The sequence below is a fragment of the Xenopus tropicalis genome, chromosome 2, assembly GCF_000004195.4.
Source record: "Xenopus tropicalis strain Nigerian chromosome 2, UCB_Xtro_10.0, whole genome shotgun sequence".
Lineage (NCBI taxonomy): Eukaryota > Metazoa > Chordata > Amphibia > Anura > Pipidae > Xenopus > Xenopus tropicalis.
Window position 1 is genome coordinate 70,753,270 of NC_030678.2, and position 115,354 is coordinate 70,868,623.

The following is a 115,354-nucleotide window of genomic DNA, read 5'->3' on the forward strand; positions in this document are numbered from 1 at the left end:
TATGGTTTCTCACCTTTAAACCAGGCACCTGGTTTAAAAAGAGCCTTTTTAAGAGCCATGTATAGATGAAAATTGAGGCGTTTGTATTCCGCTATATCATCTCGTACACGGGGGAGCAGGACCAGATTATAATAGCGCTGAGCCATACGTTCTGACAGATTAGAGGAGAAAATCCTTAAGAAAAAAAAAGAAAACAAAGGAAAAATGCATGAATACATATGCACTGCAGTTAAAAATCAAAAACTGTTTTTTTAGGGACTTGTAAGAGGGACTTAAAGGAAAAGTAACGCTAAAAATTTTTAACTAAAAAATCTATTCTACCCTCCCCCAATAATTGCCCTATCCTGAAAACTATTTGTTATTTATAAAGTATCAGGGGAAAGTATCAGGGGATATGGCCATGCAAGAGAAAGTATCGGGTGAAGTTTAACTATGCGGCGATCAACTGATCGAGTCTAGCCTGACTCCTTCCTATACAGAAGGAACTCGATCAGTCGATCGCCGCATAGTTAAACTTCACCCGATACTTTCTCCTGCATGGCCATATCCCCTGATACTTTCCCCGGCATCGCCATATCGCCTTTGTTGAAATGACCGGAAGCCAAGTTTTTTACAGGTATTTTCTTCTAAAGCATTATAAATAACAAATAGTTTTCAGGATAGGGCAAATATTGGGGGAGGGTAGAATAGATTTTTTAGTTAATATTTTTTAGCGTTACTTTTCCTTTAATAATATAGTGTCATGGGCACAGTGTGACCTTGTTGATGTACTTTTAAAAATATTTTTAAAAATAGCAACACACCACAAGTAGCTCTCTTCATTCCCAACTTCTGCCAGGTGATGCGGGGTAAGTTGCAAATAAAAATGAAGTCCCAAATAAATGCATAATGAAATACTAGAATTCTTAACCAGAAGGGCAATACAGTCCAAACCAGGGATGGCATAGTTGGACAGCTTAAAAATACTGCAGTATATGGATAGGTAGGCATTTTGTTAGTAGCTTTTGCAAATTATGTCTTAATTTTCTTTAATATATTGATTCTGGTGAGTAAAAAGGATGTTTTTTTCCTGTCTGAGGCACTGCCTCAGGTTATTTTCTGGTTATTTTGGTTCCCTCCACAACAAAAAAAAATATATACAAGCAAGTTAAATGGCTCCTGATATTATTGCCCATAATGTGTGTGAAAGTACATTAGGAACCTTAGATTGTAAACTATAAGGGCGGGACTGAAGTGAATGTTCTCTGTAAGGGCTTTTACCCTGCATTCAGTGGGTGGATACAGCGTGCAGTGGATTTCTCCTGAGTTCCACCTCAGGGTGGAACTCTCAATGTGTAAAAGCCCTAAAGAACTGTGTAAATGCCAGCACAATAATTATTAGGGATGCACCGAATCCCGGCGTTTTTTTAAGGATTCGTTTTCGGACAGATCTGCGAATCCTAATTAGCATATGCTAATTAGAATTTGGAAAGGGTTAAATGTTTAACCCTTCCGATCCTAATCAGCATATGCCAATAAGAGTTCGGAGGTTCGGCCGAACCCAAAAAAGTGGGTTCAGTGCATCCCTAATAATTATAATGAAAATAATAGTTATATCACCAAAATGATCATTTGTGCTTCTTTACATAATGCTGCTCCAAATTATTTCAAAGACAAACCATGGATCTTTTTAGTCTCTGTAACTGATATAAGTCCCACCTGGTAGCCTGGTACATAGCTGCAGCTGTCCAAGTTTCAGGCTCTGTAATGTACAGAATCTGCTCCCAATTTGAGAGAGCAGGAACTATTTTAAAAGCTTTTGGCAGCTTTCCACTACGATAAGAAGACAGGACCTAAAAGGTGAAGTCACAGAGAGTATTAGCAAAAACATGTTCCTCAGACAACATAAATAGGTAATTAATAACATTAGCATTTAAAAAAAATTAGCATTTATGTACAGCTTAGTCAACACAAGAAAAAACTTTAGCACATGTGGTGTATTAACAGTTCCTGGGCTGTTCTGAGTATATGATTCGATTGTTCAACAAATGGGTTCATCCAATGACCCTTGATAGGTGGTCACTAGTTAGCTGAATATTATATTTTAAGCATTATAACATTTGTGAATAATTCTAAACACAAACAATGGCCAGAGAATGTAATAATTTTCAACTTGCTGAACATGCTTTAGTTAAAGCCTCCAGGGCCAAACAAACACTCCATTTACCTGTGCAAGATTTTTTTTATTACTTAGCCAAGGAAATATATATATTAGCACTTCATAAATTTAGTTGAGTCACCAAATACACACCCAAATGTATGATATTTGGTACAACACATAGTTGGTTAGATGCAAGTCACATTTTGCCCCCTTTATGGTAATCTATTAATAATCCCAACCACAAGGGCATTTTACATGATAAAATAGAGAGGTAGAAAGAGATCCAGGCAAAAGAATTTCCACATCAGTTGTCTTACTAGCATATAGTAGTGCCTATTACTGTTCTCCGCTCAGTCTCCTAAAATAATGTTTCCCATGAGAATTAACTTAGTCTTAAAAGAACGAAAGAGAACATTAAGTATGTATGAATGTTTTCAGCTTGTGTACTAGGTCTAGTAACCAAAAACAACCAATCACATTGTTGCTTTCAAACAAGATATCAGTAGTTGCTACCTACTGGCTGGTCAGCCTGATGCAAACCCTGCAGCTTTTATTATATCAACCCTGTAAAAAAAAACCCTGTAAAAAATTCCAGATACTGCTGCGAAATGTATACATTATAGTGTATACATTATATTTATATATTATAAATGTATACTATAGAAAGAAAAGTAGTTCTGCTGGGCTATCTGAAATGAACTGAAAAAGTGTAGTGGAGGTGAACTACCCCTTTAACAGCTGATCACTGATCATATTCTTTGCTGAGCTGCATTCATTTGGAGGGACCAAAAATATTAAATATTATTCTCACCTCTTTTACCCCTTTATAAACCTCAAGTACCCGGGGGTCCAACTGTGGCATTGGCCGTCCAGAGACCTCTGACATCATAGTTTCTACCTCTGTTTGCTTCTCTGTGATCTTTTCCATAATTATATCAGCTAGAGTGCGTCTGAAATACAGGGAATATTTCTATAACATGGTTGAAGGACACAGATATTCCATCCACACATTGATATCAAATACAATTTATGCCACAGACTTTGCTGCATGAGTACATTTGTGGTCTATATGGCATAGGGTCTCGATACACTGGCAAGAATGACAACCTATCACAAAAGAAGGAGTAACCATAGGTGTTCTATTAGATCCGCACTGAGCAGGTTGAACAACTTAAGTGATTCTGTAAGCAAAGTAGATTTTTTTGTGGGTGTCCTAGGGGCCTAAATGAACAACTGCTGTTATCAGTATTGGAGTGACCTTTAAGTTTTTTATTTCCATTAGTTTTTTTTTTTTTTGATTGGAGGCGCTATGTTGCAAATCATGTAATTTGGATCTCCACTTTATGGGAAATGCATATCATATATGATTTCCTCATGCTGTTTGCCATATATGGTTCCAAATTTCGAGATAACGAATTCCTTGCCCCACATACCCGATATACATGGATGATGATAAGCAAAAATAAAGAATTTATACTCACGTAAATTCCTTTTTCTCAGTCCCGAAGGCAGCACTTACTTAGAGAGATGTCATACCTAGGGTAGGAAAAACACTACCTTCTCCAAATAAATTATTCCGCCCCCTTTACCCAAAAAACCTCTTCCCTCCACCAACCTTCAGTGATTTCTCAAGCAATAAAACACAACACAATGCTGCTAAATTATTTACTAAGGGAGGAATATTGTGCTGCCTTCGGGACTGAGGGAAAAGGAATTTACGTGAGTATAAATTCTTTGTTTCCTTCACGTCCCTTGGCAGCACTTACTTAGAGAGTTGAGTAGCAGTAATCAAGGGGGGAAACTTTACAACCAGAAAGGAGAACTGTATTTGCAAAAGCCACTTCCCCAGGAGTACTCATATTTACACGGTAATGGTCTGCAAAAGTCGCCTCCAAGTTCTGCCTGCGAAGCAGACACTGCCCTTGTAGAATGTGCTCTGAGATCCACTGGAACTGGTCTTCCTGAAGAAGAATATGCAATAGAAATCGCAAGCTTTATCCACTTGGCAATGGCAAATTTAGAAGTGACCTTGCCCTTGTTAATAGGGTCCTTGTGGCTGGTCGCAATTAAGGCTCCTATGTCATCTACTGGTAAAAATTCCTCCGAATCCGAAATTTCTCCTTCCTCTGAGTCAGAATCAAATTTACACTTTGGTCTTCTGATATTTCCCTTGGGGGAAGGAATTTCAATCTTCATAAAAAGACCCCTCAGCTTGCAGCGATTCTTTAGGCTTCTGCTGACTGAATGATTCAAAGGCGTGAAGCATAGCCCCCTGTTTTTTAAATCCTTTTTAGAGCAGTGTCAGCCATTGCTAAAACAATAATAAAAAGAGTGCCTCCGTGTCAGGGATACAAAAAAACAATATCTAAAAGCATCATAAAGATGCGTACTTACAGGCAGAGATGGAGCGTTTTACTCATGTGGACAGGCAGTAGGAGTAAACCCAGGAGCAGCTACGCGCCGCCACAACCACCGGCTTAAGAACCAGCCTTCCAGATGTGACACCCTGCGTTACACCACTCTATGCGTTCCATCTGCCTCACGTCTGCGTTCCACCTACGCAGCGTGGCATGAGTTAATGACGTCACCGCCGGCGCCTCCAAGAAACATGCGGCAACTCCAGGACACTTACAAGCGTGCCCAACACTCGCTTAAGGAAGGCACAATCGTTCGATTGGCGACCCATATTAAGCCCTCCTGGGCTTCAGCGTAAGGGTACTCCAATTACCACATCAAAGGGGGCACACTCGTCTGAATGACGCCCTGGACTTATGCAGCATCTGGGGGCACGGTCGTCTGACAGGTGCCCAGGCAAAGTTTTACGGTGTAATCCTTCCGGTAGAAAAAAAAACACTGAAGGTTGGTGGAGGGAAGAGGGTTTTATGGGTAAAGGGGGCGGAATAATTTATTGGAGAAGGCGGTGTTTTTCCTACCCTAGGGGGCTGATTTACTAAGACACGATTTCGAATCTGAATTGGAAACGAACATTTTGCTACTTTTTCGTATTTTTTGCGATTTTTTTCGGCGTCTTTACGATTTTTGCGTAAAAACGCGAGTTTTTCGGCGTCTTTGCGAAAGTTGCGCAAAGTCGCGATTTTTTTGTAGCGTTAACACTTGCGCGCAAAGTCGCGCCTTTTTCGTAGCGTTAAAACTTAAAAGGCGCAAGTTTTAACGCTACGAAAAAATCGCGACTTTGCGCAACTTTCGTAATGACGCCGAAAAACTCGCGTTTTTACGCAAAAATCGTAAAGACGCCGAAAAAATCGCAAAATTACCGATCATTACGAAAAAAACGCAATCGGACGCATTCAGCCCGTTCGTGGGTTAGTAAATGTGCCCCTAGGTATGACGTTTCTCTAAGTAAGTTCTGCCAAGGGACGTGAAATAGGGCATTAAAAATGGATAGACACATTTTTTTCGAATAGTAACAACCAGAACAATGGAATTAATAACAAAAATAAAAATGGAGAGAAAAATAATTCACCAAAGTGGGCCAATAATTAGATTTTTTGTTCCTAGATCAATCACTATTATAAAGACAAACACTGGAATATTTTAAAAGCTGATCCTTATTTGGACTTGATTTTTGGGTAAAAGCCTAAAATAGCTTTTCGCAAGGCCATATCTACTAAAAATGATCTAGCTCCTAGTCAACTAAAAACAAATGAATTGAATAGTGTATCCCTTGAGGGTAATTTTATATGTAACAGCAAAAGGTTACTCACATGTGGAGTTCTAGGTAATAATTTTGATACCTTTAAATCTAAAGTGAATAACAAGGAATTTAAGATCAAACACTTGATTAATTGCAACAAAAAAGGTGTGTGGCCTACAATACATTGGCCAAACCAAAAGACCCCTGAAGGACAGATTTAGGGAAATATCCTTTACAGTGATAAAAGTTATCTAAACACATTCTTGAAATCCATAATGGAGATCTAACTGGTTTAAAGGTATGAGGAATTGACAGAACATAAAGTTTTACTTCTGAGGAAGATTAAGGAATAAGGAAAATTATTGGATTTACAAACTACAAACCTTGTTTCCAAAAGGTCTCAATGAATTAGCTGATTTTGTGGTTATTCAGAGAGGATTTGATATATGTAAAATTTGCTAAAAAATAATGTAATTATATCTATGTATATATATTTACAGTCCTTTTAAAAATGTCTTTATTAAATGTAATTATTTATTTTTTGCAATTCTTAAGTTTATAGGTGGTGTTCCACCTTCCCTGTGATATATGCAAGTTGCAACTGCACCATATAAGGGTGATTTTATGCCTCCTTTTTATAAATACAGGTGCCTATAATCATGCCTATTTTTGATAAACTAGGCACACAATATAGCAATCTTAGCGATGTGGTACGCACCTACAAATGCGCATGCATGAGTGATGGATTCTCATGTGCTTTACAAGCTGGAACGCATAAACTATTGTGCATGCGCCATTTAGAAATACTGGCGCAAAAATCTGTTTCCGAACATAGATAGACTAGAACAGCGGTTCTCAACCCTTTCACAGGGGTCACCTAAGACCATTGAAAAACACATATTTCCGATGGTCTTAGGAATAATTTTATGTTTGGGGGTCACCACAACATGAGGAACTGTATTAAAGGGTCGCAGCATTAGGAAGGTTGAGAACCACAGGACTAGAACATGCTGAAAAATTTTTTTTTTACATTTCTTTGCAATTTTGCACATATTATACTTATAGCAGTATTTACCCCGATTAAAGGACCAAAATGTTAGGCACCCCCAAGTGACTTTAATCGCCTACCTTCTTCCTGCTTCGTGAGCGCGCATGCACAGTAGAGTGAAAAGCCGAACTTTAACAGAGAAGTCGGCTTTTCACTCTACTGCGCATGCGCCCACCGCATAGTCACAGCTTAACGAAGCAGGAAGGAGGAAGTGCATCGCTCCAGGTACCCCGGGGGCTGGTGCTGTTTTCTCCTAACAGGGGCACCAGCCCGGGGTACAAGGTAAGCGATTAAAGTCACTTGGGGGTGCCTACCATTTTGGCACCCCCAAGTGACTTTGCCTTTCCTTGTCCTATAAGTTGGTTATAGTGATTTTCCAACAAAACACGTTGGTATATTGTGGTATATTGTTGCCAGAGATCAGCCCAAATATTCCAGTAAGGCTGCATTGTTAAACTATATCTAAGTAGTACTGCTGAATTGTGGGAGAAGCAGCATCTGGGCCTAGGAACTACTGGTGAAGTACAGCCAGAGAATCCCCCTTTTTCAAACACTGCATGGTTGAATACCAATGCTACCAACACTACTAATACTGTGGGACTAGCAGCATCTGGACCTGAGAAGTTTTGTGACACGTCTTCTAGTCTCTGATGCCTTGTAAGTGCAATTTTAACTTGTTTTGAGCTCTGGACTGGTGGTTATAGATGGGAAGACCAGTTTCTCTAGTAGTGGTGGGAAGGAGAGCAGAGCTAGGCCTAAACAGATTGTGGTTATAAAGGATTCAATTATTAGGAAAGTGGACAGGGTTATCTATCGACTGGATCGCTACAACCAGACAGTATGCTGGTTTCCTGGTGCTAGGAAATCAGCATACTGTCTGGTTGTAGCGATCCAGACAGTATGCTATTTTCCTGGTGCTAGGATTTGGCATGTGGTTGATCAAGTTGACAAATTATTGGGTGGGGCATGACCCAAATGTCTTGGTACATATTGGTACTAATGACAAAATAAATGGTAGGTGGAGGACCTTAAAGAGTGAGTTCAGGAACCTAGGCTCTAAAAAAAAAAAAAGTCCTCCAATGTAATTTTTTCTGAAGCTTCGCCTGTGCCACGTGCAACGTTTAGGGAAACAGCGGGAGCTTTGGGAGCTAAATGTTTGGCTGTAGGGTTTGGGTTCCTAGAACACTGGGCTGACTTTTCTTTGGGGTACAATCTATACAGCCATGACCGATTGCTCCTTAATGGAATGGGGGTCCATTGTGCTGGGGAAAAAAAATGGCTAAGAGGCTGGAGGAGTGTTTAAAAAAGGCAGGGGGGGGGGGGTTATGGGAAAGCTAGTGTAGATCTGGCAGTGGGATAAGCAAGGATACATACATTTTACCAGCTAAGGAGATTCCTCTGTTACATGGAAAACCCCTAATAGTAACCTCAGATCTAACTCTTAGTTCTGTAATGTAAATATTAGAGGGAAAAATAGTAACCTCCACGGCATGCTGGCAAATGCACAGAGCTTGTCAGGGAAATTAGAAGAGCTGGAGTCTATTGAATGTACTGACAATTAGGATATAATTTGTATCACTGAGACCTAGTGAGATGAAACAAGTGACTGGGCTGTGAATATACATGGTTACACCCCTTTTAGGAGGGATAGAGGGATTAGAAACAATGGAGGGGTTTGTCATTATGTAAAGCCATATACTAAAGAAATTAGCAGAGACAGCAATTCAGTTTCATTTTGCTCTACTGGTTGCAACTATAGGTAAACTAAGCATTCATTCACACTAGGGATAAATGGGATGACTCAAAACCCACGAGAACCAAGCCCTAGAAGCGGGTTTAAGAGGGTGGCAGGTAAAACTGCAACCAGGTGATGTATTAATTCTAACCCATCTCCTGTGGTGACTGGTCCCACCCATATAAGAGTCATCGGAGAAGAACCACATAAAAGTTATAGTAGAAGCTGGGTTGGAAAACAGCAGGTTAGGGTTGAAAATGTTATGAATCACTCATCACTAATTTGTTTTTATTCAAAATCATCTTTTGACTAAAATGTACATATCCAGACCTGTTAAATTTCACAAATGATAGTGTATGGATAAAGTTCCGTAATCTTTGCTATAAAGTATTTCTATTAATGATTATTTTATTCAGGGGCTGGCCAAGCCGACCGGGCACCCTAGGCAACCCAATTGGCCACCCTGCACCCCACCTCTCATGTGTGTACATGAGAAAGTGCACTGACATCCCGGGTAGGATGCGAGAAAAGCAGCTGGGGCAATAGTGTGTGTACTAGGGGGTAGGCAGAAGAGGTAACTGTCACACCCCCACATCGTTGCTCCCTTCTGACTACCCCAAGTTCTGGCCCGGCTTTATTTGACCCATGTAACCCTTGGCGTCTCCAGATAGTTGCTACTTTACCTTAGTGGAGGGTTCTTATTCATAAACATTTCCATTGCCTTTTCATCTTCAGGGTTAATTTGTACCTCCTCGTTGAGGGTACCTTTCTCCAGACTGGCTGCCTTCTCCAATGAAGGCCACTCATCATCTTCAGAGTCTGAACCCTCTGCTCTGTTCTTGGAATCTGAAGGGCAAGGATTTACAAAAGATAATGATTGATTTGCCAATATACAAGCAAAGATAAATATGAAGAAATAATGACCTCTAATTTGTAAATAAGTTAATTCAGACTGTACTTAGTGAATGCTACAAGGTCTGTTTCTGTGGAGCACCGGTTCCAAACAATTCCCAGGGTAGGCCCAAGAGAACATGAAATATTTGTAATGCGAGTTAAGGGTCACAGTCTGAATACATTTAGTGCATGTTAGGCTATATTACACACTTTTTGTTCTAATTACAGCTAGTATAACTGAGCATACTGTACCTTGTCATGGCTAAATAGAACTAGAAAGCAGCACTGCCTGTATGGTACCTTTAATTTAAAAAGGGTCCTAAAAACATTTTTGATAAAATCAAATCTTAAAAATTAAGATGAAGGTGCAGTGTACAATCCATTTTTGCACACATGATTCCGGTCTTTTATAACATATACACTAAAGTATATATGCTATGTGGAGTATAATCATTAAAGGAGAATGCAAGTCAAAATTTAAAAAGCATACTGCCCAATAGTCCTCCTATTGTTTAGTAAAAATGCCACACTTTTGGCTCACCTAATCAAATATTTACTCAGTCACACTTACTTCACATATTCTAGAACAGGCAGCCATCTCTAAAAAGGTATTCTCCCTTCCTTTCCCTCCTTGCTTCATACTGCACATGTGTTTGCATGGAGATGCATCAGCATATAAAACAGCACATTAGATATCCTTCATTTTATCACAGAATGAAGTTAGCAAATTATTTATGTACAACTTTTCAAATATTCTTATATGTGTATGACTGTATCATATTATATACCTGGAATGTTCAATTTGAACCAGCTAATGAGCATTTGAGCATTTCTTTGGCCCCCAGTAGACTTTTTTTGCATGGCAAAATTTCAATATAATCTGGCCCTAAATGGATTACATTAATGGATTATTAAGACTGTCCCATACTCGTTTCTATGTATTTACAACTACAGCACTAGTTGTTGGTTATGACTCAGTCTAAAGACTCCCCACTGATTTTATATACCGGTTTAAAAACTTTTGTTTTGTATTCTGCCTTGGAAATGTTTCTTTACCCTTTTTTACCTAAAACAGTTGTCCTCTCTTTAGGGGTCACATTCCCCAGACTATATTCGGCCTCCAATTCCTCCTGCTGAATACGGGCCTGCTCCAGAATCCTTCGGGACAATTTCTCGTCCACGTATCCATCATCTTCGGCGTCGTCTGTAGGTTTCCCCTTGCGCTTATTACGGAACGAGGGTCTAATTTCTCCCTCCTGTTCGATCTGATCAGCTAAGGGGAGTAAGCGAGAAGCAGCTCCCCGAGAATTTTTGTGCTTTGGCATTTTCCTGACATACACGTGCATAGATCCACACACTGCGCATGCTCCTATTCCCCTGGCATCGTACGCCTCGATGTGGGACTTGCGTGAACCGCAAATAATGACAACAATTTTGAGCGCCGTGACGTCATAACACGTCGCTGTGTTTTGTACAATTAAGTACCAGCATGGGAGTGACTTGGTAAGTGTTTGTCATTTTTAATGTAGTAGTAGAAAAAGAAGAAACGTCATTTTGATGTTTGCAGATACGTGTTAACTTCTGGATTGTTTTTATCTTTTGTAAACTAAGTTTACGCTTACTTATTTGCATGACTGCTGCTTTGTTAATTATAGAAAAACGGAATCCTACGAATTCAACACTGCAGTGCAGTATCACACTAAGAATGCTATGGGTAATAGGGAGACAGTTAAAAGATATCCTTTTTTAAAAATCAACACTGTAAATATAACCTGTTGAAAATGTATTCTGCCTCTTATTTTCAGGATTTTTTTTTGCCTTTGTTAAGGAATAATAGAATTTTTTAATGATAATTTTGAACCCCCAATAGCGTTGCTGGTAAAAAAAAAAATGTGCTGGATGCCAATGTTATTAATAGGGTATAAAGTTATGAATATAGGAAGACTGATATACTATACCAAAATATATCTGTCTTATGTTTATCTTCCTTTCTTATAAATAACATTAACAATAGCCATGATTTCTTTTTTTGCCTAGGCAGCAACCATACTTCCTATTGCTGTATGATTGCCTTCAGCCTGCATCCTCCAAATGCCACCATTGTACATAACCCACAATGCATTGGAATGCTCCAGGAAAAGAAAATCACAGTAAATTGGATATAGATTTTCTCTTTTCCTGTTCACATTCTCATGGCAGTCCGCACAATTGGGAGGGAACATACACATACCAAATGCTGCAAAATACTTTACTTTTTTATTCAAAATCTGCAGAAGCAGAAACATTTTTTAATGCTTCACAAAAATATTAGGACACCTCCAAATTGCTGCTTTGAAAATCTTTTCTGGTGACGCTAAACCTTTGAGTGCCCATGATGCTGCCATACTGGATACATCTTACAATATACATGCCAGTGTTTGCTTAGCTGCACTGGTAATATGAAGAGAGATTTTGTTTTTCTTAACTTCTTTGCCCTCTTTAGAGTCATCTTAAAGGAACAGTAACACCAAAAATGTATATATTTTAAAGAAATTAAACTATAATGTACTGCTGCCCTGCACTGGTAAAAGTTGTGTGTTTGCTTCAGAAACATTACTAGAGTTTATATAAACCCTGCTGTGTAGACATGGGGGCAGCCATTCAAAAGAAGAAAAGGCACAGGTTATATAGCAGCTAACAGATAAACCCTGTAGAATACAATGGTGTCTTATCTGTTATCTGCTATGTAACCTGTGCCTTTTCTCCTTTTTTCCTGCTTGAATGGCTGCCCCCATGGCTACACAGCAGCGTATTTTTATAAACTATAGTAGTGTTCCTGAAGCAAACACCCCAGTTTTACCATTGCAGGGCAACAGTACATTATATTTCAATTACTTTAGAACACTTTCATTTCTTGGTGTTACTGTTCCTTTAAGACATCAAGGTTGTGCCAACAGATTTCTTTATCATTCTGCGGACAAGCAAATTTATCTTCCTAAAATATTAACAAATCTTCTGAAATATATAGTTCCTGGAGTTTGGACACTCTTCTGGCCAAGGTTATGGCCAACAAAAACACAATTTGTTAATTTTAAGGAATGTCCTGAATAGGTTGAAATGATTCTTTCATGAGACTTATGAGAACCAAAGGTAAATCCAATCGTCGAACACTTTTTCTGGATTGATATGATGTGAACCTTGAAGAAACTGAACTATCAGAGGATTTGTAGCCCATTTAGTTTCATTAGGTACTGATAATGGCGTTACTTGTCTCTCATCCACTCCACTTTGCAAAAATTCCAGAATGTGGTTAACCTCAGGACATAGGCAGATTATAGTCCTTACTTTCACACTACTTGAAAAACACTTCCCATACCTGATGGTAGCTTTTTCTTGTGGAAATTTTCCTGGAATATAGTTCTGATAACTTAGTATTTGGGCATTGTAGGAGGTTGCCATCAAATCCATTGCTCTTGGCCCGCATCTCTGATCGATCTCCTGAAAGATGCTGTGGTTCAAGAAATCTAAAAAACTTGTTTTTCCCTGGAGTAAAGACTGCTGTTATAGACCGGAAATTTACCTCTGCCCACAGGAACAATTTTCAAGATAAGAGAATTGCTCTTCGTGCCACCCTGTCCACATACTGGACTGCTGTGCTGTTGTTGCAGAGGATTATTTCTGCCTTGCCTTTCAGCTCTTTGAAAAATTATCTCCAATGGGAAAAATGCCTTGAGAGCTAACCAAAATGCTTCCATTTTCCTTTGACTGGACAACCAAGTCCTCTGGAATCAACTACATATTCCCTGTCTTCACAGAGTCGTGTGTGGACTGCCATAGGAATGCAAACGGGAAAGAAAAGAACTGTTTTGCATGTGGATTTTAGCATATACAAATGGTATTCATATGTTTTTAAGGAACAGATTACAGTGATAGGTATAGTAGGGGTTTTTGTGTTATGTGGGGCTCTTTAAAGGAAAACTATACCCCCAAACAATGTAGGTCTCTATTAAAATATATTGCTTAAACAAGCTAATATGTAAAAGCCTGCTTCATCTAAATAAACCATTTTCATAAAAATATACTTTTAAAGTAGTATTTGCTATTGGGTATTCCTAAATAGAAATTTGCCATTTTAAGAATTAAGGGCCGCCTCCTGGGATCATAGGATTCAAAGTGCACACAAACAAGCCACAGCACACATACGTGTTAGTTGACATTAGCCAATTAAAGGACAAACTTCTGTCTTTTGCTTTCACACTTCTTCCTGTTACAGCTAAAGCTGCATTATTTCTGGCCATGTGATCTCTGAGGGCGCACACAGCCAATCACAAAATGGTGGGTCAAAGGAAAAGATGTAAAAGGACAATATTTACTCAAATATATATATATCAGTTTGGTGAGAAGTGTTCATCCTCGTGGTATACATTTTCTTTTTTTCAAATTTGGTTCCCTTTCAACATAAAGTTATAAAGTACCAACATATTCCACATCACTCATGACAAGGACCGTTGTGACTACAGTTGTCCCAGCCCAGAGGTCCCACAGTTGGAAATACCTGGAACAGAGGGTTTGGATCTTTTTCAGCTGTTTCATTTAATACATTTAGCCAAATTGTGGCTAAAACCACAGAGCCCCATCATTGCAACGATTGTTGAGGCAATTGTGCTCAAAAGTCCTTGTGGCAGCCCATACTAAAATGTGAGAAAGTGAGTTTCAATAGGGAGTCCAAATCCTATGACTCTGTGCTGGAATATACTGAGTGTTGCCCTGCAGCCAAGGATCTGACAGATACTTAAGGTGGCCAGCAGGAATTTGGGGACTGCTTAAAGGTGAAGAAAAGTCATTTTGGCATTTTACTGTCAATAGAATTGCCACATTAGTACCACCTAGAACACTATATTTATTCTGCAGAAAGCATTACCATACCTGAGTAAACAGCCCTAGAAGTTCCCCCCGTTTGTTTAAGACAGCAGCTGCCATTTTAAGTAGTTTCCTGCTTGCAGCTCTAGCCGTTGGTAGCTCAGATCACACATTCCTAAGGGAGGGGGGGAGGGATTTCTTAGCATTCTTGTTGGAGGTGGGAGCAGGAGAGAGCTGTGCAGACTCTGGCCCCTGGAATAAGGGATTTTACTGAGAGAAGAAGTCAGATACCCAAGAACATGTTTACAAAAAAGGAGACAAAAAAGAAATCCTGTGTTTCTTTTAATAGAGGACTCCATGCAGCTTTTCTGTGAGTGCTTATGGCTGTATTTACAGCTGATAAAGCTTTCTTAGTTTTTAACTTTCCTTCTCCTTTAAAACTTCGAACCAGGGTTTCAGAGTATGAGTGCAGAGCAGGGAATAGTTCTAATGGAAATACATTTATGGTAAAGGGGTCATCAGTAAATTAAATTCCAGTTGTATGTTTTGAATGGTGAGATCTGTGGTTCCTTAAAGCAAATTGCTCACAAACCCAAGAACCTATGGAATGTGGTTTCAATGCAGCGGACAATGATTATTGTGGACTTGTTTGTTTAGTAGGAGATCAAGAGGGAGCTTGTGTGTTCCCTACTACAAAAATGGGGAAATGGTAGCTCTTGTATAATCATCAATCAGATAATGATGTTGCTCTAAATATGTCTCAAACGGGCTTTTTTTTAATTAAACAGTTTTTTTATTATTTTTCAAATTACAGAATAAAGATACTAATAGAATAAAGATACATATAATTTGGGATGTCGTTGTGTCTTACTTTTAAAGGCGTGCAAAAGTATATTGGTGCAGTAAACAAACTTAGGAAGGGAGGCCCTTTGTCAGTAACCGGAGTCGTTCTGAAAGACTAAGGGCTTACAGGTCAGTTGCACACCAGACAACAGAAATTACACCAGGCAGACTTATCTGGCATAACTGCGCCTGATTTGCATCAAAGTATATGTGCACTTGTGTTTATTTTGCTGAATCAGACGTATTGCTATGATTTTGAAATTTTGGGATGAAAGTGCAGCATCGTGGGAAAAAAAACATGGGATTGTGCTCCAAATTGCATTTTGCTCACTGCACTTGTAGGTGTTTATGTTCCTTTTTTTGGTGCGTACACATTGCTTGGTGGCCATCTTGAGGCAGAGAAAACTGGGGAAATGGTGCTGAGGCAATTCTTTTGTCCCACTGTTTATTAATCAGGAAGCCTTAAGTCCTAAGTGCCATTTTTACCCTCGATACCTCACCATAGTGCATCATTTGTTCCCATCAATATAACTGACACTATTTGAGTGCATTGCAATGAATTTGGTTGGCCTTAACTAGAAGATATAGACTGTAAATATATATTGATTGTGCTTCCTACCATAAAGCTACTTAAGGAAAAAGCACTTACTCAAAAACCGATGCTTAAGAATTTCTGCAAGTGTTTTTTTGAGCTGTAATTTCCAAACAGATTCTAACAGCACCCACCAATTATTTTGTTTTTTGACCCTAAGCCCCTCCTGAAAGTTGATCTTTTACCACAGTTTTTGAATAGTGCTCTAATATTATTCACACATTATTGTAGTTATTTTTATTTCTAACATTATATTTTATTTTCTTAGTTTTTATTCCTAATATTCATATTGTCTTCATAAATAAGGAAATAGGAGGTATATAAGCTTATTAAAACCTACATTTCAGTAACTGAGGGATATCCAGGATTGTAATATGTCCTAAAAGAAAAGCATCAATGCAGTCACAAGTTAAGGGAATGTATTAAATGTTGCTGTGGTTTGCGTTTGATATGGCGGTGAGCACATGTTTCAAAAGTTAAAAATCCATAGAGGTGAGCCATATTAAAATAGAAGATTATGGAGACATTAAGTAGTCACTGTACAATTCATATTTTATTTTTTCTACCAGTGTGTCTCAGGTCCCTCTAGCAGAAGGAAAAAGTGTACAGCAGACTGTAGAGATCCTGACCTGCAAACTTGAGCAACTAGGAGCAGAAAAGCAGGGGACATTCTATGTGGATTGTGAGACATACCACACAGCAGGAGCCAGCATGGGGACACCAGGTATGAAGAAATCCATGTGGCTTTTGGTCAGCTTGATAAGTTAGATTTGCAATTATTGTGACTGCCTAGAATGGGAAAGGGACCACAGAGACCTTATCCGCACACCCTAACCCTCCAAAAAATTCTTTTGTCCGGTGCACACTGCTAGAGGGATCGGCACCCTCCAAATACACTATAGCAAGAAAAAAGCAAATGGCACTCAGTTCTGCAAACAAGGGTAAAACCCTTTTAAAAGTTTATTGCGGAGGTGCAACGTTTCGGGGCAATGTGACCCCTTTATCAGATAAAGGGGTCACATTGCCCCGAAACGTTGCACCTCCGCAATAAACTTTTAAAAGGGTTTTACCCTTGTTTGCAGTCCTGAGTGCCATTTGTTTTTTCTTGCTATAGAATGGGAAAGGGACAACCCGAACTATTGTTATAAATCTTATTAGATGCTAATTTTAAAATTTGTAATGAATTTATGTGTGTCAGAATGGTTTCAGTGTTTTAAAATACCACAAAAAAGATCTTAGCCATAATATTAAGGTTTAAACTATATGGGATCCATTACCCGGAAAGCTTCTTAATACAAAGCAATTTATTATTTGAAAAAAATATTTAGATTTTCTCTGAAATAAAACATTGACATGAGGGTAGTTTAACTGCATGAAATCAAATTAGTGAAACAATTCTTTGGTATTTATTTAACGTTAATATGATTTTAAACAGACTGAAGGTATGGTAAGCAAAATTACAAACAAATACATTATTTAGAAAACTCCAGGTCCCAAGCATTCCGGGTAAAATATTCTTTACCTGTACAGGTATGGGATCCCTTATCCAGAAACCCGTTATCCAGAAAGTTCCGAATTACAGAAAGGCCATCTCCCATAGACTCCATTATAAGCAAATAATTCTAATTTTTAAAAATGATCTCCTTTTTCTCTGTAATAATAAAACAGTACCTTGTACTTAATCCCAACTAAGATATACTGTAATTAATCCTTATTGGAGGCAAAAAAGTCTATTGGGATTATTCAATATTTAAATAATTTTTAGCAGACTTAAGTTTTGGAGATCCAAATTACGGAAAGATCCCTTATCCGGAAAACCCCAGGTCCTGAGCATTCTGGATAACATGTCCCATACCTGTATAAGGTTTGGCAAGATTGAACTATGTGGAATATGTTTTAAACATTTTGCAGGGAAAATATGTTAGCTATCCCTATGTTCTGGATGGAGCCATCTAGCCCCACCATTCCAAAACGCTTACTTCAAATGATCGTGTCATGTCACCTGTGAAAATACTACACGTTACTGTAGTCTGGGCTATCAAACAAGTCCATCATGTGTGAAATAATGTTCCCACATCTCAAATTTCTGCAGTGAATAGGAATAAATGCAATAAGTATGGTAAACATGTAAAAGGCTCTGTTTGGCCTAGATCAGAATCATTTTATGAAAGTTGGATTGTTTGATTAAAGGGATATTGTAAAAGGAACTTGTATGTATGGTCTGTTTGAAAATGATAAAGTTATCCTGGTTAAAATAGCATTGTTTTAGAGAAAGTAATTTTTGATAGAGCACACAAATTCCATATAGATATATGCTTGGTTCTGGAATACTTACATTTTGTAATATAGTAGAGATACAATTTAATGTTCTTTTATATGCTCTCTGTCTCTGTTCATTTCTTCATTTGTAGGCAACCTTTCACAGTTCTCATCCAAAATTGCCATGTTGTATATTCCTAAATTAAAGAGTATTTGCATTTATATGCTCTAAATTTCAGGTCAGGCTGGGAAGCTCCTCTATGTTATGCACAATTCAGAGTACCCTCTCAGTACATTTGCATTATTTGAGAATGGTCCATGTCTAGTTGCTGACCTAAACCTGGATGTGCTTATGGTAAAGCTTAAGGGATTCTTCCAGAATGCGAAAGCCAACAAGATGGAAACACGTGGCACGCGTTACCAGTACTGTGACTTCTTAGTCAAGATTGGCACGGTAACAGTGGGACAGAGTGGTCGTGGAATCACTGTAGAGGTAAATATGTGACAAGACACCTAGATATTTTCAATATTAATGAACAGCACTTCATATTATGATATTTTTATGCATAATAAATATAGAATAGTATAAGAAAATGATCCTTAAATCCTTGATTCTGTCACGATTTTGATGGTGTACTTTTTATTTCCAAATGACTGGTTTACATAGCAAATAATTCACTCTACTATTTAAAATTGTATTCTTCAAAGAACAAATGTATTTTAGTTGTCATATTGATGTGTAGGCAGCCATGTCAGTGCATGTTCCTGCGATGAGCTTTAAGAAGGAGCCAGCGCTACACATTAGACCTGCTTTCAGGTAACCTAATGTTTCTCCTACTTCCATGTAATTGGAGGAGCTTGAACTACAGAAGTCATGAGCCAGACTTTTTTCACTATTGAGTGCTATTCTATCTGCCACTTTTAGCAATACAGGTGTCAGGGAGCTGTTTACTTGCTAACTTCCCATTGTTCTGCTGATCACCTGCAGCTCTGATATAAACTGATCATATTTTAAGAGTAGAAGCCATCACTTGGATACTGGGGTTAGGTTTGTGCTTTCAAATTGCGCAGAAGATGATTGCAGGTTTGCATTTGCAAAACTATCCAGCATTCCCTTCTTTTGTCATGACATAACGATCACATGCAAGCACAGGAGATGGTCATGTTTTGTGGGTTAGCGGACAGTGCATATGCAGATCCAAGATGGCAGCTGTGTTCTTGAAGGGAAAAAAACATGGAAAAAATGGGTTTTGCAAGAGGCATGGGTGAACATTAAGTTGGGAAAGTATGGGTTTGGGTACCTTCCTTATCCTTGTACCAATGCGCAAAGTAAAGAATGTTTTCAATATAGTTAGCCAGAACACTACTTTCTCCTTTACAGCTCTCTAAGCTGTTAGCAGTCAGTAACCAATCAGCAACTTTAGGGAGGGCCATATGGGACATAATGGTTCTGTTAATTTTTTTTTTTTTTTTTAACATTGTTGTTTAAACATTTGTTTATTTACATTTTTTCAGACATTTCTATTTACAACATTTGTAATGGTATTTCACTTTGCTTACATATGTCTTTTAAGCAATAAAGTGTTTGGGACATTTTTAGGTTAGAGAGCTGAAAGCAGGAAGTAGTGTTCTGTCTATTATGTTAGACATCTGCTCACTTTAGCCTAACTATATTAGAAATATTTTTTATTTAATGGTCTATTTTACCCAGTTTCATTTTCACACTGAACTGTGCTTTGAGGGGATTATGTAATAAAAGTCAGTAAGTTTTCCTAGGAGCAATAACCCTTAGCAACCAATCAGCAGGTAGCATTTACTGGTTACCTAGTCTAAGGGTGAAGACACACGGAGCTACTAGTAGCAGGTACTTGTCGTGGCTACTAAAATGCTGATCATTTACTACATGTATTTTAATTTCACAGTATTGCCTATGGCAGGGTATTTTCTGGTGTTTAGAAGCCATGGAAAGTAGCTGCTGCTAAGTAGCTCCATGTGTCTTCACCCTTAAGGAAACATCTTATTGGCTGCTGTTAGTTAGTGTTTGCTTCTTTACAAACTTAGTGCCTTTTATTATAAATGCTGGTTAGAGCCAAAAGATTTTTTATTAGTGCATATGAATTTTCTCGGGTGCTGACTCTGCTTCGACTAACTGCTTGTGTATTATGTGAAGTAAGACCCCCTAAATGTACAGAGACCCACAGAAAACCATATATTCCTGGAAAGTACATATTCTGATGGATCTAACATGGTTAAAGAGGCCTTTCTACACCAAAGTACTAATCTGTAAAGCTTTTCTAAAGTTAGCATTTTTCTGACAAAAGAAAATCACCCCAAATATGAATATCAGAGGTCTACTGAACAGTTTGAGGCCAATATGCATAGATTTACCAAATTATGAGGTGTACAGAGGAACCCAAATGAAAATATGCACATGAATTTTCTCAGCTACCAACTCAGTTTCTGAAAATAAGATCCCCTGTTGCGTATTATGTGTTGTAGACCCCCTAAATGTACAGCGACCCCTGAAAATATCCAGCATGGGTAAAGAGTCCTTCCTACACCAAAAAATGTTGCAATTTGTCACATTTATCTCACACAGTTTCTTGCATACAAAGGCAAATCACCCCAAATATGACTAAATATAACACACACCAGAGGTCTACTGAACAGTTTGATGCCCAATATGCATAGATATACCAAAGTCTGTGGTATGTACGGACCCCAAAATGAATAGTGCGTATGGATTTATCACCTGCCAGCAACAGAGCACCCTGACAGTGTATTATGTGCCATAAGACCCGCTAACTGTACAGAGACCCCCAGAAAACCATATGTTTTTGGAAAAGACACATTCTGATGAATTCAGAATAGGTAAAGACCTGTTTCTACACCAAAGTACCACATGGCAATGCAATGCTAAAAAACAGATCAGGAACACTAATACAGGGATAAAAATGCAATAAAACCACAAAAATTGTACAAATCAATGAAATAACAAAATAACACAAAAGCGTAATTAGTGGTCAAAATACCTGATCCAATAGTCACGCAGTCAAAATAAACAGTTTTTAGGCAAAAAAATGTGCAAATAAAGACCATTTACCTGTTCTGGAATAGGATAGACGCAGGGATTAATTGGGGGGGGTCCTGGAGGGTCTTCTGTGCAGAGTCCTGAGTGGGTGGTGCGATTACGTCTGCTACTTGGAGGTCTGTTGTGCATTGATCGCATCACAGGACCGACATGAAAGCCCTCTTGGCTCGTTGCCCAGGGGGCTGTCATTGCTCCTGACTCTGTGCATGAGCCACCTCTGCAGAGAAAACCTATCTGCCCAAGAATGTACAACTTACATGTTTGGCAGATAAAGCCTTTTTCTGTAAGCACAAATGTTAAACTCAAAAATTAATATGCAATTGCACAGTTTTTTTCCAGGTTTACATTTGCAAGTCTAGGCAGCATCTGCCTCTAACTGTTTTATGTTGAGATAAGAAAATGTAAAGGTATAAATGAAAAATGATAAAAAGATTTTAACATTGGACTATATTAAAGCAAACATATAAATAGTTAAATTATCACAATTTTCCTTTTCAGCCCAGCTCCTCAAAAATAGTGCACAATTACAATTTCACAAGTGAGTGGTAAGGATTTTTTGGCAACAGACTGTGGTGTAACCCAACACATTGTTGTTGTTTGAACTTCTTTGGAGTATGAAATGAACTATAATAAATCTCTCCCCTTGCCTCATCATTTAATATAAGCCATGTATATTTTATCATTAGCCCCCATAAAGATGGTGAACTCACTATAGATTCCCACAGATTCTCTCTCCATGAACGGAGTTAAAAGTGATTAAAATTTTTACAATTGATTATGTTATGGAAACCATCCTTACTGATTTTCATATACTGTTAAGCCTTTGCCACATTAATAGTTTTTCATTGTTTGGTGTGCTGTTCTTTACTCCATCATATTATTTATTTTTGTCTAATAATGCTTTCTCCTACAGGTTGATTACTGTCCATGTGCTGTGCCAGGCGATTGTTGGAACTTGATGGTGGAATTCATGCAAAGCTTTATGGGCAGCCATGCACCTTCCGTTCCCCCAGTCTTCAGTGCCAAACATGATCCCCTATACACTCCAGCAGACACCATGGTACAATACATGGAACTCCTTAATAAGATCCGCAAGCAACAGGTCACAGTGGCTGGGATGAGGTGATATGCAATGTATCTCATCTCATTAGTTAAATATCTTCATTGTTCATTGAACTCTGTACCTCCTAAACTCTTTTATATCTACATCATTGTCTACAAAAATAATTTTTCACTGTTTTTTTTATGAAAGATGTTAAAAATGTTCTTTAATTTGTCTAAAGATGCTTTGCTTCAGAAAACCCTGTAATATGGGTACAGTGAAATAAACTGCATTATTTAAATCCACTAAGGTGTTTGCTAAATGCTTGATCCCTATAAGTTTACTTTACTCCCAGTAGTGTTTTGACATGAAAGTAAGTATATGATGTGGTGTCTTGTACACTTCAAAACAAAAAAAAATAAACATTATTACCACTGCTGCAATAAGTAATAAATCCTGCTTTCTAATGATTACTCTATACTGTACATTTTTTTTAAACTCTTTATTTATATTTTTTAACAAATTAAACAGATTGTCGCAATTCTGTAGATCGCTGAAGTAAGAAATAAGGGAAGAGAGTGGCTCAGAGGGAAGGGGAGATAAAAAAAAGAGAGGAAAAGGGAGAACAATAAAAATAAAAGCTGCATTGACAAAATATGAGATATCATATATCAAATATTTGGGTTTATATTTAGGTCCAGGGGTTCTGTTTCTGCTTTGTCTTAAGTAGGTTTGTTGGAGAGGGTGTTGGTTCCAGTTAAGTTAGGCTCACCTATTTGAGTCTGGGTTATTATTTCTCTATTTAGGATGAAGAACCTGAAGTGGTTGTTTGCCCAGCTAGTGGATATAACAAGTCTTATGGTAGCCAGATTTTATTAAAGATCATGGTTTGGGATTGGTGGAGAGCTGCTATATATTCTATCCGGCATATGTCCCAGATTGCGGCCTCTAGTTCTGTTTTTGTCGGAGGGGTTGTTTTCTTCCAATTCCGGGCAAGTAGCCTTTTGGCTGCGGTTAGTATTAGTTAAGCTAATTTCTAAACATGGTTTTTGAGTTTTGGGAATGGAAGACCCAGTAGCAATGTTAGAGGGTCTAGCTGCAAATTTCTCCCCAGTAGTGGTTCCAGGAGAGCTGATACCATTTTCCAGTAATCTCTTATGGCCGGGCATTTCCAGAATACATGATCTATTGTGCCGTCTTCTCCACATTGTCTCCAGCATGAGGAGGGTGTGTTTGGTTATATGGCATATGCAGCCTTACGGGGGTCATGTACCAGTGCATTAGGATTTTATTGTTTTAGGCTTTCCTAAGGTTATCCCATATCTTACTCCATGTGGTAAGTGGTAATTCCTTTTCTATGACTTGTTCCCATCTGAGCATATAATTGTGCTTAACAAAGTCCTTCTCAGAGGAGGTAGTAAGTAAGCTGTATATACTGGAGATGACAATAGAATCAAATGGGGAGTGTTCCAGTGGCAGTTGGGTACCTCCTAATTGCTGTATGATCTGATGGATCTGAAGTCCCTAAAGGCCCCCATACACGGGCCAATAGAAGCTTGGACCGACTCGGCAGCTTATCGGCCCGTGTAGGGGCAGAAACGAGGGGCCTGGCCGACCGATATCTGGCCTGAAATTGGCCAGATATCGATTGGCCAGGTTAGAAAATCCAGTCGGATCGGGGACCGCATCGGCTCGTTGATGCGGTCCCCGAACCGACTGCCCCAGGCCCAAACGATCGGATTATTTATTTTTTTAAGCTACTTGCTACCCGATATCGCCCACCCGTAGGTGGGGATATTGGGTGAAGATCCGCTCGCTTGGCGACATCAAGGTTTTTCCATGGTGTAGCGTAAGATTTGACAATACCCGGAGGAAAGCATTGATTTCCGAACAATGGGGTTAGTCTGTGTGGTTTCTGTATAAAGTTATAATGAATTGTTGCCTGTTTCCATGTTAAGAGGGTCAGCTTTATGGAATTTAGGAGCTATCCTTTAATGTCCGGGGGTATATTTGTATTCCACAGCAGGGAAGAAATATATATGGCTGTACATTTCCCACATTGTACCCTGTCTGACCATGCCGCAGCTTGGCGTAGGTGAGCCGCTAGATAATACTTATGTAAGTCAGGGGCGCCCAGGCCCCCACATGAGATGGGGGAGCTTAGGATTTTGTGAGTGATTCTGTGTTTCTTGGAGCCCCAAATAAATTTTGTTATTCTCTTCTGTATCATTTTGAGCATGGGGAGGGGGACTTGTACCGGTAATGTTTTAAAGTAGTTGAGGAGCCTGGGGAGAATGACCATCTTTACTGAAGCAATTCTACCTAGCCATAATAGCTTATAGGGATCCCATTTGTCAAGGTCTTGGTTATAAGGGGGGGGGGGCTAGTTTCTTTGTATAGGGAAGCATGATTGGATGTGAAATGTATGCCTAAGTATACATCCAGTTATAGTTAAAGTTAAGTTTGAGTAGTTTTATCTGTGTCGGAGGTAAATTGATTGGCAGTGCCTCTGATTTGTCTTAGTTGACTTTGTGGTTAGATAATATTTGTCAATACTGCATGTAGGTTTGGGAGGGATGTAAAGGGCCGTGTTAGAGTTGTAGTATGTTGTCTGTGAAAAGAGATATTTTACATTCCTTTTCATTGTATGCAATTCCCATTATATCTGGTGATTTTCTAATTGCTATCACTAATGGTTCTATTGTAAGAGCATAGATTAGAGGCGACAGGGGGCAGCCCTGTCTTGGGACAGCCTTCCCTCTATTTTAACAGCCTCAGTTGGGTAGGAATATAAGTCTGATATAGCTGTGCGGAAAGGGCCCTTGAGTCCCATTAGATCTAGTATTGTATTCATATACAGTGGATATAAAAAGTCTACACACCCCTGATAAAATGTCAGGTTCCTGTGCTGTACAAAAATGAGACAAAGATAAATCATTTCAGAACTTTTTTCACCTTTAATGTGACCTATAAACTGTACCACTCAATTGAAAAACAAACTGAAATCTTTTAGGTGGAGGGAAGAAAACCATTTGGAACTGCTCATAATTCCCTCTATCTTAACTAAGGCCCAAGTTCCAGCTGAAGAAAAACAGCCCCAAAGCATGATGCTGCCACCACCATGCTTCACTGTGGGTATGGTGTTCTTTTGGTGATGTGCAGTATTGTTTTTGCGCCAAACATATTTTTTGGAATTATGGCCAAAAAGTTCAACCTTGGTTTCATCAGACCATAACACCTTTTCCCACATGCTTTTGGGAGACTTCAGATGTGTTTTTGCAAAATGTAGCCTGGTTTGGATGTTTTTCTTCGTAAGAAAAGGCTTTCGTCTTGCCACTCTACCCCATAGCCCAGACATATGAAGAATACGGGAGATTGTTGTCACATGTACCACACAGCCAGTACTTGCCAGATATTCCTGCAGCTCCTTTAATGTTGCTGTAGGCCTCTTGGTAGCCCAGTTTTCTTCTCGTCTTTTCATCAATTTTGGAGGGACGTCCAGTTCTTGGTAATGTCACTGTTGTGCCATATTTTCTCCACTTGACAATGTCTTCACTGTATTCCATGGTATATCTAATGCCTTGGAAATTCTTTTGTACCCGTCTCCTGACTGATATCTTTTAACAATGAGATCCCTCTGATGCTTTGGAAGCTCTCTGTGGACCAAGGCTTTTGCTGTGGGATGCGACTAAAAAAATGTCAGGAAAGACCAACTAGAGCAGCTGAACTTTATTTGGGGTTAATCAGAGGCACTTTAAATGATGGCAGGTGTATGCTGACTCCTATTTAACATGATTTTGAATGTGATTGCTTAATTCTGAACACAGCTGAATCCCCAGTTAGAAGAGGGTGTGCACACTTATGCAACCACGTTATTTTAGTTTTTTTTTGTTTTCTTCCCTCCACCTAAAAGATTTCAGTTTGTTTTTCAATTGAGTGATTCAGTGTATAGGTCACATTAAAGATGGAAAAAGTTCATAAATGATTTATCTTTGTCTCATTTTTGTACAGCACAGGAATCTGACATTTTTCCAGGGGTGTGTAGACTTTTTATGTCCACTGTATGTCCAATTCAGGCGGTCAAAAGCCTTTTCCGCATGCAGGCTTAGGGCTTGAAGTGGGATTTTCGCAGTATTAGCTACATCAATGAGATCTATCACTTTTCTTGTTTTGTCACCCGCCTGCCATCCTGTTACGAATCCCACCTGGTCTTGATCGATCAGGGAGGGCATAAGAGTAGTTAATCGATTAGCTAATATTTTGCTGAGTATCTTAATATCAGTGTTTAGTAATGCTATTGGGCGATAGCTAGAGCAGGACTTGAGGGTCTTTCCCCTCCTTTAATATTAAGGTAATGTGTGAAAATAGCATTGAGCTTGTTAATGCTGCCCCTTGTAGCTTCTGATTAAGTATCTCTAATAAATAGGGGCTTAATGTGTCGTAAAATGTTTTATAATATAGGTAAGTGAGGCCATCTGGACCAGGAGGTTTTTTGTTTGGGGAAAATTTAAGTATTTGTTTCAGTTCCTCTTCTGTAATGGGTTTGTTAAGGTGGAATAATGCTTCTCTGGGAAATCTGGGGAGAGTGGCAGGGTTAAGTAGATCTTGGATTGACTGTTTTATGGTTTGGGATGTTTTTGGTGTGAGTGATGGTAAGTTATACAGAGTATTATAATAGTCTCGAAAGACTTCAGTTATCTGATCCCTAGTGTGTACCGCGGCTCCTTGCTTATTGCGGATAGTTAGAATAGCTCTAGAATAGTGTCTGTTGATCTCGTAGTTTACGAGCTAGGAGGGTATTGGCTTTGTTGCCATATTCGTAGTATCTTTGACGTGTGTATGTAATTGATTTTTCTGCTTGCATGATGGATAAGTCCTTTAGTTGTGCTCTTAGTGAGGTAATAGTTGCTAATCTAGTTATAGTAGGTTTCTGGTTGTATTTATGTTCAGCTTTTTCAGTTCTTGGATTAGGGAAATTCGGTGTTGGGTTCCTGTTTTGTTTTAGATTTGTGGCAATTGCTATCATTTCACCTCTCACCCAGGCTTTATGGGCTTTCCATACTGTAAATGGTAAGGGAACTTGTTTCTAGTGAAAAAGTCTGCAAGACCTGCCTCTAGTTGGGATCTTGTCTGGTGGTTAGTTAAAAGGGACTCATTAAGTCTCCATTGATAGGGCATGTGTGGAGCTGGTAATATGTTTAGGGTGACCTCTACTGGGGCATGGTTGTACTGTACATTTTTAAGATGCATAAAACACATCACTATGTTGTTACAGAATTAGCAGTGCCAGCCATGAAAATTGGTATGCACTGTGTAGCATGTTTCTACATAGTTACATACATTGATGCATAATATGAATATCATTACCAAACTGTTTAGAAGACCACTGGCATCAATATGAATGATTAATGTAATAAATATATGATAATTACATGATTTATCCTGATATAACCCCTGACATTAATTACTCATCAATCATCACTTTACAAAATGTATTGGCTAATTGATGTTATATAAAAATGCAAGCATTTGATATCATGAAAGGCAACAAAAAATGTGTTACCCTTAGCTGCCACATGAATATGTATTGGAGAAAATAAATCTCTGGGATATATTTGTAAATATATATTATTTTAGTAGTATGTGCCATTAGTAATCCTAAATTGAAAACTGACATTTTAAGCACTAATAGCCACCAACTGGGATCATACGATTGACAGTGCACACAAACAAACCAAGGGTATGCACAGGGGCAGAATAATGTATAGGCTTATCTAGGTATAGCCTAGGGATGCAGTGTGATCAGAGGCTCATCAGCTTTTTTTAAATGTTTGCAGTGGGTCAAGTTAAACCAAAATTTGTGCAGATCCAGGCATGTGTGCACCCAAACTCTCCATGCAGGGTCCGGGTGTTCACTGTGCAGTGTGTTTAGCAAAAACTCAGACCTTCTACCATGGGCTGATGTGCCTTTTATAGAATTTTTCCATATGTCTGCTAGAGAACAGTACTAAAGAATGTTTTGTGCAGAAGATATTTGAAACTGACACAGGATTAAAGTCTGTCATATATATGTCACAGGGGATGAATCTTGGTGCCAGCTGAAAATGCTGTGCCGGCATGACTGACACGCACAGGCACTAGCACCCACCCTTCATCCTCCTCCATGGTGTTGGAATTCCTTCTAGGGAGCAAATCCGATATCTGAACAGCTTTCTAACCAATATATCTCTAAAGAATGTTCCTATATGTTCTCAAAAACCAATTTAAATATAGTGATGTTTTGTCACTGCCTCTTTCTGCTATGTGAGAGAGGGACCAGACACTAGCAGCCATTATTTCTATCTGTAGTTACACTGCAATATTTCTGTGTAGTTAGGCACATATAAAATTAAGGATAATTTTAAGAATGAAGAATCAGTAATCATCTTAAATCAGGACTGTTACCAGGAAATTAGTTACATTTTAGAAGTATGGCACAGACATTGCAAGTGACAATGTATACTCTGCACAAATATGTACATGATGCCTAAAAATTATATTTTGTTTCAGTTAGGGATGCACCGAATCCCAATGGATTCGGCCGGATACCGAACCGAGTTAGAATCCTAATTAGCATATGCTAATTGGGATCCAGAAGAGATAAAAATAGACGCGCGCGGCAAACCCCCCCCCTCAACATTTAACCCTTCCAGATCCTAATTAGTATATGGTAATTTGGATTCGGTTTGCCCAGGATTCAGCCAAATCCGAACCTTGCTGAAAAAGGCTGAATACTGAACCCAATCCTGGATTTGGTGCATCCCTAGTTTCAGTAGGTTTAGTAGGGAAAACGTATTTTTTTTTTATACATGTTGTTGGATCAGCTCTATTTTGGGGTGTTTAACTATTGAACTGAGACTGATTTATCAAATAAGTGATATATTTATTTACAAAAGAAATAAAAAGTATAAAATAAAAGGTGAAAATAACTAAAATGGAGGAGGAAGAAAGGGAGAGGAAAGGTGCAATGGAGGGGAGAGAACTGCCTAACTAACAAAGTATGTACAAATGCTGTTTATAAACATAAGGACCACCTAACCAATCAGGTCACTGTGAGTTGTTTTTAGTATAATTCATCTTAGTCAGCTAAAAGAGGTAGATTAAGACAGGTTGCACTGCAAATCAAATCCCATTAAGTCCAATGCTGCAGGTATTCCTCTGTTGATTCAGTAGGGTCTCCTTTCCTTGGGAGCTCAGGTCGTGCACAGACACCAGTGTGTACTGTCATTTGCATCTCTTTGATATGAACTGTACTGTAGCTGTAAGGATTGTTGTGTAGTTTTATGGCAGGATGTCTATTGTCCAGACTTACACCTCAGCAGATGTCATGTGATGGAAAGGTAAGATGTGTGTTAACCCTTTCTGTACATGTGGGCTCACTACTGAATATCCAAAATGCAGTACTACACATGTTGACCTTATCCAATATGTTGCTGTCATGCTTTCCCAACTACCTTTAGCTCAGTGTGTTCGGTAAAAATTATGTGCAAGTGAACATAGGCACACTTACTGATTTGTTCCCCCTGTGCCCTTTTGGATCTCAACCATACTTACCGCTTTCAAAATTCACAGTTTACGTAAAAAAAAATGTTGTGTGCGGAATTGATGTTTTTATTTGATTTAATGTTGCTGCGATGCCAGCCAATTAAAATGCTGATAAGACATGGAACCGGTAAGCAGAAGCCAACTGGACTTACTGTGTTGTGGACAGATGACAGGTCATTCATGCTGCAGATGGAGGAATAAAGAGTGTTCATGAGTTATAAGACACCAAGGAGGAGAAGGGGAGGGTACCATTGAAAAAGTACTGTGCAGCAGCGTGTTAAAGGAACAGTAAAATCAAAAAACATCAAGTGTTTTAAAGTAATTAAAATATAATGTGCTGTTGCTCTGCAAAAGACTGGTGTTTTTGCTACAGAAAAGCTACTATATAAATAAGCTGCTGTGTAGCCATGGGGGCAGCCATTCAAGCTGGAAAAAAGGAGAAAAGGCACAGGTTACATAGCAGATAACTAGTAGATAAGCCCCATATAATGGGGGTTTATCTGTTATCTGCTAAGTAACCTTTGCCTTTTCTCCTTTGAATGGCTGCCCCCAGGGCTACACAGCAGCTAACTTATATAAACTATAGTAGTCTTTCTGAGGCAAACACACCAGTTGTAGCAATGCAGGGCAACAGTACATTACATTGTTATTACTTTTATACACTTTCATGTTTTGGTGTTACTGTTCCTTTAATACAGTAAGTATAGGAGGGAACATAAGGGGAAGGAGAATGGAGTCCATGGAAGCACAGTTGTATAGATACCTAAGCAAACCTGCATAATAATAGTTGGATGCACTCATTATTGAATATTAGAGACTTGCTTGCTGAGATCTCTGTTTATTGTTTTTGTCTCTTTAGCAGGGAGCGACTATACATTCTAAATAAATGATACTGAAGCTAGATATATACACACACCAAAAGGATTATTAGGAACACCATACTAATACGGTGTTTGACCCCCTTTCGCCTTCAGAAGTACCTTAATTCTACGTGGCATTGATTCAACAAGGTGCTAAAAGCATTCTTTAGAAATGTTGGCCCATATTGATAGGATAGCATCTTGCAGTTGATGGAGATTTGTGGGATGCACATCCAGGGCACGAAGCTCCCGTTCCACCACAAAGATGCTCTATTGGGTTGAGATCTGGTGACTGTGGGGGCCGTTTTAGTACAGTGAACTCATTGTCATGTTCAAGAAACCAATTTGAAATGATTCGAGCTTTGTGACATGGTGCATTATCCTGCTGGAAGTAGCCATCAGAGGATGGGTACATGGTGGTCATAAAGGGATGGACATGGTCAGAAACAATGCTCAGGTAGGCCGTGGCATTTAAACGATGCCCAGTTGGCACTAAGGGGTCAAAAGTGTGCCAAGAAAACATCCCCCACACCATTACACCACCACCAGCCTGCATAGTGGTAACAAGGCATGATGGATCCATGTTCTCATTCTGTTTACGCCAAATTCTGACTCTACCATTTGAATGTCTCAACAGAAATTGAGACTCATCAGACCGGGCAACATTTTTCCAGTCTTCAACTGTCCAATTTTGGTGAGCTCGTGCAAATTGTAGCCTCTTTTTCCTATTTGTAGTGGAGATGATTGGTACCCGTTGGGGTCTTCTGCTGTTGTAGCCCATCCGCCTCAAGGTTGTGCGTGTTGTGGCTTCATAAATGCTTTGCTGCATACCTCGGTTGTAACGAGTGGTTATTTCAGTCAAAGTTGCTCTTCTATCAGCTTGAATCAGTCGGCCCATTCTCCTCTGACCTCTAGCATCAACAAGGCATTTTTGCCCACAGGACTGCCGCATATTGGATGTTTTTCCCTTTTAACACCATTCTTTGTAAACCCTAGAAATGGTTGTGCGTGAAAATCCCAGTAACTGAGCAGATTGTGAAATCTAGCCCGTCTGGAGTTCAGGAGATTGTCTTGACCAGGACCACACCCCTAAATGCACTGAAGCAACTGCCATGTGATTGGTTGATTAGATAATTGCATTAATGAGAAATTGAACAGGTGTTCCTAATAATCCTTTTGGTGAGTGTATATCAATGTATATATATATGACTGTGGATGATTTGACCTTCAACCCCACCTACATCAGTTTAACCAGACAAAATAAAGGAAAACTATACCCTACGGAATGAATACTTAACCAACAGATAATTTATATCCTTATAATTAGCCTATTAAATAATCTTGCCAAACTGTAATTTATATATACTGTACATATCAGTAAATATTGCCCTTTTACATCTTTTACCCTTGAGCCACCATTGAGTGATGGACTGCGTGCTCCCTCAGAGATCACTTGACAAGAAATAATGCAGTTCTAATTGTAAAAGGCATAAGTGCAAGATTAACTGGGAAAATATTTTGGGGAAAAAATGCTGCATTATGTGGAAGAAAACACGGCGATTGCACTCTGCACACTGTATTGTAGACAAACACATCCCCTATAGTAATTAAAAACAGAGACCCCCAACCAGTGGCTTGTGATCAACATGTTGCTCCTAGTGGCCTCAAAGCAGGTGTTTATTTTTAATTCGTGGCTTGGTGGCAAGTTTAGGTTGCATAAAGACAAGATGTACTACCAAACAAAGCCTCCTGTAAACTGACATTATGCATAGAGGCTACTAAATAGCCAATCACAGCCCTTATGCGGTACCATCATTATGTTGGGTTGAAAACCCCAACATACTGTTCTTCGACTTTGGCTTATTCTTCCGCTTCTTCTTCTTATTCTTAGCGCCCCCCATTTTCTAAACGCTACTCCTCCTACAGTTTTAGGGGTACAATACCCAAACTCCCCACACATCTTCGCCCTATAGCGGAGCAGGTTGCTTGTGCTTTTCTAAGCAATCCGGCCCCCCATCTTTTTGTGGCGCCGCTCCGAACCCCCCAATTTTCCCATTGACTTTGACAGGGAAGATTTTCAAACTGCTGCCACACTTACAGCTTTGAAGCTACACCCCCCAAACTTGAATAACATAATCATGGGGTCACCCCGAATGAAGCAGCAACATTTGTTGGATGACCCCAAAGTGGGAGGGGCCAACAACAGCCAATCAAATTTTAATCATTGACTTTAATGGGGAAATTGAAACTGCTGCCAATCTTACAGCTTTGAGGTTACGCTCCCCAAACTTGAATCACACAGTCATGGGCTCAGCCTGAATGGAAATATGATGATTATTGGGTGCCCAAAAGTGGGCGGAGCTGTGAACAGCCAATCAGATTTTACCTATTGATTTGGCGGAAATTCAACCTGCTGCCATTCTCACAGTAATAACCTCGGGGTCCCCAAACTTTTTACACTTGGTCACTAGGGGACTGCAGTTTTAGTTTTGAAAAGTGGGCGGAGCCACCAACAGCCAATCAAATTTCACCTATTGATTTTTATTGGTTTGATGCCAGATTTTCCAAACTTTGCACAGTCAGTCACTGGGTGACTATGCATTCAGGTTTTTTGTTAAAAACCCGCAAAGTGGGTGGGGCCAACAGCAGCCAATCATATTGTACCCATTGACTTTTATGGGGAAATTGAAACTGCTGCCAAACTTACAGCTTTGAGGCCACACTCCCCAAACTTGAATCACACCGTCATGGGCTCAGCCTGAATGAATATATGATGATTGTTGGATGCCCAAAAGTGGGCGGAGATGTGAATAGCCAATCAGATTTTACCTATTGACTTGGCAGAAATCCAACCTGCTGTCATTCTCACAGTAATAATGCCGGGGTCCCCAAACTTTGCAGAGTTAGGTACCAGGTAACTGTGGTTCAAGGTAAGAAAAAATCACCTATTGATTTTTATTGGTTTGTTGCCAGGCTTCCCAAACTTTGCATACTCAGACACTGGGTGACTACGCATTTAAGGTTTTTTGTATTTTTGTAAGTGGGCGGAGCCACCAACAGCCAATCAGATTTTACCTATTGACTCTGAATGGGGAAATCCAACCTGCTGCCATTCTCACAGTATTAACACCAGGGTCCCCAAACTTTTCACAGTTGGTCACTAGGGGACTGCAATTTTAGTTTTGAAAAGTGGGTGGAGCCACCAACAACCAATCAGATTTCACCTATTGATTTTTATTGGTTTGTTGCCAGGCTTCCCAAACTTTGATAGTCAGACACTGGGTGACTTTGCATTTAAGGTTTTTTGTATTTTTGTAAGTGGGTGAAGCCACCAACAGCCAATCAGATTTTACCTATTGACTCTAAATGGGGAAATTAAACCTGCTGCCATTCTGACAGTAATAACACCAGGGTCCCCAAACTTTTCACGTTTGGTCACTAGAGGACTACAGTTTTAGTTTTGAAAAAGTGGGCGGGGCCACCAACAGCCAATCAGATTTCACCTATTGAATTTTATTGGTTTGATGCCAGAGTTCGCAAACTTTGCACAGTACTCAAGGTTAGAAAAAGTGGGCGGGGCCGCCAAAAGCCAATCCCATTTCTTTCATTGATTTCAGTGGGAAAATTTTAACTGCTGCCATTCTCACATGTTTAATGTCAGGGTCCCCAAACTTTGCACAGTTTGTCAATAGGTGACTATGTTCCAAGTTTAGAAAAGTGGGTGGGGCCAACAACAACCAATTAGATTTCACATATAGACTTCATATGTTTAAATTTAAACTGCGGCCATTCTTTAAATATTAATACTAAGGTCTCCAAACTTTGCAGAGCTAGTTACCTGGTAACTGCAGTTCAGAGCTAACAACAGCTAATCAGATTTTACCTATTGATTTTCAATGGGAAATTTAACCTGCTGCCATTCTCACAGTATTAACACCAGGGTCACTAGGGAACTGCATTTTTAGGTTTTAAAAAGTGGGTGGAGCCACCAACAGCCAATCAGACTTCACCTATTGAATTTTTTAGGTTTATATTTAAAATGTTGCTTTCCTCACACTATTTATGTCAGGGTTCCCAAACAAGTGGGAGGAGCCACCAACAGCCAATCCATTTCCACCCATTAGATTTCATTGGTTGATATTTAAGCTGATTCCATTATTTAAATATTAATTCCAGGGTTGTTAAAGTTTCCAGAGTTAGTCACTGGGTATTTGCCATTCAAAGTTAGAAAAAAGTAGGCAGAGCCACCAACAGCCAATAACATTTCACCTATTTACTTTCAATGGGGAAATGTAAAATACTGTCAGCCTCACAATGAATGCCTGAGTCCCCAAAATTTGCAAAGTTGGTCACTGGGGGACTTCACTTAAAAAATAGGAAAAGTAGGTTGGGCCACTAACAGCCAATCAGATTTCATCCATTGAATTTTATTTGTTTAAATTTAAAATGCTGTAATTCTCAAACTATTTATGCCAGGGTGCCCACTGTTTGTCACTGGGTGACTTCGACTCAAGGTTAGAAAAAGTGGGCGGAACCACCAATCACAATTCACCTATTGACTTTTATTGGTTTAAATTTTAATTGCTGCCGTTCTGTAACTATTAATCCTAGGGCCCCTAAACTTCACAGAGTTAGTCACTGGGTAACTGCAGTTCCAGGTTAGAAAAAGGGGGTGGAGCCACCAACCGCCAATCAGATGTTGCTGCCATTCAGACACTATTAAAACCAGGGTCCCCAAACTTTGCACAGTGTTTTTTACTCTATAACTGTGGTCCATGGTCAGAGAAAGTGGGCAGAGCCCATTCAGTGACTTCATGTTTTTCAACCCAACATGAAGTTTGTTCTCACACTTCCCTTTCTAGTTTTATATGATGTTTGTGTTGCTCCCCAAGTTTTTACATTTTACTGTGGCTCACAAAAGTAAGGAAGGTTGGGGATTCCTGAGTTAGAATATAATGTCTGAATAAAACAAAGGGCGAGGGCATACGGTGCATATATCTGCTTCTCGCAGCCCTGAAGCTGATCTGCTTGCTTACGCTCCTCCTTCATGTGCCTGCATTTGGCAACCAACCGAGTGCAGCACACAGAGCAGAGCAGATCGGAAGTTGGCCTAAAAAACGTGAAAGCATATGCCAGGAGGTTTCAGCTCTATTGTTTGCGTCTGTGTTATCCCAGGTTTTATTAATTTCAGGTATTATTCCCAGAGTCATATATCTTGTGTAATTACAAGACCATCGTGGTTGTGGTAGGTTCCCCTCAATACAAATAACCCAGAGAGTACACATGTTCTCAGTGAAACAGTGTGATTTATTGAGATATCACTGCAGTGATATCTCAATAAATCACACTGTTTCACTGAGAACATGTGTACTCTCTGGGTTATTTGTATTGAATTTGGAATGTGTACAGCCAGCACGAGGCCTGTTACCTGTTGACGAGTACTTACTGAGAACACTGGAACCTACGGCAGGTATTTGAATCTTTAGTTGTGGGTAGGTTCCCCTCATTATATGCTTATATATTAGCCCTATGGACATATGGAAGACACCACCAGAACTAAATTGTAGGCTGAAGCATGCATGATTAGCTTCTCTTGATTCTGGCACGTTATCAATAAAAACTGTTCCTTTAAATTTTGCAGCTGTTATAGGATAGTAAACAGGAAAGTCATGCCTTGGATGTTCCACGTTTTAGGTCACACAGGTCTGGTGAAGAATAGGATTAATTATAAATTAGTTTCATCTGAACTTTGTGATCCACTTTATCGTCTCAGTTTCACATGATAAATTGTATGTGCTTTTGACGTAGTACTTTGATAATGCACTTAATTAATTTGAAAATGGCATAGATAACCAATATGATTACTAGAATCATTAACAATGATACTCCGATTTGTTTAAAAAAAAAACAAAAAAAACTGCCTATAGATTACCAATTTTAACTCCATTAAAAGAATTCCATTCATCATTTCCTATTTCTCTAGCTTTCAATTTTAACTCTAGCTTCCACCTCTTTTATATCACCTTCCCAAATTATAAACAGATCATCTATGAAGCGACCATAAGCTTGCATATGTGGATGAAAACCCCGCACCCATGGCCGCCCCTTTAACTTGCAGAAAAAATATTTTGAAAAAACATTACAAAGTTGATGTAAAAAATGTATTTGGGGGCATTGATTCATTCCAAATGAGCAAAAAAGGTAAAATGTTTTGCCATACAGAGTGCAAGGGCAACAAAAAGTTGGAAAGATTGACTGGCCAAAAGTATAAGATGAACTGACTGCACCTAACCCAGCAAGACACACTTGTCCAATAACACACCTATCTTATTACCAATACACTGCACTTCTGTAATTGAAACACCTGCATTATACATGGATGCAATTCACTCTCATGCCATTGCACAAGCCTGACACAAACCAAACTTAGTAAACAATATTACCTGGAATGCTAGAAGGTGAGGATTGTCTGCCTTTGCTTCTGACAGGTGGTAAGGATGAATCTGTTTTACAAAACATTGTATTCCATTAATATTGAGCTTCTCTGCAAAAGAAAATACACTTGTATTAATGTCATTAGACCTACCTTTGCTGACATTTCTGTCCGGATCAAATACGCCAGCGACACCAGTCACGCAGTCTCCATGCGGTGTAGAAAACCTTTTTGGAAGGACCTACTCCAGTTCCAGACCTAAATAAAATATATGAATGCTTTTATTATGTTGCCTACAATAAGCAATCCCATAACAACGCAGTCACTTTTTGTTACTCATTGTTGCCCCAATCAATCCCTTTGTTTCAAGTGTAACAACACTAAGGCATGCACTAACCCTACTAAAATGCTGCAAGTTGCTACTAAGTGGCCTTGCTAACTCCCTTATATTTTGTAAAAACAATGCTTCCAAAATGATCCTCCTTCATAAAGGAGAGTACAGGGCATTACCAATTTTTGCAAATATTATGTTAATGACCCCCCCTATTTAATGTCTTAATTTGTTGTTGTACTCAACATACACTCATACGTAGCGCAGATAATGATAGGCGTGCATAAGTACGTACGTACGTACGTACGTACGTACATAACATAAGAGTAAAGAAAGCAGGAAAGAAGCAAAAAAAGGAAGGAAAGGCAATAAGCCAAAAAGAAAAGCAGATTGCTGAGAAAAGCAGATGAGCAAGTGTTAAATAGAAATATCAATGTAAGATGTGTACCTATATTTGGATTCATCAGCAAGTTTTTTATTCAGGACCTTTTTTATGTCTTGATATCTTTTTTTGCAATGCTGCATGCTTCTTAGACAGACACCAATACTGTTGACATGGTCAGCTATGTCGTTCCAGTACTTATTTTTCACAGAAGTAGCAGTTTTAGTGGAATATTTTCCAATGATTCGGTCATACAGTGGCACTAATTTCTCATTTTCAAATTCAGAAAATTTCCGATTTCTCAGTCTGCTCTCATGCTGTTTTTTCTTGCTTTGTTTGGGTGAGGATGGGGTGTCAGGTTCCTTACTTTCCACTTTACTTGCTTCTTCTGGATGATAATCTTTATCTGTAACTTCAATATCATAGAATTGTGGGCTGCTAATGTAGCCAGGCCTGTCTTCCTCACTGTCAGTGTTGGCCAAATGGGAAGGTGCTTTAGTTGGAATATTTGCACGGTTTTTTTTGCTTTTGAGTTTCTGTTGTGTCAAATTTACTAACACCAGAACTCTGATTGCTGTCATTAAGGGGAATAGGTATCTGAAGTGTCCCTTCACATGCATCTTTGGTGGTTTGGCCTAAATCTCTGATATAGAAGCTGCTTTCTTCCTTTCTGCTTGCAATTGTGAGTTTTGTGGATTGTGGCCTCTGCTGCTGTTTTGTACTGTGTTGTTTGGTTTTTGGCACCTGTGAGCCCTCATGCCTCCATCTCCTCTCAGCTCTATCATGCCCCAGCCTACCTTGTTGATCCTTCATTTTTTTCAGCTTTTTATTACCACCACTGCTTACTTCAATATCGCTGTTATCCCTCCTCTCCATCGCTTGCCTCACAAAGGTTTTTTTTTTTAAAGCTCCCCAGGCGGTGATAGCGCAGCTGCACTTTCCGCGGCCTCCATCTCGCGACTCACAGTGGAACTGCACAAAATGGCGGAAGTCATGTGCTACGTGATGTGTAACGGTTATGTGCGTAATATTGTGCGCTAATATCGTGTGATACGCAATAACCCATAAATATTGTTTCAAAATCTGTCATCGCCAGATAAATAATATTGCTTCTTAATTCAGACAAGTGTCCTTTTAGTGAATCAATTGTTAATTCTCAAAATATAAGAAGTGATATTTTTAATGCATGCTATAAATATCACTCTTTTTTTCAGCCTTTAGTGAATCAGCCCCTAAATTTGTTAATCTTGGGTGTATATCTTATTTCTGTCATAATTTGACATGAAGTGTGAACTGCAGTCGCTCTTGAGGTAGATGGGTTAGGAGTACCTCCATGCTACTTCAGCCAACAATTTCTTAGCTGTTGCATTTACAGTAGCTTTTGCAACTTCAGGCCATCCTGAAAACATTTCAACACACACTAAGACATACTCATAACTACCTGCTTTAGGCAATTCAGTATAGTCTATTTGCAACCTTTGAATGGATACTCTGGCTTAGGGGAGTGCCTTCTGGGAGTCTTGATTACCTGACGAGGATTATAAAGTAAGCAGACAACGCAAGAAGAGATGTACTGTGCAGAAAATGCTGGGAATCCTGGCTCTATCCAGCTCCTCTGAACCATGGCAGCCATTGCAGATGTCAGATAGGATATAATGCAACAGGCAAACAATATATCAGGCCATATTGCCAGAGACCGTTCTCATCTCTGCTTGCTGCCAGTTTTGACCACTTTTCTCTTTCAAGCTTAGGGGCCTGACCCTGCATTGTAGCCAGGATTTGTAAATCTATAGGCACCTTTTGGTCTCATTACTTAGCAACATGATGGGCAGGAGGGCTTTCAGGGTTTAACCGTATATGAGCTAGTAGGGTTTCCATAGTCAGAATAAATAATAAAGGAGCGAGCGGGCATCCCTGTCTTGTCCCATTGTATATTTTCACTGGTGGGGATAATACTCTGTTCACTCTCACTCTAGCATGAGGCTCTTGGTATAATGCTAATGACATTATAATAATAATAATATAACATTTGGAAAGAACCAACTTTCTGGATATATATGGATGTAAACATCCAGTAGCCCCCACAATATACCACAGAGGGGGGTTCTCTGGGTGTAGACTACATACTGAGACTATATTTGTCTCCTCGCTGCAAGAAATAAACCACTTTGCCTTATTCCCGAGAGCTCTGTGAAGTCATTGGCAGAATTTTCTTAACAATCCTGTTAATTGTTTTTTCTCCTAGAACAAAGCTGTACAAAGTCTTTTAAAGAAAAGTCCAGAAGACCCTGATGAGTAGTATAGAAGAGATTTGTTTCTTCTTGGCGTAATGTATTAGTGAGATAACCTTAGAAATATTTTTTTTTCTCGTATGAATCCTGCCTGATCCGTGTGAACTAGCATGGGTAAGTATTGCTTTATTCTATTTGCTATTATTTTGGCATAAATCTTTATGTCTAATATTTATCAGTGAGATGAGTCTGTAGCTGATACATACATGACTGTCCTTGCCTTGTTTTGGGATAACTGTTATGTGTGCTTCTTTGGCCTGATTGTGGAACCTGTTATTTTTTTCTATAGAGTTATAGTATAAGTGCATTAGAGGGGATAATTCCTTCTTGTAATAGAGGGCGCAGTGGCCCAGGGCTTTTCTAAAGATGAAGTCTTGTTTCTCTGGGCACCGTGCCTTACCACAAGTGACACTTAATTACCTAATCCAATAACGTAATGGTTTTATTCTGTATATTAATGTGTTAACCAATGAAATAACAAAGGTAATAATATGTAATTACTAATGATGTTTATTCAAGGGTATAAAAGAATATGTCACAGAGAGGGGGGGAACAAATTTGATGAATGCTGTACTGCTATTCTATGCTTGGTGCACTGAATCAATAAACTTCCTTTTCTGAATGAGCATTGCAAGAGATCTCAAGGTGTTGTTTGTTGAAGGTTAACTGGACCTAGTACAGATATGGGACTCATTATCCAGAATGCTCGGGACCTGGGGTGTTCCAGATAAGGGGTCTTTCCGTAATTCAGATCTCCTATCTTAAGTCTACTAAAAAAAATATTTAAACAGTAGTTAAACCCAATAGGATTGTTTTGGCTCCAATAAGGTTGGATCAAGTACAAGCAACTGTTTTACTATTACAGAGCAAAAGAAAATCATTTTTAAAAATGTGAATTATTTGATTATGGGAGAAGGGCTTTCTGTAATTCGGGAACTTTCAGGATAATGGGTTTCCAGATAAGTGGTCCAATACCTGTAGTACTTTTGAAAAACTTTGCCTATGTTAATTGTGTTGTGATATAATTTCTGATCATTTAATTTAATTGATGTAATGTGTTAGGGATTGTACTTTTCTCAGGGTGTTTGCGAAGTGCTTAGTGCACTTGTCACCTAATTAAGCAAGAAGGGGTGGGAACCTTATTATCATGGGGGGTAAGTTAGTTGATGAGAACGGGGAAAAAACAGAAATTTTGAACTCTTACTTTTCATCTGTCTATACATCTGAACAGCCAGCTAATGAAGGCTTCCCTTTTAATAAGCCCAGTTCTAGTAATTTAGCTACTGACGCATGGGTCACTGAGGAGGAAATTCAAAAGAGACTTGAACATGTAAAGGTAAACAAATGTTCAAGACCGAATGGGATTCATCCCAGGGTATTAAATGAGCTGAGCGCTGTGATTGCCAAGCCTCTTCACTTAATTTTTAAGGATTCGTTAAGGTCTGGCATGGTGCCGAGAGACTGGCGAATTGCTAATGTGGTGCTGTTATTTAAAAAGGGATCCCGTTCCCAGCCTGAAAACTATAGGCTTGTTAGTCTGACATCAGTAGTAAGAAAGCTTTTGGAAGGGGTAATAAGGGATAGGGTACTTGAATACATTGCAGTTCACAATACTATAAGTTTGTGCCAGCATGGTTTTATGCGTAACAGATCTTGCCAGATTAATTTAGTCGCCTTTTATGAGGAGGTGAGCAGGAACCTCCATGCTGGAATGGCAGTTGATGTCTATCTACTTGGACTTTGCTAAAGCATTTGATACAGTACCTTACAGAAGGTTAATGATCAAATTGAGGAATATTGGCCTACAACATAATTTAATTGGATAGAGAACTGGCTGAAGGATAGATTACAAAGAGTGGTGGTAATTTTTTAATTGGACATGGGGTCCATTAATGACCTGGAGGTGGGCATAGAGAGTACCGCTTCTACACTAAATTCGACACTAAATTGTGCAAAACTATAAGTTCCATGCAGGATGCTGCCGCTTTGCAGATCGATTTGTCAAAACTGGGCAGCAAACTGGAAAATGAGGTTCAATGTGGACAAGTGCAAAGTTATGCACTTTGGTAGAAATAATATAAACAATCTACTGAATGGTAGTTTGCTGGGGGTATGCTTATTGGAGAAGGATCTAGGGGTTTTTGTAGATAACAAGTTGTCTAATTCCAGGCAGTGTCATTCTGTGGCTACTTAAGCAAATAAAGTGCTGTCTTGTATAAAAAAGGGAATTGACTCAAGGGATGAAAACCTAATTTTGCCTCTTTATAGGTCCCTGGTAAGACCTCACCTTGAGTATGCAGTGCAGTTTTAAAAAGGATATTAATGAGCTGGAGAAAGTGCAGAGACTAAACTGGTAAAGGGGATGGAAGCTTTAAGCTATGAGGTTAAACTGTCGAGGTTGGGGTTGTTTTCTCTAGAAAAGAGGCGCTTGCGAGGGGACATGATTACTCTGTACAAGTACATTAGTGGGGATTATAGGCAGATAGGGGGTGTTTAGATTAGAGGAATGGAGCTTCCATTTGAAGCTGCGTAGGTGGTTTTTCACGGTGAGGGCAGTGAGGTTGGGGAATGCCCTTCCTAGTGATGAGGTAATGGCAGATTCTGTTAATGCCTTTAAGAGGGGCCTGGACAATTCTTGAACAAGCATAGTATCCAAGGCTATTATTATACTAATATCTACAGTTAGTATTAGTGGTTGTATATATAGTTTATGTATGTGATAGTATAGATTGGTAAGTATAGCTTGTGTGTGCTGGGTTTACTTATTCCGCAGCACTGTGCAATAAGTAAGTAATATGATTTCTGTTTGCAATTAATATAAGCTTTATAAGTGTGTTGGTCTAATATAGCTCTAACCTTTAACTGCCAACAACGTGCGTGGCACGTCATTGCAGAAAAAGGCTTTAACTGCCAACGACGTGTCTTGCACCTTCTTTGGCAGTAAAATATTCTCTCTGCAGAAGCGGCATGTGCTTGTTCCTGCTTCCTCCTTCTCTCCAAACGCCGGCCCACTGACTCCAGGACTGCAGCAGGAGGACCAGGCATGCAATCCATGCTTCAGGACAGGTAAGGGTGTTTTTTTATATGAGTGTATTTTTTTTTTTTTTTTTTTTTTGCATTTACACACCTACATACATTTACACACACATATAGCGCACAATTTAGCAGTTTTTGTTTTTTTTTCATTTTGCACACTTATATACACTTACCGTATATACTCGAGTATAAGCCGAGTTTTTGAGCACCAAAAATGTGCTCAAAAAGTCACCCTCGGCTTATACTCGCGTATTTGGATAAAATGTATACCCCCGTGGGTGTCCGCTCGCACCCCCACCACCAACCCCCCCTCGTGCAGGTAACTCGCTTGCGCGCTGTACCGCTAACATCTAGGCATTAAAATAACTTATTTACAATTAAACTCAACTCAACGCGCCACCTTCCCTAACATGCGCGCACACAAAATAAAGTGTACCTGTGCGCTAAACGCAGGGATTTTTGTGCAGGGATTTTCATCGCCGAAGAGAAGGCGATTGAAGTAAAACCGGCTTGGTTTGAAAGGAAAGCTCCCCAGCAGAGGAGAGCAGGGCAGCCGAGACGGTACCAATACGACGGGCACGGTAAGCTTAGGCAGCGCTGGGAGACGTTTCTGTCAGGTTACCGAATCTTTTCCAGGTCACGAACCCTCTTCGCCATGCGCTCGTATGCCACAATCTGGACACAGTGACAGTGGAGCGTGTGCCTCGGTCCCCAGCAGCTTCAACCAGCCCCGCTCCCCGCCTACAGTAAACACCCGCCGCTACTCCGGGGCTAAGCTGCAGCACAAGCAGTCCATTGCGTTGTCCATGGTGGTGGTTGGTTGCTCAGCAAAAAAACCACCTTCTAGTACTTCATTGGTTATAGAGGGGGAATTGCCGGCTGCTGGAATCCTCAGACAGATGAATATTAGGGATTTGAACTTGTTGCATAGAACTCAGGACCCGGACTGTGCCTTAACTTGAAAGTGGCTGCTCCCAGCCAAAGAGCAACTCGGCCTTAAATGTATTGCACCCCAATGCTTTGGCACACCAGGCAAACCTCCATGGCTGCATAAGGCCCCTGTGAACCTGCACAAACTGTAAGTCTACCCTGATGCACTCTCTTAGTAAGTAAGCTGGGCCCCTTGGGTGCAAGATTTGGTAGGTAGATCCAATATCAGGGCTGTGCACCAGGAGGCTCAAGTGCCAGATGCTTCACTCCAAAGAGATTTTTGGGCCTGTCTAGTCATGGGCATCATGCACTTCTCAGCATCATGTAATTGTAGTATTATGTAAGCCCACCCTAGGCTTATACTCGAGTCCATACAGTTTTCCAGTTTTCTTAGGTAAAATTAGGTACCTCGGCTTATATTCGGATCGTCTTATACTCGAGTATATACGGTATATACACAGTTACACACTGCCACACAACTTTTACATAGGTACACATATGTACACACATGTATACACAAAAAAGTTATTTTTTTTTTCATTTTACCACTTTGTTTTTAGTTTCTTTTCTCTAAAAACTGTTTATTTTGACCGCGTGACTATTGGATCACATATTCTGACCACTAATTATTTTGTTGTTTCACCGATTTGTACAATTTTTGTGGTTTTATTGCATTTTTTATCCCTGTATTAGTGTTCCTGATCTGTTTTTAGCATAGCTAAAAAATACAAAAATACCTTTACCTATTTTGAATTCATCAGAATCTGTACTTTACAAAAATATATGGTTTTCTGGGGATCTCTGTATAGTTGGGGGGTTACAGCACATAATACGCTGTCAGGGGTCTCTGTGTGCAAAAGCTGAGTTGGCAGGCGAGAAATCCATATGCGCTATTTTCATTTTGGGGTCAGTACATACCACAGACTTTGGTATATCTATGCATATTGGCATCAAACTGTTCAATAGACTCTTTGCAGTGATGTTTTTTTTTTTATGATATGCGGATTAACACATGCAAAATGATTTTGATGAAACGGTACTTAATTATCACATGCTTTTAACAAAAAAAACTATGCAATAAGGGTTATCGACCTTTAGTGAATTGGTCCCTTTGTATGTAAGGTTGCTGACTTTAGCTTCGGTGATTATTTCTTCTTTCAATACAAAGCTGTTCAAACACGGTGGCATTTAGTGGTGCTGCTTTAGGCTTCTGCACTCTATGTGCTGTTTCTATTTCAATAGGTGTTGTTGTGTCCCCTCTGACTCCCTCTATTCTCCTAACCTAAAATCACAAAATCTGACTGTGGGTAGCAATGGCAGAATGTATAGGTTTTTTTAATTTGAAATGAGCTTACTTTGGTTTGATTCAAGCTCCTCTGTTCTGCTTGCAATCGTTATTACATCTCTTTTTATTTCTTCCTTCAGGGTGGAAGTCACTTCATGCAGCATGAATTGAATGTCCATTTTGGAAAGAAGATTTGCCAGGTAAGTAGTCAGGTTGCTTCCTCCAGTGCTTGCCCCGGTGGTGGGTGTGTCTTTAGTTGCACCCATACATGTGAGGTATTGTTTTGTTTAGGAGAAGTTGCAGATTGATATTTATATATTTTTTTAGTTGGCATTGCAATTTTGAGGGAGAAAACTAAGTATGGAGAACTGCATCTACAATTCTGCATGCAGGAAAGCAAGGTAGGTGCCGCTGAATAGCTGCAGGTGTACAATTTCAGAAAATATATAGTTTGTGGCAGGTATTTCACAGGTAAGGGGTGTTTAGACTGAAAACCTGTAAGGTGTGCACTTAGAGCGCAGCCCCAGACGTTCCAGCTGAAACGGCCCTTATGTATTCGCCACAGCTGAGGTCCATGGTCTGGAGCTTGTGATGTTCAAGACCACACGTGTGATTAGTGACATTAGCAAGGGTAAGACCCTTGGTAAGCAATCAAAGGGCCTATCGGACGGCTATTTGTATTCCCATTTTACATAACATGATGGTGTAATCAGAGCCTGTACTTTAGTATCCAAAGAGAGTTGCATCGTTAAAGATTAACTGTTCCTTAAATACCGTATCTAGGCATGAGTGCATCTTATCACCTTAGCATAAAAATGAAACACATTCATTTGCTTAACCAAAATTACATGTTCATGTGACCCTTTCAGAGGTCAGGTCATACCGATTTTCCAGCTGTGCTCATTACCCTTACTGCTCAAATTACTGTCTCTAGCATAACTGGAATTTTTTGTGCCCGAGCTACCGAGAGAAGGATGCTGCCTGTTGGGTTTTGCAGTGGAGATCCCTGTTATATTTGGCACCAAATGTAGCAGGTAGTGCTATCAAGTGAAGGTCATTATCTGGAAATATTTACCTGTACTTTATAATAATGAAAAATTAGCAGGGTCTTATTAACATGTTATAAATGAGCTACTTCGCTACAACCTATTTTGTTCCCCATCTTGTATGTCAAGTCACAGAAATAGGGAGAACTGGTTACAAGATTTAGGTATGTATCCTTGTGGCTCGAGTAGGATTGTGACTTATTCTGTGGTATCAGTGTTCAGGATCTTTACTTATACTGTACTGGTGTAGAGTACAGGATGTTGCAATGTGTGAATTGCATTTCCAAATTGGTGGTGTGTTTCCTAACCTGTGCGAGTTGCCGCATACAGTTTGTGGGCTGCAATCGGGAGCATTTCAGTAGTAGCAAATCAGGCGGTAAACAAACCCGTGTCCAAATACTTTACATACTGTAACAATGGTGATAATACCAAAATTACAGATACAAGTTATCGAACAAGTTAATTTGGAACCAAAAAGGGTGACATGAGAGTGAAATTATTGCAATCCGAGGTTAAGTGGATCTATATTGCACACAAGACAATCATAGGCGAGTTTTCAATAAGGCTAGGGGAGCCTTGGCACATTAGCAAAAACAAAAACCAAAAAAAAAACTCACTCTTTACATGACTTTCTCGGTGCTGCTACTTTAACATCAAAGTAGGTCCCCTGCATTCCTGCAAGCTCCGGTTCTGTTGTAATCAGCTGCACTCTGATTGGATCTTTCTTCTTGTGGCTTCACCAATCAGAGTGCAGCTCTCTTGACAGACAGTGAAATAAACCAATCAAGCCACAGATGCAGGCAGGGCTGGGGAAAGAAAGGCTGCAGAAATGAAGACTGATATGAAGCTTCTGCAGGCTGTAAACTTTTCCTAAGAACCTCACTGGCTCTGTACATTTGCTGCAGATTTCATCCCACTCCCACAGGTACTATATTATATATGCTCTAAAAGCTGGTTCACTAGCTGAAATTAAATCATTTTTGTAAGCTGGCATCTGTAATACACTTTTGACCCTTTATCTAGTCCAACATTAACTCTATCCCCCTCAAAAAGGTAATTGTTCTTTTATATTTCTTTTTTGTTTGTTTTTGCACTTTTTTTTTTTTACTTTCATCACTGTTCATTTTTAGTTAGTTACAGTGGCACCCTTATGAGTGCATAGCTAGAAAACAAACCAATGTTGTGTATCAGCGCTAGTGTTATAGTGCCAGGGCCTGAATATCTGCAATCAATTCCCATTGCATCTCACTGCATATATGTAATGGTTTTGTAAATACGGACTGCATCTCACTGTGTGCCTGGCATGTCAGTACCCACTGCCTTTCTCGCTATAAAACTAACTAAAATACATTTAAGATAACTGATCACAAATAGATAGAGAACCCCTCACAGGGATGCATGTATGAATACTTTTACAACTTAAGCATTTTAGGGTAAAAAAAAAGCACTCCCACTTGCACTTTTGCACAGTATCCCTGGAAGTCAGTGGGAACGGCAAGAGATAGTTGAGGGGTTAATTTTTTACACCAGCAGCGAATCCACTCAGTCTCACATTAGCTTTAGGTCAGCCTATGAATGGCCCATCTTTAGCCTCCTCCCCCCAAAAAAATTCACCCTCCACCTATGACCAAGAAAATAACATGCTTTTTCTCTTTCTTACGTAGCACAAGTAGAAGCTGTCTGAAAAAAAAGACTTTCAATGAAATATTGGAAGCAGAGGCTCCAGTCGCAGTTCACTGTTTTGTCCAAAACCAAAGCTGGCCATATACATAACAATTTTTCTTTACTTAATGACCAATTAAATCAGTGTGGTTGTAAGGTTAGTTAAGGTTAGTAATGAAATTTGTCCAATTTTTTGCAGGACCAGGCAGACAGCTTTTCCTAGCTTCAACTAGACAATATTGCTTGAAATGGTCATTTTCATGTGATGGATAAATCATAAGCACTCACAGAACAGCTGCACTGAGTCCTCTATCAAAAAAACACAGGATTTCTTGTCTTCTTTTGTGCAAACATGTTCCTCGGTATCAGACTTCCTCTCTCAGAAAAATCCTTCATTCCAGGGGCCAGAGTCTGTGCAGTTCTTTCCTCTATCCTGCTCCCCCTCCCATAAGAATTCATAAAACTCCCCCCACCCTAAGGAATGTGTAATCTGAGCTATAATGGCTAGAGCTTCAAGCAGGAAGCTATGAAGACCAAGCTAAAATGGCACCTGCAATCTTAAACAAACAGAAAGCTTCTAGGGCTTGTTAGTCATGTAGGATAAAGCTTTTTGCAGAATAAATATAGCATTCTATGTGGCACTAATGTGGTGAATCTATTTGCAGTAAAATGCCAAAATGACTTTCCTTCTCCTTTAACATGTATTGGCAGCTTAAATTGAAAAAAAAACATAATTTTTATAAGATATGTCTCCTTTAAATTCTCCCAAATTACACCATTTTTGGCCCTAAATTTTGAAAATGCCTAAATTAACATACATCACTGGACCACAACACAAAGTAGGGGTTACAGCTGGAATGATCTCTCACTCTCATGTGAAACTAGTTTTCTGCTTTGGAACTGACAGAGAATTTGCACACCTTGGCTATAAGGCTTTAAGGCTATAAGCCTTTGCACACCTTGGCTTTAACTCACTGTCCTCCACTGAATTAGCTTTTTATTAGTATTGGGACCCTGTTTAGTCATATAAATAAGAGCCTGGCAACCCAAAATTACTTTAGGTAAATTTCACCAATTCCTAAATTAGAAGAAATACCAGCTTCTTATTTACAAAAATACTGAGACTCCCAGACAACAAAAACACCCAAGAAGCGTTTTATTTCTCCTTGCCACCGTTTGCACAAAATCTCTGTTCATTTTCAAAAGGCTCTGATAGCAGGTCTAAGCAGGGAATTATAATGACTTCTGATGAAATAATTGGTGCATTGCTAACATCCAACACAATAAAAAGTTCTTCTTTTTCTCCACAAAGTCGCAGCTGGTAGGCGAAAAAAATGCCCAAGAGCGGACGTCCGCAGCCAGCTGTGCCCAGCTTGGACTACGATGTTCTTACTAGCTGAAGCTTGTTTGTCTTTGTTTTTTTTATTAAAACATGTTTCTCTTGCTAACATTTTATGAATGCATAACACTGAATTACTTCGTGACTCCCAAAAATGCTGCTAAAAATTCGATTCACTGAGCCTACATACTAGTAGTCGGGATGACATCTCGCGAGATGAGACTTGTGACGTTGGTTTTGGTTGTCCTGAGGGAGCAAAGAAGGTTGGATGTTATCGGTGTTGCGGGACGTTTAAGCAGCGATTCGGGACTGTGGACTGTGTTAAGAAAATCTGCACTTTTCCGCGAAAAGAGGGACTGTTGGGCGGTATGGAGGGTGAAGACTGCCGGGACACTAATGTTACTGCCTGTCACAGGGATATTTGTAATTTCTGCAGTTGGTGTTAGTTTCCCCGTGTTCCATGTAGCGGGTACTCTTGCTGTGGGTGGGCGGGGGATCCCTGTCCATGGGTGAGGAGGGTGCTGGAACTTTTATCTTATCCTTTCTCTTTATTTCTGTTTATTCTCCCTTTAGAGAGATTATATTATGTTGCGTATGGCAATTTCTTTTACTGTTTCTTAAGCAGAAATTGGGTGGAGATTAGCACCTGAGCACAAAGGGCTGTGATAGTAATAGTCATGTAATGCAGAGGATTAAAGGGCAGTATATCTAAAAAAGGAATAGTAAGGGTGCTCACATGTTATTAGCTTGCTGAATACTGCATAACCTTGGAATATCACATTTCTAAAATAACACAATACTCTAAGGGGCACATTTACTAACCCATGAATGGGCCGAATGCGTCCGATTGCGTTTTTTTCGTAATGATCGGTATTTTGCGATTTTTCGGAAAATTGTCGCAACTTTTTCGTAGCCATTCCGAATGTTTCACAAAATGTTGCGACTTTTTCGTAGCGTTACGACTTGCACGAAAAGTCGCAACTTTTTCGCAGCTTTCGTGCCGAGTACGAAAGATTCGGATTCATTCAAGTTTCAGTATGGTGACTTTTCTTGGGCCAGGTTGGAGCTGCAGGGTGCCATTGAGTCCTATGGGAGGCTTCCAAAATCATGCTAAGTCTGAAAGTTTCGCCCGCCGCTTACGAGCGCTCAATACGAAAAAGTCGCGACAAGATACGAACGAATCGTAATGGCTACGAAAAAGTCGTGTTTTTTCGCGCAAGTCGTAATGGTTACGAAAAAGTCGCGACAATTTCCGAAAAGTCGTAAAGGCGACGAAAAAATCGCAAAAAATACGAAAAAGTCGCAAAATGTTCGTTTTCCAATCGGAATTTTTCCAATTCGGATTCGTGGGTTAGTAAATGTGCCCCTAAGTCTTGGGGAAGGAAGCATTATGCATTATGTTTGTTTGGTTGTTTGTTATTCTGTAGATTTGGCACCTTTTGTTCCAAGGCTAGTACAGCTGCAGATCAGCATGCTTCATTCAGTGTGTCTCCCTCTGCTTCTATACGTTGTCTTTAAATAATATATGCTAAATATACAGTTCTTTAGAGCAGTGGTTCCCAAACTTTAAAGGCCAGTTGATTTTTGGTGAAGCATGCCTGTTTGCACTTTTTGTTACTCAAGAATTTCAATTTGAAGGTTAGAGTGACAATTGCTTTGACCACTACTTTGCCACCCCCTCCCTCCAGATGTCTCTGGACCTACAGCCAGATGGCAAATAAATGAATGTATTTTTTTTATTACTTTAGTACCTTGCTATAAACTAAAGGGTTCTGAGCAAATATTGAAAGACAGAAGAGGGCCTGATTTAACAAAAACAAATTTATTATGTATAGAGTTTTGTTAGATTATTATGTGCTTCAATAAATGTAACTGTAATTCTAATTTTAGCAAAATGTGGTAATGCCTAGTATGCATCTACTGTTATTGTAATCATTGGAAGCCGCCTATTACCTCTTGTAAACCTATGTTTTTTATGCTAAAAAAGCACAAACACTGTCTGATGCAATCTATATCAGATATTTTTATTTATATGAAATGGCAAGAGATACAGGAAGTGTGGGGGACATTGATACTGTTTACACCAACATCCAAATTTCAGGTCCCTTGGGAGGGTCCACCACCCAAGCACTTTTTTTTGCACAGTGAAATATGTAATTCTAATCACTTTTCCAATATAAATATAAAAACTATGTTGCACAGCATTTGCCAGTAATTTTGTGGAGTGGTTCATTATTTTGGCAGGGCAATTTACAAGCAGTATATGCCAGTCACTAGACTGGATGAGGTGCATTAACTTTTTTAACCATTAACCATTTTTACAATGGTAGCAGATATCTAGCATTTTATGTCGCTCCCACTGAGCAACAAAATGCTAGAACTCAATGGGACATGAGGTGATTACATGATAGCTGAGATTAACCGCAGGTAAGAGACATGAGCCTTAATTGTAGAAGTATAAAAACAAGAACTTAATCTAATCACATTTTGCAAAACTGAATTATAGGTTCCTATCTCTAATATAATTGCATTAACAACTTTGCAGTGTTTTTGTAATTAATTTCATCTTCTGTATTGGTCTTCCCTGGGATTTCCACACTCTCTCCCTGCCGTTTGCAAAGATTTCTTAACAGCTTTCTCATAGCCCTTAAAAGGATTCTGTTGGGTGCAAATATTGAAGAATTGAATCTATAGACCTATAATTTTGTAAAACTAATTTCCTTAGTTTCTTGGTACCTGCACTTTATCATACCACATGGAAAAGATTTATCAAGTTCAACCAGGTCAGATTACATTATTACTGGGTTTGGAAGCAACATTAACCAGCATTTTGGTGAGAACACCAGTCAATGAGATAAATTCAAATTCAGAACTGAAATGCCAAAAAAATCAGCCTGTTTTAGAAAACTCTGCACATTTACATTTCCTCACAAAAAAAACTGGTGTATGTATGTTTCTATATTTACACACACATATACATACCATGTGTCTGGTCTGGAATGTTCAAAGAAATCAAGAATAGATACTCATTACCCCCACGGTTAATTTGAGAAACAGAGCCACAGAGAGGAAAGTGGCAAACAGTAGTGGTGGAAGCAAACACTGTATAGGGTTGTTCTGTTGAAGAAAGTGTGTCCAATACACAGCGTTTGATGTCTTCCTTTCTGACATATATATGATTTGCGCAAAGGAGAGACGCTAGACAATAAGATAAGCTGTACTGTATACCCAAGGGCAGCTGCATTTAAAGCCCTGACTTGATGCTGCATCCACTGTATACAGTACAGGTATGGGACCCATTATCTAGAATGCTCGGGACCTGGGGTTTTCCAGATAAGAGATCTTTCTGTAATTTGTATCTCCTACCTTAACTCTACTAAAAAAATATTTAAACAGTAATTTAACCCAGTAGGATTGTTTTGGCTCCAATAAGGATTAATTATATCTTAGTTGGGATCAAGTAGAAGGTACTGTTTTATTATTACAGAGAAAAAGGAAAGCATTTTTAAAAATGTGAATTATTTGATTAAAATGGAGTGTATGGTAGATGTCCATTCCATAATTCGGAAAAATTCTGGATAATGGGTCCGATACCTCTATAAATGTGCAATTAGCAGTAATGCCAGACAGCTTGCGTAAATTACTATTTTATTTGATACAAATTCTTTTCATATCATCAATCATAGCTCATCAGAATGATTGCAATTAGTAGGTTGCCAAATTGGCCTTTTCATAGAAAATATTCAACCATTTTCTAATCAAACTCTTTATCATTGTTAGTGTATAATAAATAACCATTGAAGTAATTAAATTACCTTTATCCCACCTTTCAAACTCCTCAGTTTACTCAAGAAATTTTCCCATATGTAGACTGCAAATCTAAATGCACATACTGAATTAGTGGATGTAATACTGAATCAGTGATTGAATATATGGAGCACTTAACTAGATTTTGGGAAGACATTGGAAGTCAAATTTGCTCCTGGGCAGTAAATAACAACTTTCCCATGTAAACTTATTACAACTTTTCAGGAAAAAAGTGATCATTCTCTGACCTAAATGAACTTCAGGCAATGTTTGTTACTTTGGTTTTCTAGATAGCTCCTGTGAATTTCTGAGCTGCTAGCTTTCCTGCTCAGGGTGTGAAACAAGAACCACACATTGCAATCAAGTTTTTGCTGACATCTATGGAAATGCAAACACTGTACAAACTCTGATGTTACTATTTTATTTCCTAAGCAGAGAAGTTCCAGCGCTTAGAGCCTTGCAGGAGCTTTTTAGAAAACAAAAATAAGGATCACACACGGCCTGAATTCAATTAGATCAGAAAATTATCACTTTTTTTATATAAATAGTACAAGATTTGTAATAATATATATGTAATTTAGTTATATGGAAAGGCTTTTTGTGTTAAAAAGTAGGAGCTAATATAGAGTTTTAAAAATTTAACTACATGTCATTTATATTTTGGAAAAAAGTTGCTAAATATTAATTTTTTCCATGCAGGTTAAACCAGTACATTTCCAGTTAAATGTATCAGCGAGGAGGAGACAGAGGATGGCATCAAGGTCACGACAATGCTTATCACCATCAACGGGATGTGAGTTTGTCCCCTGAATTCTTTCTTTCAATGGTGTTTGTTGACCATGTAATATTCTTTGAATTATTAAAGGAGAAGGAAAGGCTAATAAAGGGTTAATCTCAAGTTGAAGGCAAAACTTCAGTTTCCTCAATAGTGCCCTTAAGTCTCCCCATATTTCTCCTGTTCAGATGATCAGAAGATGATCAGAAACCTCATAGGGAAAAAAAGGCTGAGCTCTGTAAAGAAAATTGACTCCTGCGCCAAGACCAAGACTGGTGTACATGCACAGTTAGTAAGACTATGAGGAAGCTTCCTGCTGATTGGCTCAGATCACACATTCCTAAGGGGGGGAGAGAGTATTTAGCATTCTTGAGGGAGGGGGAAGAAGGAGAGAGCTGTGCAGACTCTGGCACAGAAAAACAAAGAGACAAGAAATCCTGTTTCTTTTGAAAGAGAGCTCAGTGCAGTGTTTCTGTAAGTGCTTATGGCTGTATTTACATAGACCTTTCTGATAAAGCTTACTTAGTTTTTACCTTTCCTTCTCCTTTAAACATCAGGCTGTTCAGCTTTGTCAGATTTAAGGGAAAACTATACCCCCCAACCATTGCAGGTCTCTCTAAAAATATATCACATAAAACAGCCCATATCTGACTATATCTATATCTTGGTAAGAGTCCTCTGAGCCTAATGAATTTTTTCTCATTTAGAATCTCAGCTAGTGATGGCAAGATTATTTTTTCAAAAACTAAAGCACTTGCCAAATTACCTGTCTTTGCAGTTTTGTAGATGTAAATAAGGCATATATTGATGACATAATGCTTAAAGCGAAGCCAATGGATAAATGATAAAATTAGTTCTAATAAGTTCTAACAGTGTGCTTTCTGTGATAGTATTTTTCAAGAGATAATACACTGATTTTTTTTTCTCCTACAGGTTTACCCAGTAAGGAGTCACTGTTCAAGGCCATACAGAGGAGGCCATCCCAGACATAGGTGGGTCATATATGTATGACTTAATGAGGTTCTGCACTTAGAAATCAAAATTCTGGAAATATCGGATTGATTTTTGTTAATTGCAGGGAACATGGGAATTATGGCTCTGAAGGGTACCATGAATATCCTGATAATTCATGTCATGAAAGAAACTATGGCGATGGCCAGTATATGGATTATGAAGAACCTCCATACCACAGTGAAGACAGGCCTTATCAGGAGTACAGGGACTCTGGATACAGTAGGGGTGGGCATCATGACAGTGGGTACCATAAGGGGTCATACTACAGAGGTGGATACAGGGGTGGAGACCAAGGCCGCTATCACAGTAAACACTCGGAAACATACCGGAAAAAGCACAGCTCTAAATATTCCAAAGTTTACAGTAAAGACTATGAAACGGCTGGAAAATCAAAGTTTGCCACCACAAAACCTGCACCAAAAGGTGAGTACTGTGGCTGCTCATAAGTAGCAAGTGTGGTGTTACATAAATTTTATGAATTTGTGTAATGTCTATGTGTGTGGACTGCTCATGGGCAGCCGCACAGTTCATATATCTTATATAAAATCTGTATAAATATAGTAGAAATGTTTGTCAGGGGACTTTTTATTAAAAAAGTACTATTTTTAGGTGAAGCTTGACTGACAGGAGAGTGCACTGGCACACAGGGAGATTAGTTGGGCAGCAACAAATCTCCCCCCAATGCCATCCCACTGGCTAGAATGTCCCGCAGTCACCCAAAGCTGTCTTTAGAGGAAACTTCGGCGCCGCAATTTCCCGGAAAACCCGGAAGTTGCCTTAAGAAGAAACTTCCGCAATTTTGGGGAAATTGTGGCGCCGCTTATGCCATCCCACTGGCGGTGGGATGGCATTTTGGGGAGATTAGTCGCTCATGACAAGGGAGATTTGTCGCGGGTGACTAGCCCCCCCCCCCCGTGTCCCAGAGCCCTCGCCGCGTCTGCCATCCCGCCGGCGACTTACATGTTCGCCGGTGGGATGGCAGGGGTAGGCAACTCGGGGAGATTAGTCGCCCGCGAACAGGGAGTTAATCGCGGGCGACTAATCTCCCCCGTGTGCCAGAGCCCTAAAGCTACAAAAATGAGAAAAGGCACAGTTTGCAGATTACAGATAAGCACTGTAGAATATAATGGGGTTGTATCTGTTATCTGCTAATTAACCTGTGTCTTTTCATCTTTGAATGGCTGCCCCCGAGGCTACACTGCAGCTTTGTTTATATAAACTATAGTAGTCTTTCAGGTGCAAACACACCAGTTGTACCAGTGCAGGCCATTATATTATATTGTAATTACTTCCACTACAGAGGATGAAATATGACATCCCCTTCCTCTCTAGGAAACTGGATAACCCAAGGAATCACATGCGTAAAGTCTGGTGGAGCTCCCAACTGCAGATCACTACAAATACCTGCTTGTCTAACACTACCTGACCCTTCCGGGCACAATTTTCCTTGCCTCCCCACAAATAATTTGTGTAAATTGTATTGTTTAAAATGCTAATCTTGGGACACTCCTCAGAGAAAGAGTAGCCAATCCTCAAATCCAAATACAATTAAAATCAGACAACTGGGAGAGAGCATTTAAGAAGGTGAAACAGGCCACCAACTACACCAAACTTCTCCTTAGATATTACTTGGATCCACACTGCTTTGCCCACATGTTTCCCTCAGTCTCGCCTTTATGTTAGCGACAATGCGGTTACATTGGGACCATAGGTCACATCTTCTGGGACTGTCCACTGATTCAAAAGAACCTGGCAGAAACTCTCCCAATTCATGGAATCCAAATTGGACATTTCCCTCACACTATACCCAGCGCTGGTTCTCCTGCACATGCTACCACCGGACTTAGACAAAGGGAAAGCGTCCAATTATTACTTGATATCACAACCCTTATTGCCTGTTTTTGGAAATCTCCTTTTTTCCCAACAATGTATCCTCAAAGAAGGGCAAAAGAATATATTAATGGAGGAGGCCCTAGATACTAATCCAATGCGCAGATCTCTCAATAATTCACTGTGGATGGCTTGGCTCAAAGCCCAATACATAGAGATTTGTAGACCACTAAAACTACCATCTGGAGACTCCCCTATGAGAATATTTGCCAATCAATAGATTTGCCCCCCTACTCCCCAACATGTACCTTTACTAACACTACTCCTCAACCCCACCCCCAGGGAACAGTGAAGCTAACCACCTATTACAAATGCATATTGCCTTTTTTTGACCCTGTAACACATTATTCCCAACCCCCTGACCCTCATATATGTGTTGAAAATGTTATAAAGATCTGTTTCCACAAAAAATGAGTGTATTAAAGTAATTAATATATTATGTACTATTGCCCTACACTGGGAAAAAGTTGAGTTTGGTTCAGAAAACCCAATATAGTTTATACAAACAATGCTGCTGTGTATCCATGGGGGCTGCCATTTTAATTGAAAAAAAGAGAAACAACACAGGTTACATATCAGATAACAAATAGGCTGTGAAGATTCCCACTGTAATCCACAGAGGTTATCCGTTATACAACCTGGGCCCTTTATCCTTTTTTTTCCAGCTTGAATGGCTGCCCTTGTAGCTACATAGCAGCTGTGTTAAAGGAACAGTAACACTAAAAAATGAAAGAGCTTTAAAGTAATAAATATATAATGCACTGTTGCCCTGCACTGGTAAAACTGGTGTGTTTGCTACAGTAACACTACTATAATTTATATAATAAGCTGCTGTGTAGCTGCGGGGGCAGCCATTCAAGCTGGAAAAAAGGAGAAAAGGCACAGGTTACATATGCAGATAACAGATAAGTTCTGTAGAATACAATAGTGTTTTATCTGTTATCTGCTATGTGCCTGTGCTTTTTCTCCTTTGAATGGCTGCCTCCATGGATACATAGCAGCTTATTTATATAAATTATAGTAGACATTCTGAAGTAAACACACAACTTTTACCAGTGCAGGGCAGCAGCACATTATATTTTAGTTACTTTAATACACTTTCATTCTTTGGTGTTACTGTTCCTTTAATGTAAATTATAGTAGCGTTTCCAGTGTTACCAGTGCAGGGCAACAGTACATTATATGTTAATTACTTTAAAACATTTACATTTTTTTGGTTTTACTGTTCCTTTAAGGCCGTGACAGACGGGAAGATTAATCGCCCGCGATAAATCTCCCTTGTTGTGGGCGACTAATCTCCCTGAAATGCCATCCCACCGGCTAGAATGTAAATCGCCAGTGTGATGGCATACGCCAGAGTTGCCTTGAGAGGTGCCACGCTGCGTATGCCATCCCACTGGCGATTTACATTCTAGCCGGGGGGATGGCATTTCGGGGAGATTAGTCACCCGTGACAAGGGAGACTAATCTCCCCATCTGCCACGGCCCTTAAGGTTTGGGGAGGATGTGTTTACTTGATTTTCTTACAATATTGGCACATGGAGTGTTTTTCCACCTGTGTGAATTCTAGCATGTGGGTATGCAAAAATTGATGTATAATAGCTGTGCACCTTGGTGTTAACTGTGTAGCAAGTTTACAATTATTTTCAAAGGTATTTTTCAGCAATTTGGCACCCACCTGTGTATGGAATGAACAGAAAAACTTATACCAATAAGGGCAATGAAAAAAGAGATGTTGTGTACGACACATTGCCCTTAGAAGTCTGGACTGTAATAAATAATTTTAGGGGTAAACATTTACAGCCCTATATATTCTTAGAACTGTGTCTGCATAGCTAAAACAGCAACATTCTCATATGTCTCTTAACCTTGCTATGAAGGAACAGGCCAAATGTTATGCATCAAGAAGGTTCTTGAACTAAGTCAATACTACGTATGTATTTCCCTGCACTATGCAGAATCCTTCTTTAAAATTAAACAAAAAAGTATAATGACCCTTTAACCTTTCTTTTTACTGCCAACGACGTATGGGATACGTCGTGGCAGTAAAAGGGCTTAAATGCCAACGACGTGTCCCATACGTCGTTGGCATTTAATTGCTGAGAGTTTCTAGCGATGACAGCCCCCCTGGGCAACGAGCCAGTCATGAGGGTCCTGCGACTCGATCGGCACAGGACCCTCCTGGAAGCAGCAGACGCGATTGCATCGCGTCTGCTGCTTCCTGTTTCCCCCCCAGCGCCGGCCCACTGCAGCATGGAGGATCTGGAGGCGATCGGGTGCTTCAGGACAGGTAAGGTTTTTTTTTGTTTTTTTTTTTGCACTTACACACTTATACACACACACTTACATACATTTAGACACACTTACAGCACACAATTTAGCAGTTTTTTTTTTCTTCATTTTTCACACTTATATACACTTATTTACACTCATATACACACTTACACACTGTCACACAACTTTTACACATGTACACACGTATACACAAACACTTTGGGTTTTTTTTTGTTTGTTTGTTTTTTGTTTTTTTTTTTTCATTTTACCACTTTGTTTTTAGTTTCTTTTACCTAAAAACTGTTTATTTTGACAGCTACACTGTCATGTGACTTATTTTGTTGTTTCACTGATTTGCACAATTTTTGTGGTTTTATCGCATTTTATCCCTGTATAAGATAAGATACTGGAAGCTTTGAAGTGATTTTTAAAAATAATCACACATTTTGATGAAAACCAATAACTTTAGGAATCTGTTCTTTCCAAAAATGTACAATTTTCTGGGATAAACCTTCTGTTAGTGGAAGTTTTGGCCTTGAAATCTAAAGTATGCAGCTTTCTGGAGCAGTGCTTTGGAAATTTGGTAGTGTACTGCTGGGAGTTTTTGACCTATACAAGTGAGAAATCTCCAGAAAACTTTATATATTTGGTATTGGCACATTCAGGAGACATGGGACTTTCCAAATCAGTTGTATATTCGTGCATAAAATAATTTGTTTCTAGTATGTTTGTTTATATTATGGAAAATTTGTTGGTTTTTTTTTGCATTTTTAGACCTTTAGAAGCCTATATCTTGTTACAGAATTGGAATTATGATTAAGTGCGCTTGCGCACGAAACGCGTTAGGCCTTTGCTTTTAATGGATCAATAAAGACAGAGTTTTTTATCCGAAGTCCGGAGTGTTTGGAGCTTCTTTTGGCTGAATTACAGAATTGGAATTACACAAAAATTCTACCATATTTTGAAAGCTTAGGTTGTTCTGAAAAAAACAATATATTGTTTTCCTGGGTAAACTAAAAGTCCCCCCGAGGAAAGGCCTCTAAAGTGAAACAGTGCAAAATGTTCAAAAACTGTCTGGCAATACAAGTTCCGCTTTGACCAAAACGGCTGGCAGTAATACCGAAATATTTCCATATGACAAGAGGTAAACATACCATGTATTTGAACTGATGTGGCTAGTGATTGCCAGGAAAGGTCTAAGTCACTCACAGATTTGTCCCTATGCAAGTTAAGGTGGCCGTACATGTTCTTTCCCCCGATATTCCCACCTTGGGTGGGTAATATTGTGGCAATGCGATCGTTTGGCCCTAGGCCACAAGGTCCTAGGTACAATGAAGGGGATACAAGAAGCTGGAGTGAAGACTGCACCAATGAGCTGACATAGTCCTCAATCCGACAGAAATATGTGCTTGATCAACATCTGCCCAATTTTGGTGTGGCAGATATTTAGATTAGGGCTATATACTGTAGAGGTGTCCCCAACTGTCAGTGGACAGTGACTGCTGCCCCAACTTACATATATATAATCCAACCGTCTGGTTGGGAGGTGTTGCAAGTCGCTTATCGTGACTTGCAACACCTCCCAACCAGACGGTTGGATTGTACATTTATTTATGAACATATATGCCTCGATTTGACTATATACTAGGGATTATGTCTCTACTTTCCATGTCCTACTGTAATTTTCTTATTTTTATCTTCGATCACACTTGTTTAATCTTTGATCATACTTGTTTGTTTTTGATTACGTCACTCCCTCGTCACAGTTTTTGTTTCCCGCCACTTGATGTATTTAGGCCCACTGTCTGATTTGTAACTTTGAGAAAGGCTGGAACGCCAGCCGAAACGTCGGTTCTAGTTATATTCGTGCAATAAAGATTCTTTGTTTGACATAAGTCCTGTGTGGAGCGGCCTGTTCGTTACAGATTTTTGTATAAACTTTTTCGGGACTGCACCCAGGCAAGCTTAACCTCCCTGAATCGAGAGTGCCTTTCCTTTGGACTTTTTATATATATATATATATATATATATATATATATATATATAAAATAAGGATTTGTGTGTGATGTGCTTACAATAAAGACATTCAATTTCAAGGGTGTGCCAGTTTGAGAACATATTTTGTATACAATTGATTTGACTGAGCACCCCGCTTCGTGTGATTTTTTTTTTTAAGCATCAGAGTGCAGACACTAGAAAGACTGTTACTTATATATTTAGGCAAATATAAAACCAAATCTAAATCCTCTTAGTGGTCTTAAAAAAATATACTAAATTGGGATGATTCTGTTGTAGAAGCAGGACTGTATCAGTGAGTTGCAGTTCTGGGCCCCATAGCAGTTTTTTGCCCAGTTATCAGTCTTGCAGGCTGTCAGGAGGGCTCCATACATGCTTTATCTCTGTCTAGAAGGGTGAGTCTGCAAGTTTCCTTTTCCTGTGTTAGGCAATCTTTAGATGGTCTGATGACTGTGCAAATAAGGTTGTATTTCTAGTCATTAAGTTAAAAAATATTTACAGTTTGTGCTGCTAATTTCACCACTGAACAGGATCTAATTATTTTTGTTTTACAATAACTGTTTCTTTGAACTTGGTAATTTTGTTCTATATCGATTAATCAAGTAACATATTTTGTTCTGTAGCAGCAAAGCACACTTTTTATAAATATAAATAAACTTTAAGCATATTTTAATGTCAAATGCAACTTAATTGCGCATTCATTTTTTGAGACACACTACAACTAGTCTGCAAAAATTATTGGGCAGCAAAATAAAACAAATATTTGTACAACTCACATCTCCTGCATTGCTGCACACAGTAGATATACCGCTGAAAGGTGTAAGGGTAAGGCTCGTATTGTCCGCCCATGAAAAATCTTGGGTCTGTGCTCGGAAGTAATGTGTCCGCCCAGATGCAGGCAAGGCACGTGCAGCTGATATCTGCCAACAAACCAAGTCTTGCATTAGTTGGCGGATATCTGTTGTGTGTGCCTGCGGATTCATTGCTTCTGGGTGCAGGCACAACAATAAGATTTTTTTTTGATCTTACGGGTCTATTGTCAGCCTGTGCTTTTCTGCAGTCTGACAATATGCACAAGTGACCTTACTCTAAAGCTGATTATACATTTGGCCATAGCTTGTCAACAGTCCAGGCCACACTATGTGCAAATAAGGCTAAGATACCATCAAGGTGTTCTCAAAAGCGATTATCCAGCTGTGTATAGTAATCCATTTTCTTTTGTAGTTACATAAGGCCCACGGAGCGGTTAAGCGATAGATCTCTTCCTCCTGCAGGCAACTTCAGATTATCAAAGCAATGCGAAAGGCTTTCCACCAGCAACTCCTGTTGTTGCCAATGGAAAGCCTTTTCGAGTGGTATATAAAAAATATAAAATTCATAAAAAATATAAAAAATGTATATAAAAGGAATCACCAGTGGAATAAATTATGACTGAAAATCCACCCTGATGCTTTAAAAATCTGCAAGTTGTACCTGCACCCAGAAACATTGCTTCGGGTCAGATGCAGGCCCATGCAGCGTATTTAAGCCAGAAACCGGTTGAAGCATTGCTTCGGTTCATGTTGCACTTATCCGCAGGCTGAGATTCTGGCCCATGTGGCTCTAGCCTAATGGCATGCAAGAGTGAAGGGGAAAGTGGTTTAAGGAGATTTGCTGCACATGGTAGTGCAAATCTCCTAAAAAATACTTTCCTCTTCACTAATGTTCAAATTAGTATTTGTAATGTGTTTTACATGCAGTGATCCAAATATTAGGAAAGGGGTAGGTATTTTCAGGAGATTTGCTGCCTGCATCCTTCCAGATTTTCTCGCAGCAAACAACCTTGTGTTTGCCACTACCCTAATGCTACCATTTTCTGTATAAATGGTAACTTCTTTGACTGTCACCTTGGCAGTGGTGCGTGTATTGTTTAGCATGCCATACCAGCTGTAAGGATTTTATTAACAATTTGTAGATAATGCTTTTATATTTTTGTGTATTTCAGTGGTCCCAAACCCTGTTCGCAGTGTTGTGGTGCTAGTATCTGGGGTAAGACTTGCTTGTTGTCATGTTCTGATACTTCTGCCATTGTGTAGACAGGTTTTGACATGGTTCCTTTTTACCAGCAGGATGAAGGTGAAAGGACTGTTTCATCAAAAGAAAAAACTGGTGCAGAAGAGACCCCAAAACCTACTGAGGATACTAAGACAGAGAGCACATTAAAAGACTGTGTAGTTCCAGCCTCTGAAGTGAAGCAAGAGTGCCCAGAGGACATAGAAATTAAACCTGTTGCTGAAATTAAAACAGAGATAACTGAAGAACCCAAAGAGGTATACAAAATGTATAATGCTAATAATCCATATTGCTGTAGCTTAAAGTGATTATATTGCTATAGATAAGGGCAAGGTCACACAAGTATAGATCCCATTTTCTGAGCCTTGCATTTTTCTATTGGAAAGTGGATCTGTTTCTCTCAGCCTGTTGGAAAAACACATTTATATATTTTATATAATAAAACAAAAAAAGTGTTTCAGTACCCCACAGAGACTTTCGTCAGGAGGCAGAGAAAAGACAAATATATATATATATATATATATATATATATATATATATATATATATATATATATATATATATATATATATATATATATATATATATATATATAAAAAATTTTTTTTTTTTTCAGGAGAACCTGAGCTTTACAAATCTGAGTTTTTGTGTATTTATGCTTCTGGAACAATTGCTATTTTTCATGATATAGGGATTTGTACCAGAAAATTTTTTTTATTTTATGGGCAAAAATTCAACTCATTTGGAAATACTCATGTCTTTCGAACAAGCCAAAAATCCTGAAACATTAGGTTTTCCCCAAGAAACCATATATTTTTGAAAAGTACACAGTGCAGAAAAATTATCCTAAATATGAAAGCCAACTGACTAATTCCAAAATTAAGTTAGTGCATACAAATTGCCCCAGAGATCACTTCAGCTGCCTAAAATGCAACTCATTTACTGCATTTTTGTGGGGTAAAAAACACAAAAAAATAGGCTGACCCGCCAAAAACGATATATATATATATATATATATGTAAATTATGCATTAAGATGAATTCCGAATAAGCACCCATGTCTTTCTACTCCATACTATGGAGTTGCAATGATTTCCCAAAATTGGCGGTTTTGATGAAATACCTAAAAATCACATTTTTCAAGCACCATATCTTCCACAGCATTAGGTACCAAGAAAAAACATCCTAAATATGAAAGACAAGGGTCCACTGAACAGTTTGATGCCCATTGTGCATAGGATTACCAAATTATCTGGCATTTAGAGACTTCAAAAGGAAGTTAGTGCATGCATATTTCATGGCATATAAATCAGGTATTGCAATATTTGATAGTAGAAATATGTGTGGTAAAAGTGGGAAATAAGTAAATTGACCCCAGAAAAACCTCATATTTTTAGAAAATACACATTCTGCCAAATGTAAAACGGGTAAATTTGTATGGCAAATCACCAAACAGCAAAGCTAAGCTAAAGGTAGCAATTATTATGTAATTTCTGAAAATTGTCACAAAGCTTGCATTTTATCCCATTATGTACCCCGCATTTCATAACATATCGGCATAAAACATTCTAAATATGAACATCAGGGGTTTACTGAGCAGTTTAATGCCCAATATGCATAGATTTATGAAACTATGTTGTGTACAGAGGCACCCAAATGAAAACAGTGCATATGAATTTTCACGACTGACACTCTGGCCGCTGAAATATAAGCACCCAGTATGTGTATTATGTGCCATAAGACCCCCTAACAGCACGGAGACCCTAGAAAACCATATATTTTCCAAAAGTACATATTCTGATGAAACCAAAATACATCTTTCTACTGAAAACTTTGAGAAAATCGTCCCAAAGCTTGCATTTTACATTTTATTATTATATACCCCACATTTCGTAGTGTATCCACATAAAACATTCTACATATGAATGCCAGGGGTCTACTGAACAGTTTGATGTCCAATATGCATAGATTTACCAAACTACATGGCATGCAGACGCACGCAAATCGATATATAGCAGACAAAAAATTCCCATGGGCAAAAACAAGAGCAATGCAGAATGTAATAAAATCGCTAAAGTCCACTAAAACTACTAAAATCAATGCTTTTTTTTGCCTAGTGATATCTGCAGTCCACAGTCATAGTTTGAGCACGTAAGCAGAACTGAAAATGCAATAAAATGACTAAAAATGCACCAATATCACCAAACATCTAATATATGACCGAAATAACATACAAAAGGTATTGCACAGTGTAGTTGGCAAATACACTATCCACAATGGCAATAAAAAAATTTCAGGCAAAAAAAACTATATGATAAAAAAATACCACAAAATTGTGTAAGTGTGTGTGTGTACTCTTGGCAAAACATGTGTTGTCTGCATGTGCAAGTATGAGTGCTGTGAATGTGTAAATCTGGGGTTGGCAGACCATCCTGAAGGAGCTGGAGGGGATGCAGGAACTGGAGGACCGTTGTCTTTCCCAGATCAGGTGAGTGGGTGGAGGAAATAAAAGACAAGGAAACGACAGGCATGTAGTATCTGCGTGCCTGCCGTTTCCTATGGGTCCCCTGGGCAATCGCGCCCCAGAGGCCACTCATTCCCCACCTCTGCTTGTTGCCTAGGGGCTGGGGAACGAGCGGGGAGCAAAGGAGAATCTACAATCTGTGGCACTTCAGTCCTTTTATCAACAGAACATAGATTCTATGTTTTGTGGCACTTAAAGGGTTAAAGAATAAATCTCACTGTGGCAACTTTCTCTACCCCCATTTCTATCATTTTTGTTTTGTTTTTCTTGTTTGTGCACTCATATTATTAGGGCCTGGATGGCTTTTTATCAAGTGATAAAATACAGGGTTACTGGAAATATCTTAGTTCTAAGTTGATCCTGGGATTGCCATCTTGTATTTTTTTCTATTTCAAGGAAACTGGGGAGGCTTGAAATGGGTTTTCTTGCCTTCCTCTGGATTAGTTAGCAGTTAGGCAAGTTTTATTAAGACATTAAAGGTTGAACTTGATGGATGCTTTTTTTTTTTTTCAACCTACATTATAATGTATGTTTCTATTGCTCAGTTTGTTTTAGCAAATCTATAAGTTCATTAGAAAGTGACAACTTTAATAATTTTAATGTCCTGGAACGACCAAGTCCAGATCTCAATCCAAAAGAGAATTAGTGGCCATTTTGATCATTTCGATCGTTCCCACCCTCCACAGACGTTCAGGGCTGAATCGTCAGATATGGAGGTAGAAACAATAGGAATTCTACCTCCTTCTGCCGATTCAGCCCTCTACGTAGATATTGAAGGCGCCCAATCAAAATCTTTTAACCTGGTGAGTCGACCGATATCGTAGCCTTTTGCAATATCTGTTGCCTCATCGAGCCGCCGTACACGCACTGAATATGGGACGAAACGAGGTTTCATACAATATCATTGGTGCGTGTATTGCCAACTTAATTCACAATCCTTGTGCAACCTGGCAGAGCTTGAGTAGTTTTGAATGGGGAAAATTTCAGTGTCCAGATGGTCAAAGCTGATAGAAGCAGTATTTACAGTCTGTGTGGCTAGGTTGCTAAAATTCTGTGATCCAATGTTCTGTGGTGACAACTTTTTATGCACTGCAAATAATAATAATTTGGACTTGTGCTATACAACATTGAGTCTTTATTATGATAATTAACATGTTACACATATAGTGTCAGAGCCTCTCTCGTTTATTTTTAAATACCCTTACACTACACAATAAATGCCTCAACACCAGTCCTGACAACATTCTTTTCTCCTCTTTATACTAATCTGCCTAAATTGTATTGTACTTACATTTAAATAATAATACAAAGTTTTAAAAATATTTTCATTCATAGGTTATTTATCAACGTTGTGTTAAAACCCAAAAAAATCTGATGTTAAACTTCATCATCTAAAAGCATGCGAGGTCATGTTGAAGTTAATGGGAGCTGTCTTTGTTATAATTTAAATATGTAGTCTGTTCTGGCTTTTTCAAGTTTGTTCTAAAAAATTTTTTGAGCTTAGCAACCAATTAAAAATAACACAAAGTATAAATTTATGGTACAGGTATGGGATCCCTTATCCGGAAACCCATTATCCAGAAAGCTCCGAATTACAGAAAGCCCGTCTCCCATAGACTCCATTTTAATCAAATAATACAGAATTTTAAAACTGATTTCCTTTTTTCTCTGTAGTAATAAAACAGTACCTTGTAATTGATCCCAACTAAGACATAAATAATCCTTATGGGATGCAAAACAATCCTATTGGGGTTAATTAATGTTTTATTGATTTTTTAGTAGACTTAAAGGACATGGAAAGGCAAAGTCACTTGGGGGTGCCAAAATGTTAGGCACCCCCAAGTGACTTTAATCGCCTACTGTACGGAGAGAACAGCACCAGCCCGGGGTAGCTGCAGCGCTTCCTTCTTCCTGCTTTGCGAGCACGCGCATGTGCAGTGGAGTGAAAAGCCGGACTTTAACAGAGAAGTCGGCTTTTCACTCTACTGCGCATGCGCCTGCCGCATAGTCACAGCTTAACGAAGCAGGAAGGAGGAAGCGCATCGCTACAGGTACCCCGGGCTGGTACTGTTTTCTCCTAACAGGGGCACCAGCCCAGGGTACAAGGTAAGCGATTAAAGTCACTTGGGGGTGCCTAACATTTTGGCACTCCCAAGTGACTTTGCCTTTCCTTGTCCTTTAAGGTGTGGTGATCCAAATTACGGAAAAACCCCTTATCCGGAATAGCCTTGGTCCCAAGCATTCTGGATAACAGGTCCTATACCTGTATTGCTTTTTTTTTTTTTTTTTAAATGTGAGTTTATTTGAAGTATAAAAAAAACAAAAATACGCACCATTTTTGCTAAATCTGCATTTTAATGTTAGATTTGAGATCATATTAGCATTTAGATGGCCCTGTAACAATTTTTATTTGTATTTGAAAAGTTAACTTTAGAGCTGTATGTATAAATCATTTGTTTTTGCTTGATATGTTGGTTTGGCTACCTCTTCAAACGAGCAAACCTTTGCCCAGTTTGGTCACCTTTGTTCTGGGCTAAATTGGGCTGATCCTATTGTTTGGTTCCCATGCCAATAATCAGATAATAATGGACACCTATGCAAGCCTATCAAGAGAGGACTGCATCAACGATCTGATGCAGTCCCCATCCGACAGGGTTGTCTGAACTGCCAAATAGATATATATGTATGTACAGTGGAGGAAATAATTATTTGACCCCTCACTGATTTTGTAAGTTTGTCCAATGACAAAGAAATGAAAAGTCTCAGAACAGTATCATTTCAATGGTAGGTTTATTTTAACAGTGGCAGATAGCACATCAAAAGGAAAATCGAAAAAATAACTTTAAATAAAAGATAGCAACTGATTTGCATTTCATTGAGTGAAATAAGTTTTTGAACCCTCTAACAAAAAAAGACTTAATACTTAGTGGAAAAACCCTTGTTTGCAAGCACAGAGGTCAAACGTTTCTTGTAATTGATGACCAAGTTTGCGCACATTTTAGGAGGAATGTTGGTCCACTCCTCTTTGCAGATCATCTCTAAATCCCTAAGGTTTCGAGGCTGTCTCTGTGCAACTCTGAGCTTGAGCTCCCTCCATAGGTTTTCTATTGGATTAAGGTCCGGAGACTGACTAGGCCACTCCATGACCTTAATGTGCTTCTTCTTGAGCCACTCCTTTGTTGCCTTTGCTGTATGTTTTTGGTCATTGTCGTGCTGGAACACCCATCCACGACCCATTTTCAGTTTCCTGGCAGAGGGAAGGAGGTTGTCGTTCAGGATTTCATGATACATGGCTCCGTCCATTTTCCCGTTAATGCGAATAAGTTGTCCTGTGCCCTTAGCAGAAAAACACCCCCAAAGCAAAATGTTTCCACCCCCATGCTTGACGGTGGGGACGGTGTTTTGGGGGTCATAGGCAGCATTTTTCTTCCTTCAAACACAGCGAGTTGAGTTAATGCCAAAGAGCTCTATTTTGGTCTCATCAGACCACAGCACCTTCTCCCAGTCACTCACAGAATCATTCAGGTGTTCATTGGCAAATTTCAGACGGGCCTGCACATGTGCCTTCTTGAGCAGGGGGACCTTTCGAGCCCTGCAGGATTTTAATCCATTGCGGTGTAATGTGTTTCCAATGGTTTTCTTGGTGACTGTGGTCCCTGCTAATTTGAGGTCATTAACTAACTCCTCCCGTGTAGTTCTAGGAAGCTTTTTCACCTTTCTCAGAATCATTGACACCCCACGAGGTGAGATCTTGCGTGGAGCCCCAGAGCGAGGTCGATTGATGGTCATTTTGTGCTCCTTCCATTTTCGAACAATCGCACCAACAGTTGTCACCTTCTCTCCCAGCTTCTTGCTAATGGTTTTGTAGCCCATTCCAGCCTTGTGCAGGTCTACAATTTTGTCTCTGACATCCTTGGACAGCTCTTTGGTCTTTCCCATGTTGGAGAGTTTGGAGTCTGCTTGATTGATTGATTCTGTGGACAGGTGTCTTTTATACAGGTGACTAGTTAAGACAGGTGTCCTTAATGAGGTTGACTAATTGAGTAGAAGTGTCTAACCACTCTGTGGGAGCCAGAACTCTTAATGGTTGGTAGGGGTTCAAAAACTTATTTCACTCAATGAAATGCAAATCAGTTGCTATCTTTTATTTAAAGTTATTTTTTCGATTTTCCTTTTGATGTGCTATCTGCCACTGTTAAAATAAACCTACCATTGAAATGATACTGTTCTGAGACTTTTCATTTCTTTGTCATTGGACAAACTTACAAAATCAGTGAGGGGTCAAATAATTATTTCCTCCACTGTATGTATAACTTTATTTATAAAGCGCCACAAGGGTATGCAGCGCTGTACAATCTTACAAAATACAAAATTACACACAGGGAGGAGTGTTATAATAAATACAATGTATATAAATGCACAGGGAATAAGTGCCAAGTGGTATGAGATACAGTAGGAAGGAGGTCAGGTCGATTTGTGTCCAGACATCTATTGGGAAGGGTCCATACATAAACATATAAGCTAAAAACTCAGTCTGAAGGGGCTGAATCACCAGCTTAACTCTGCCCATGTTTGACCAGCTTTAGGCTTTTAGGCCATTACAACCTTTCCATAGGCCTTGTAGTGTTTTAATAACCAGACCACGACCCCTCTCTACTAATGGCAACTCAGCAATCAAATGTTTGAATATTATAACCCTTTTAGCTCTTGGTGTGTCTGCATTGCTGCAATTAAAACGGACTAATGCATTTTTTTTTTTTAATGTCCTGTCTTCTAAAGGAAAGCTTACCTATAGCTGACAGCCAAAAGGATGACACATTGACTAGAACTGTAAAGAGAGAGCACTCTGGTGAAGGAGAACATAGCTTTAACAACAATAAAAGCGAGGGAGAGACCTGCACAGTAAAGAAATTGTGTAGTGAAAGGATTCCAGAAATGTGCTGCAATGAAGACAAGATAAAGATCCCTTTGCTGGTATATAAATATGTTAATAGACCAATAGTTCATTATGTTTTTATAGCCATAGTCTAGAAAGTCTGTTGTGTTTAGTCAGAATCAGCAGTTAAATGTTACAGTGTTACATAGTAAAAGTTTTACTTTAATAATATGTAAAAATTGTGTTTCCAGCAACCTTTCTGTTTTGTTTTTTTTCTTTTTGTATGTGGATCTTCTGCTTGGTTTTCTAGTAGGAATTTCTCATAGGACTTGTTCATTGAAAAATGCAACAACTTTCTCTGAAAATAGGCAAAATGTTTTTTAATGTAGAATGAAAGTAGTGACACTTTGGGTATCGCACAAGTTAAATATTTGGATTGGTAAAAAAACAGCCTATTCATCAACTTTAAGCCTCATAGTGCCATGCAGTATAGAAGATAAGGAGCTGTGCAGTTGAATTTTCTCCCTAAAGCAGCTGTAGTGGTAGATACATATAATAGTTTGAAGAGGGCTGGATGCCTTTTTTCAATGGTGATAAAATACAAAATAATTACATAGTCACAGCTATTAAAGAAGTAAACCCTAAAAATGAATATGGCTATAAATACCATAAGTGCTCTTACTGCACCAGCCTAAAGGTTCAGCATGTCTTTAGCAGCAATGATCCATGCCTTCAAACTTGTAACAGGAGCTTCTCATCTTGGATTTTGTTAGAAGGGTCTGCAACACTTACATGCTTAGTGTGCTCTGAGCAGCTGGTGAAAGGCTTAGGGGGTCGTTCAAATTATCAAGCAGAAAATAAGTTGATGCTGTAGGGATGATGATTAAATTCTTTCTAATTCCTTTTTAAACAAGTAGACAATATTTGCATTATGTTTTGTCCACTTTAATAAATGAATGGTATTAAATGAATAAGCAGAGCATGTATAAAATTTGCCTATACCACACCACATGTCGTCGCACGCACACCCCCGAAAAAGTTTTAGCACAAAAAAATCTGAATCTACCTAGAAATGCATCAAAATGTTTTCCACAACCCCACAATAAGTTGAGATTTTAGGTTAAAGTGTCCACACCCCCACACTGTATTTACAAGATTTAGCAATTATTCTCTGCAGGAATGTAAATACATAGAGCAGGGATTTAGTAAGCATGGGTGTCAGAAATGGCATGACCCCGCTCAAATTTTGTCAATTTGTTTAATTAGAAAAACCTACTTTGTGTTTTTGTGGCTGGTTGAACAAGCACAAGGGGACTTTGGTGAATACTTTGTCGCACGCCAGTCGCTGCGCGCGCACCCCCACCCCCCCCCCTCCGTGCGTCGCCTGAGCACACCAGTCGTGCCGCGCAGTCGCGTATATACTTGTGCGCACCTGCCTGCACCCCCGTGTGAAAAGTACTCCAGCAGTGCCCCTACTGTACTCGAGTATAAGCCGAGGATTCGTTTTTCTGCACATTTTTGGTGCTAAAAAACTCTGCTTATACTCGAGTATATACGGTAATCTAAAACCTTCAAAGTATTTAAAATTTGTAAATTGGAATTTGTACATGGCAACCTATCAGATGTTTGCTGTACTTGTTTTCTGGGTTACTGCCTTTGGTGCAAATATGATGATAATTGAGCTTCATGATGTGTTTCCTATATTATTGAAGGGAAGCATTTTGCCTGTAGTTTTTAACTGCATAAATACATATCGAAATGTACTGCAACACCATCAAATAACTGAATCAAGTGATAAGACAAAACAAATACAATGCTGTCTGAATGACCATTTTAGTGTCACCTGCATTGATATCAGACACAAAATTACCATAAAGGCGTTTCCGTTGTGGATTATTGAAATCGCTGCTGGTATGTCAGTATAAGCATGTAAATCACACCAAAATGGTCATCAATGGATTTTCCTGCAATTACACACTTTTAGAGACATATCTGTTTTGTCACCTGTGAATTTACAGCCATTCAGTTATCATTTTTGCATTTTACATTTACTTTTTAGGATGACTGGACTGCTGTTTCCCCACCCTCACCAGTAACTCCAGGTGTTAGTGATCAGGGTGGAGCCGGCTCTGAAATAGGACAGGAGCCATCTGAAACTGCTCTGGCACTACGCACTGCCTTTATCTTGACCAAAAAGGAAGAGCTGGAGATGGTAAGTTACTTCAAATGATTGCTGTACCTTGTATTTGTAGCAACCAAATATTCCAGCATTCTTTTTTGAAGATTCATTAATTTTGGCTCCTTAAAAGCCTTTGCCAGAAACTATATACAATACATCAGTGCTGTCCAACGTCTGTGGTACCGAGAGACGGAATTTGCCCACATTAATGGTGGTAGCGCAGCTAAAACTCAAATGGTGGTCACTGTGGGGATATCAACCATCATTAATATGTGAAAGAATTATTACGTCATATTAAGACATACCCATAAATCTTATATGCCTCCTTCTCCCCTGTGGGTAGCACAGCAATCCCCAGCACATACTTAGACACCTTAGAGGGACCATTTAATGGCTTTATCGAACTGCTAACAAATCCCTGCCAGGTTCACCTCCCACAGGCAGGATAGGGCAGGCAGAGTAAGGCATATAGGCAGCATAGGGCAAGCAAGGTATGGCACACACAAACATAGGGCAGGCAGAGTAAGGCACACACAGGCAGTACTCTGCCTGCCCTATGCTGCCCATGTGTGTCACACTCTGCCTGCCCTACCCTGCCTGTGTGTGCTATACTCTGCCTGCCCTATGGTGCCTGTTTGTGCCATACACATAGGCAGCATTGGGCCTGTAGTACATACAGTGATACAATGCTGGCACTGCTCCTACTGAGGTGTGAACAATGTGGGTGCTTACAGTCTGAGCCTGAGGTGTGAACAATGAAGAAACTAAAAGTTTACACAAAGTGAGAATAGGAGCCAGAAGCCTTACCAGGGACATCATAACCCTGCCCTTATACTTATTAGTGAATCAAACTGCACCCATCCTTACATTACAGTGGGTGTGCTTTAAGGCTAATGTCCCAGAGAGCAAGTTAGTTGCCTGCAATAGATCTCTGCTTATTTTTGCAGGAAACTTTGCGCAACTTCTGAAAGCGAAGCAATGAGTAGGCCTTTCAACTGGCAATTCCTATTTTTGCCAGTGGAAAGGCATTTCGGAGCAGTTAGTCACCAGTGGGAGCAGAACTAACTCACTCCATGAGACATTAGCCTTAGAGAAAAAAATGAGACGTAAAAGAGTGAAAATAATCACATGCTTTGCAAATAATACTCCTGAAGTTTTAATCTGTATTTTAAACTGTTCTGCTGATCTTGCTGACTACTTTGAGATTCAAAAAAAAAAATGTAACAGCAATTGACTGTCCTCAGCCTGCTTTCAGCTTGCATCCTCTAAATCTCAGTTCCCTGCATATGTTACCAATAAGAAAAGTAACATCACAGGGCAATAGATTGTGGGTTATATAGAAGGTGTGTGAAGTCGGAAGCAAATTTGGGTATCTGAGTTGGAAGCAAATTTGGGTAAATGGAGTCAGAGTTGGAGCCGGTGGTAGCATAAACCGAGCATTTATGTACCAATTCCACAGCCCTATTATATAGTTCCTGCATTCTGTCTGTAAGCTGTGGAGAACTTATTACAATTTGTAACATCAATGTTTTAGTCCCTCCTCCCCTACCAGGATTTCAAATGATGCAGAAAGTGAAGAACTGTGTTTCAGCTGGATTTATTCATACTTTTTGAAGGAACAGATTATAGTGATAGGTATATTATGGGTTTCTATGTTGTGTGGGGCTCTAACAAATTTTGCTTTGGAAGCTGGAGATCCCCTTTAATGGTGTATACTCTCCATTTATTTTTTTAATGGTCAGACACTTAAAAGGGTGGTTTACCTTTGCACATCACGTTTCATTCTAGTTATATGTATGTTTCCTCCATTTCTGCAAAGTGTACCTTTCTTAGTTGTATTAAAAGCTAGTATAAATACAAACCCCCCAACCACTAACCTAAATTAATACTTATGCATGTATGTGCTTCTGCTGTGTTGGAAAAGAAGAATACATATAGTGAAACTATAAATTACCAACCCTATTTTGCCAGTCACTATGATCAACATTCTTCAAATATAAAATAAAAAACACATTAACTGAGGTATAGGTAAAATACCCACAACCCATAAAACATTCCCCCTATTCAATAGCAATTAGTAGTTACCACAAAACAGAATAGATGCGTACAAATGTCCAAGCATGAATGAGATGTATTTAACCAACAACCTGTTCGAGTAATGTGTAGCCTCACTATATTGCTGTTAAGTGTTTCAATTCCAATAATTCCCTTATAAAGTTTACTCAGGGCTACATTATGTATTGTTGCATTAATAAGTCGGTGTTGAGCTACCTCCAGGTGCAAACCACAGTGTAAGGAGTGTCGATTTGAGTGAATAGAATCCAAGAAAGGGAAGCATTGTAGTTTATAGTGAACAGTTAAATATACTTTGCTTACAAGAAGTCTTGTTTGTATTGGTTCACAAAATCGTTAGCTGCATGCCACAACAAAAATGTCAAGTTTGAAAAAGCATCTGATGTTCCTATTCTGCTCTTTGAAAACAGCTGTTAGAGAGAATAGGGGTACACAGCCTTCTATGAACGAGTCCTCAACAGAGCCTGAGGCTTTCTATAAAACTTCCTTAAAAGCGTAATCGGAGTACTGTGACCATATAAAGGCATAATACTGCAGGGTGGGTGCCTTTTATGCATTGAGAGCATATTGTATAATTGCTAAATGTGTGTTGTGGCAGGTGTACCTGAAACTCTTACCATCTTTTTATACAGGCATATGCTCAAGACTGCAGAACATTTGCTTTTGTGGCAGACACACTGCTGAAAAAGAACCCAACAATTCAGGCTGCCATAGCTAGTGCTCTTCGTTCTAGTCTGTATGACCTAGCTGGTCGTTGTGTGCATGAACTGACCAGCTTTATAGAAAGCTATGATAGAGAAAACAATGTCCTTTTCAGTACTGAAAAAAATGTACAGGACCCTGATGAGTGATAGATGCTTGTTTACAATTTTCTATTTGGAAGATTTTTTTACATAACTTGGGATGCAGACTAGGATATTTCTTGTATATTGTATATTTTTTTTTTTTTGTTTAAAAAAGAAAATTTGTTCTCTAAGTACTTTTACACAACCAAGTGCCTTTTTAATCACATTTTTTCTTTTCTCATAATGCAATGCATCATGTGCCAAAAATTGGTCCTGGATCAGTCGGCAAAATAAAATAAAAAAGTGTCTTTAATAACATCTGTGTAATTACGTTGTTTTGAAACTGTCAAATAATGTCCACTTATATAGTGTCCAGCTGGTGTATATGAGACTTTGGGCTTTTTTTTTTTTTTTTTTTATCAAGCACCCCACCAACTGAGTGCAAAGTCTCTGGTGACTTCCTCTACAGTTGGCCGGTCTGTGCCTTCTATACCTGCTCCAGTTTATATACAAATACAGGCAGTTATTAAGGGTGGCAGAAACACTTATGTAAAAACAAAAAAATGTGCAATAGGGCACTGTGTATCTTTCATCATTACAATGAAAAATTGCTGCCAGCAGCACAATGCATTTTAACACAGTAATTCTCCCTGAAAGTACTTTGGCAATAAAACACCCTGTGTGCCTTTGCCTTAAGATACTTGACTTTGTTACGTGTGTTTGACCTATTAGGCTAATATCCCACCGAGCGAGTTAGTCTCCTGCAGTAGCAGAGATCTATCGCTGGTGACTAACTGATCTGAAATGCCTTTCCACCAGCAACAATAGGAGTCACGGGTGAAAGGCCTTCACATGGCTTCGGATTTCCAGAGTCGTGCAATGCTTCCTCCTGAAGGCAACTTTGGAAAGCCGAATTGATGTGTAGGCATTTCCACCGGCAACTATTGTTGGAGGTGAAAAGGCATTTTGCAGTGGTTAGTACCCTGCAGTAGCAGAGATCTATTAGGGCTCTGGCACACGGGGAGATTAGTCGCCCGCAACAAATCTCCCTGTTCGCGGGTGACTAATCTCCCTCAGTTGCCATCCCACCGGCGAAAATGTAAGTTGCCAGTGGAATGGCACGCGCGGCGGCGCAACTTCGGCGATTTGCCGAAATCGCCTGAGCAGCGTGTACCATCTCACTGGCGACTTACATGTTCGCCGGTGGGATGGTAATTCGGGGAGATTAGTCGCCCGTGACCAGGGAGATTTGTCGCGGGCGACTAATCTCCCCATGTGCCAGAGCCCTTAGGGGTGGCACACGGGGAGATTAGTCGCCTGGTCACGGGCGACTAATCTCCCCGAACTACCATCCCACCAGCGAACATGTAAGTGACTAACGCACTCTGTGTGCCACTAGCCTTAGGGTGAAGGCACACTGAGCCACTAGTAGCAGCTAGACAATGCTGATCATTTGCTGATAATTGTCTGTTTGTTTTAAGAGAGACAATTCTCAGTACTGACAATGGCAGGGTATTTTCTGGAGTGTAGTAGCTGCTATGAAGTAGCTGTGCATCTTCACCCTATGGGGAAGACTTGTGTTCCCATAGAAAAGATTGCTATCCTATTACATGTTTCGTGTACGTTACGAACTAACTTCACCACTGATCAAATGGGCATACACGTTCAGATTTTTGTTGTCTTACGATGAACATTCGGATATCGATCATACATTTTAATGCAACAATCTAAAACATACAGATTGGAATTGTAGGATAAAGTCTTAAAACTAACAAATCAGAATGTTTTGCCCATTGGATAATTGTCATACAACAATCGTACAAAAGTCATGTCCTAGAAATACATTGTAGGTCACCCATGAATTTCGTCAGATAGGCAGTACGTACATATTATTAGAGGGAAATTTTCTAACTTGCCGACTGACTAAACGACGAGTCGCCATGGTACGAAAATTATTGGGACATTGCATTTTTGTTTATTAAGTGTAAGATTGAATAGGGTTGACATTCAAAAGAAAAAACATTACCTGCATTTCCAAAACCAAAAAAGATATTCTGTACAAGGGACATTGGTTATAACTGTAATGACAAAAAAAGGGGTTTTTTTTTTTTTGTTTTTTTGTCCTTTCTAAGTTTCAGTGACATTTAGGATACCTTACAGCTCTTTGATATCTGTCTCCTTTTTAACGAGTTGTTTTTCTGACACATTGGAGAGGGGCTCTGCCTGGAAAGAGAATAATTTGGAATAGGAGTTCCTAGAAAAAATCCCTCTGGCTCAGAGTCTGATGAAGTTGATGATGAAGAGTAAGAGATGGAATCGTCTTCAACTGCATCATTTGGTCCATGGAGTCGGGGAAAATGTTTATTATTCGTAATGTCTCTGCATAGCACTGAACACCCCTCATGGCAGTCCGTAATGGAGCACGAGTCTTTCATTGAGATATTTATAGCAACAGCTGCTTTGTAACCCTGGTGCCCCTGATAATGAGAACTGTCCCACTGGAGGTTGTATTGCTGACTTGATAATCTTGTTGGGCTCTTTGTAAAACACCTCTGATTGCTTAGAATCTGGGATACTCCTGTAGCACAGGGTGAGCAGAATATCTGGCCATTGGTCACCATAAATTGTGATCTCTGTAGAGATATCCTACAGTTGCTGCAGCAAAAACAGGAGGGTAACGCATGCCAGTACTGCCCCCTAAAGGCTACAATATCTCCATCAGGATCTAGAAGTAAAAAAATTGTACATATTTTATTAGTAGTGATAAACACACATCATGCTATAACAGGGCTCAGTGTTCACATTTAAAGCTTTTATCTTTTAGCACAGCAAAATACTACATATGGAATGGGCATAGAAGCAGAAAATACATTTATGTGAGAAATCCATGAATAATGCATTATATGTATTTACAAATCCCTCTACTCACCCACTGGCTCCCCACAAGCCTCACAGTTTTCAGCATACAGACGAAGGAAGCAGCCCTTGCAGAAAGGTCGCCCACCTTTCATCACATATCGATGTCCCCCAAGCACATTCTCACACTCCCAGCAACAAAAATGTTCCATATGCCAGCAATGGCCTTCAGCTACAATGCATTTCTCAGACAAAATAAGCTAAAACCACAGAAAGGAGGAACAAAAAAATAAAAATTTAAGATGCCAGATAATTTTTTCTCTCTTATACAGGCACAGTGGTAAAACAGGTGTGCAGCTTTTAGTTTACAGGTTCGGGATATCTTATTTGAAAACCTAATATCGAGAAAGATTTGAAGTACTGAAAGGTTACAATTCTACTTTATGTATGTTGCAAGATGCTGCTGATTTTTTAAGTCTATCTCAGTCAGCTGAATTTTGCAGTGCATGTTTTCAGTTGACTATTGGTTTTCAGATGCCGATAAACATTGTTGGCACAATGCCCCCTCAAAAATCAACCTGTGTGCCATAGGACTAGAGAGCAATTAAATCTAATTTATTTGTAAAGATGTCTACCTAGTATTGTGATTCCATATTATATATGTACAACAGCATGCAGTATATTATGGATTGCATTACTGAAATGTGAAAAATTCCAAAAAAAAGCATTGCCTTGTCAGTTGTTCATTGCTTGCTGACAATGTAGCACCTACGTTGTTGGCAGGCAAAGTGTCATTTTGCAGTCACATGACTTCAGGGTTCATATTTGGTTAAGCACAAAGTATATCCTTATTTTATACACAATATATAATTCATGATACAAGTCATTGTAATTGGTAATTATATATTATATAAATATATAATTCATGATACAAGTCATTGTAATTGGTAATTAAATCAGGATCACATTACATGGCAGCACAGACCCACTGTATTCTGTATCAGAATTAATCTAGTCAAAAGTACTACGGCAGAAGTAACCTCATTCCAAGGTAAACCCTCAGCTCAGCATCACAAAGCATGTACAGTGTCACTGGCATATGTATACACACACACACACATGCATGTGTGTATTTATTTAAGGCTTGAAAAAAAATGTATCTAAGCCTTTAACAGTTTACTCACTATTAACAAATATATAGCCTTATATTTCTTTACCTGGTCACAGGCTGCACAACGAGATCTGCTGAGCTCTGCATGATGTCGCCCACAGTAGATTCTACCATCTTGTAGAAAATAAATAAACTGCAACAGAGGCAGGTGGCAGGTTTCACAGGCAAAGCACCCCAGATGCCAACGAAGGCCCTCGTCTTGCACCTGTTCTGACTGCACAGCAGTATCCCCTACTCCAATCTGACCGTGGCACTGCAATGTCAGAAAACAATATAAGGAATTGAGTAGATGTAATAAAAGTCATACATAGAAAAATAAATTTTGCAATGTAATATTTTCATTGGACACTGGCTACACTAAATATTTCATTTATATACATTTTTAAGACTTGCTTAAAGGTGGTATACTTTTCTGACACAAAATTCAACTTTTTACGTTTCATTACATATACTTAGCACTGGTGACAATACAACATTAGCAATCTTATTTACACTGGCAGAAGGGGTTGCTAAATACTTTTTCTCTAGGTTGCTCATTCTGTCAGTGCAGACATATGTGGTTAAACCTGGACACCTCTGGAGGCAGGACAAAAAAAAAAAAACCCAAAACTTTGTAGCTCCTCCTTCTCAGTGTATCCACAGGGTTCCTCCTCCTATAGAGACAGTTTATGTTTGATGGCATATCAATTAAACCTCACTACAAGAACCCCATGCTCCTAAGGGGCCTTAACTTGATCCTTCACACAGGACCATAAGAACCACTCAACCTGCTTTACTTCTGTGACCTACGTCACGGGCAACTAATCTCCCCGAACTACCATCGCACTGGCGAAAATGTAAGTTGCCAATGGGATGGCACATGCTGCGCAGGCTATTTTGGCAAATCGGCGAAGTTGCCTCACGACTAATCTCCCCGTGTGCCAGAGCCCTTAGTGTTTGGCATGGGGGACCAGTGCTCCTTTTCCTACAATAGCCTATTTTACTTTTGCAAATGAGTCACTAAATTTGGTCCTCAAACTACTGCCTCTCCAGAATGATATGCCACCAAGAGGCAGGCTAAAGAAAAGGGTATTTTATTACTGGTAAATCCTTTCTCCTAGGCCCGTACTGTCAATGCAGTAAGTTCCTCACCTTGTTTTCTTTGAAGTAGTTGGCCTATGGGGCACCTGGCCATGCTGCCAGGGTTTTATGGTTTCTTATAATTTTTATTTTGTTCTTCCTTTTCCATCTAAATTACAATAGTTTTTTTGTTCTGTACTCTATTTTGTCCTCCTATCCTGTGACTTTACTACTAGAAACTGTCTTACAGAGGAGGAGCCCTGTGGATACACTGGGAAGGAGGAGCTACAAATTGTTTTTTTTTTGTCTTGCCTCCAGAAGTGACCAGGTTTAATCCCATATGTCTGCAGTGGCAGTATGGGCCTAGAAGAAAAACTTTGTTCAAAAGAAAATTGAATAAGGATTCTTTTTAATTATTTCTTGCTCTAATCATGGTAAATTCTGGAACTGAAAGTAAATTCACATTCTGCTTCCTGTTTGTACAAGCACAGATACAGTCAGTATATGTGCAGATACCTTAGTCAATATTTGTAACTTTTGTTCAGGTCATAAGACAAACATTATTAATACATATTTATAAAGCACCATGATATTCAGCAGCATTGAACGAAAGCTAGAATCGCTAAGGTGTGAATGTTAGCTACCCCCTAATCATTCTAGTTCCTTAATTCCTATCCTGGGCCAGTGTTCCTCTTCTTCAAAGATGCACCAGCAAGGGGTATTTGCAGTGTAAAAGTTGGCATAAATAATATGTAAAGCACACCTTCTGGCCCTGGGTAGTGCAGGGGTTAGTGTAGACCAGGGGTGGCCAATACGTCGATCGTGGTCCACCAGTAGATCCCCGGTGGATTTCTGGTGGACCCCAATAAAGCCCGGAATGCGGAAGTGCTGCGCAAATGCGTACGCACGCTGCGTTGCGTACATACGCATTTACGCCACACTTCTGCATTCCCAGGTCGATCCCGGCTGGGAAAGTCTGGCCACCCCTGCTGTAGACACTGAAACAATATGGTTACACTGAACTTACAGGAAAAATACCCTGGGGTTACCCCCAGTAATTTCCTTTTATTCTCTTTAAAATACCTGAAATTTTAAATGAACCTAAGCTTCATGGATCTTTTACTATATAGAAACATTGTTTTATAGGGTTCATGCCTGTAGCAATTTACAGCACTCAGTGTTCATCACCATACAAAATGAAAGCAAAGATTTAATTGGTTGATATGGGCAATTGTACTAGGATAATATAGAACCTGTATTAGTGCATTAGCCCCCATAAACTGCTTTTTTTATAAATTAAAAAGGAATAGAAGTGTGGCTGCTGTGGGTTTACTTACCCTGACACAAAAGGTGTCTGGTGTTTCTTGAGTTACAGGTACAATTACCCCATGCCGCATAGAGTGCAGTCTTCTCTGAGCAATGAATTTCTGCAGCTCCCTCCGTTCATGCTCACCAAAAGCTGTGCAAAACCTCTCCTAGAAACAAAGTAAGGCATGAGTATATAAACTATGCTGAGGGAGTGAAAAAATGAAAAACTTGAAAGGTTTTTATGGGCAATTCATTTTTCCTCCATATTTCAGGACTGCACCTGACATTAAAGTGGCATCAGTTTACATTATTATTGTTACTTACATTATTATGTTACTTTATAAACTGATGGATTGTAGTGGTCAAGTCAGATCCACTGCCGTATCAAGAATACAGCACCTGGCCAGTATTTTGCCAGCCTAGCAGGGTAAATACAAGGCTTAGGCCACGACTAGCAATGTAGTTGCCAGTAAATTTATAATACCCTCTCATTCCAACCCTGATTTGCTGTTTAAATTTACCTTCTCTGTCCCAATTGTTCAAAATCCAATACCACATTTCGCCACTTTATCTCAGCACACCCTAGATGGTATTCTCTTTTTAACGGTGGCAACCCTAGATATAATTCAACCTAAAATATGTACAATTTTGTGAGAAGAAAATACTGAAAGATCTAAAGCTGGCCATAGACAAGCCAACACTGACTGAAAAAAAAAAACAATGTCAGCAGACTGGTGGCCTGTATATGTGGCCAAAACAATGGCCAGCCTGATGGATATCTGGTCAGAGTTGACTAGACGGAGGTAGGCAGTAGGTATGCATAGGTACCTACTGTGATCCAATCATTGGTCTGGGGGTCAAAGGAGAACAATGTCCTGCATCTGCTTTATACTCACATCGCAGTCTTGTGGGGGCAGCAAATGTAGAAGAGTCCTTATGATCTTAAGTTCCTGTGCCCCACATTCAGCCAACGTTAGGTTTGCAGGAACCTGTGAAATAAAAAAATTAAGAAAATATGGTTTACACTTATATTTAAGAACAATTAAGGATGCATCCCTTCCAGTATTTCTCACATTCATGCATGGAAGCTTGGACTGATAATCTAGGCTATGACAAACATTTTGTTGTTGTTTGTTCTTGCTATATCCGGAAATTAATGTAAAGAGGTACAGAACAACAGCATCTGTGCTGTTTCTACATAGCCCTGAGGATCAACATTCCTCAACATCTTAGATGCAGATGAGGATCTGATATTTATATAAACAAAATACACTTTGGAAAATTTACATTTTGACTTTGTTAAATGTTGACTATATTTTTTCATTCATTTTTACAGTATACAAATGTGTTGTATAAGTTGATATAAGGTGGCCTGTAGAAACTAAACTTTGTGGATGGCCAGTTTTAGCATATCGAGTGTAACCAGCAAAAATATATTTGTAGCCCCCTCTACTATGTGGTGCATTCCCCCTTGGGGCAATCATTGGTCTCTATCAATACCCTTAAGCCTTAGAATCTGCTCCCCCATTCTTATTCTGCATACCATTTCTATACACATGTACTTACATTGCAAATATTTTAAAGCTCACACATTTTTGTGCCACACTAAACTGCAGTGGAGTTGCTTATCTTCCGGTAAACATTTGTATGTTTTTTCAACATGCCTACCGCTACTGTCTCAGTTATGAAGAAAGACTGGCCAAGTTGTGTCTGTTTATACTGGAGAAGAGGCACTTAAGAGGTGACATGATAACTATGTATAAATATAAAAGGGGATCATATAATAACCTTTCTAATGTTTTATTTACCAGTAGGTCCTTCCAACGGACATGAGGGCACCCACTCCGTTTAGAAGAAGGGAGGTTCCATTTAAATATTCGGAAAGGTTTTTTTACTGTGAGAGCTGTGAAGTTCTGGAATTCCCTCCCCGAATCAGTTGTGCTGGCTGATACAATATATAGCTTTAAGAAGGGGCTGGATGGATTCTTAGCAAGTGAGCGAATACAGGGTTATGGGAGATAGCTCTTAGACAAGTTGATCCAGGGACTGGTCCGATTGCCATCTTGGAGTCAGGAAGAAATTGTTTCCCCTCTGCGGCAAATTAGAGAGGCTTCAGATGGTTTTTTTTGCCTTCCTCTGGATCAACTAGAAGTTAGGCAGGTTATATATAGGCATTATGGTTGAACGTGATGGACGTATGTCTTTTTTCAACCTAACTTACTATGTTACACCCCCTAACAACTTTTTGCTTTAAGTCTGTAATGACTTAATGACAGTGTCTGAGCCTGTCAGTGTTGTATAATGATACATATTTATGTCCAAGAATAAAAAGAACATGACATGTTTTCTTTTGTTTAAACATAAAAACATGTCTCATATCCTCCCTATGTCTCACCTCGAGGTCAGAAAAATCCTCAATTGCACAGCCAGAGTCGCTGTCAGAAGAGGATGCTGTTCTGGCAGTGGATTTTGACGTTGTGGCTGGAGATACACTTTCTGGTGCCATGTATTCTGTTAGATAATGGCATCAAAAGCAATAGTAGCTGAAAATAAAACAAAGAAGAAAAAACAAATCAGCTGGACTGCAGTAAGTCTAAAGTAAGAGTTAAAAAACAAAAACATAGTTATGGAAATATATGTTTGCTTGCTCAACATAACATTGAGTCACTAACATGATGAAAATTGTTCCAACAACATGTGATATTATGTGCCAAATAAAGTTAACGATCACGCCTTAAAGGAAAACTACAGCAAAAATAAAAATCTAATGTAAGCTACATCTCATGAAAATTAGAAACTATTTAAAGGGCACCTATCACCTCTATACTGTTTCAATCCACCACGGGTGTAGGTTAATACAGCCCCTGCACTCCAGATAGGGGAAACAATAGTTTTTTTTTTTTTTTGTATTTAAAAAAAAAAAAACTGCCCCTGCCAGCACGGGGTTACCTGCACCAGGAGGGAGCCCCCAGTGTGGGCAGCCATGTTGGGGCACACGCATGCAAGCGAATGCGGCAATTCGCTCATTATGTGCATTTGTGTGACATAGGAGGGTGATTTACAATAAAAAAGAAACTACTGTTTCACCCAACTGGGGTGCAGGCTCTATTAGGCCGCACCTCTGGTGGAGGAAACAATATAGAGGTGATAGGTGCCCTTTAAGCTTAAGGAAAAACAGGATTAAATAAAGCCTTTTCTCGGAGTCCCGTCATGGCAGCACCGGTACTAATGGGTTAATGCAGTCTTCCCTTTAGGAGGCAGGATAGCAAAGCAAAAAATAGGCTAGGTTTTGTCCCCTGACTCCCCTCCCTCTTCCCTGCATTAGCCCCACCTCCAAGAGTTACGGCTAGCACAGCTAATACTAGAGGTAAAAGGGGTGGGACTCCCTGTGCTGCCATGACGGGACTCCTAGAAAAGGCTTTATCGGTGAGTATACAAATCCTCTTTTCTCGGTCATCCCTAGACAGCACAGGTACTAATGGGTTCGTCCCAAAGCAGTTAGAGAGGGTGGGATCTGTAGAAAACAGGAGTAGGAACAGATGGAGCCTAGTATAATAGAATAATGGAATAACCGAGGTTTATAGGTGCTCTAACATGGCAACTGAGGGCAAGCGTTATGGCTTCACTGCGGATTGGAGAACTTTGCGGCCGAAGGATGCCTCGGCGGAGGCAAAAACGTGGAACTTGTAAAACTTTGTGAAAGTGTGTATGGAGGACCATATAGCTGCTTTATACAGCTGTTCAGCTGATGCCGCATTAGCCAGTGCCCATGAGGTGCTGAGTGCTCTGGTAGTGTGAGCTGAAGCTTTGAACGGGATGGGTAGACCCCTGTCGCGGTAAGCTGAAGTAATCAGGCTTTTGATCCACTGGGCGATGGATGCTTTGGATGCTTTAGCGCCTTTGTGTTGAGGACCATAGAGTACGAATAATGAGTCTGATTTGCGGAAGTCTTTTGTCCTATGGATATAAAATTTTAGTGCTCTCACTACATCTAGGTGGTGGAGAAGTCGTTCTTGTGGTGATGAAGGCTTGGGACAGAGGGATGGCAGAACGATATCCTGATTAAGATGAAAGGCTGAGGTGACCTTTGGCAGGAATGTGGGCCGGAGTACCACTTTGCCCTCATGGAAGATACAGTATGGGGTTTTATGTCTATGAAGATTTTCATTCATCCAGGTCATGGTATATCTAGTATAAATAAATTTGAAGCAACTGGACTTGTTTGGTAATCATTGAAGACGTTTCACTACTCATCCGAGCAGCTTCTTCAGTTCAACTGACTGGTATGGGAAGTCCTCAGCATATATACTCTTCCACTAATCCAATCACAATGGCACTATGTAACTCTTCAGAAAGGTGACATCTGAAACTCACAGAGGTGTGAATGCTGTGGAGTTACTTTGAAAGGATTACCAAAGTATCATGCAACTCTTCAAACAGGTGTTACTTGTTAGAGTTGCATGAGCATGAGCACCACTCAGGCCTATTGTCAGCAGCATTAATTCAGTGACTTACAGCATTGCAAAATACTTGGCCAACATCTTAGCCCCATTGGTAGGTAAAACAGTGCATCATATCCAAAATGCCAAAGAGTTTGTCACCAAGATTCAAGGAATCAAACTAGAGGCAGAAGAAACTATGGTATCATATGATGTCACTTCACTGTTCACATGTATACCTACCACAGAGGCTACTGAGACTGTAAGAAATCGACTGCAGAAAGATAACACCCTCAGCAGCAGAACGAAACTCAGTCCCAACCAAGTATGTTTATTGTTAGATTTGTGCCTGAACACCACATACTTCAGATACAAGGACCAATTTTACAGGCAAAAACATGGCTGTGCAATGGGTTCACCAGTTTCTCCCATTGTAGCAAACTTGTATATGGAAGAAGTGGAGGCCCTACTCACATTCAATGGAACTACACCAAGTCACTGGTTCAGGTATGTAGATGACACGTGGGTTAAAATCAGGTCCAACGAAGTGGCGGCCTTTTCAGAACACATTAACTCAGTGAACAACAACATCAAGTTCACAAGGGAGGATGTCCATGAGAACAAACTTGCTTTTTTGGACTGTTTGATATCCATTCAAGAGGGGGGTATCTTGAAAACAGAAGTATACAGGAAACCCACTCACACGGATCAATATCTGTTGTTCGATTCCCACCATCCGCTGGAACACAAACTGGGTGTCATTAGAACTCTACACCACAGGGCGGAAAGTGTGACAACTGATACAGAGTCCAAGGACAAGGAATGTAAACATCTCAGAGGAGCACTGAAAGCTTGTGGCTACCCAGACTGGGCCTTTGTCAAAACAAGAGCAACTAAGCCCAACAGGAACACCAAAAGGAATAACCATCCTGAGGCAGAAAGAAGGCGCAATACAGTCATCCCCTATGTAGCAGGAGTGTCGGAGAAACTCAGGAGAATTTTCAACAAACACCACATCCGTGTGTTTTTCAAACCTAGCAACACACTGAGACAAAAACTTGTACACCCAAAGGATCCAACACCAAAGGAAAAACAAAGCAATGTTGTATACGCAGTCCAGTGTAGCGAGGAGTGCACAGACCTTTACATTGGTGAAACAAAGCAACTGCTCTCCAAGCGAATGGCTCAGCATAGGAGGGCGAACACTACAGGCCAGGACTCTGCTGTATTTCTACACCTAAAAGACAAGGGACACACTTTTGAAAATAGCAATGTCCAAATTTTGGACAAAGAAGACCGCTGGTTTGAAAGAGGTGTAAAAGAGGCCATTCATGTCAAAGTGGAGAAACCATCCCTTAACAGAGGCGGGGGACTTCGACACCATCTGTCTGCTACATACAATGCTGTTCTAACATCTGTACCCCGGCAGTTTCAGAACTCTTCACACATCCATTCATGCAAATCTAACAAGTAACACCTGTTTGAAGAGTTGCATGATACTTTGGTAATCCTTTCAAAGTAACTCCACAGCATTCACACCTCTGTGAGTTTCAGATGTCACCTTTCTGAAGAGTTACATAGTGCCATTGTGATTGGATTAGTGGAAGAGTATATATGCTGAGGACTTCCCATACCAGTCAGTTGAACTGAAGAAGCTGCTCGGATGAGTAGTGAAACGTCTTCAATGATTACCAAACAAGTCCAGTTGCTTCAAATTTATTTATACTAGATATGGGGTTTTATGAAATAAGGCTCCCAACTCTGAGATTAGTCTGGCAGAGGAGATTGCTACCAGGAAGGCTACCCTCCAGATTAGAAGCCTAAGGTCGATTGTGGCCAATGGTTCGAAGGGTACGCTCTGGAGGGCGCGGAGGACTAGGTTCAAATCCCCAGGGGGGATTGGGTTCTTGTATGGCGGCTTGATGTGTGTTGCCACCTGGAGAAAAGTTCTGACATCTGGGTGTAGCGCGAGTTGGTTTTGGAAAAGCAGTGAAAGCGCAGACACTTGTACTTTGAGGGAGCTAACCCTTAAGCCCTTGTCCAGGCCTTCCTGAAGAAAGTCTAGCAGAGTAGGAATATGGCATTTGGAACTATTACGTTGTGCTTCATTGCATCGTTTTAGTAAGAACTCCCTGATCCGGTGATAAGATGCTGCGGTGACTGGCTTACGAGCTTTCATAAGTGTAGGCCGTGGCTAAGCCAAAGGGAAGGGCCTGAAACTGGAAATGTTTCCCCGCAAATGCAAACCGCAGGACTGTCGCATGGTGTTTATGGCTTGCTTGAATGCGAGCCTGTTCTGCACTGTGGCTGGTATATTTGACTCTAGAAATTTGTTGGGGGGGGGATAGTGGTGGAATTGGATCCTGTAGCCCGACGACACGAGTTGGTGGACCCATTTGTCTGTAGTTGTGGACAGCCATGCCTCCCTGAAAAGTATGAGGCGGCCCCCAACTGCCTCCTGCGTCTTGGGAGGGGCTTGATCTTCATGCGTCCTGAGGTTTGTCTGATAAAGGGCGTCCTTAAAGGGGCGTCTCTGTGTGTTCCAAGTTGGTTTCTTGGTTGGACGGTAGCCCTTTGTGGGGCCTGAATATGTGTTCTGTCTAGAACGTTGGGGTGAGCGACCGTTGTAGGCAGTGGAGCGAAAGGGCCGCTTGGGCTGAGAGTCACTTGGGCGTGTTTTCTTATCTCGCGGGAGGAAATTGCTTTTCCTGCCTGTGATCCCGCATGTTGATGATTGAGTCTAACTCCGGGCCGAATAGCGTAGCTCCCATAAAGGGAAGAGCTACCAGATTTTTCTTTGAGGCCGGGTCGGCGCTCCAGGTTTTCATCCAGAGGGCCCGTCTGGCTCCAATAGACATGGCCGAGGTTTTGGCTAGGAGCTGTAGCGTGTCCATGGAGGAGTCGCAGAGAAAATGGACAGCGTTGAGGATCTTGGACAACTGGCCGTGCATGTTAAATGATTCCTCTGTGTCCACAGCCAGGGCTTCCTCGAGCCATAGGACTGCCGTGTGTGATACACAGGCAGAAGCAACTGTGGGTTTAAAAGCTAGTTAGTGGGAGAGAAAATGTTCTTAAGTAAATTTTCAGCCTTCCTGTCCATGGGGTCCCAAAAAGACATTCCAACCTCTAGTGGGATGGTGGTGCGTTTGGCCAATCTGGCTACGGGTGCATCCACCTTAGGGATGTTGTCCCACAGGTCCTTGTGTGGTTGATTAAATGGGTACAGGGTATCGATTTGTTTGTCTTTAGCTAATCTGCGATCTGGAGTTTTCCAGTAGGTGGTGGGGAAAGTTTGCTTCGTTTAGTGTCTTGGGTATGATCCTTGGGCTTGGCACGTTTGTTTTGCCTTTTGCCGGTACCCTGAGGTGGGTCTGCGGATCTTAGTGTGTCCCCTGTGTCAGGTCTGGGTGAGTTAGATAACTCAGAGGCCATGTTAGGCTGCTTTATATATTAAGAGGCTATTAATTAATTAGCTGTTTTATTTTTTGAAAGTGCATGAGAGGAGGAAAAGAGTGCAGGGGGATGCTGTGCTAACAGTACCTGCTGAGGCTGGGGCTTAGAGCGCCCTTAACGCTTCTCCTGCAGTGTACTGCGTGCCCTCCCTGGGCTTCCCGCTGTGGGCTGAAAGTGCCGTGCTTGAACAGTGCAGACCGAAAGTTCTGGATGGCGCGGAACAACGCGCAGGAAAAAATGGTGAAGCGGGGAAGCGTCGGGGGGTCCTGTGGCAGCACTATGGCTTGCCTGCGGATGTGGGGTTGGTTCTGGTAGCGCTGCAGCATACCGTGCATACCATGCCTCCTTCTTGCAGAGAGTTAAAGGCAGCACTTCAGCATGCCTGTGTACTCTTCTCCCTGTAGGCAGCGCAATAGCATGCCATGGATGCCATAGTGCTGAGGAGGGGGGGGAGGAGAGTGAGATAGGGAGAGGGGGGGTCTCCCTGGAAGCGCTGTAGCATGCCTTTGTGGGGAGGAGATGTACCCCTACATCCTGTGTTCTGGCAGTTGTAGTCGACGCAGGATAATGGTCCATGATAAGGCAGACGAGGCTAAATAAAGTTAGCTAAAATAAAAGAAAATAAGAATGAAGGAAGCAGAGCTCCCAAGCTTCCTGCCTCCAGGAAGCAGGATAGCAAAAAACTGTTGGAGGTGGGGCTAATGCAGGGAAGAGGGAAGGGAGTCAGGGGACAGAACCTAGCCTATTTTTTGTTTTGCTATCCTGCCTCCTAAAGGGAAGACTGCATTAACCCATTAGTATCTGTGCTGCCTAGGGACGACCGAGAAAATTCTTTATAATTTCTGAAACAATCAAGTTACTCTCAAGTATCCCCCCTCTAAGTAATCTGTCTCTTTCTGCAGGAGCCAGAGTCAGATTTTGGTGTAAGCTCCCTTTGCCTAGACAATGTATCAGAGCTCTTTTCACAATAGTTATCTCTTTAATTTGGCTGGATAAGTGGATAGCTACATTTTCTTCTATGTATTTAAAGCCAGCAACTATATATTGTATAGTATAATGGACTATATTTTATAACTACAGATATTTTTTATTATGCTTGCTGTCAAAATTAAACATTATGCAGGTATGTTAAAACAATGAAGACACTAAATACCATTTTGACTGAGAATATAAATTAATTTTTTGTCAAATCCTTGGTAGAAAGCCTAAATAATTATTTATATTCCAATACCATTTCATAAAATAACAAGCTAAAACGTAGAATGTGTATCACAGCTTGTCCTAAACTGTAAGGCTGAATTAAAGGGTCTTATATAGTTAGGATTTAGTGTTAGAATTTTAAACTTGAACAGATTGGGGTTAATGCTAATTTGTTGGCCTGTAGTGATGTGCATGTCGAAAAAAAAACTTGACCTGCACCCTAACCTGTCTGCTCCCAACCCGAACCCTACCCTTCCCCCCCTCTGCCCTGTATTTATAGACCCACACCCGCCCCACAATAACGGCCCGCACCTATAAATTCAAAAGCGGGAAGATGAAGGCCAGCAGTATTAGGGTGTGAGTCGGGAAAGCTTCCTATTGTTCTGCTAATAGGCTGCTGGGGGGGGGGAGGAAGAAGTAACATCAGTCCAACCTATAGTGCAGTAGTAAAGAGTGACTGAAGTTTATCAGGGCAAGTCACATAGCTGAGGGCATCTGGGAAACTAAGAATATGTTAAGCCCCAGGTCAAATTTTAAAAACTACTAAATATATATTAAAAAAACTGCTCTTTTCAAAAAATGAATTTTAATGCAGGATTCTGCTAAAGGAATGCTATGAACTTATGCATTTTTAAAAAAAACAAAATGTGTTTGCATGACAGAATCCCATTAAGCTGCAATCAGCCCCTTGCATTAAATGGAACATTTGGTACCAGCAGCAGAGTCCAGGGTCAGTAGGCCCAGCTAAGCCCTGTTCTTATTGTTAAAGCTACAGCCCTGTCGCAGGCTTCCCTGCCTGCACCTTTTCAATACACAACTGACTAATGCAGTAGAAACTGTAGTAGTTTCGGTAAGTTGCAGGGGAGCAAAGGTGGCCAATTGCAAGTTGTACTTCTGTTTGACTCTCCTCTGAAGAGTGACAGCATGGGATCCTCAAAGCAACTCTCAAAACATCTGAAAACAATTATTGTTCAGTATCATGGTTTAGAGGAAGGCTACAAAAATCTATCTCAGAGGTTTAAACTGTCAGTTTCAACAGTAAGGACCATAATCAGGAAATGGAAGGCCACAGGCACAGTTGCTATAAAACCCAGGTCTGGCAGTCCAAGAAAAAAAACAGGAACGACATGCAAAGGATTGTGAGAATGGTTACAGGCAACCCAAAGATCACCTCCAAAGACCTGCAAGAACATCTTGCTGCAGATGGGGTATCTGTACATCGTTCTACAATTCAGTGCAATTTGCACAAAGAACATCTGTATGGCAGGGTGATGAGAAAGGAGCCCTTTCTGCACTCATGTCACAAGAGGTTCCATCATGCTGAGGGGCTATGTGGCTAGTTCAGGGACTGGGGCCATTGTCATAAATTCAACCCAATATCAACAAATTCTTCAGGATAATGACCCTAAACACAGTTTGAAAATGTACAAAGGCATCTATGCAGAGAGAGAAGTACAATAGTCTGGAATGGCCGTCACAGTCCCCAGACCAAAATATCATCGAAAATCTATTTGATGATTTGAAGCAGGTTGTCCATGCTCGGCAGCCATCAAATGTAACTGAACTGGCTCAACTAAGTATTGATGTAATATCTCTGTTGGGGTGCCCACATTTATGCACCTGTCTAATTTTGTTATGATGCATATTGCATATTTTCTATTAATCCAATAAATCTTATGTCACTGCTGAAATACTAATGTTTCCATAAGGCATGTTTTATATTAAAAGGAAGTTGCTACTTTGAAAGCTCAGCCAATGATAAATAAAACTCCATAGAATTAAGAGGCGTCCGTAAACTTTTTCATATGACTGCATGTTGTGCATGACGCACATATTTGTGTATTAACGGATAACCAACTGAAACAGTGGAAAAAAAGGAAAAAAAGCTTTCTTTCTCACCCAACCTCACTGCTGGAAGTCATCTGGAAAAATATATTCAATGGACACCTCCCTTCCTGATTCAGAATATCTAACTGATAACAGCAGGAGGTACACAAACACAGTAAGGTTTAGCATAATGACTACCCATTGGCCTTTCACAGTTTAAGACTTTATGGAAAATCATCTCTAATGTTCACTATATACAGTGGGAAAGGGTTAAGAGACCATTTGAAAAGTAGGGCACACAGTTAAGCAGGGCTGAGATGTTTTACTGACTGAATGGAATGCCACATGGTCAGTAAATACTGTGCAAATGTTACTAATAGGGATGAAAGATGAAAGAAATAAAGAAAAAAACAAATTAGGAAAATAAAGAAAGAAAAATGCAATCGATGTAGATGGATGTTTTTGTAAGGGCTGATTTCACATATCTTTATTTCTTTATATAGCATTAGCAAGTTATGCAGCACTTGCATAAATTTAGAACGAACATAAATATTAAACTGAAAACAGGAAGCATGAAGGATAATTGAAGTTGAGGGAACTAAAGTAAGATAAAGCGTTAGGAACGCTCATGGATCTTACATGCAGATGAACATAAGTCACACAAATGGAAAAAAAAAAATCTTCTATAACAAAGTGGAAAATAATCAGTGCTATAAAAGGTCCTTTAATAGTGATGTCTTCTTTGAAGCACGATATATGTTGCTTGCAGCTTCCACTTGATAAAGTCCCCTCTGATTAGACTTCAACAGTACTCATACAAAATGTGAGGGAAGCGCAGAGAAATAACACAACAAATAGTGTATAACATGGACAAATCAAAAGGTATATAACATAAATAGAACGACAACTGATAAAAAGATTTGATTTCTACAAATAGAAACGACAATTGATAAAAAAAGTTTATTTGTAGAAAAACAAATCTTTTTATCAATTGTCGTTCTATTTCTGTTATATACCTTTTGATTTGTCCATGTGGGAGATGTTTATGTAGGGAGAACTATTAGAGCAGCTGGTACTAGTGAACACATATGCAATATCAAGGCAGGTGCGACTGACCATGGAGTATCATGACACTTTTAAGGAGGTACATCATTGTGACCCCACAGTATTGGTTTTTATGGGTTTGGTACCAAAACTTGCTCTAAGCCACCCAGCACATCAAGCCTAATTTATAATTTAAAACAGCCAGTTTCAATTTGCATTCGCTCACCCCTTCACAGAGTTGGTCCAGGTGCCTTGCCCTGGACCCTTCACCTAGGGAAAATTTTTCCACGACTATTTCTTCATTAAAACCACGTGAATCACAGTTTTTCATGGACACTCACCCCACACAATTTCTCGATGCGTACGCACTGCAGACACGGGTGAAGGTGGTTAAGAAATAGCTTTATTTAGAATAATCCTGACGCGTTTTGTGTCTTTCAACACGTAGTCCTAAGTATATTGCCATACACAATCACACAATTGTCAGATCCGTTAGTATTTTAAATTGTGTGATTATGTGTTTGGCAATATACCTATGACTACATGTAAAAGACACAAAACGCTTCAGGATTATTGTGAATAAAGCTATTTCTTAACCACCTTCACCTGTGTCTGGAGTGTGTACCCATCAAGAAATTGTGCTTGTTATATGGGTTTGGAACAGATTTCTCCAAGCATAAGGGATGGTGATCAGTTTACGAGGTTGAGGCAATGTGAGACATATTGCATATTTAAACTGAACACTTTGCAGCCTCATGGCCTAAATGTAGATATTTATTTGGCAGCCTTTTAATTATGTTTTTTTAATATAATGCATCTGATTTATGGGTAATTTAAGTATCTTATGATGATTACAGTAGTAATAAGGGTTTTTACGAGGTTTGTTTATGCTATTTTTACGAGACTGTTGGGTTACACAAACTTTTTTTATGCTATATTTTTTAATGCAATTTATTGTATTTTGATATATTATATTTGTATATGATATATTGTTACATAATCTATTGTGCCAATAATTTCATATTATGCATACTGTATTTAGAGCATTTACCAATCACATTTATTTATACTGATTATGTATAGCGATCGGGAATACTTACCTTTCACAATAATTAACATTGGTCTATCTATATCGGTTATGTACGCACTTGCATAGATAGGTGTGCAGTAATGGTTATACATTTGTGTGAGTGGGTCTGCCCAAACAAGGAGGACCCTCCATATCTCTAATGCGCATATATGGAAGGTTAGTTACGTAATCTGGAGAGCAAGTTTTGTTCTGTACTGCCAGCGCGCATGTGGGCACTAATGCCACCTAGATTGGTAAAACTATTTGGGTTGTTCGTGTGCACCTTGGCGAGGGTATAAGAATGTTTCTGTTAGTGATACCAATCCATTTTTGCTTTTGAAGAAGCGTGACGAATATCATGCAAAATGCATCGAGCTGCATTTTGATTTGACAATGACTGCTGATTGAGCTGTACCTTGATATGACTGCTTAAATATGGCACATATGGCAAATATGGTAGCCTGCTTTGTACATGGTTTTATCTTTAATAAATGGTATTATACCATTTGTATTTCTTTTTTCTCTCTGCATTTTTGCAGGTAAGGAGGTATTTCACTTACCAACGGATCTTGGGCACAAAGCGATATTTTGGGTCTGGTGAGTGCGCACACACCACACCATGTAGGTGAAGGAGATCATCAGCACATTGCACTTTATATTTATTGTGTGTTGCACTTTACATTAAGGATGTATTCTAATGTAATACACTATTTGTTGTGTTATTTTTGTTCGCTTCCCTCACATTTTGTATGAGGAAAAAAAATCTTCTGCGTGCCTGTCTAAAAGGTTCCTGTATCTATGGATACCTAATAATTAAGACATGTAAAGCTGTGGTCACTACACCATAAACATACTCCCCCAATTAACAGAGGTAATCAGTGTGTCAAGGAACAAAACAGAAATTGAATTTAAATGAAGATATTTCTTAGTATACAACAATGGTCAGTATTTTAGTTTTGCAGGGACTTAATACAGATGCAGTGATGTATTTTTAGCATTTATCTGATATCTATATATAAGATATGTATTTCATCAAACCAAGTGTATTTAAAAGGCTTCTGGGAACAGCCATAGGGGCAACTCAGGGTGTTTTGTCACCCATTTGAAATCACCTCCTGCATGGCTGACAAAATGCCCAAATATACCTTTGTTTTGAAGACAATGTCCTTTTCGTTGTTTGTCCATGACAAATGGACAAAAATTGTCCACATGACAATCCATGTACATATACACCAGTTAACAATATGCAACCAGTCCAGTTGCATACTCGTGTGAAAATTCCCCCTTCCACATTTAAGATTGCTTTGCAGGCACTGTGAATTGCCACATGCAAACAAAGGTATTTTCAGAAATTCTGTTGCCCACTTTGGAAGCGTTTTTGTTTGGGCAACAAAACACCCCACATGTCATTGTCCCAAAGAACATATATGTAAGCCTTACATTGTAAGGACTGTGAACTGCACACTCTACCTGCTATACTTATCTAAATGTTTCCCAGCAACAATTGACTAAGGGTATAACGGTCACCCAATATCCTGGGTTGGTAATCTCAAAGTGCACACTTCTCTATTAAACTTTTATGTGCTTTGAAAAATACAGAGTAATGTAATAAAAAGTTTGCCGACATCTAGTAATCCATAGTTTCTTCTTTACTGGATGATCGGACTGTTGTCAAACACATAGTTTCAAACCAGCAAATCTCTATGGCCATTTTTAAACACCATAGGGTTGATTCACTAAAGTGCGATAAAGCTTATTGCATGTTTTTTTGCATTAAATTTACGCGAAAAAAAACACAGCGCGATTCGCTAATGTATTATCGCATGCGTTAAATACCGTGCAACCGAATGCGTTAATTTTACCGGATTACGTTAATTCTCGCGCAGAAATAATACTAATGCATGATTCACAAACACTTAGACGCGCTAAATATCGCATTAGTCTATGCGAAAATTAACACCTACTTGGGGCAGGCGGTAATTATAGAAAAGTACAGTTCATGAGCTTTTGGCAACACAATAAGGACTTTGCAGTGTGATTTATTGAAGTATGTGTTGGCCCTAGAGTGATTCATCCTCCAGTTTGCAGGGAAATGGTCATTTTCAAAAAAAGTATTTTTACGAACGTATTGGTGTGTATGGCTAATATGATGTGCGCATGCTAAGTAGCGCATGTGCGTTAATTAGCGCGTGCAACAAGTAGCGCGCGTTGCGTCAAATACCGCACGAAAATACTCTTTGTTAAGACGTGAAAAATAAGACGCAATAAAATTTTTAACGCATGCTATAAATAGTGCTTGTTTTATCGCACTTTAGTGAATCAACCCTCTTGTTGTTACCATATTAATTATAAAGTTAATTTCTAAAACAAAAAAAAGGTTGCAAAATATATTTTATCTACTATACTACTACCAGCACTCGTTCTGGTGCCATTCTAGGCACTGAACCTAAATATGCCCTGTACATCGTGGAAGTGACTTCACGCGCAGCGTATGTGTGTCACTTCAACAGCGCGGCCTGACCCCCTACCCCTCACCCCACCAGCCCCGTCGCCAGATTTAATAAGAAAATATGCGGCAGAGGCTGGGGTCATTTTTTTTTAAATTAAAAATCTAATATATAGGCACCTGAGAGCTGGGCCTAGGGCAGCAGAAATTTAGGGGCGGCACTGCTTCGTATGGGAGTTTAAATGTATGGTATGTGCATGCGTGCTCACGCTCTCTGCCACGGCGGGGGGGGGGTTCGCGCATGCGTACTAGGTGAGGGGGAGTTCGTGCATGCGCACTAGGTGAGGGGGGGCGGCCTAGGGGAGCCTGGAACATGAATTCGGTGCTGGCCCTAGGCCCTCAAGTGCCTATATATAATGAAGGTGCTTAATACATCTATATCTATTAAATATAACTCATACAGGTTATAGTGCCCTTCACAAAAGTGACAGGCATTTCATGCTATATTTTTTTTCCTTTCTGTAGATATGTTAGTTAAGCCATTATTAAAGCTCTTTTTAGTTTGTTCCACTGGGTAGGACCTCAGGCGTTAACTGACCCCATTCTTTTCTATGAGTGCTGTACCCATGGGACCACAGTGTAAAGCTAAATCCAAATAAATTACTACAGAGCTTGGATTTGAGTTTGCCCACACTACAAAAAATATACAGGAAGTTAAAGGCTGGATATAAATGAACAATAGTCATTGATGTCTACAGGAAATTTTCCTTGACTTAAGGTGGCCATACACGAGCAGATCCGCTCGCTTGGCGATGTTGCCAAGCGAGCGGATCTTCCCCCGATATCCCCACCTACGGGTGGGCGATATCGGGGAGCATTTAGGTAAAAAAAATAATAATCTGATCGTTTGGCCCTGGGGCCAAACGATCAGATTATGTGGGCGGCAATGGGGCAGTCGGATCAGGGACCGCATCAACAAGCCGATGCGGTCCCCGATCCGACCAGATTTTCTAACCTGGCCGATCGAGATCTGGCCAATTTCAGGCCAGATATCGGTCGGCCAGGCCGCTCTGCTCTCCCCATACACGGGCCGATTAGCTGCCGAATCGGTCCAAGGGACCGATATCGGCAGCTATAGTCGGCCCGTGTATGGCCACCTTTAGGGGCAGATTTATTGTGCGGCATAAAAGACAGCTGAAAAATTCCCCACACATTGCCAGATTTCACAGTGAAATAATTGGCATTTTTTTTTCTAAATGTGTTTTCTTTTAGAGAGACTTCCACAGGAACTTATTTCCTCAAGGTCTGAAGCAATGTAAAATCACGCAGTCAAATCTGGCATTAGGATGGCATAAAATAAGACACAGCTTGAAAAATTTGCCATTTATTTTACACAGCTTTGTCTGTATGTAAAAAAGAAGTTAAGGTAATGCTTCTCTTAATTAAGAATCAGTACTGGGAAACAGGAACAAAACTGCAAATCAACTGGCAGAGCTGACAATATATGGGGAGACTAATTCAAATATAACATGACTTGGAAAATTACATACTATACAAACAAATAAAACGATCAAAATAGAGATAGATAATTGGTACAGGAGTCAGAGCTAACCACCATCACCCCCCCCCCCCCCCAAATAATGCACACTCATGAGCACTGAAGGAGTCTAACAGACACAACCACACCTAATATCAAGCAGATTCAGCCCCTCTTCCCCAATACTGAAGCACAGCCATTATATAATACAGTCTCGCACACACAGCATCGTGTGTCCTGTTTGAGAGAGGAAGAGAATCAGCAGTTGCTGCTATTTTTAACACCATTAAGAAGACCTGTAGTAATGGTGTAATTTTAAGTGTTTGTTATTGCATTGTACAGCGCTGCAGAATATGTTGGCGCTTTATAAAGAAATGTTAATAATAATTGCAGGTACATATCATCGCATCTCAACTGCTACCTATTTCACACACCGTACATTCATTTATAGGATATTTTTACTTATAGTTTCTAATAACTTCACCCATCCATGCTTAAAACTAAAAATATTTTCAAAATACTTAAATTAAAACAAAATTTAATCAGGATGAGTTAAATATATTCCTGCCCACAGGCACTAGTAGCAGCAGTAAAACCAGATCATAGAGTTAGACTGAAGATCCCCCTTTAAAAGCAACTTTTCATTAGATCACTACTTAAGGCTGCCACTAAGCTCTATTCGCCTTAGCTGTCGAAGAAGTTGGAAGTTGCAGTTTATGAGTAACTGGAGGGCAGCACAACAGAGAGCCATACTACATAGTTTACCATCTCAATGTCGCACTTCCCTGCAATTTATCCTGGTACTTTTAAAGCAGGTTCTCACTTCCTGGTTCTGACCACTGCTGTGCCATTGCAGTCTAAACCGTTTAATGCCTGTCTGTGGCACCCCCAGCACTTGTAAACAGCCTACCTTTGTGCGGATTCGTTTTGCTCAGGTCTACAGCAGTCCGGCAAGGCACACGTAGCTGTGGACCCAGCTCCCGATCTTTATCAAGCTGAAACTCCGAAAAGGAAACAGGATCTGTGAAAGAATAGCAACCCTCCTCCCCGTCTTCACCTGCCCTGCACCTCCCCTTGGCTCTTAGCCCAATGTTACAGCCAATGGCAGCCGCCTACCTCAGTAACCGAGCCTTTCCAACATTCCGTTGCATTATGGTGCTTTTCTTCCTCACTGTTAAACGCTAGCGTACATTTTCGTATATGTTTCCACCTCAAGCAGGTCAAGTACACCAGATTCCTATAATTATGGTAAAGATCTCAGCAAGCACTGATTCTCCGTCTCTGTCCCAATGACACCGCCTGCCTCTTTGGCAGCTGCTCCCTGATGTTTTGTTGTTTTTCCTACCTGGCTGCTCACGTGGGGGGGGGGGGGGGGTGTCATTGCTTCTTTGTTGGGGAGAGAAAAGAATATGCTTGTTTCAGTGTGTGATTGTATGTTTGTATGAGAGACAGAAGAAGAGATAACAAGTAAAATCCAAGTGGGAAATATTAGAGTAAAACTCTAAAGCTAAAAGAAGAATAGGTATGAGACAATAGAGGGCTCGTTTACCTTGCAGTCCCCACAATTTCCTTGCACTCAGTTGCACATAAAGTCACTTTTATTAAGTAGGTATGTAACCCTATTCTGGCTAATGATTGCCAGTACTGGCTAGTAGGTATGAGCACAGGCACATGTGACTCCAACACACAGGCTGGGCCTTCGCAAAACGGAAGAATTGCACTTGTGAGGTGTTGCGGAACTACAACTCTCCACTGCCACAACGTGTATATAAAGTAATTATGGATGCCAGAGGTTCTTTTGCATTTAACTGGAACTTGGTTTATTGATGGTACACAGCATATGCAGGGTTAATACTCACAGTATTGAGGTAGAATAGCACAAATGTCAAATGCAGTTGCAGATAGTGGGAATAGTATGGCACCACTGTGGAGATGGGTATAGGGAATAGCCAGGAGTCCCAAGGGTGTCTGCCTTATCTGGCCCGGATCCCTACAGCAACGGTGGCTCAGGGGTTAATAACAGCCTGAATCCTATGTCTGACACTGCGGTCCCTACAGTAAGGCAGCAGAGCCTTGGGTGTACTAAACCCTCTAATTTCTCCTTTGTGGGAGCATACAGCTGCTCATACTAAATAGCCCTGAACTAAGTCACACTCCTAAAGCGTGCTATAACAGAGTCTAACCTGCAAATGACTACACCTTATTCACGGGGTCCCTGATCCCCGACTTAGAATCACTAGATGGATTTGGCTTCCTCTAGGGCACAGACTTCTGGGCCTAGTTGAGGTCCCAGGCTGAATGTGCAACCTGCTCTGGATGATAGGAATGCCAAAGAGGAAGTGCCCACACCCTGCAAATCACTATATTACAGTGTGCAGGAAGCAGGGGCGGGCCAAGCCGACCGGGCGCCCTAGGCAACCCGGTCAGCCAACTCCGCCCGCCTCCCCGCCCCCCCCCCCGAACGGCGCATGCGCGCCAAAGCACAGGAGAAGGTTCGGGGGGCGGAGCGATTAGATCGGTCATTGCCTCCACCACTAATGACAAGCGGCGGAGGCAATGACAAAGTAGCACTAGGGGTAGGCAGGAGAGGCTCCTGCCTGGCGCCCCTCAATGGTTGCGCCCTAGGCAGCTGCCTCTTCTGCCTACCCCTGGCAGGAAGTGGTCATCCTAACTAAGGGCAAATAAGTGGATAGTGACACATAACTAAAGTGGCAACATTACATTCTGCTCAGTAACAGCAGATAACACAGTGTAGGGCTAAAGCCATAGGGAGCTTAATTCCTATGGGTCCCTACAGGTACTTGTGATAAAATGTGCTCCTTGCATTTTTGTATATTTGCTCTCTGTGCCACTCTGTTCTTCCTGCCTTCCATTTTGAAATGTGCGCTGCAGCGTCTACTGACACAGGGGAACCCTGAAATTGCGTCTGACTGACCAAAATTAACACAACTGCTCTCATTTCATTACAAATCAGACGCATTTGAGCAGAAGTCTGTCTGGCATGAATCCATTTTTCCCTGTGTGAGTGATATCTGTGTCTATTGACACTGGGCACAAAGGAAACCCTAGAGCTACTGCCTGGACAGGTGTGGGTGGTAGCTTTAGGGTTCCCTTCATGCCCAGTGTCTGTAGTAGCAGATGTCACTCACACAGCAAACACAAGAATCATGCCAGAAGAATTCCACTCAATTGCGTCTGAGTTGCAATGAAATGCAAGTGCAGTCATGTTAGCTTTGGTCAATCAGATACAGTTGCTCCAATCGCATCACCCCCTTGCAACTGCTAAAAAAAACATGGCAATAGTGCTTGAAATTGCACTTTGCACACTCAGTATCAGAGTGGGACCTCAGGGGCTCACCAGAAAGCCTTAGACCAGGGATCACCAACCCGTAACTCGCGAGCAACATGTTGCTCGCAGCCACTCTTGATGTTGCTCGCGTAGGTCTCAGTTAACCTGGTACATATCGTGCCTCCTGTCTAATTCAGCAGTCAGCAGGAGGGGCTGGAAAGAGTCACAGAGAGATCTTGCGGTATAACTCACTGCTGGATTTGACAGAAGGCACAATCGATGGCAAGTGAGGGAGCAGGCGGAGCTGGGAACGAAGGGAGAGATAGGACAGGAGGCAGGATCGCTAGTGAGGGAGTAGGAAGGGCTCGGAACAGAGGGAGAGCTATGACAGGAGGCAGGGTCGCAAGAAGGGAGCTGGAGGAGTTAGGAAGGGGGGGGAAGAGAAAAGGTTGTGCTGCTATAACTGACTGCTGGACTGGAGGCACAATCGCAAATCAGGGAGCAGGGGGACTAGGAAGGAGGGTGAGAAAAGATCCTGATCAGTCCTGTGAGCCTCCTGTCAAATCCAGCTGTTAATTATACCAGCATAATCTTTTGAGTTCCAGCTCCCCTCCACTGAATATTTTTTATCTGTTCCCAGCACAATACTTTTCTGGTAAGCCATCCTAGTGATCCCTTCTCCCCAGCCCATGCCACTGCTGTGCCGATTTTTTCATATTTCATATATTTCACATTCTCTGTTACCCATTACCTTTTTACCAATCTTGATGTACCAGAAATATGTTTCCAAAAAGTTCCACATCTTACATTTATTTTATTCCTTGTTCCTCTGTGCCATTTTCCTGTCCACAATCTCCTCTACCTGTTTGCTCCTGCCATTCTCTCTCCTCTATTTATCCTTTCTGCTTCTGTGTGCCATGCTGCCTCCCATCTGTACCCTCAGTACTCCAGTGTGCCATACTGCCTCCCATCTGTACCCTCAGTGCTCCACTGTGCCATACTGCTTCCCATCTGTACCCTCAGAGCTCCAGTGTGCCATACTGCCTCCCATCTGTACCCTCAGTGCTCCAGTGTGCCATACTGCTTCCCATCTGTACCCTCAGTGCTCCAGTGTGCCATACTGCTTCCCATCTGTGCCCTCAGTGCTCCAGTGTGCCATACTGCCTCCCATCTGTACCCTCAGTGATCCACTGTGCCATACTGCTTCCCATCTGTACCCTCAGTGCTCCAGTGTGCCATACTGCCTCCCATCTGTACCCTCAGTACTGCAGTGTGCCATACTGCTTCCCATCAGCTACACCTCAGATTTTCAAAAACTGGCAGAAAACATGCAGTGCCAGATTTCACACTGATATTTTGATATTATATAACATTTTAATATAGTGTATATTATTATTGTTATTATTATTAAAAATTGTGTTTGCGCTACTGTTCACGTATTGTGTTGCTCACGAACAAGTTTTGCAGCTGAATGTTGCTCACAGGGTAAAAAAGGTTGGGGATCCCTGCCTTAGACCATAGGCCCAATCTCCAAACTATTTTTCCTCCATTCCTTGCCCAACCTCTTTATTCTAGTCTTTTTTACTTACATGCTAGCATCTATTCTTCGATCTGTTTCTTTCTTTGTTCCCATTCAGGGACAAATCAGGAGCAGGAGGGCCCTAGCCTAAAGCCGTAAGTTTTATGCCAGGCGTGACTGATTCTCAGCTATTGCACTCCCCCCCCCCACCCCCGCCGATGCAAAAAGTGTGAGGGGGGCGGCATCAGCTTGGCCACCTCAATTTGAATATGACTTTACTTCACAGATTTTTCTCTGTTTAGTGCAACAAATAACAAACAGTGCAAATTTCTTAGCTGAACCAATAGCTACCAATTATATTCAAAACAAGCCCTAGTTATTACAATAATGTTGAAAAAGGGATTCTTGGTCTGACTTTGTGTAGATGTGACAATAGGTAGTGGGGCCCCTCAGCACTGCTATACAATAAACATTGAAACGTTAACAATACATATGTTATGTTTGCTTTAGAACTGTAATTGTGTTTTTTTACAAAAGAAAACAAAATACCTTGTGTGAATTCCACATTACGCTGTGTGAAAGAAAAGCAGCAAATAAAATAGTTCCAAATTAACAGTTCAAAAATAGAACTAGCCTTACTGTGTTTCTATTTATGGATAGGAAAATATTGTTGAAGTATAAGCATAACAGTGGGTGGATAGATACACCAAAACAGGTCTCATTTAGATTGTAAGCTCTATGGGGCAGGGACCTCCATCCTCTTGTGTCTTTGACTCTTAACTTATTGCAACTGTTACTGTATCTTGTATTTATTTGTATTTATTGTTATACTTTGTATTTATCTATTTTTATCTATTATCTTATTAACCCCCTGTTTGTATTAATCTATTCTACTGTACAGCGCTGCGTACATAAGTAGCGCTTTATAAATAAAAATATACATACATAGATACATACATTTACTAACTAACTACGGCGGTCTTGGTACACATAGGTACCAATGACAAAGTTAGAGGAGGGGGGGAAGTCCTCAAGAATGATTTTAAAAAGCTAGGTGCAAAGTTGAGGGTGAGGACTTCCAAGGTAATTTTCTCAGAGATATTACCTGTGCCACGAGCAACATTAAGAAGGCAGGGAGATTAATGCGTGGCTGAGAGATTGGTGCAGGGAGGAGGGCTTTGGGTTTCTCCAGAACTGGGCTGATTTCTCAATCGGCTACAAGCTCTTTGCCAGGGATGGGCTGCACCTCAATGATGATGGGGCAGCTGCTTTGGGGGAAAAGATGGCTAGTGGGTTGGAGGAGATTTTAAACTAGGAGTGGGGGGGGAGGGTGCAGCGGGAAATTCTGTGGTAGACAGGATAGATGAGGTAGTGGGCATAGTAAGGGAAAATGGGGGAGGAGACCCACTTCGTTTAGAAGAAGGGAGGTTCCATTTAAACATTCGGAAAGGATTTTTTACAGTGAGAGCTGTGAAGTTCTGGAATTCCCTCCCCGAATCAGTCGTGCTGGTTGATACATTATATAACTTTAAGAAGGGGCTGGATGGATTCTTAGCAAGTGAGGGAATACAGGGTTATGGGAGATAGCTCTTAGTACTAGTTGATCCAGGGACTGGTCCGATTGCCATCTTGGAGTCAGGAAGGAATTTTTTCCCCTCTGCGGCAAATTAGAGAGGCTTCAGATGGGGTTTTTTGCCTTCCTCTGGATCAACTAGTAGTTAGGCAGGTTATATATAGGCATTATGGTTGAACTTGATGGACGTATGTCTTTTTTCAACCCAACTTACTATGTTACTATGTTACATATAGTAAATGCTAAAATGCACAAGTGCAGTTGGTAATAGGATGTGGTGTCTTTGCAGAGGGATCTGGACAAACTGGCGCTTTGAGCAGCTAAGCAGAGAAAATGTAGGGCCGGTTTATCAAAAAAAAAATCTGATGAAATACAAAAATTTCTGATGTGCGTTAATTGCGCGAAAATTCACATCGTGGTCGTACAAAAATATTGTGGTATGATCTGAAAGTTCCAAAATTTTCATATCCGAACGATCGGAATCGGCGTGAAAAACTTTCGGAACTTTTCTGAACCTTCAGTGCATGTTTTTAGAAGCCTTCCATAGGACTCAATGGCACTCTGCAGCTCCAACCTGGCCCAAGGAAAGTCACGATACAGAAGCTTGAATGAATAACGAAACTTTAGTACTCATTATGACAAATATTTTGTTGCACAAATTGCCGCAATTTCCATTCATACTTATTCAGACTTTAATGAATGGGCCCCTAAATGTTGATAAATGTAAGGTTATTGTCATTTTTGGGTCAGGCAACCTGGAGAGGCCTTAGACATATTTCATTTGGAGAAAAAGGTTGAACTAGATGGACATGTGTCTTTTTTAACTGTTACTTTTAGATGTGTTCTGCTCCCAGTCATATTTTTACCAATATCAAATGGAAAAAAATACAGTACAATGCTACAGTACAATGTTTTCAATTGTTTTATAATATTTTATTGCTGCACAAATGAGTCCTTGCAGCAATAAGCGAGACCTGGGAGACATGCTGTACAATATACATAGTGTGCAAATATAATTTGTGTTGTATGCTTTCACAGTTAAATTAAATATTACTGGGATGCTTTGCAAAGAGAAATGGGTGACCTTTATTAATTTAACAGCAGATGGTAACAGCGACAGAAAACATCTTGAATTACTGGATACATACATCTAAATTAGATGCTGGGAAGTCTGTTTGGCTGGTGTTCTATCTAGGATAACTACATGACTGCTTCCTGCTCTTGAGGGATCACATACCTGGGAGTTCCCTCTTTCCCTCTATCTTAGGGCTGGCTTGGGAAAACTTTTACTTCAGTTTTAAATACCGGTTATATCATTTGGACATATGCTCTTTAGACTAGGGTCCTGAGCTAGGAAATAATGGGCCCGATTCACTAAAGTGCGATAAAAATTATCGCATGCTTTTTTTTGCGTTAAAAAAGACGCGAAAATTAGCGCGCGATTCAACATAGTATTATCGCGTGCGATAAGTCGCCATTTTCGCATGCGGTATTTCTCACGCTAGTTTTACCGCATGAAAAGAATTAAAAGAATACGATCGCATGATTCACTATAACTTATGCGCGCTAAATATCACATTCGGCTATGTGGTAAATATTTAGTCACGATATTATACAGTACTATATAGCAGTAAATATTTAGTCGCACAAAATACATTACTAGGTATATATTGGCGATTTGTCGCGACTTTGTAATCTCGCGACTTGTGGCCATTTTGTGGCGATTTTTGAATCTCGTGACATGTGCGACTTGTGGCCATTTTGTGTCATTGAGCCTGCTGTCACCACACTGAGAGCATCATGCCTGGGGTTTCAGAGCTGCTAATGGAGGAGAGGCGTTATATTATTGAGTTTCTCCTGCGCTCAGGTTATAACAGGCTGCCGCTGGGGCCAATAGGGGTCCATGAGCGCAAGAGGGCTATCCTGCGCAACCTAATAGCTGGGTTGTGCAGGGGCTTTCGGCTCGAAATGGACCTCCGCCTGCTCCAGCGGATTTGGTCAGACCTGAAGCGCAGGAGCTTTCAGGAGATTGCTGAAATAGCTACTTTAATATGGTTTTACACAATACGTTTCTTAAAAGATTTAGCAAGTAATTTGAACATTCTCTCTCTCTCTCTCTATATATATATATGTGTGTATATATGCAAGTTTTTTATAAAATACACAATATAGTTGACAATAAAGAGGGAATTTTAAATATGTTGTGGCATTTTGAAAAACAAATACATATACACACATATATATATATATATATACGGCCAGATATCAGATGCCGTCCAGTTCGATTTGGCTCACTTTTAGATTTTTAAGGCCAGATTTTTATTTCACCTTTGCTCAAACAGGCTTTACTTACTGCCTAAGCCTTGCCTAAGTCACTGATTGTTACTTTTTGACCCTTTGCCTGCTTGTCACCCCTACAGTCTAACCCAGCCACAGACCAATATACAAAACTGCTCATGATATGGCAAGCTTTACCCCACTGGGACACACAAATCACACTTTCACATTTCTTGGGGCCGCCTCTGTCATGGGCCCCCTGATTAGAATATCAACTGATAGCAGTCCTGCTGAGCTCTACCTAAGGGTTTCTTTCTATACATATGCACCTTTACAGGAACCAGCTTACATCCCAGCTCTCTCTTTTCTGCATCAGCCACATCTGACAGGGTCCACAGTGTTTACCCTTGGGGTCTTTAACCAGATATTCCATTTAGCATTTTTTGTAATTCTGCTTTTATCCAGCCTGCCATGCCAAGGACAGCACCCAAACCAAAATAACAGATTGATTTTGAGGCTTCTATTTTATAATTATTCTTATGTTTAATGTTTATCTCTCCATTCAGTCTCTCTCCTATACATTTTCTATTTTGGCTTCAATGCTGCCATAATCTTGCTAGGGTAATTAAGCCCCAACAAATTTTTGCAGAGCTGCTGAAAAAAAATGTAAAAAGTAAAAAAAAAAAAAAAAGACAACTGCTATGCACAACCTGGTCGGCTTTGCTCACCCACTACCAACACCGACCTCTCCTTGCGCACCGGCGCATGCGCACAAAGGGCAGGGGGGTGGGGGTTACAGTGACCGCTGCACAGTCGGGGGAAAGGGTCCGGAACCGGTGGTAGGTGACAGAAGAGGTACCTCTGTGCACCCCCCTACCATTGCGCCCTAGGCAGGTGCCTTATCTCCCTACCCCTAGTTCCGGCCCCACCCTTGTTATACAGTATCAATGTAGTGAAGGGTTTTAGATCAACATAGAAGAGGGGTGGGCAGAAGGAGTCACTAAGGGTGAAGACACACAGAGCTACTAGTAGCAGGGACTTGTCACTGCTACTACAATAGACAATGCTGATCTTTTAGGACTGTGACGGAGACAAATCTTTCTTGTCGCAGGTGAAATGCCATTTCACCGACAACAATGTAAATCGTTGGTGGGATGGCATACGCGGCGCAGTGATTTCCGGAATAGTTTACATTTCCAGAATAGTTTAGATTCTCGCCGGTGGGATGGCATTTCGGGGAGATTAGTCGCCCGCGACAAGGGAGATTTGTTGTGCGTCGACTAATCTCCACATCTGTCACAGCCCTTACTGATAAGTTTGTTTTAGCAGAGGCAATTCTCAGTATTGTACATGGCAGGGTATTTTCTATCGTTTAGTAGACGTGACAAATAGCTACTAAGTAGGAAGGAAGCTACAATAATGGGGCCATGTCCCACTGGCAGACAGAAAGGACGTGGTGCATAGTGTAGTCATTTACCTGGGTAGAAGTGTTCTGTAAGTGAGCACTAAGGGACTTGCTCTTGTACCTGGTAGATAGTAAAGGCCCTCTCAAAAACGTTTCTCATTAAATTCATTGTGAACACCTGAGGATTTGGATCCCTTTCTGGTTGATGTTTCATATGAACTAAGATGTCAGTGGATCTAACAAAGTAACATATTTAAATATAATTCTAGTTTAACGTTGAATAATCTTGCATCTTCCTACATTCTGTCTTGCAGGGTGTACAGCATTTCAACCAAGTTTTACCTGATATACATCCTAAATGTCATCACAAGTATCTTTTCACACTTATTAGATAATTAAATGGTAAAACACACCCTTGTATTTGCCTTCTGTGGTTCTGTAGTGACTCTTAATTTTGTAGACTATAAATATATTTTAGGCCATCAACTGCCATCCTCAGGTGCTGCTTTGGGCTCAGCAATAAGTAACTTTAATTCTGTTTGTACGCTTAGTTATAGCCTCTAAATCCTGTTTTAAGCCCTTCATAGTCAAGCTTAGTTTCTACTTTAAGTGTTTTAAAAAATTAAAGGAAATCTGTCATCTCTGACTGTAAACTACAAACTAATCTATATAGTTAAACACCAAGTACAATATGTACAAACAAAAAAAGTCCATGGGTGGCAGGAGCTAAATGGGGATTTCCTGGGGTAGAATATATGGTATACATTGTTGAACCTTTGTGATGACGTAGTTTTAGTCAACTAAGATAATATGCACCAGCTTAACATTTATTTGGGTGTGCTTGTTATTGTTATCTTGTTATTTCAGTCAGTATGGATTATATAACAACATAATGTGGCGCCCTAGACCAAATGTTTATGTATACACAGAACACTAGGGGGCTGATTTACTAACCCACGAATCCGACCCGAATTGGAAAAGTTCCGACTTGAAAACGAACATTTTGCGACTTTTTCGTATGTTTTGCGATTTTTTCGGATTCTTTACAAATTTTTCGTTACCAATACGATTTTTGCGTAAAAACGCGAGTTTTTCGTATCCATTACAAAAGTTGCGTAAAAAGTTGCGCATTTTTCGTAGCGTTAAAACTTACGCGAAAAATGCGCAACTTTTCGCGTAAGTTTTAACGCTACGAAAAATGCGCAACTTTTTACGCAACTTTCGTAATGGATACGAAAACTCGCGTTTTTACGCAAAAATCGTATTGGTAACGAAAAATTCGTAAAGAATCCGAAAAAATCGCAAAACATACGAAAAAATCGCAAAATACCGATCATTACGAAAAAAACGCAATCGGACTCCATTTGACCCGTTCGTGGGTAAGTAAATCAGCCCCTAGGTATATGTTTTCTCCTTTGCATAAATGCTCTGTAAGGGGTATTTTTTCATGATTAGAGAAAAAATGCAATGAAGAAACAATATTGCAAATATATCAAATTTCAAATAACCCATTTCAGTTCCCCTCAGTGCCAGACATTTTGTAAATATTTTGTGCTTTCTCATGTTAGGGGCATTTACTGGGGGGGGGGGGGTTTAGGTAGGAAAACTATATATTTTTTCAGGAGAACCTGAGATTTTCAAATTTGCCTGTGTTTGTGTGTATTTCCACTTCTGGAACAGGATTTAGAACTCTAAATACAAAAAAGAAAACAAAACAACATAGGGATTTATGTATAGTTTTATGGAGATTTCTGAAAACAAAAATTACAGCATAATATGGCATACTTTAGATTCCAAAGCCAAAGATCCTAGAACATTAGGTATACCTCAGGAAACCATATATTTTTGAAAAGTACACATTCTGGCAAATCTGTAATCATGTCTTCCAACTCCTGAGTCCAATGAGCAATGCTTTCCTGAATTTAGCAGTTTCTTTAAAAAATTCTAAAAAATCGCCTAAAGCTTCCACTTTCAAGCACTCACTTTTTGGGCACTCAAACCAAAATTGTCGGTTTGAAATACCTATAAAATACCTCAAAGCTTCCACTTTAAAGCACCTTGTCTCCTAGACAACGTTTTGAACCTCAATAAGTTTCTGACTGCACAGCGAGTTTGGGAGCTGCTAGCGAGTCTTGCATGTAATTTAAAGTGTTGCATGTAGATTAAGTGTATAGTAGGCGTTAAAAACAAAAAAGGCACTTGGGGTTTACTGTGCATGCTGGGAGTGCTGGCTGAAAGAAGGAAGTAAGTGCAATTAACTAACTGCTGTGTGACTTGTAAGGGCTACCTGGCTGATTGAGCATACTAATTAAGGGGGTGGAGTAAATCTGGTAAATTCTCAGCAGACTTTTGGCTGTTTGGTTTGAACCTCAATAAGTTTCTGACTGCACAGCGAGTTTGGGAGCTGCTAGCGAGTCTTGCATGTAATTTAAAGTGTTGCATGTAGATTAAGTGTATAGTAGGCGTTAAAAACAAAAAAGGCACTTGGGGTTTACTGTGCATGCTGGGAGTGCTGGCTGAAAGAAGGAAGTAAGTGCAATTAACTAACTGCTGTGTGACTTGTAAGGGCTACCTGGCTGATTGAGCATACTAATTAAGGGGGTGGAGTAAATCTGGTAAATTCTCAGCAGACTTTTGGCTGTTTGGTTTGAACCTCAATAAGTTTCTGACTGCACAGCGAGTTTGGGAGCTGCTAGCGAGTCTTGCATGTAATTTAAAGTGTTGCATGTAGATTAAGTGTATAGTAGGCGTTAAAAACAAAAAAGGCACTTGGGGTTTACTGTGCATGCTGGGAGTGCTGGCTGAAAGAAGGAAGTAAGTGCAATTAACTAACTGCTGTGTGACTTGTAAGGGCTACCTGGCTGATTGAGCATACTAATTAAGGGGGTGGAGTAAATCTGGTAAATTCTCAGCAGACTTTTGGCTGTTTGGTTTGAACCTCAATAAGTTTCTGACTGCACAGCGAGTTTGGGAGCTGCTAGCGAGTCTTACATGTAATTTAAAGTGTTGCATGTAGATTAAGTGTATAGTAGGCGTTAAAAACAAAAAAGGCGTTGGAAACTTAAAAGGCACTATACAAGGGATTGCACTCGGGAGACTGTAAGTACCCAGTTGCAATATGAGTTCCAGTATGATTGCTGGTGTTACTCAGTGTGCATCTTGCCGCATGTATGTGGTCCTGGAGCAGCAGTTCCATGCAGCATTTACTTGTGAGAGATGCAGGTGGGTTTTCCTCTTGGAATCTGAGGTGCAGAATCTAAGGGGGGAACTGGCAGCACTGAGGGCAGCTGCAAGCATGGGGGAGAACAGGAGGCTCACTGAGCAACCACTGGCAGGGGCCGGTGTAGTGGGGGGTGGAGAAGGGACAGTGGAGGTTAATGAGGGAGACAAATTTGTAACAGTTAAGAGGGGAAGTAGGGGACACAAGGGTAGGGGGGCTGGTTCACAGCTTGTACAATCCAACAGATTTGCCGCTTTAGGTGAAGATGCTGGGGAAGACAGCTCTGAGCTAGCATGTATGGAGCGGGCTGACTCTCAGAGCACCCTGGGAGCCGGCACCTCTAATACAGGTGGGGGGAATAGTGCTAGGAAGGGAAGGCAGGCTATAGTTGTAGGGGATTCAATTATTAGAAAGGTGGATAGGGTAATTTGTCGCAAAGACCCTACATGCCGAACTGTGTGTTGCTTGCCTGGTGCTAGGGTTCGGCATGTGGTGGAACGAGTGGACAGATTGTTGGGAGGGGCTGGGGAAGACCCGGCGGTCTTGGTACACATAGGTACCAATGACAAAGTTAGAGGAGGGGGGGAAGTCCTCAAGAACGATTTTAAAAAGCTAGGTGCGAAGTTGAGGGCGAGGACTTCCAAGGTAATTTTCTCAGAGATATTACCTGTGCCACGAGCAACATTAAGAAGGCAGCGGGAGCTTAGGGAGATTAATGCGTGGCTGAGAGATTGGTGTAGGGAGGAGGGCTTTGGGTTTCTCCAGAACTGGGCTGATTTCTCAGTCGGCTACAGGCTCTTTGCCAGGGATGGGCTGCACCTCAATGATGATGGGGCAGCTGCTTTGGGGGAAAAGATGGCTAGAGGGTTGGAGGAGATTTTAAACTAGGAGTGGGGGGGGAGGGTGCAGAGGGAAATTCTGTGGTAGACAGGATAGATGAGGTAGTGGGCATAGTAAGGGAAAATGGGGGAGGAGACTTGCTTCGGGATACTGATAATGGCAGGGAGGCCCATAAGTTGTTTACACGTCATTCTCACGCCGGAACCAGTATTAAATGTATGTTTACCAATGCAAGGAGTCTGACTGGTAAAATGGGAGAGCTGGAGGTACTGGTGTTGGAGCGGAAATATGATGTGATTGGAGTTGCTGAAACTTGGTTGAATGAGTCTCATGACTGGGCAGTTAATATTGGGGGGTATACATTGTTTCGGAGGGACAGGGGCAATAGAAAAGGAGGAGGAGTGTGTCTGTTCATTAAGCAGGAATTAAAAGCAAATATTAGGGAGGAAGTGATGGGGTTAACAGAGGGAGCTGAATCCTTATGGGTTGAGCTTCTCACAGATAGTAAGGAATCTACCAAACTAATTGTAGGGGTATGCTATAGACCCCCTAATGTAAGCGAAGAGGAGGAGGCCCAGCTCCTGTTGCAAATAGAAAAGGCTGCTAGTTTGGGGCAAGTGATAATAATGGGGGATTTTAATTACCCTGATATTGACTGGGGCAATAGTACTGCCAGGACAGTAAATGGGAACAAGTTTATAAACTTGCTGCATGACAACTTTATGTCACAAGTTGTTGAGGAGCCAACCAGGAACCATGCTATACTAGATCTAGTGATCTCTAATGACCCAGAACGTAAAGCAAATGTGCAAGTGGTTGAACCCCTGGGTAATAGTGACCATAATGTTATTTCATTTAATGTTTGGTGCAGGAAACAAATTTACACGGGGGCAACAAAGACAATGAATTTTAGGAAGGCAAATTTTAGCTCCTTAAGGGCAGCGCTTCAGGGCATAGATTGGGGCATTATGTTTTCTGATAAAAACACAGAGCAGAAATGGTTGTCATTTAAAATTATATTAAATCATTACTGTTCTCAATTTATTCCATTAATAAGAAAAAGTAGAAGTGTTAAGAATCACCCTATGTGGCTTAACTCTGAGGTAAAGAAGTTAATAGGGAGAAAAAGGAAAGCTTTTAAGAAATATAAGTCAGAGGGGACAGTAGCTGCGTTTAATGATTATAAACACTATAACAAGTGTTGTAAAACAGCAATCCGGAAGGCAAAGATAGAAAATGAGGAGCGCATCGCGGCCGAGGCCAAGACTAACCCCAAAAAGTTTTTTAAGTATATTAATAGTAAAAAGATGCAGGTTGAGGGTGTGGCCCCATTGAGTTATAATAACAATATGGTTACAGCGGATACAGAAAAGGCAGATGTGCTTAACCAGTTCTTTTCTTCTGTGTATACAGTAGAGGAGCCAGTGGAACAAGTCCCACCCAATAGCTGCACTGTTGCCTCAGCTCCAACTACACAGTGGTTGGCACAGGATATGGTGCTTAAAGGGTTACACACGATAAATGTAAACAAGGCACCTGGGCCAGATAGTACCCGAGGGTGTATTCCGAGAGAGCTAGGGGCAGAATTGCAGTGGCCCTTGTTTCTGATATTCTCAGACTCTCTTTCATCAGGTATGGTACCTAGGGATTGGAAGAAGGCGAATGTCATTCCCATATTTAAAAAGGGAGTAAGATCTCAGCCTGGCAATTATAGGCCTGTAAGTTTGACATCCGTGGTGGGCAAGTTATTTGAAGGCTTGTTAAGGGATCACATTCAAAATTATGTAGTGGAGAATGGCATTATGAGCAGTAATCAGCATGGCTTTATGAAGGACAGGTCATGTCAGACCAATTTAATTGCTTTTTATGATGAGGTAAGTAAGAAGCTGGACAGTGGGGATGCAGTAGATATCATCTATTTGGATTTTGCGAAAGCATTTGATACCGTTCCCCACAAACGACTGCTTTCTAAGCTAAGGTCTATTGGTCTTAGTGAAGTCGTTTGCACATGGATAGAAAACTGGCTACAGGATCGGGTACAGAGGGTGGTTGTTAATGGTACATTCTCTACTTGGAATAAGGTCCTCAGTGGGGTCCCTCAGGGTTCTGTACTGGGTCCACTTTTGTTTAATTTGTTCATAAATGACTTAGGGGAGGGTATTATGAGTAATGTATCAGTGTTTGCAGATGACACAAAACTCTGCAGACCAGTCAATTCTATTCAGGATGTGACATCCCTGC

The 115,354-nt window shown here is 40.2% G+C and overlaps 4 protein-coding genes across 14 annotated transcripts in view; 2 read left to right on the forward strand and 2 right to left on the reverse strand.

The window, feature by feature from the left end:
* Window positions 1-10,815, reverse strand: part of bysl (bystin like) — a 12,521-nt gene extending 1,706 nt beyond the window's left edge. Inside the window, exons 1-5 of the mRNA NM_001015838.1 lie at window positions 10,539-10,815; window positions 9,262-9,424; window positions 2,952-3,090; window positions 1,699-1,832; window positions 14-174 (exon numbers count right to left, since the gene is read on the reverse strand). Coding sequence (NP_001015838.1) covers window positions 14-174; window positions 1,699-1,832; window positions 2,952-3,090; window positions 9,262-9,424; window positions 10,539-10,797 — 856 coding nt within the window. The 5' untranslated portion in view covers window positions 10,798-10,815. The remainder of the gene's footprint in view (window positions 1-13; window positions 175-1,698; window positions 1,833-2,951; window positions 3,091-9,261; window positions 9,425-10,538) is intronic.
* A 50-nt stretch (window positions 10,816-10,865) lies between these two features.
* Window positions 10,866-22,608, forward strand: med20 (mediator complex subunit 20). Of its 2 annotated transcripts, none has more exons than XM_002932978.5 (4): window positions 10,866-10,975; window positions 16,316-16,470; window positions 18,245-18,498; window positions 22,010-22,608. In XM_002932978.5, exons 1-4 carry the CDS (start codon window positions 10,962-10,964, stop codon window positions 22,220-22,222), a joined length of 636 nt encoding a protein of 211 aa, XP_002933024.2. In that variant the 5' UTR covers window positions 10,866-10,961; the 3' UTR covers window positions 22,223-22,608. The 2 variants fall into 2 exon arrangements, with proteins under 2 accessions (XP_002933024.2, XP_031752719.1); XM_031896859.1 differs by lacking the exon at window positions 10,866-10,975 and adding an exon at window positions 13,615-13,786.
* A 22,823-nt stretch (window positions 22,609-45,431) lies between these two features.
* LOC100492268 (periphilin-1-like) lies at window positions 45,432-79,832 on the forward strand. Of its 9 annotated transcripts, none has more exons than XM_031896860.1 (9): window positions 45,432-45,470; window positions 53,824-53,917; window positions 54,833-54,891; window positions 54,978-55,336; window positions 63,078-63,121; window positions 63,199-63,402; window positions 70,448-70,642; window positions 72,604-72,756; window positions 75,429-75,897. In XM_031896860.1, exons 2-9 carry the CDS (start codon window positions 53,849-53,851, stop codon window positions 75,645-75,647), a joined length of 1,302 nt encoding a protein of 433 aa, XP_031752720.1. In that variant the 5' UTR covers window positions 45,432-45,470; window positions 53,824-53,848; the 3' UTR covers window positions 75,648-75,897. The 9 variants fall into 9 exon arrangements, with proteins under 9 accessions (XP_031752720.1, XP_004910729.1, XP_031752721.1 ...); XM_031896861.1 differs by lacking the exons at window positions 45,432-45,470; window positions 75,429-75,897 and adding exons at window positions 49,528-49,683; window positions 79,665-79,832; XM_004910668.4 differs by lacking the exon at window positions 45,432-45,470 and adding an exon at window positions 49,529-49,692.
* Window positions 77,534-100,343, reverse strand: prickle4 (prickle homolog 4). 2 transcript variants are annotated; one of them, XM_012955731.3, is made up of 7 exons: window positions 100,107-100,343; window positions 84,371-84,518; window positions 82,872-82,964; window positions 82,005-82,142; window positions 79,655-79,861; window positions 78,511-78,697; window positions 77,534-78,306 (listed from the first exon to the last, which is right to left on the reverse strand). In XM_012955731.3, the coding sequence occupies exons 2-7, from the start codon at window positions 84,479-84,481 to the stop codon at window positions 77,726-77,728; spliced, it is 1,317 nt and encodes a 438-aa protein (XP_012811185.1). In that variant the 5' UTR covers window positions 84,482-84,518; window positions 100,107-100,343; the 3' UTR covers window positions 77,534-77,725.
* Window positions 100,344-115,354: the final 15,011 nt, after the last annotated feature.

What these genes read in the sequence shown, in the direction of transcription:
- med20 (XM_002932978.5), top strand. An exon ending in AGCCAGCATGGGGACACCAG is followed by an intron (nt 16,471 to 18,244) that starts GTATGAAGAAAT and finishes TCTAAATTTCAG; the next exon opens with GTCAGGCTGGGAAGCTCCTC. An exon ending in GTCGTGGAATCACTGTAGAG is followed by an intron (nt 18,499 to 22,009) that starts GTAAATATGTGA and finishes TTTCTCCTACAG; the next exon opens with GTTGATTACTGTCCATGTGC.
- LOC100492268 (XM_031896860.1), top strand. Translation starts at nt 53,849, where the DNA reads ATGTATCAGCGAGGAGGAGACAGAGGATGGCATCAAGGTCACGACAAT. An exon ending in GGAGGCCATCCCAGACATAG is followed by an intron (nt 54,892 to 54,977) that starts GTGGGTCATATA and finishes TGTTAATTGCAG; the next exon opens with GGAACATGGGAATTATGGCT. An exon ending in CACAAAACCTGCACCAAAAG is followed by an intron (nt 55,337 to 63,077) that starts GTGAGTACTGTG and finishes TGTGTATTTCAG; the next exon opens with TGGTCCCAAACCCTGTTCGC.
- prickle4 (XM_012955731.3), bottom strand. Translation starts at nt 84,481, where the DNA reads ATGGCACCAGAAAGTGTATCTCCAGCCACAACGTCAAAATCCACTGCC. An exon ending in AGGATTTTTCTGACCTCGAG is followed by an intron (nt 82,965 to 84,370) that starts GTGAGACATAGG and finishes TTTATTTCACAG; the next exon opens with GTTCCTGCAAACCTAACGTT. An exon ending in GGCTTGTGGGGAGCCAGTGG is followed by an intron (nt 78,307 to 78,510) that starts GTGAGTAGAGGG and finishes TTTTACTTCTAG; the next exon opens with ATCCTGATGGAGATATTGTA.